Here is a 144179-nt window from a genome sequence, read left to right as displayed (position 1 = left end):
GTTACCTTGCTTCAAACTGAGACATGAAGTATTCTGGTTGGTAAATATTTCATTTAAGAAAGTAAATATTTCCCTAAAAATGTATTTTCACCTATTTCAGAAAAATTTTCTCCTTGGAACAATCATGATTTTGATTTCTAAATATTTCTTCTTCAGACTGTATAAGATTAAATTTCATAAATCATAGATGATTTCTTCAGGATCTAGCTAGCATTGTCTGGCACAGATTCACACTTGAAGCATTCCAAACTTTGTATTTATGTTAACCGATAACTGTGTGACACACAAATGGTACACACTGTGGTCCATGTAGAAAATAACTTGTAAATACATTTCATTCTGCTATTTGAGGACCTTGGGGATTCTGTGGGTAGTTCATGTTCTGACGGAGATGAAGGAATGAGATAGTTATGAAACTCATGATGGAAGCTACTTTTCTCTCTGTGCATAGAGTTCTTTTATGATAGTGGGCTGGGCACAAAAATTAAGGACATTTGGATATTGGTGGGAATTTCATTACTGAATCAACTACCCTTGGGAAACATTTAAGAATCTATGCAAGTCTAAAAAGTTGTATTCTATCTTGTATAAAAGTCACTGTGTCAGTGGAATTTTTTAGTTAAATGATTAGTTCAACTATTGAAGAACCCAAACACTATGTTGTCCTAAAATTCTCTCAGATTTGGATGTATAGGAGACAGTTTTCACATTTTGAGAGTAGTAGCCCCTTTTCAGTGTTTTTGGCTGCTACCTGTAGCCTGTGAATAAATTTTGATATTCTTCACATCCTTGATATATAACCCACTACATGGGTTCTAGGGTAGTTTCAGATTTGTGATTCATGAACCCTATAGTTTTATAAGTAAGGATCTCACATACTTACTATATTCCTGCAAGCTAAAGATGTCCACCGGGAGTTGTAGACACATCATGAAATCTTACTCGGGCTTTCTGCATCACTTCAAATGGGTTAAGAACAGGTTCTAGAGATAACATATAACTGATTCGCGGCACGCAGCTTGCCTTACTCTTGCTATGATGAGCTAATCCACTGGACTAGCACTCATGTGGCTAATCCTGCATGTTTATGCTATATCATAGCATGTCACACCTGTATGGATCTATGGTCTCAGATCAAGGAAACGTGGTCTTACTAGATAAAGGTTTAAGGTAAAGACCCTACTCTGAGCCTATGGTTGTGTGTGTGTGTGTGTGTGTGTGTGTGTGTGTGTGTGTGTGTGCAGTTGCAGGTTGGGGACTGGATTATAGGTCGAACACATGGTGTTTGTATGGTCAAGTCTGTCTTGATGAAAATGTTGGCTGGATTTTGCCAGCAAATGTGGGTTCACTGAAGCCAGATAGGACAAGGAGATTTAAACAAGAGAAATACACTGATTCACCAGCACCATTATGCTTTACCTCTTGGGAAAATCATAATAGATTGACGGCCTAAAGACCAAATATAAGCAATCAAATCCAGTGACCGAATCTGAGGGGTGAGGCACAGCCTAATAGCTGTACCTGACTTTAAAATAAGATCTATTTGTGACCAAGGTCACTGATCTAACGACTAGCTCACGTTTAGGTTTCATTTTTAAATTCAGCCATTTAATACATGTGATGTGTGTGGACTAAACAATTCTGAAGGAGACAAGGTCAAGTAAAGGTATTCGTAAAATTGATGCTAATCTTTGATTCTTGGTAAGTGGTAGTTTTTCCTTACTATGGAAATTTGGAGGGTAACTGATTCAGTAGGTAAATGGGTGAAGGAATTTTGATGAGCAAGGAACTTTCAATGAGAGAAAAGTGAAACTTTCAATTGAGAAAAGTGAAACATGCCATTTCATATGAAAACTGAAGAAAAACTGGGTCACTAGCCACTTTATCAACTTCTGACTTCTGTGAAGTTCCTGGTAATTAGAAACCAATGATTGACATTTCTGCTGCCACACTGCTGATCTCAAATTTATCCTAGCTCAGTGTTTTGTGATACCTCCTGCTGCAATAACTGAATTTCTTAAAGTCTTGACCTGATCTTACATAAAAGATTACTTTGGTTCACATTTTCAAAGTAATTAGAAAAAAGGAGATCCAGTGAATGTTCATCAAAGAGATTGTTGAATTAGGACTAATATATAACTTTGGATAACTGGACCCTATTGAGAACTTGATTATTGCTGATGACTTTCCTTACTGTGACAAGTAATTGCCCCGGAAGTCTTTTCTTTTTTTTTTCCAATCAAAATAAGCATTAAATCCTGAAAATGAGGGCAGATACACTCAGCAACAGTTAATCTGGATCACAAGTTTGAAGCATATTTCAGATTCTGCTAGCTTCCTCCCTGGTGGAAAGTTGACCTGAATAATCTGCAGCAGAGAAGTGAGTTTGAGTACCTACAGACTACCTACTTCAGGGCCAGATCTGTGGACAAAAAATATCCACAACATGCTGGGAGGAAGAGATTCATAATTTAACCTTACATAACAAGAAGAAGAAAAAGAAGAAGAAGGAGAGGAAGAAGAAGAAGAAGGAGCAGGAGGAGGAGGAGGAGGAGAAGGAGAAAGAAGAAGAAAAGAAAAGAAGAAGAAGGAGAAGGAAAGGAAGAAGAAGGGAAAGATTAGAGAGGTGGGATTTGAAAAGACACAAAATAGCAAATATTAACAGTACTGGTTTGATATTTATATCAGAAAGAAAGAAAAAGAAGAAAGAAAGAAGGAAGGAAGGAAGGAAGGAAAGGTAAAATATTTTGATGTTCAGGTGAATTAAGCATCACACTGACTTGAGAAGCCTATTATATATGAAATAAATGGGGACAAAATGACTAAGTGACAAAAGAAAACAAAAGGCTTTCACCCAAGATGAAGTAACAGAAACCAGATTTGCTCTCCTACAGGAAAGGACAAAGCCACTTTGTGGGGGAACTTGATACATGACTTTTTAAAACATTGAACATCAGACAGTGAAGCATAGTGACCCTTGTCAGAAAATCAGGAAATTAGTGAGGTCAACTACTGTTCTGGCAGACTGAAAGAGGTGCAGAGTGGCCCAGAGGTGGGAAGCCAGATGGAGTTTAGCAGACTTCTTGACTTAGGAATATAGGTTTGTAGATCTGCAGAGACAAGGCTGCAACAGGTGATGGAAGCAACGGATAACTGAAGGTGGAGGGGCTGCAGAGGGTCTCTTTGGAGCCTTCTGCATAGTAGTGATTACCCCACATGCATGCAAGGAAACAACCTGGGCCTAGAAATTTTGTAAAGGACTAGAGGAAACAGACTACAATGTTCACAAAGAGTCTGCAGTGTACCAATCAGACTTGGAAATCCCATGATTCACAGGACATCAAGTAGAATGCTCCAAGACATTTTGCATAATACTGGAACAAAATTGTTTGCAGACTAGGACACCTGACTTGTGTCCAGTCATTCCTGATGATACTAACCTTGATCACTTGATATCTTAGTCATTTTCCTTGTCATGGAGACAAAGAACCCTACACGCATAGTTTAAAGAAGAAGTTTATGTTGGCTCACATTTTTATTCCACAGTCCAGCTGGCTCCAGCACAGAGGACATGGTAATAAGATCTGGCAGAAAAAAAGCTCCTCATGTCATGGCAGCCAGGAAGCAGAAAAAAGGGAGGAACAGAAAGCAGGTTACATCCTTTCAGGTTGCTGCATCCAGTGAGGTGCCCAGCCTCTCGCTGCAAGACCGCTCTCCAAGCAGCAAATCAACTCTATTGCCCCCATGATTCGATCACCTTCCCAAAGCATTGCCTTTGAGCAATGAAGCCTCTGTGAGACATTCTCCATCCAAACAATTTTGTGATGGTACTGCCTGCTATATTTCTCCAGGATAAAGTAACTGTTTTTTTTTCACTTTTCATACACTATTTTTTACAAGTGAATTAATACACCCATGAAGGAGAATTGTGCTCCATTTCCTGGAAGTAGGAGTGTCTTAGTTATTTTTCTCTCCTTGCTAAGACAAAATACTCAACATCCAAAGTTAAAAAAGGTTTATTTAGCTCACAGTTTTCTAGAGGTTTCAGTCCATAATGAGTTGACCCCAAGGGACAACAATTCAGGGTGGTGGAAGACAGCAAAAGCAATGAGAGGGGAGGAGGCATCAAGCCTCTTTCCTTCCCTTATATTGTATGCAGATAAGTAGGAAGATCTAGTACTCATACCCTTCATCCCAGCATTGGACCGTGAATCAATCACAAACTCTAGATTCAACCAACTCTGAAAACTCTTCCCCGTGACTGCATGAGGCTTTGGGGGGATATCTAGATGTAAACCATAACAGGGAGTAAAAAAAGACTTTGCAGATATGATAAAACCAATGATATTTGTAAATATTTGGGGGTAGCTATTTAAAGCTATGCATATATCCTGTTTGTCTTTAATGTTTTAAATTTTGTCTTTAAATTTTGCCATCATCAGTGGGTACTTCCTGATGCAATTATTACTGTGGGATTCTAGTACTGACATTGTATTTTCCTCATTTCTTTTACATTTATCAATTAGAATTTGTTGTTAGGGAAACAGATACCTTCTCACTAACTTACTTATTTTCTTGTACCAGTATGGACTAAATGTTCTTTTTGAACAATCCAACATCATTGTTATTTATTTTGTGACTCAAATTCTGTCCACTTTGACTATTGGAGGTTTTATAAGTTAGCATCTGTGTCCTTTTGATATTCTCTGTTTAAAAATATTTTTAAAATATTTCCTTACTTTTTATTACTACGAAACACTCTAAACTCCTCTTTTTCTATTTTTTAAAATTCCAGAATTATCCATTTTTTCCAAGAAGTTCCTATTTCTTTCATTTAAGGGTGGGGAAAGCCACTATCTGAGTGCTAAGTATGCTCAGTATATGTCACAGAATCTTAAATCTGTCCATCTCAGAAGACATAGTTAGAAAATACAACACAACCTAGCTCAAGTACTGTGTGCTCACACACAGAGACATCAAGACACACCCATATAATTTGTATGTACATATAATATACATGAATATAATTTTACATATGTATGTTTCTGTGTACAAACATGAATTCCTATTAATACCCTGATTCAGCCAGTAACAGTTTGTTATTGTATTATCTCCCTTGCTTATTTGTAACTTCTCTGTATGACAGTGACAAAATTGTCTCCCTTTACCTACAATGTATTTACTTGTTTAAAATACTATACCCTGAATAAGTTTTCAGAATTATTAACCTGTACCGACAAGAGAAGCAAACTTACCACCTATAGTAATGTTGCCAATCAGAGAAGGGTTCTTCCACTCCATTCAAAAGGAGATCATGGGTCAAAATAGGACAGCTCTGGTAGTTTTCCTTACATACCAAGATGACATCAAATGATGCTAGATGCAAACAACTGGCACAGCCAGCTGTGGTCATTTCTGCTATCCTTTGACTCAGCTGGGTGACCTTCTTTGGCTACTGGTCTCTGGAGCTCCTCAGTGACAATGATTCCTGGTGTTCATTGCTTTTTTTTTTTTTTTTTTATACCATCCACTCTGCACTATTCATGGTAAGAATCTCAGGTACACTTACCAGGCATTTGGGGTCCATACCATCCAAGAAATCAATCTCAAGCAGGATTAGAGCACCACCAAAATAAGCCTTTTTAAACAGGGCTTATGCTGCGGCACAGCAGAGTCAGAATAATGAAGGGAATCTAAAAGAGAAGTATGTGGAGTGCTGTTTATAAATGCAGGCCTGTGATTGGTCCCAGTGCAGGCTTATGGTGGGTGCAGGGCTCCAAGACAGCCTCAGCTGTCATGATGGAAATTTAGTGAGGGGTAGGGTTGAAATGAAAAAATCTTCTGGAAGGCTAGGTGTAGAGATTAAGGATGGGCCAGCATTCTTTCCTTCCTGATCTTAGCAGTGCCAGGCTACCTTCAAAAAGGCAACTGTAGGGTCTGAAGTTGTGGGAGCAGGAAGTTGTCATCCAGTTTTAGCAGGAATCTTCCCAAGTTGGTTTAGAAAGAATCTCCCATCTGTTACATCTAATCACCCATGGTAACCTGAGCAAGTTCTTCCTCCCGTATTTTCGATGTCTAAGTTCTTGTTGTATCTCTAGCACCAATCATTTTAGGTTGTTTATTAAAAATTCTCATATTCTTGACATCTACACTCAGTAATTTTCTATCCATGGATTGACTGAGTTAGCTTGGTGATTATAAAACTACTTGTATTTAGAGTTGAAACTCATCTCTTTCAATAGAAAGACTTCTCCACCATTTTAGCAAGAGTCCAAATTGTTTTTTCTTTAAGTTTACCCTGGTATCCTGGTTGCTTTTCAAAAACCTGTGAACAATACAGTTCATCCAATATGGTATACTTATTATTAGTTTTGAAAAATGTATGTCTATGTCTACCAAGACAGTAGAGAAGAGCTCTGTCACCCTAAATATCTCTTTTGCAGCCTCTTGATAGTCAAATCCTCTTCCTACCTTTGATTTCTACTAACCAATCATCTGTTTTGCTTTTTCACATTATTTCTTTTTCCATATCATATAAATGGATTTGCATAAAAGTAGCATTTAGGCTCTAGTTTCTCTGACTTCACAGAATGCCCTTAAATTCACTCATGTTGTTATGTTAACAACAATGTTAAAAATTCACAGAATGCCCTTAAATTCACTCATGTTGTTATGTTAACAACAATGTTAAAAATTCATTCATTCTTACTGCTAAGCAGTGTCCCACTATATGCATAAATCACAGTTTGTTCATTTACCTGAGAAAAGGTATGTGTATTGTTTATAGTTTTGTGCAATTATGAATAAAGCTTTTATAACCATTTCCTTGCAGGCTTCCACCTGAATATAAGTTTTCATTTCGCTTTATTAAATGCTTAGAAGGGATTGAAAGGCCATAGAGTAAGTATACCGTGTACAAAAATGCTGAATCATTTTCCAAAGTGGCTGTACCATGTTGCATTTCCTCAAGCAATATATTCTGTTTTCTAATGCTTTACATTCTCTGTAGCACTTAGTAAGATAATTTTTCAATAGCCATTCTGATGCTTGTATCCGCTTGGGGTTTTTTTTTCCAGTAATTTTTTTTACTGTGGTAAATACACATAACATAAAATTTCCCATGTTAACTATCATTAAGTATATAGCTCAGTAGCTATTAAGTACATTCATATTATATACCCATCGCCACTATCACAGATATCTTTATCTAGGAAAACTGATGAACAGTAACTCTGTGTCTATTCATCAGTCACTGGCACCACTATTTTTTTTGTTTTGTTTTCAAAATATCAAAAATTCTAAGTATCTTATATGTCTAATTCTATAACATTTAACTTTTATGACTAGTGTATCTCATTAAGCATAATGTTCTTCATCTCATATCATTTATTAATTTTTAAAAAGCTTAAACATTTAAAGTTTAAATGTAAAGTTAAAGACGTTTTTAAAATTCATTTTAAGAAAGTTTTAAAGTTTATTTTGCCTGGTATTTGTATAGCCACCTCTACTCTCTTCTGGTTAAAATCTGTATAGAATATCTTTTGGCACCCTTTCACATTCAATGTATTTTTTCCTTTGAATTGCAAATGAATCTGTGAGGTAGATAGCACATAGTTGAACCATATTTTTCTACACATTTTGTTAATATCTTTTGATTGCAAAATTTAATTTATTTACATTTAAGGTAATTATTAATATTAAAACATTTGCTTTTGTCCTTTTTAACTTTTCTAAATGCTCTATGATTTTTGTCCCTAATTGTCCTCACATTTTTTTTCTTGAGTACAATTGATTTTTTTTTTTTGTAGTGAAATGTTTAAATTCTTTTCTTTTTTCCTTTGATGTGTGTCCAGTGTGTATTTTCTTTGTGGTTTTTGTAGGAATTACACTTAAGACTCTAAAGTTATAATACGCTAAGTTGAATTTTCATCAACTTTAATAACCTGCAAAATTGCTCTGTCGTAACTGTTGGTGCTCCTTCCACTTGGTGATGTGACATCTTTGTATGTTGTGAGTTTAAAAACATGAATTAATTGTTCCAATTATTGATCTCAAATTATATAAAAACACACAATTATAAACCAAATAAAACCAGCCATAATTGCTTCCAAATAAACAATGTTTTAAATATATGAGACTCTTAAATCATGTAGACACAAAACATACATTTACAGAACAAAATTACAATACTGTTAAATTTTATGCTTCAAAATTGCTTACATTTACATTTACTAAGATCTTCATTTTCTTGTACAGCTTCTATAGTTCTTTTATTTCACCACGCAGAACTCTCTTTTCTATTTCTTGCAAGACTACTGGGGAAAATATTTCTATTTATTTATTTAACTATTAATTTAGTTTTTGCTTCTGTTTCCTGTGGTGTTGGATCCAAAAACATCCTTGCCCATTCCAGGTTCCTAAAGTATTGTTTTCTTCTATTGCATTATGTGAAGGCTTACATTCATTTGTTAAATTTTGACTTGAATTTTGTAACTGGTGAGAGAGAGTGTTCTAATTTCATTCTTTTAAACTGTGGAGATTTTTCCAGCACCATTTATTGAAAAGATTGACTTTCTCCAATGGATGCTAGGTGAGCCGTTTTTCTGGCATGGAAACATCGAGGAGGAGTCAGCGCTCTCCGTGTTTCTGTGAGAGGTCAGCCTGGGAATGTGGTTCCAAGCTTTAACTTCCTGGTTGCTATGAAGGTAGGAGAAATTTTTGCTTTCCTTTTGATAACAACAATAAACATGTATGTAGAGTGTGGACTTTGCTATTTAAGATGTGATTTATTTCTGTATTTCCAGTCTTTTAGCAAATTGCCTAAGATATACCTAACATTCTGGATTAGTAATGAATTAATTTTCTTTTTCATCTATCTTTGTAGAAAGATCTCATGGATTGGCAAGGGATTTATCTTATTGATTTTACCTGGGTTTTTCCAACTATTAACCAAAATCAGATGCCTACGTTTGTACAATCTATTCTTGGCTTTTTATTCTGATGACTGTAGTCTTATATGATGTCTTGAAATTAAATAGCTCAAGCTCTTCGACTAGGTTTTATTCCAGAACTGTTTGGGCTTTACTCATTTCTTTGCATTTGTACATATATTTTAGACTTTTCTGACCAATATCTGTAAAACACAGCCCCACACACCTTTACTCTTAGCTTTCAGGAGATTGAGGAAGGAGGATCGCCAAAAGATGGGGCTGGGGATTTAGCTCAGCAGCATAAGGCAAGCACATAGTGATATTTGAACCCCAGTACCGATTAAAAAAAAAAAACTCAAAAGTTTAAGACTATCCTGGCCTATATAGCCAGATTCTGTCTAAAACAAAACCAAAAAATGAAACAAAACAAAACAACAAACAGAAGGCTTGCTAGAATGTTGATTGCATTAAAATTATAGATCAAATTTGAGACATTTCTTGTAATTCAAGATCACACATTAGCCCTTTATTTATTTTGAACTTTAACATCAGTGTATTGTGGCTTTCGGCACACAAACTTTTGTAATTTTTGTTTTTCCTTTTTATTTTCCTAGGACAAAAAAAAAATGGTAGAACTATTTTCAATTTTGAGGTTACAATTATGCCTTGTCTCCTGATGAGGTATATCAAATCTTTACTGTCCAATACATTTCATATTGCAAATTATTTTGTTTGTTAACTAATCTTTATATTTTCTCTTTTAATAAGTAGAGAAATTCTTTCTAATCTGGACTTCACAACTGTTAATAAAATGTATTTGAGTCAAGTGAATGAATTTTGTTATATTTACGTAATATTTCACAGCAGGTAAAATGTAGGCATCCACATATGTGCATCTAAAAATTATAATTCAAAAATTTTAAATGTGATGATCAATACACAGAAAGTTGCTTTAATATAAGTTGGGAAACCCTAGAGAGGATAATATTCCAGGTTGCAGATATACACATGGATCTAGGGCTCTACACGCAAACCGTGAGAGGGACGGGCCCCAGAAGGACAATGTATGCAGGACTAGGAATCAAGTTTGGTTACTTTGATGATGGCGATATATTTATAATATCCCCCCAAGTAAATAGCGAAGTTCTGCATCAAATACAACAATACACATTTATTAAATATAGAAATTATAGTACAGGTCTGGTTATATACCGAAGTCTTTTTTTTTTTTTAATTTTATTTAAAAGAAAAAAGAGAAAAACACAAAACAAAACAAAGCGGTGTAAGGAAAAAAAAAAAAAGCGGTGTAAGGGTACAAGTAATACAGAACTACAAAAAAAAAAAAAGTAAGAAATCACCAGTTAGTAGATTACATATTATCATCTTAGAAATAGTTGCTCAAATCACAGTATCAAAGAATAAAAAGTGGACATTCAAACAGTGAGACTGCAAACAGTTGTGTTCAATGATCCAACCAAAAACATTAATATGGTCAGCTATTTAACACCCCTAAACACACTTGCTGTTGTATCCTTTAGAGCTCTTTTTTTCCCCTCTCTTTTTTACAACAAAATTTACACATTTTGGATTTTATTACTCCTTAGTTCTTTTTACTTTTTTGGGGGGGAGAGAATAAAGTCAAACATGGCAAAACAAAGCTGTCAGTCAAAACCAAGGATAGACATAGCACATGATGTAAAACAGAGTGCAAGGTTATCAACAATGGTTATCAACGATGTCTCTTGTTTCCTTAAAAAGAATTGTCTATCTCATTAGATATTATAATGTTGAACAAAACAGTAGAGAACAAGACCAATAAAACTTAGGCATTGTAAACATTACAGGACTTCCAAAGGAAACAACAGTCAAACCAGAATGGGCATCTTAGTGAATCTTATTGCCTTCACAGTAGTTGCCTATACCCTCAAACTTGATACTATCATACAGAATGGAACAGAGTCTAATCAGTCAAAACAAGATCGTGGGAGTATTACAGGACTTCAAAACAAGTTAATAGGAAATCAAAAAAAGTTACTATTATATATCCTGCTAATTTTTTAAATTTTTCCCCTTAATTAAAACAAACATAAGAAATAACTAAATAATTTTTTTGAAGAATAAGGGAGAGATTGAGATAAAACAGGACATAACAACATAACAATACAGATCAAAGCATGACTTTCAGCAACCTAGTGCTTCACCACCAAATAACCCGACTTAATAGTAGTTACCATAGTGTCTGTCTTTTTCCTTGAAATATTTGAATAAAACTTCATATACTATAGCTTCAAGTATTTCCATATCAAGAAGCCCAGAATAAAGCCTTTCTAATTAATAAGTGAAAACTTTAAAAGGCTTCAAGGCCACATAATGGGGAATTATGATTACCACATATTTTGATATATTTGAATCATTACTTACATTAGGGAAACTATTCGGTATTCACACATGTGAGATTGATTTATTTCACTTATGAGTATGGTCTCAAGCTGCGCCCATTTATTGATAAATATCTCAATGTGATCCTTCTTTATAGCTGAATAATACTCCATTGTATAGAAATACCACAACTTTTTTATCCATTCCTCCGTTGATGGACACTTGGGTTGTTTCCAAGATCTGGCGATTACAAATTGTGCTGCTATAAACATAGGTGCACATATATCACTGTGGTATGATGCTTTCAATTCTTCTGGGAATATGCCTAGAAGTGGAATAGCTGGAATAAATGGGACTTCCAATCCCAACTTTTTGAGAAATCTCCAGACTGACCTTCACAAAGGCTGTAGCAGGCTACACTCCCACCAACAGTGCAGGAGAGTTCCTTTTTCCCCACAGCCTCTCCAGCATTTGTTGTTGTTGGTTTTCTTGATCCTGGCCATTCTTTCAGGAGTGAGATGGTATCTCAGTGTGGTTTTAATTTGCATTTCTCTAATGACCAATGATGATGAACATTTTTTCATGTATTTATTTTCCATTTGCATTTCTTCATCTGAGAAGTGTGTATTCATCTCAGATGCCCATTTTTGGATTGGATCTTTGAATTTTGGGGGTCTGAGTTTTTTTAATTCTTTGTATGTTTTAGACAAGAGTCCCTTGTCTGAGAGAGAGTTCACTAAAATCTTTTCCCAGTTTGTGGGTTTTCTTTTCAATATGCTGGAGATTTCTTTTGACATGCAGAAACTTTTTAATAAGAAGTGGTCCCAGTTATTGATTCTGAGAAGTATTTCCTGTGCGGTTTGAGTCCTGTTCATGAATTCTCTACGTACTCCTATGTCTTCAAGGTTTCTACCCAATTTGTCTTCCAATAGATTTAGTGTTTCTGTTTTAATATTCAGATCTTTGACCCATTTAGATTTTAATTTAGTACATGGTGATAGACATGGGTCTAGCGTTAGTTTTCGGCAAATGGAGAGCCAGTTTTTCCAGCACCATTTATTAAAGAGACTGTCGTTCTTCCAGTGAACCTGCTTGGCTCCTTTATCGAAGATAAGGTGGTTGAGTGTGTTTGTAGTTGTGGTTGTATCTTCTAATCTATTCCATTGATCTTCGGCTCTGTTTTGATTACAATACCATGTTGATTTTACTACTGTTCCTTTTTAGTATAACTTCAAGTCAGGGATTGTGATGCCTCCTGCTTTGTCTTTGCTGCTTAGAATTGCCTTTGCGATTCTAGGTCTCTTCTGGTTCCAGATGAAATTTAGGAGTGATTTCTCTAGATCTATAAGGTATGTTGACGGTGTTTCTATTGGGATTGCATTGAATCTGTACAACAGTTTTGGGAGAATGGCCATCTTCACAATGTTTCTTCTTCCTATCCATGAGCAAGGGATATCTTTCCATTTTCTGAGATCATCCTCAATTTCCTTTTTCAGTGTATTATAATTTTCACTGTACAAGTCTTTCACTTCTTTTGTAAGAGTAATTCCTAAATATTTCATTTTTTTGCTTGCTAATGTGAAGAGTGCAGTTTCTCTTATTTCCCTCTCTGTGATTTTGTTGTTCATGTATAGGAATGCTATTGATTTCTGAGTATTGATTTTGTATCCAGCCACATTACTGAATTTATTTATTGTATCTAAGAGTCTTTCAATGGAGTATAGGGGGTCTTCTATGTAGAGTATCATGTCATCTGCAAACAATGATAATTTAACTTCTTCTTTTCCTATCTTTACCCCTTTAATTTCTCTCTCTTGCCTAATTGCTCTGGCTAGTACTTCCAGTACTATATTAAATAGGAGTGGTGATAAAGGACATCCTTGTCTTGTGCCTGATTTTAAAGTAAAGGCTTTCAATTTTTGGCCATTTAGTATGATGCTGGCTGTTGGTTTGTCATAAATGGCCTTTATTATATTGAGGTAAAGACCATCTATTCCAATTTTGTAAAGTTCTTATCATGAATAAATTTTGGACCTTATCGAAGGCTTTTTCTGCATCTATAGAAATGATCATGTGATTCTTATTTTTGGCTTTATTGATATGGTGGATTACATTTATTGATTTGCGTATGTTGAACCATCCTTGCATTCCTGGGATGAATCCCACTTGGTCATGGTGTATAATCTTCTTGATGATTTGCTGCATCCTATTTGCCAATATTTTATTGAGGATTTTTGCATCTGTGTTCATTAGGGAGATCGGTCTATAGTTCTCTTTTTTAGTTGGGTCTTTCTCAGATTTTGGTACTAGAGTAATATTTACTTCCAGGAATGACTTAGGAAGGATTGCTTCCCTTTCAATTTCATTGAATAGTTTGAGGAGTGTCAGCATTAGGTCTTCTTTGCATTTCTTGTAGAATTCTGCAATGAATCCATCTAGGCCTGGGCTCTTCTTGGTGTGTAAGGACTTAATTACATTTTCAATTTCATTAACAGAGATTGGGTTATTCAACAGTTTTACATCCTCTTGATCTAGCTTTGGTACTTCATATGTTTCTAAGAATCTGTCTATTTCTTCTGTGTTATCAAACTTTTGAGAGTAGAGGTTTTCTAAATAGGTGCTGATGATCTTCTGTATTTCTATTGGGTCTGTAGTGATTTCACCTTTTTCATTTCTTATTGCATGAATTTGAGCTTTTTCTTCCCTTTTTTAAATAAAGTTGGCTAGGGGCTTATTGATTTTATTTATTCTTTCAAAGAACCAACTCTTTGATTCGTTGATTCTTTGAATTGTTTTCTTAGTCTCTATTGCATTGATTTCTGCTCTGATTTTTATAATTTCCTCTCTTCTTTTGGCTTTGGGCTTGACTTGCTCTTCCTTTTCTAGCTGTTTGAGGTGTAGCATCAAGTTATTTATTTGTATTCGTTCTGTTTTCCTGATGTGGGAACTCAGTGCAATAAATTTTCCTCTCAGGACGGCTTTCATTGCATCCCACAAATTCCGGTAAGTTGTATCTGCATTTTCATTTTCTTTTAGGTATTGTTTAATTTCTTCTTTAATTTCTTCTGTAACCCACTGATTACTCAAGAGTGTGTTATTCAGTTTCCATGTGTTTGCAGGATTTTTGCAGTATCTTTTATCATTAATTTCTAATTTCAGAGCGCTATGATCCGATAACATGCAAGGGATGATTTCAACTCTTTTGCATTTGTTTAAATATGTTCTGTGAGCAAACATATTTTCTATTTTAGAGAATGATCCATGTACTGCTGAGAAGAATGTGTATTCTGATGTTGTTGGGTGGAACATTCTGTATATGTCTATCAAACCCATTTGTTCGCAGGTGTGATTCAGTTCTGTTATTTCTTTGCTCATTATCTGTCTGGTTGATCTGTCCCTTGGTGTCAATGGCGTATTAAGGTCTCCTGTTACTATTGTGTTACTGATAATTTGAGTTTTCATTTCTGTTAATAGTTGTTTTGTATAACTGGGTGCTCTGGAGTTTGGTGCGTATGTATTTAAGACAGTTATCTCTTCCTCTTGGAGTTTTCCCCTTACGAGTATATAGTGACCTTCTTTGTCCTTTATGGTCATTGTTGGTTTAAAGTTCACGTTGTCTGCAAACAGAATGGCTACTCCTGCCTTTTTTTTGGATTCCTGCTGCATGAAGTATTGTTTTCCATTCTTTGACTTTCAGTCTGTGAGTATCCTTCTGGGTTAGATGGGTGTCCTGTAAACAGCATATGGTTGGATTTTGTTTCTTGATCCATTCTGCTAGTCTGTTTCTTTTGATTGGTGCATTGAGACCATTTACATTAATGGTTATTACTGTTAAATGCTGGTTTATTGTAGGAATGTTATCTCTCTGCTGTTTCATCTTTATCTTTCTGTTCTGGTTAATTATTTGCTTTGCTTAGTGGTTTTTTCCTTTGTGTATCTAAACTGTCATTCAATATTTTTTGCGGGGTTGGTTTGGCGTTCATGAAGTTCTTCAGCTGTTCTTTGTCATGGAAGTATCGTATTTCACCATCTATTTTGAATGGTGGTTTTGCAGGATATATCAGTCTAGGTTGGAAATCATTTTGCTTTAGGATCTGGAATACTTCACTCCATGCTCTTCTTGACTTTATTGTTTGTGCTGAGAAGTCTGCTGTGATTCTGATAGGTTTTCCTTTATAAGTGATCTGTCTTTTCTCTCAGACAGCTTTTAATAATCTATTCTTGTGTTGGATTTCTGGGATGGTGATTATTATATGTCTGGGTTTAGTTTTATTTTGGTTATGACTATTTGGAGTTCTGTATGCTTCACTGATCCTGATGTCGGTTTCTGATCTCATGCTTGGGAAATTTTCAGCTATTACTTCTCTAAATATCCTCTTGATATCCTTTATGTTGTCTCCTTCTTTTTCATTAATCCCTATCATTCTTATGTTATTCTTCTTTGCATCGTCTTGCAGTTGTTGAATTGTTGTTTCCTGATTCCTTGTTATTTTCAAAAGATCTTTCCTTTCCTGTTCACTAGCTGCAATCCTGTCTTCAAGGTCTGAAATTCTATCTTCACTTTCATTAAGGCAGTTTTTACAACTTTTAGTGGAGTTTTTTATTTCCTGTATATCTCTGTGCATCTGCATTATGTATTCTCTTTGTTTCTTATATTGCTCGTCTAGGGGTTCTATCTTTTTGTTTAGTTCCTCCATTTTTTTATCTGTGTTTTCTTTAGATATATTCAGAATCTCTTTCACTTCTTTTATCATTTCTTCTTCTATCTGGGAGATTATTTCGAGTTTGAATTTCTTTAAAGCTTCCTGGAGTTGCTTGTTAATTTCAGTAGCTATTGTGTCCGATATTTGAGGTGAATGGCATATATTTTCTTCTATATACATTGCTCCTAGGGTTTCTTGAGATGGGCTGGAGGTTCAAGGTTGTAATTTGGTCTTTGTTTTGTCATTTTCCTATATTTCTGTGTTTCAAGTGTTATTTGAAAGCTTCCTCAGGATCTGTTGGAAATCCCCTTCTATGTTTGCAGCTACTGAGACTCTGGCACCATGCTACCCCAAGGCACCGGGCCTGCAGAACCAATGGCCCTCCTCTGCCTGCTCAGAACTCTGAAATTCCAGACAAGCTGGGCCTCAGGGACACTGTGCGCCCACCTGCCCCTTGGAAGCTCCACAGCTCTCCAATCGCAGCCGGGATGTGGAGGCAGATGTAGACGCCTCAAACCCACCTCTCCACTTCAGTGCACCTGAAAACCTGGAGGGACCCAAACAGTCTGGGCTCTGGATAGAGTGTCCTGAGCACTCACCACAGGCTGCAGGGCCTCCGGAACCCGCGATGCTCCACCGCCCGTGGAGACATCCACAGTCCTCCAGACACACAGGGAGGCCGATGCAGGCCCCCCAGATCCGCCCAACCCCTCCTCTGCACACCAATGGCTAGGTGCAGGAGGCCCAAATAGGCTGGGCTCCGGGGATTGTGTGGGCCCGCCCACCTGTTGGAAGCTCAGCAGTTCTCCAAGTGCAGCCAGGATGGGGAGGCAGATGTAGAGGTCTCAAACCCACATCTCCACTTCACTGCACCTGGAAGCCTGGAGGGTCCAGAACAGTCTGGGATTTGGGCAGAGTGAGCTGAGCACTCACCACAGGCCGCAGTGCCTCAGGAACCTGCGATCCCTCCCTGCTTGCTGAGATATCCACAGTCCTCCAGACACATGGGGAGGCCAATGCAGGTGCCCCAGATCTGCCCAGCCCCTTTTCTGCACACCGATGGCTAGGCACCTATACTGAAGTCTTAATAATTCCTAGTAAAATAACTTAGGACAAGATAAAATAAAAAGCATGAGAAAAAAACTAAAGACATTATCAAAACATAGCAATACAAAAATTGTGGCAATCAAAACTATAAATGTTACTTAGACTTGAACTGAAATACAAATAATGAATCAAAATACTAAAAAAGTAGTTTCTGTTATGAAGACAAATGTGTTTACCCTTACAAATCAATCATATAGAAAATTTCTTAGTATTATCCCCACATTGAAATACACTGGGAAATTTGCTTAGCAATTAGGATGTATACAAATAATATTTTGTCAAGTCCACACCACAGAACTGAATATGTTCTGTGGTGAACAATCAATCAGTTATTTTTAATGATGTCAAGAAATGTTTAAGTAAATACAATTTGTTGTTTATTTCCTGTCCTATTTGCACCAATAGCAGTGACATTTTTGCCGGAATCATGACCTAAGGGAGGTATAATGAAGAGACATTGTAACACACTGGAACATTTTGTTCCAGAAGTAGGGTCTGCTTCCTAAACAGGAAGAGCTGGAGAAAATATTCTGCTTCTTTCATTTTAAGAGAGTTTCTAGTGATTCTGTTCAGTCCCAAGACAGTTCAAGTGCAGAAGGTAAGAAAAGGAAAATACCTGACACCCAAAGTTGGGAAAGGAAAGGTTTATTTCTTATAGTTTTTGGAGGTTTCAGTCCACACTCAGTTGGTTCCGAGGGCAGGGTGGCATGGCAGGGCCACAATTTATGGCAGCTGCAAAACAGCAAGGCAGAAACCAGCAAGAGAGAGCAAGACATGCCTTCTTCCTGCCATTACATTGTGTGCTGGCTCCACCCCTATGTGGGTGTAGCACTGACATCATCAATCCAAGCTCTATATAATAAACCAATCACAAATGCATAATGCAAACACATGAGGCCTGGGGGCCAGCAACATAAACCATGACACTGAGGTTACTCACACAGGGCCTCAGGTAGTGAATTGTGGTTTGTAACTTATGCTCAGGGACTTCACATGTAAATTTGATGGATATATATTCGTATATGACAGCTTTAATGTAAATCCCTAAGATGGATGGGTGACTCCAGTCCCTCTCAAAAAGTGTTGCAGGACTATTACTATATGATCAAAACTCACACTTCATAGATGGTTATTATAAGCATTTCTTTATCAACAGCAGAGATTTTGTTCATTATTAAACTGTACATACAAGTGGGTGCTCATGGATGGAATTATTGGTTTTAAAGATATGTGAATGATCCACAAATATTGCAAAGATTCTCTCAATCTTGCTCAGACGTCTGGATATTTTATGATGGTACTTCAGTTGTGACTGTGAAACAATGGCCTGATTTAATAGATTTTGGTTGTCAAATAGTAACTGTAAAGTTGCCTTACTCATACCCTTGAAGCATTATTGCTTGTGTTTTGATTGCATCATCTGGTGATAGCACCTAAAGGAAGAGATTAAGGACTTCCTAAAGATTATGAGAGAGTCTGTGTATAATCTGAAATTATTCTCACTGAAGTCTGCAGATGAGGTTGCAGTCTTTATGTGCTTCTGCACACTGGAAATTACTTTCATTCTATAGAGTCAAAATATGGTGAGTAGAAAATTTGACTTATGGCAATTAACAAAGAAATATGAAAACAATTTTCTTAGGCCTCTGGACATTCCATGGATGGGCTTTTTCAACAGGCATATGTACAGATGGGGTTTGTCTTGGTTACTTTTCTCTCATGGCTAAGACAAAGCATCCAACACTCAAAATGAAGGAAAGAAAGGTTTATTTAGCTCACTGTTTGTGGAGGTTTCAGTCCATAATCAGCTGGCTCCCAGGCAGGGTGGCATGGCACTGGGGCAACTCTTCAAGGCAGCAGCCAGAGCAAAAGAAAAAAAAAAAACCACCAAACTTCTTCTCCAGGCTTATATTGTACACAAGCCACCACCCCTCCAGGGTAGGCGTAGCACTCACAAAATCTTCTTTCCTTCCTTTGCATAGTAAGAGGATATTTACAAAGTAAGAACCCCAGCTCCCTGATCAGTCTCTCAGTTAAACTTCTAAACTGCTCAAGATGACACAATGCATCAACCATAACAGGGTTGGTGGTCCCTTTCCTGCCAACCACAGTTATGGTTGGCACCTCTGTAACAAGACACACTAATGGGAGAAAAGCATAATAAGTTAATAATGTATATATGTACATGGGAAACTGTTGTGTGCTAACAGATGGGGCTTTTTAGAGGTGGCCAAATCTAGGGTGTGTTATAACTAGATTATTCCCTGATTTGTCTAACATAGTTCTGGGCATGGATGATGGGAAGGCCCATCCTAGGTCTCTAGGTGAGGGTAGGACCAACTAATAGACTTGTAGTCTGAGTAGAATAAAAGGAAAGGAAGGTTCATTGATTGGCTGCTTTCTGCCTGTCCTGTCACAGACTGTTTCCTCTCTGACTTCTGCCGTACTGCCCTACCTTGGAGCCAGCCAACTACAGACTGGCACCTCTACAAAGTGTAACCTAAAATAAACATTTCCTCCTTTAACTTGTGAGTTTCAGGTGTTTTGTCCCAGCAATGAGAAAATATCCAAGACAGCACCATACAGAGTATGAAATTTAAAGAAAGAATCCAGTACTTAAAGCTTAGATACCTTCCCTATTTGCAGTAGAACAAGAGGGGGGAATTTCAGAGGAGTCCTGCATGATTTTCAGGGAAGAAAAGGAACCCAAAGTACAGAAAAAAGACTGTGAGCGTGCGGCATGAGACAAGGATGTAGTTGGGTGTTTGATTTTTCAGTCTCTTCCTTTGTGATATGAGTTTAATTTTCCATGGTTAATGATCTATCTGTAAGAAATTTTGAAAGCAGTTGTTCTTTCTGAATCTGATCTTTAGGTAAATAAGGTAACTTCATGAGAAAGGAGTTTCCTTGTACTTTGGAAAAGAAAGAGAATCAAAGAGGATCGAGATACAGGGTATTGAAGGAAAGTCAGAGACATCAAGATCTGAGAATTGTTCTCCAGTCCAGAACATCAAGGTGTTCCACTTTGGGGTCTCACTTTCTCTACACCAACATATGAAAAAATACTGATGTACATCCTTGGGACAAAAGACACACAGTGCTCACTTGAATAGATCCTGGAGACTCTAGAGTTCCTGACTCAGTAGCTATGTTGCTCCCACAGGCTGACAGTTTGTGTTGCTACTCGGAAGGGGGCTGAATATTCTCTGGATAATGACTTAGTACTCTTATCTTCAGGCCCCTGAGCACCTGACCTCTTCATAATTCCTTTATGGGCCTTTGATTGGAATATTTTAACTATATTTGGTGATGGTAAGTGGAAAGAAACCTTCTTGGCTCCCAGTGCTCTGCTTTGCTTAGAGTACTCTTACAGATTGCCTCTTGGTATTCAGAAACAGTTTTGAAATTTAAAAGGGCTTTTCTTGCCTCTTACCCTGAAATACTGTGCCCACTATTTAGCCTGAATAGTATAGAAGACAAGAATATACCATCCTAAATATTTAGCATAAGGATTACTTTGAGCTAATTATTTTGAGAAACAGCAGACACAGGAGATGTTCTGAAAACAGTTGAAATAAGCCCATCCAAAGGAAAATTACATTTATGTAGGAAAGATTCATGTGTATGTCTCCTTCCCTGTGTCAGGAAGAGGCTGGGTAGATCATTAGAGAGCCACCAGTGGAGAATGTTATGACTTAAATCTGAACAGCAAAGCTTACACTTGCTTACTGTGCTTCCTCGTCACTATCCTGTATGTAGCTTTCCTCACACCCCATTCTCTGTGACCTTTGGCTAAAGATGATATTTAAAACTGAGGTCTAAGTCACTTCTTCAAGAGTGAGGCCATTTACCCTGATATCATCAACCATAAATGTAGGAGATACATATTTTAATAAATGCTTGGGTTTTTTTTTCTTGTTAATCTGGTTTTGATTATAGGGGTGAGAATTTAGAAAGACAGAAGAAATGTTTATCTCTTTTCTAAAAGACATATAAAGATATAATGAGTAAGTGTGCATTTGTGTATTACAAACCCTATCCAAAACTTCTAAAGTCAGATAGGTTTGAAAACGTAGAATTTAGAATTTTTAGAACTGTTTCTTAAGACAATAATATAATAGTGGGTAACACCCTTCACAAGCATTAGGTAATGTTCTCATAATCAAACCATTAATATTTCTGACATGTAACATATAAATATTCACCCTAAGATGGTTAAATAAAGACAACAAATGTTCTCACTTCAGTTCAGATCAGGTTTAGAAAACAAATGAGCTAGGAAATTTATTTAGATTTTCTGATCTTTTGCATATGACACAGAACACAAGGAATTATGATTTTGTATAATCACAACAATGAACATTGAATTCATCATACTGTTTCTTTTTGTCATTTCTTTAGCCATAAAAGAGACTGTTCTCCCATCACACCCAAGAGAGTTGGGAAGTAGTCAAACACAGACTCAACAAAACTATCAGATGGAAGTGACTCCCTTTATTATGCTGGAGGATAGACTATGCATACCAATAAGTCTCCTGTATTTCTTTGTAGCAAGATTGGAACATTCACTGTTATTGTAGAAAAAGAATCACTTCATTCTTCCTTTCTTTGAAACACTAGAAAGACGGAATGCAAATAATTCCTTCTCCAGTGGAAGATTGAAGAATAAGTGAACTAGGTATTTAGTTGTTAATGATTCAAGTTCTAAATTGATAGCTTACTAAACTCTATTAGGTAAAGAGTGGGAGCAGAACCTGGAAAAAGCAAAAGATGGAGACAGTGCAACCCTAGGACTCGAGGGAGTGACAGAATTGGTGGGCTCTGGAGCAGAGGACACCTGCGCAGTCTCCTAGACAAACCCCTAAAGAAACACAAAACTGACTCTGAGAGAGAGCACCATGAAACCAGTGTAGAACTGTGACAGGCAGCGCCTTCCAAAAATGATACTATGTTCCAGCATGTTGAGAAACCAAATGGGAGGAATACTTCCACAACTCCAATAAAGCAGGTAATGGGCATCTCAGGATGAATCGAGTTTTATGCGTAACTGAGAAACATAACTTCTTGAAATCTTTCTTATCTTATTAGATGGAGGAGAAAGGTAAAACTTCAGGAGTGAGTGAGGATTTTCTTACCAAATTGCTCATCATATCAGCATGATAGAAGTTCAGAATCAAAATAAAATAAACTGATAGAAAAATAAGATATGCAAAATCTTTGTACACTTGAGTTTGTAATCAAAAATCAGTAACACTGAAATTTAACTACAATTTTTAGTCTTTCAGCTATATAGTTTGTTTAGCTAGAACAGCAATTAATAACTCTTTAATAAAAAAGCAGGAAGCTGGCTGTGATGGCACATGCCTGTAATCTCAGTTACTCAGAGACTGAAACAGAAAACTGTAAGTTTGAAGTGAGCCTGGGCAACTTAGCAAGACCCAGACTCAAAATATAAATAAATAAGAAAAAAAAAAAAGATTGAAAGTATAGATCAGTATTTCCTGAATTCAATCCCTAACACTACAAAAAATTAGTGTTGTAGTCAGGGACTATGCAGAGAACAATTAGAATCAGGACATGGAGTTTATAATACCGTTTTATGATGGTCACCCAGAGTTAACATAAGAAACTGCAGGAAATCTATCCACAACACCAAAGACATAGAATATTTAGTCAAGAGCCTAAATCCCACAGCAATGTCCCACATGAGTCCAGATGAAAACCCAGAGCTCGTGACAATGCATCCCACGAGTCCAACTGGAGGTCCAGAGACCACAAAAAGGACTCACGCCAGTGTTTTATAGATCCGTGCTGGGAAGGCCCAAAGGTCAGTGGTGGAAGTCAGAAAGTCCATGTCAGCGGGGTGAAGGATCTGTGCTGATGGGATGAGGGTTCTACACTGGAGCTGAGAAGTCACACTCAAAACAAAGACCAGGGCTGTCCTGAAAAGCACCACAGCCATCCTCAGCAGCACGGAGACTCTGAGCTCCTCAAAGGACAAGCACAGCACAGTTGAGTACATGCTGGGAAGCCAGCATGATGAGTTCATCCTGGAGACCAAGCGGCACACGTCTTCCTCTCTGGAGTCAGGAAGCAATGCTCGATGTGAGGACCAGAGCTTCTCCAAGAGAATCTAATGGCTCAAACAGGAACACGTAGGAGCACCCACAATGCCTCAATGCAATAGTTTCTCCTTTTCACATCTCTATTTATGCTGGCAACTTTCCTCAGGTGGGACATCTGCACTCAGCAGCATGCTGATGTAATCCAGCTGGCATTAAGTTGACCACCAGTTGTTAATCCATAACAATTAGAATGTTTTTTTGACTTAATTTTGAGAAACAAATCAAAGATTCATAAATGGTAGTATACTGGCACCCCACATACATGCAAACAACCACACACTAACACATATAAACAGAATAACTCCAGAATTATGTACAAAGGATTGGAAGGCTATTGAAGCACAAGCTTTTTCATTACTTATTATTTCAGATAATGCAGTTATTTTATCACATAGAAGAAGTGGGCGTACAAATGAAAACAAATAAGGAAAAGTAGCCCAAAAACTGTAAGTGCGAGAAGAGCCTGGAAGGTTATATATTTCCATTTTAAAGATGAGAGACTGAGATTTATGTAGTGTAAATTAGCCGTAGTCATTTTAAAACACTGCACCTAATTGTTTATCATTTGTTTCATGGAATAAGTGAAGCATCTTTCCTGTGAATTTGAGTAACTTGAAATCATTTGGTTCCACAGAATAGAAGAGAAGTGATTATTTACATGATTGTGAAGACCACATCTTAAATGTCTGCACAGTTGTTACCAGTTCTCATCTAGAGGAACTGGATGCCATGCAGAATGCTGTTGTTGCAACACTGTCAGAGAAGGCCATGCATGGGAAGTCTAGGTGATAGAACCAGCTGAGCTCCCAGCCCGCTACCAGCAATAATGATCAGAGGGAGGTGACCTGAATGGTCAGCCTAGCTGAGCCACTGGAGACTTCAGTTCCAGCTGACATTTGACTCGTCATACAAGATACCTCACCTATAGTCATAGAAGATACCCAACCTTTCTCAAATTCCTGGTCTATACAATCAGAGTAAACTGGAATAGTTGCTTTGAGTCACTGAGCTTTGTGGAGCTGAGAGACTTAGTAACAGGCCTTGGAATAAACTTACTTTCATTCTCACCCAAAGTATTACTGTGATCCAAAGTAAAAGATGGGACATTAGCACAAAACTGTCTGTGTGTGTGTGTGTGTGTGTGTGTGTGTGTGTGTGTGTATGTATAATATATATATAGTATGTATGATATATATATATATATATAATATATTAAGTTTTTAAAATCTTATTTTAAAGAGAATAAAGCCAAACAAAACGAACCAGAATAAATCCATTCAAAATAAAACAATGAAAATGATACAGATTTCAAAACAAGACGATAGGAAAACATCAATGGCTACCATAATATATTTGCAAAATAGCAGCCCATACCATCAGACATAATATAATCAAACAAAGCAAAATAGAACAAAACCTAACTAAATAAAACAATACAAACTATATAGGACTTCAAAACAAGATAATAGGAAATAACAATGGCTACGCCAATCCTCTTGTTATTTTTTAAATAGCTGTCCAGACCATCAAAAACAGGCATGTAAAATTAACCAAACAATACAAGAACTAAGGTGTTTCTTTCCTTTAGTTGTTATCTTCTCAAAAATTTCAGGTGTGTGAATTCTAATTTCAACTATTTGTCTCCTGAACTTGTGTTGTGTGGGCTGGAGGTCTGAGATTGTATTTTGCTCCTTCACCTTGACATTTTCCTGTGGTCTTCTGAATCAACCCATTGCTGCATCCCAAGTGCTTCCTGCATTGGCTGCCAGTCCCTCAGTGTAGTGAATTGGGAGAGGCACCTGGATTCCTCCGATCCAGGGAACCTGGAGTGGTGGAGAGGCATGGGGCAGTGGTTCACCAATGCTTCTTTGATAGCAGCATGGTCTTGGGTCATGGCTTCTTCCGATTGTCCATTTGTTCACAGGTTTGGTTCAAGTTCTAATATTTCTTTGCTGACTTTTGGTCTACTTGATTTGTCTCTCAGTAATAATGGGGTATTGAGATCTCCCATTACAATTGTGCTATTGCTTTTTTAATTTTCCATGTCTACAAATAACTGTCTTAGACAGTTGGTGCTTCTGTATTAGGTGCATATATATTTATGATTGGTATGGCCTTTGTGCTGTCTCCAGCTTCCTCACTGGCCCTGGTCAAGCTTGGGTAATTCTTCTTTGCTTCATTTTATAGCTGTTGGATTGACTTCTCATGGCCTTGCTATTTTTAAGAAGCTCTTTTTTTATGATCACTAGCTGAAATTCTGTCTTCAAGATCTGAATTCTATATTTTTTTCCAATCTGTGGCATATACTTTTAATGGAAGTTTTAATTTCCTAAATCTCTGTTTGGATCTGTTTCAAGGATTCCATTTCTCTCCTATGTTAGACATCTTTTGTTTTCATCTTTTTCTAAGCATATTTATTATTTTCTCTAATATCTTTGGTTTTAAGCATCATTTATTTTTGTACCTGTGAGATCACTTTCTCTATAGACTATTCCATTTATTTTTTCACTTCTGTTGTTATTTCAGAAAGTTTCAGTGTTTGACTTCCAACTTCATCCATCTCTTTAACTTCTAGGCCCATCCTGGGAAAGCTGGGGGTCTGGAACCACACCTCACCTCTGTGTCTTGCCATTCTACACTTTCTCTTTTTTCTTTTGTCTTTTATGTTGACGTTCACCAACCTCCCGTGATATACAGCTCTTCCATTGGCACTGAGACCTCTCTCAAGGAGGAAAGGAGATGTCTGTTCCTCTGATATAGTTGGTTCTTTACCTATCCTGAGAACCTACCGTCTTCTGGTGTTTACAGTCCTATGATAATGTTCATGTTATACCCCAGAGATGTGCTGGGTATGGAGCTGATCTTTGTATTGGACGTGGGGTCTGGGACTGGCCTTCTGTTTGTGGCGTTCTCCGGAGTCCAACTGCTGTCTCATTGCTGCTGCTTCAGATGCTCCCACATTATTGGCCTTGCTAATTACTTTGCCCTTCCAAAGGTGTGTGTGTATCTGTGCACCAGGCTCTTGTCCTGAGTCTTGGGGTTCCCATCAGTTTCACATTTTTCTGGCCAACCCTACCTGCATGGATAATGGAGGGGTTTAGAGTGTGAACTCACTGTCTTCTAGGTGGCCCCGTCATCAGGAATGAGAGTATAATAACTATACATATACATATATATATATTTGCAGACTGTCACCCAACTAGGAATAGCCAGATCCAAGCTTTTTTCCCATGAGTCTGAACATTTACAGACTGGGAGGAGGGAGAACAAGGCCACACCAATAAACAAGCCCAGTCTGGGAACCAGCGCTATGTGGGCTGCTGCCAGACTGGAAATAGCTAGGTCCAAGCCTCTTCCTGTGAGTCAGCACCATTTATGGAGTGGGGGAGACAGAAGAAAGCCAATCAACAAACGAAAAGTCTGGGAACTAGCACCATGAGTGGGCTATCACTGTATTGGGAACAGCCAGACCCTAGCCCCTTCTGGCTTGTGGACAGGCGAACAGAAAGTACCAACCCTCCCACCCCCACCCTGTAAGTGAGCACCTGATTCAGAGAAACAGGCTGTGATGATAGCTATGGAGGTGAAACGCAATTAGATGCCGGCGGTGCTTTGATGTTTCAGTCTAGCTCTAGGGTCAGTGGTCTGACCATGGATCAGAAGATAGCAGTACACAGTGTGGCATCTATGGATGATCTCCTTCTGAAGGTTGTAGCCATTGTTGATTCCCTGTGGTCTTGTTTTGAGGTCCTATATCATTTCCATTGTTTTGTTGGGTTGGATTTTATTCTCTTTTGTTTTTTTTTTAATGTTAAATTTGACAGCAGGAGCGCTATTTCAAATATAGCAAGATATATTATGGTAACAATTTTGGCTTTACTATTGATTAGTTTTCAAATACTTCATTGTATTCATTGTTTTGCTTTTATTGTTTCTATTCTATTCAGTCCTGTTTGATTTTTTACTATGTCCAAAGGTTATCTGTAGCTATTCTGAAGATACCAAGAGGCATTATGGCAACTACTGTTGATTTCATAATGTTTTGAAGTCCTGTATCTCTTATACTGGTTTGTTTTGATTGGTTTCATTCTGTTTTATCTTCTTAAAAATTAAAAAAAATGATAATAAATATATAATATATATTGTATAATATGTAATATATTAAAATAGAAGTAAATATATTTATTCATATATTAAATATATTATAAATAAATAAAACTATATAAATATATACATATGAATATATGTACATGGCAATGATTTACTACAAACCCTGGTGGTAAATTCCAGGAATGGTGTGCCTTGCTATCTTCTTTGTTTTAGGGCTGTTAAGCACCATGTAGCATCAAAGGAGGATACAATGAGTTAAAAAAGAGTTGCCAGGACTGATTTTTCATATTACTGGAGAAGAAAATTCATTATGACTCAAAAAATAGATATGTATATGAAAAGTATGTGAAGTCAGTGAGATAAACAGTCTTCTTTATATGATGTTTTAATTATTATGTGCTGTGTAAACACATTTTTCATAGAAAATAAAATGAGCTAAACTATAGGAAGCTGTCAGTTATCTCTGAGAAGGTCTGAAATGAGCAATAGACTCACATACTTGAGATGTTTCATCTTAGAAGAATTCATAATAGGACGCTATTGTTTAAATCTAGAATGGTGCCCCCACATCCACCCCTGCCCAATGTCTCATGTGTTTGGTCATTGGGGTCCTCCACTCACTACACTCACTCATGGATCCATCAGTGGACAGGCTTAGTAGCCGAATGCACAGCTAGGAACCAGGTCTGGTTTAAGTGTTCCCAGGAGATGTGATCGGGAAGGGTGTACTCTTGGTTCTGACTCCTCCCTTCTTTTTGTTTCAGTTGTCATCACCGAGCTCTGTCCTTTACTGTGTTCTTTCACCTTGACAAACTTACCTTGCATTCAGTTAACCATGAACCAAACCCTCTGAACGTTATGAACCCAAATAAACCCAGTCTTCTTTAAGTTGCAAGTGTCATGTATTTTGTCCCAGAAATGAGAAAATGACTATGGAAAAGGAAACTGACTAACACCATGATTGTTGGATAATGTTTTCCAAAGAAATAGATTCATGTTATAATCCCCAGGCTCTGTGAATGCGATCTTATTTGGAAAAAAAAAATCTTTATATATGTAATTTAATTAAGAATGTTTGAGATTAGATTATCCTAGATAATTCAAGTACTCCATGAATCAAATCACAAATGTCCTCATAAGAAAGACATAAGAAAATCAATCTGATGTGAAGTTAGAAGCAGAGATTTGAGGATTGTGGCTATTAGCCCAAAATCACTAAAAAAACCCCCGCTTGGAACCAATAGAACTGAGACAAGTTCTGGATTATGTAGTTTAGATTGTACCTTAGCACCGTCAGAGGCAATAAGACCCTCCATACACTTTAATTTCATACTTCTAGCTTCCTAAATTTTAGAGAATTTTTACTGATTGACACATGAATGGTGGCAATGTTACAGTATCTCTATGGCACTAATACAAGTGCTTCGAGAGAGGAGGATTGTAATGAGCTCAGAAGAATAAGACCATCCTCTCAAGGGTAGCAATGATAGTGCATCCAACACTGCTCCATGGATGGGCACCTTGGGGAAGTATTCAGGCTCCCACTAGGAGGAGCTTCTTTGTGACATTCAGTCACAGGTATTTTATTCCAAGAGACAGTGCTCATTAGGACATCCTGATGTCATGCTTTTATCCATTTGTTTTCTCAGCTGAATCATTCATTTCTAAACATCAAGGCCCTTAAATTCTTCTTACGATAAAAAATAAAAGCCTGTTACATGCTTCACTCTTGGTGGACTGGATGCTAGGATAAGAGGAAGAGTAACAAATCTCTTGTTTGTGAGTTGCCAGCAGATATCGAGAGTAGGCTGGTTGGTATAGTGTTTTTTTGTGTTTGATGTAGGGAATAAATATGGAAACAGTGTGGAGGAGTGGACAGCTTTGTTTTTAGAGTGACATGAGTTCACATGGCACAAATTTGAGTAAAATACTTAGTCTCAGTTTCCTTGACTGTAAAACGAAGAAAATAGTACCCATGTTGTAGAGCTGATAATGTGATTGGCATATAAAAATTTCTTGTCTTACAAGGCCCTGTATTTACTTCTGCCACCACTCTGATGACCAGAGTAAATGGGCCCCACATGGATATTTGAACTCTGTTCACAGTTACAGGATACACTGGATTCATCTTCCTCAGGAGTCTATTTCACTCAAAGATTTTGGGAATTATATATCTCTAAAATATGACATCAACACAATTTTCTTTCCTTTAAGAAACACATAATAATAATAATAATAACACTAATAATATAACAACAACTAATGCTTATGTATACCAGTCTCTGTTTTGTTGCTTCTACAACAGTATTTCATTAAATTCGTCAACTTGCTCAAGTGGATCCTACCAATATCACACATTAAGATACCAAAAAATAAAAACAGTTAACAAAGAGACACATAGTTACCCAGTTAGTGGCCAGATGCTTCTCAGGGTTTCCATTTTGATCATTTGCTATGGATTTCGATATTATTACTAATAGTTTAACGACTGTAAAATACCATGGCGGCAATTGTCTTATTCTGTGGTTTTCTGTTGTTTGAATGGGTTGGGGGAACAGATGTTCAGATGAACAGAAATGAGTTTTTAGACTCAACAGTATGCATGTGTGAAGGGAAAAAGAGCACAAGGGAGCAAGACATTTCAGTGTGTTCAACTTTAGCTTAATTAGGATAGGAAGACTATTAACAAGTTATTTTTAAATGCACCAGAGATCAGGAGGCATATTAGAATCAAATTACACTGTGTGAGACTGATTGGCAGGTCATGTAATATGGGCAAGTTCACAATCTTGTCTTTATCAGCATAGTTTGCAAAGTAGGCCTGAAAGACATGGCCCCAAGAACACAGAGTGTGGAGCTATAATTATTCATGTAAAAAAAAGAAACTCATTAGAAATGTGATAAGCAATGATTAGGCAGCCTATTTCAGAAGGAAAATGAACAAAATGAACAGATGCCAATGTGGAGGCTCTAGTGAAAAAGCTTAGACACACTTGTTTAAATGAAAAGTTTCCTGTCTGTCACCTAGGGAAAGGATCTCCCTCAGGACTGGACTATTAACATATTATTTGCATAGAGAGCTTAAAACAAAGCCACTACAAAATAGCAACTCCTGGGCACAGAGATTTCCACTTAAAAAATGCTAACTGGTACAAGGGACTGAGTTTTTGCTGAGGGCACTTGGCAGCTTCTTGACAGCTTGGAATGCTCCTGACCTTGCAGTAGCAAAAACTGAAATAACCACTGCATAACAGAACCTGGAAAGAGTCAGAAGACCTTGGCTCCTGCCTCGGCTAAAGCTCTTGGATTTGAGTCCAGAGTCCTTATGTGTTTGAAAAATGACTTTCTCTCCCTGGACTCTGGATGGCCAACTACTTGAATCTTTTTCCTCAATGTTTTAGACCAGTGTATGTGAGCCTTGATCCCTCCAGTCTCCAAGCTGCTGCCCTCTGTTATGGTTTGTATTTAAATGTCCCTCTAAAGCCTCATGCAGTCACAGGGTCAGGACTTTCAAAGGTGCTGAGTCTAGTATTTGTGATTGAGGGGCAGGTAACTGGTGTGCAATATAAGGGAGGGAAGGAGTGTATGTTTCTCTTTTCTACCTTTTTCTCTCTTGTCACTTGTGGCCGTCATGAACTCTTGCCTCTTAGCCATGTCACCTTGCCTTGGAGCCAGCTGAGTATGGACTAAAACTTCCACAAACTTTAAGCTAAATTAACCTTTCCTTCCTTCATTTTGGGTGTTTTGTACCAGCAACCAGAGAAAAGTATCTAATATACCCTTAAACTGCAATTTGTCTCCAGTTCTGGGTAGGAATTTGAACTAAGGTGCTCAACTGCTCCAGATCCAACTCCAGTTGCTAACTATGAGACCTTTAGCAAGATCTCTCTCTCTCTCTACCAGTTTCTTTATCTAAGATATGGAATACTGCTTCATAGTTTGGTCATACAGATTAAAACAGGTAAGTTAAAGCAGAGAATAATGCATGGCACTTACTGAGTGTTGAAGACATGTTAGCACTTGATATAAATTTACTTCCTTGGTTAGAGTGCCCTAACTTCAGTCTTATTCTTATCATCTTGTAATTGCCATAAATAAATGATGTTACTCACTTAATATATTTTAGAAATCAATTTATTTTTTTACTTGGCCATATTTCAATCAATAATATTTGTGAAACCCCTAGATTAATTCATCAATGTATTTTTTCCTAATACATATTAGAATAAATGCAGATCTGCTAAAATATTTTTAAATGGTTGGCACCTCTCAGATATCACTACCCATTCCACACATTGGGAAACATGGTGTATACACATTCACTCATCTTCTAATTGTTCTCTAAGCAAGCATTTAAATAATACCTATCAGGTGAGTGGACAGTAAACTGAGCAATGGAGATGAAATGGCATCTTCTGACTCTCATGGAGTGAACAGAACCATAGGGGAGAGAGATGAGGAAAATAATTCTATGGTATGAATGGAGCAGTGGGACATTTCCTCAGGGAGTAACCTCTTTGTCCTGTTAGGCAGGCCAGTTTTTCAGGAGACAACATAAAGCCAAAGAAAGAACCAAGAATTTCAGTGGTTCCAAGTTCAGTTCCAGAATAACTTGGCTTCACACCCAGCATCTACCTTGTGCAACTTTGTGGAGGATCACCTGTATGGTCCTCCCTCAAGAGAGAGCATTTGGCCCTACTTCCATGTATTGCTGTGTACACAGCTGGCTAAGATATTTCTTATCCCAACTGGCTTCAAGCAATGGAAGTTGGTCTGGCCAAGGTGGTGAAATGCAGTCTTGAAAGAAATGCAGTCTGTCAGGGGTGCTCCTCCTATAGTTCCCAAGTAGTGTGTGTGAGCTAGGCTGAGTGATGCCACGCCATCCTCTGGGACTGAGCTTCGAGAAAGAAGCTGTGACATCTCAGGGCATGATGCTTACACATCAAAAGTGAATCACTGCCCCAGGATACTAGATACTGCCGCAGTCTCTGATATGCAGATGACTCTTTCTACATCTCTCTGCGTATTGCAGAGGTGATTTCAGGCCTCCTACCAAGCCCAGCTCACAGTGTTCACATACTTCCCGCCATTCTCACAGTCACTCATCCCGGGACCACTCCAATCTTCCCAAATTAATAAAACCTGTTTTGGCACTGGGTTGAGGCCTTTGTTCGGGTTAGCCATCATTCTAGTAGGACTTAGGACCCCTCTTTACTCCTCGTAACTACAGACATGTCTTAGTGTCTTTATTACTGCCACGAGTTGCACTGGAAGTGGTGGACTGCAGTAACCTCTCCCTGGGATTATAAATGTGGACTCCTCCAGTTCATAACAAAGCCCAGGAGGACTTTCAGAAAACCTGAGCTTCTTACTTCAGTTCTCTGAGAATCTATTCACCCATGAAATGAGCATATCTTTCCATGCAGCTAATTGTAGATGAAATTACACAGCAGGTACTTAGAGATTGAACATTCTCAGATTATCTACACCCACACAAGAGATATTCCTGTCTTGCAGGCCTGTAGAATGTCTATTTTCCTCTATGTTATTATTCACTAATCTCTAGGATTTACCTATAAGTCTGCCTCTTTGCAAAAGCAACTCTTTGTATTTATTAAACTGACTTAGTATAGGCCAACATTTTGAAGGCTTTCCAAGTTCAAGATACAAGTCCTTATGTACACTGCTTACCACAAGACTATGTCTTGTATATAATGGACAAATCTGTAAAATCTCCTTTTATCCATGGTAGTGGAGGTACGGGAGGTTAAGCAAACTGACTCAATTACATGGATAGTAAATGGAAAGCAGCACATTACCAGTAAACCTTGTCATTGTAATATTGCTACTAGTTAAAGTAGGAATGTAACTAACACTCCAACACTTGGCCCTACACTTTCAGCATAGAGGGATTTTTCCCTAAGATTATTGGCAATGTGTGGAGTTGCTTGTCACCATGGCGAGTGAGTGTTACTGGCATCTAGTTGACAGGAGCCCAAGGGTGCTGCCAAATACCTGACAATGCACAGCACAATCTCCTTTCCCAACCATGAATTATTCAACACAAAATACCACAAATTCTGAGAGTGAAAACCCTGACTGTTCACTATTTAGATACTTAGCTATAACCTAGTTGGTAACTCGGAAGAAGCCATGAAATCCCTCAGGCAGGCAGTTTCAAGTATAGTCAGAAAATATCATCTATTTTGTCACAAGAAACCCATGAAGCAATGACCTGTGGTCAGCTTCCTAAGTGAATCCATTTTCCATCGAGATAAATAAATTAAAAGCACATGTGGGGTGCAGTACTCAGAAGAATGGAGCAAGGATGCAGTCAAAAACAACCAATGGTCTGCTAGAGTACAGAACAAAAAACAGTATGGAGAAAGAAATTCTTTGAAGCAGTCTTCATTAAGGCGATCTCTGGAAGCAAGAGCTATGTGGGTGAACACAGCTTTTGGGAACAGGAGAGGTCAGACAAGCACACAGAAGCAAGAAGTTGGGGAACAAAACTAAAGAGCAAGTGTGTCTCTGCTGCAATAGCTACTGCTTCATCTCGTATTAGCAAGCTGCTGGAGGCATTCATTGGGAGAAGTCAATAAATAGAACTCTCGAAAGCATTTTTCCACTGATACTCTCTATATAAAGTGCAAAATAAATGAGGCAGATGGGCATAAATTTTAGGAACAGTAGGAGGCAGGAAGCTCACCTGAGGACTTTTGTTTTATTTAATCTAATAAACATGTTCATTATATAAAAGACAGACAATGCATAGAATGAAAATAAGTGCTTGAGATTTTTGATACAAAAGGAGTATTTAGCTTTCACATTCCTATCTTGATACATGAGTCCAGCTGAAGTGTTCCATAAAACAATAAAACTTTTCCTTTGTGCATAGTAGTGAACATAAGTCAGTATTTTTAGGAACTATAGAATCTTATTCCTTGGTCTTTTTCTTTCTTGGATAAGAACAAAACATAAATAAAACAAGCCACAGTATCATCTGACATTACATTCCAGTTTCTGCTGATGATGACCAGGAAGTGAGAACCTTCTTTTGAATCTTGGACTATCCCGTCTAAGGACCAGTATTCTAGCAATTCACCACTAGAGGTCAATGAGCAACAGCTATTAGAATGGCACCAGCAAGTCCTAAGGTGCAAGTGGAAGTTCTGGGTGCTTCCGTGTCTACAGAACTGTCCTTAACTGTCTCACCCACCAAAGGGAGGAGGGGTCCTAGAAATTCCATCTCCAGTTCAGCATATAACCTAAAGCCTCAGTGAGATAAGATCTTCCACATTCCAAACAGACCTGACATGGCTCCTGCCAATTCCTTGCTAATATTCCTATTTGGTGGAAAATAAGTAGTCTCAAAGAAACGTGTGTATGTGTGTGTGTGTGTGTGTGTGTGTGTGTGTGTGTGTGTGTGTGTGTTTAAAGACTGCTGCTTGCAGCATTAACCTTTGTTTGTGTGTGTTAACAAATTTCCTATGGAGTATTAAAGCTCATCCTTTTCTCCACTCCACATGGACTCGGATTTTATAATTACAAACAGGACTCAATTCCTATATTGAAGTCCTCAAGAGTAATTTCGGCAAAGGGTGGGAGAGCTGACATAATACAAAGATCTGTAACCATGAAGAAAGCTTCTTGGAGTTAAGGCTTTTAATCCCTAAGACAGAGGGGAAAATTCTTGGCATATAAACAAGAGATTTGGTTAATACAGAGCAGGTCTCCTTTAATCCAACAAAAGGTGAGCTTCAAATTTTAACACCCGATAAGGCAGTTAAAATCCTAGTATGTAGCCATAGAATGAATGCTTAAATGCACATTCCTGAACCAAGACCTTGGTAAGGGGTTAGGCCAGGCAGTGGAAAGCACAAATGTTTACAGTGCAAAGTGAAACTGCTTTTGAAGTAAGTCTCTGCCTTCATTTTGTAAACACTGTGGCCTGGAGACCTGGAAACCATTTGCTAGCCTTATCTAGGATCCAGATTTTTCTGCAAAATCTCCAAATATTTAGAAAGTGGTTCAACTTTTTTTTAAACACTGTGTTCATCAAGCCAAACATTTGTTCAGAGTGTCTGGAGGATACAGTCTTGATAGTGGTGGAATTGTATCCTTTAAATTCTTCCCACCAGGCCAGAATGTGCTCGAGCATTCGGGAGCCCAGAAAGATGGATCACATTAGTGTTTGCACAGAAACTGCAGACTCAGGCCAAGTGGGACAAACAGTTTAAACACAGTGAGTTCCACCAGTTGGCAAGGTTTTCCATTTTAGGAAAGGATGAAGGCCTGAAGTGGACAATAGTAACAATGGTACAGTGAGAAAATTTAAAAGAACAATCTTATTAGTAGGTGATGTGGCAATTTCATGGATGGAAATGTGTCTTTTTGATTTTTTCCATTGCCTGTGAAAGGAAGAGATGAGATTTAAAATGTTTAAACTATTAAATGGGGTTGAGTTTGTGAAATGGGTGAGGAAGAAGGTTCACAAGTAAGTTGTGGGGCTTAAAGCACAAAATCCAGGAGGATCAAAGGCACACGGGAACCCCAGGATTGCTGGTCCCGAACAGTACGATTATACTCGTGCCATGGCCAGAAAAGAACTATCACGAAGGGAATAACTATTGCAAAAGCGTGTGCAGCATGGCTCTGAGGTGGGGGTCCACTCTCTTAATGCAAAGTTCTCCCCCTAAAATGGCCAGTGACTCCTCGCATGTGTGATTGTCAAGTGCTAATGCTGTAAGGAATTTCTGCCTTCTCTGCCAGGTTCTGGGGTTCGCCAATAAAACCAATTTCTCAGGAATCTTTGATCATTTTCCTTGTCTCTTTTCAGAGTATGGCTATAGATATAGATATAGATATAGACATATAGATATATATATAAAACATAGCTATTCCATATTTATATACAGGCATTAATAAAGTGCAAATGTTATTGGCTATTGTAAAAATCAATCTCATTTCCTGAGGAAGTGCTAACACAGCTTATCCCATGACAATGTCAAAGGCATAGAATGCTTTCTGTCATCTCTCCCTGCTGCGGCTATTTCCGCTCATCATACAGCTTATCAGGAGGGAGTGACCCTTGATTTTCCAGGAAGCATCAGTTCAGGGGCAGCTTCCTGCTGCCTCTGTTCTTTGGTGACAGGGGTGGGCTCTTTGGCTTGGGCCTTGGCTGCCCTGGAAGAGCTATTTGGTAGTGTTCAGCGAGCCATCTTCGGGAATCTTCTCCTCGGAGCAGCTCCTCCTGGAGAGTCTGTCCAGGTGCTCCAGCTCGCTAAAGCGTTCTGCCACGCACTGGGCTGTAAGACGAGCTTCTGGGTCATGGTCCCAGCACTCAGTCAGTGTCTCACACACCATCTGGATGCCCTGCAGTGGAAGAGAAGTCCAAATGAACTGTCATTCATTATCAGTCAAAGTCCATACATTAGATTAGTCCATACATCATCCTTCATGCTGTGTGTGTTATGGGTTTCAGCAAACACGTAATAACCTGTAACTGCCAGTATAGTATCATATAGAAATTTCTCGGCCTTGGTTTTGCCTCTTCCATTGGATCGTGTATATGTGACTATTCCAACCACAGAGATGTACAGACACAGACCCTTGTCCTATTTTATTAAATCTGTGCGAGACACTTAAGAGACCATCCCAGGGATAAAGATCAGGTGAACTCCTGGGTCCTTTAATTTGTTACTCGTTAAAAGTTGGGTTTGTGTTTTCTTTTGATGTTGTCAAGATCTTAGACATCACTTTTGCTGAAAAATCACTTGGTCTAAAGATGCCCAAGTGGTATCTGCATGCGGCATAAAGGTTGACATTCAATTTGTGACTATATCCTTTGTTTCTTTAAAACTTTGAGTCAGATAATTGCTCAGTTTTGCATACAAGCATATTAATCATGTAGGGAGTGTCTGTCAAAAAGCTGGCAATACAGGTTGACTAGCCCCAAATTTACATGTCCTATCTCCTTCACACTCCTTTAAGATTGATTATACACCTTGGGGCTGGGGATTTAGCTCAGTGGCATAAGCGCCTGCCTTGCAAGCAGGCAGTTGTAAATTCGATCCCCAGGACCGATAAAAAGGAAAAAGACAAAAAGAAAAAAAGATTATACACCTGGAAGCCTCCAGTCATTACCCTAAATTTTCAGTCACCTTGTCACCATGGATTGAAGGTCTCAGTCAAACTGAGTACACCTCAAGGAGAAGTAGTCGTCCCATGGAGAACAGCTCATCCCCTTAGGCTACAAGGACTTCTCCACATCCATCTTGCAAAACCAGAATGGAGATAGTGATCAACCAGGCCCCAGATCACTCCAGCTGCTCCATAAAAGCTCCTGCCTTCCTATCTTGACAGGCCAATCTAATCTTCTCCATGAGAAGTAAACTCGCTTCAAGCTTCTAAAGCTCAAATCTCTTCCCCGTTTTCTCTCATTTTCTTTCTCTGTCTAATACATTTCTCTCTGCATCTTACCGACACATCGTGAAATGTGCTTCTGTGACCACTTGTCAACAACCTGTCCTGGCTAAGTTTTAGTCCTCATCCTCTCTTTTGGGGAACTTCCTTGGACCCCGTCTGGTGGTGCATGTTCCATGGAATGATTCAGTAGCAGCTCTGCTCTGAAGAGCTGGAAAGGATGACATCTGTGATGCCTATTCCTTTCCAACAACACTGGTCCTTGTATCACAGCCGTCTTTGTATGTCACATGTGCTTGCCTGTGCATCATTTTATGGGGTTCGCCCTGACTCTCAAAGGCCCCAATCCAGTGAGCCCACCCAGGACACACTGAATAGGAAGGTGGCAAGACTTTTCTCTCACTGGCTTAATTTTTATTTTTATTGCAAATGTATTTTATATTTGTTACCATTTAAAATCCTTTCTGAAAACAAAGCAGGAAGGAGCTAAATATATTCTCTGGTAGGTGAAACTAAAGTGAGCTCCTTCTATGTGGAGCATTAGCATTGCTCATGGTGATCTCAGACAGGTGACAAAGGTGCCACAGGTACATCCTCACACTGCCCTGAAGAACTAGTTCTTGCCTTTCAACACCAACAACCTCAATACACCCAGGAACTGCTCTCTCTTTCTCCCTACCTCAGAGTTCTTGATGTTGAATTAATTGCATAATTCACCTAATTGACGGTATTGATGGATGACCCTGTTAGGAATAGTGTTAGTGCTGGTATACAAGGAACATTTATTTTACTCTGGCACTGTAATTACAGGCAGTAAATTCAATTAAATATTAAGCATTAACTTGAAATCAATAGGGCAACAAATCTCATTAAGAGAAAAAATGTATTATGCAAATTCTTTCCAGAATTTTATCATCATGAATAATGGTTTCATTATAAGAACTGGGCATCAGAAGAAGGAACAAAGTTTGAAAGAAACAAACCAGTTTAGCACCTTCTGATTCCAGAGTTTATGCCAATAGTCTTGGAGTCGCAAGTTGTTTGAAACCCTGGAGAACCTCCTGACCTTCTGCAGCCCGGGTTCCTCTCACCCTGATCTTATTAAGGTCTGTCTGCTCAAGTGGCTTTGGACTCTTGCTCTGACTAGGCTTCCTGTTCCATTTATCTTGCTGTTTGAGCTTGATTTGTTATTTCTGTTTTTTATTTAACTTTGCCTTGCTGTTAGAAAAACCTACAACTCAGTTTTCAGAGATAAGAGAATTCATCCTCTAAAGGCAGTAAAAGTTTTTACTCAGTAGAAAGAGCTGGTTTCTCAGTGGGGCACAGTGTTTTCTTATTCTTCACTGAGGGCCCTTTTCTAGGTGAGTCACACAGATGGCCAATGTGTCTTCACTCAGAAGAGACCGGTTTCTTCTTTTTCTCTGACCACTGCTCTCAACAAGTATCCCCAAAAGCAATGAATCTGAACAGGACTCCATGAGGCCCAGAGCACTGCTCCCATGTCTTGAAAGAGAAAAGATAAGAAGTCACGAGGAAGCTCCCTACAGATAGATTTTCCTTTCCTGCACTGACACTTCGCTTGCAGCCCAGTATGCACAGCCTGGACCCTACCAAGCAGCCTCCAGTCATTTCTCATTTCCGGCTGCCTGACATCCTCGCTTGTATTACAGCTGTCTTGGATTTCTTTCCAAGCTCCAGAGGAAATCAGTTGGAATCCAGAAAAAATTTGATGTGACCTCTTGATGTAAAGACATGGGGAGGAAACAGTAGAGGCTGCAAACATGATATTTTAACCCAGAACCAAAGGCGCTTGGCTGCTATGGCCAATGCCCTTTCAAAGGTTTTCTGTGAGTTACTACACCTCCTAGGGGCAGCTTACAGCAGTGGCGTCCACTTGACTGAAATTTTCTTTATAAACAAACCCTACCTGGGCCATAGAACCGAAAGGAGCCTGGCCTCAGGTTTAAGCCCAGTATATCCAAGAATCCTCTCCTACCTAAAAGGCTGGATTGGGTGAATGTCATTCACCCTTCGACTGTCATTACAGCTTACCTGGTGATTGAGCCAGAAGCTAGGAATTTCTGGTCGTCCTCTGTCTCTTAATACATTGTCCTTCATACTCTCGACACAAGGATGCTCCCGCACCTTGGAACCAAATGGTGGCTCATAATCTTTTACTTCTGTGAAGAGAGCAGGCAAACACAGGCCAATTGAGAATGGTTTGTACAGCACAGGGAAATGTTGAGATGCCTGGCTGGGTCACATGGGGTACTGAGTGTCAAAACACATTGATAATTATTCTAAGAACATTTTAAAATAATAGTGCATTGAAATGAGGAGGAAAGAATAGTTATGGAAGGGTTCTGGGAAGAATTTGACACAGGCCGTGCTATGTGCTAGGTACTCTGCTAATAGCTGCCAATAAAGTAGAGAACAAGACAGCTGAAGTCACGTAGCTTACGTTTTCCGGCAGAAATTTTGATGGGGTGATTTGTTCCAAAAGAATGGAATGAGCTCTTGACAGGTGGGAAAACTGTACACAATACATTGATAAGGGTCCTCCACAGGCCACAGTGAACAAACCTACCGAGATGTGGTGTTATAAGAATAGTCAGCCATGAGAGGGGTGAAATTGTGACACACGCTATTGTGATGCTTGATGTGCAAACACAGAATATGGTAAAATAGCTAAGATGGAGCATAGGATCGTCCAAACTTCAGGACATACAAAGACACCTCAACATTTATACCAGATGTCTCAAGGACTTTGTCCACTGAGGTACAAGACATCCAGAGACCTTTGGCTGTTGATGTTCACTAAGATCTTCTTGTCTAATGTCCTTTGCCTTCTTTTGAGTCCTACAAAAAAAATCTCACTTCTCTCTGCTTCCTACAGATGCCCTTTGCATCCTCTGTCTGCACATACTCAGGCACAGTTCATTTCATGCCATGTTGCCTGTATTCAAGCCTGGTGATTTTGGGTGGTCTCTGTCTCCAACTCTTCCTTAGAGCTAGGTGCATTTTGAAGACTTTGTAAGAAACAGGTCAGACATAAAGGAATAAGTCAGACATAAAAGAACAGATAATATATCCTTCCATTGTTATGAGGTTCTTTAATGCTATAATTTAAATGCTTCCATCAAAACTCATGGTGAAATTTAACCATCGTTGGTTGAGTATTAAAAGAAGAGACCAAATGAGACCTTTAAGAGATGGTGAGGTCAAGCAACCTCCACCCTCAAGAATGGGCCAATTCTTTCATAGATTGGTAGGTTGACAGGTTAATGGCTTATTTCAAGAATGGGTCTGTGAATAAAGAGATAAATCCTATTCAAAAAGGTACTACAAAAAATGCGAGTGAGCAGCCTAATTTAAATAAGCAAACAGGTATATCAACAGAGTATAGTTCAACTAAAAAGTTTGAAAACACTCTATTATTAAACCATGACTAAGCTAAAAAGGACAATCAGCCAAGTTCCACCTTTTCCCCAAAGTAAGTAAGAACTTTGGCTTTTGGCTTCAAAATAATATTATTTAACAAATAAAACTTTCAATAATTAGTCTTTCTAGTCTAAGAACTGAAGAAGCTTTCATGGCAAAAAGGACATTTTGAAAATGGACAGACAGGTTTCGGTTCTTGTTTTGTTTTGTTTTCCTTCTTCCTCTTTTCCAGACTCTTATTTGCATGTTTATCTTCAGAAGAGCTGCTAGGATGTTTCTTTTTCTATAGTTTGAAATGTAGAAAAGTTTGTAGAAAGCCTTTTGCCCCTATCAAATTGAGACAAACACAAACCATCATTTTGTGTCTGTTTCTTTAAGTCACCAAATCATTCTATCCATACTGCTCTTGAGGTGAGATCTTTTGATCTCAGTAGTAGTTATGTCTTCTTTATTTCTTTCATTTGCTATTTTCTGACAGACTGTACATTTATAAGTTTCAAAATACAGGATGAGTTTTATGCTTTAATAGTTTTTTGTTCAATGTCTTCAGCTTTGGAATCAATAAACATGAGGTAAGCTGAATTTAAATAAATACCAGAAAGTGAGATGAATGTATGGTATATATATTCCTACAATCTTGGTACTCGGGGAGGGTGAAGTAGGAAGATTACGAGTTTGATTCCAGCCTGGACAATTTAGCAATCTACTAAGACAATGTCTTGAGAGGAGAGAACAGAGGAAAGCAGAAAAGAGGAGCAGAGAGGAAAGGAGAGAAGGGGAGACGAGAGGAGAGAAGGGGACGGGAAGACAGGAGAGATAAAAGAAAAAACGATGGAGATGTAGCTCTGACTAAGGCCAGAGTTAGACTAGGAAGTGAGATCTGGTTCAGGACAAGGGTTTACTCTGACCTCCTCTTCTATAAAATGCATGAACTGTAGTGAAGAACACTCATGTTCCCATCTGGATTTATTTTGTAATCCCATTTGACAAAAGCATATTCTTATTGCCATGGCTTGACATATGTGTTTTAGGTAGAACAGGCTAGGCTTTGTATATAATGTAAACTGCTTCGTAGACATTGACTCAGTCCATGTGCTTTATATCTCCAACTCTTGGCTGCAGCAGCAGCTGTCTTCCATGCCTGCCTAGATCCCCTTAGCAAGCCTGCAGCATGGCCCCCAGCTGCTGCATGCATTGAGCCACAGGGCTCATGCCCTCACCCTTCTCTGGGGGCTGGCCCTAGGCCGGTAGGAACTGCCTAGCCTGGAGCTTCCTGACCACAACTGCTTTACCCTGGAGGCAGCCTACAGCCAAAGGCAGAAACTGTGGGAGTCCACAGTTCAAGCCTCTTGCCTCTGGCTGAAACTCATGGACACAGAGCAAAGAGATGTGTAGAGCTCTATATAGCCTTGGAAGGTTGTGAGATTCCTTAGGAACCCTGGGGATTCAAGGCTTACTTTCCCTCTTTGACTTGTAAAATATTTCACAGGGAAAGGAGGTCAAAGGGAGACTGGAAAGTACTACCAAAGAGACCATTTGGGCTGCACTGGGAGGATCTGACCCTTTTGCCTCTTTCTAAATTTAACATAGAAAAGTCTGGGGTGATCAACCTCTAACCCAAACCAGCATCTTCTCATCCCTTGATAGTGAAGTAGTCTTTCAGGTTAGGAATGAAGATGGGGATTACAAATGCACCTTTCTTTAGCTCTTGAGGAACATTTACATGATATATACTACTCAAAAGGCTAAGGTACATTTGTTTTCCTTTTTATTATAGGTTATGAAATTCTTTCCTTGCTTTTTTTTCTCTCACTTTGAATATCCTACTCCTAGCACTACTGTTTTTTTTTTCCCCCTCTATTACATATTTACTCAGATGACTTCATGTTTGGCCACGTGCACGCTGCCCTCAGGCATCAGTACTGCTGTCTGGGTGAGGCAGTCAGTTCCTCGCTTCTCCTTCTGTGGCTGTGTAAGGAAGACTACTCGCCTTTCTAAGGGTTTTCATAAGGACTTGAAAATGGCTGCCACAGACATTATGTTGGAGGCCATTCTATCCTGAAGGCCATTTCCTCATGGTTCCTCATTTCTCCTAAACTTCCCCAGAATGTGGCAGATATTTGCTTTAATTCTGCAGGACAGAGCCCGATAGCTGAGTGGAAGCTGAACTCTGTTGGGAGTCAGAGGGCAGGAAGCCCCTGTGACCTAAGGAATTAAACTGATGGTCCTTCCCAAGACACAACTCCACGCACTGGAACACCACACAGACATGGAGAAATGAGAAGTGGGACAGACCACCAAAAAGTCACTGGCCTAGAGTTCTGCAGCTAAACCGTCTCCCTCTGGTTTCAGAGGCCACAAAGCTCCAAACACCTTGGCAACATCACTAGGTCTAAACTCATCATCTGTATATACTATGCATTTTTCATGCTTGTACTTAACATATTTTTATCTTAGAAAATGTATGCGATTAAAACTGTAAAATTACTTAACCAAGGTTTATAGAGAAAAGCAAACCTCTCCCCACTCCTATCTCCTAGTTTCACAAAAGTGGCTTAGGTTCAATTAAAAGTGATTTAAATGTTTGCTTTATTGTTTATAAATGAACACTTTCCATTTGTGTTTTATAAATGATCAAAGGTTTTGCCTTCAATTAATTAGGGAGAGAACTTTGGTAAAACAGTACAAATGAACTTTAAAAACCACTCCGATTTGGGTGTGTTGACACTGTCACCTTGATGTCACGGTTACTCAACGCCTATCCTCAGCTGCTGTCCTTATCATATTGCGAATCTGCAACAAACAGCATCTTTCAGGGATCACACTTGAAGCTGCACTGCTTTAAATGCCTTGCTAGAATATGTGGATAACACTGAGACAGAAGAAAAATAATAATATTATATACTGAACATATTAAGCACCGTGATGTGTGGGTGTAATCCTAGGACATTGCGGGGCTAAGGAAGGACTGCAAATATTGGCCTAATATGGGGAACAAGGCAACTTACTAAGACCTGTCTCAAAATAAAAAAGATTTTAAAAGAGAAAAGGACTGGAGATTTAGCTCATTGAGAAGGTCCTGGGTTCCTTCTCCACTGCCACACACATACACAAAATTGCTAACAATATGTTCCATAAGGAGCTGTATTATTAGGCATTTCTGTCATGGCTTCACTGTGAACTAGATATGAGGATTTGAAAAAGCAAAAAAAAAAAAAAAAAACCTAGTACAGAGGATTAGGAATGTTCTCAACCCAAAGATACGGTAAATGTTTGAGATGACAGATAATCATATTACTTTGATCTGATTACTGCACATTCCAAACATGTATTGAAACATTATACCTACCCTAAAAATACGTGCAATTATTCTGTCTCACTTTAAAAATTTAAATTATATTTTAAAAAGAACTTTGCACCTCACTTTCTGTATCTGCAAAGTGATAACATTCGCACATGCCCTCTGTCACTACTGACAGAATTTTCAGCGTGGAAGGGAACCATCTGATAGGATTTTTGGCGTGGCTAAAACGATAAGAAGTATGAAATAAAAGCGGGCTTTATTTTAAGAATGTGGGGAGAGACTCCATAACCTTTGGGGTCTGGCATTCTCTCCGCCAGACATGTGGTGTGGGGGCATACATGTAGCTTAGGTTTGGGGTGGTGCCTAAGGGGCATTAGTGATGCACAGGGAGCCCATTGGTATTCATTTGGCACCACAGGTAAATTGCCTAGGGGCGGGGAAAGGTGACCTCAAGATAGAGCCCCTTGGTTTCGCCTCCAAGGCTTCACCGGCTACAGTGTCCCATCTGGGGCAAAAACCTTTCAACTACTAAGCAGAATATCAGAGTTCTGCCCTGACCGTGTCCTGCTGTAGCAGCTACAGGTCAGGTAGGCTGGGGGTGCTAGGGAGTCAACACTCCCACCAGGACCCAAAGCAGCCCCAAACCACAGAGCTGCAAGAGGAACTCTGTGTCTGCTGGGGTCGGGCAGTGCATGCTGGGTAGGAGTCCTGCACTGCTGATTGCACACTTATGCTCCGATAGCCTGCAAGGGAAGCTCCTTCCAGACACTTGCTGGTGGCTTCCTTCCCTTTCCTGACTCATTTCCTTTCCCCCTGTCGGCATTTCCTGAGATTTCCTCCCAAATAAACTACTTACACTCAAATTCTTTTTCCAGGGCTTGGGCTCTCAACCCCAGTCAGACTTCTACACAGCAGAATCATTTAGTCAAAACCAAATCCCTGTCGCACCTTGGACTGTTGGACTGCTTCTTCAGGCAGGATCGCTGAGACCAACACCTTGTCATTTCTTGGAGTGCCTCAAGCAATATATTTTCTAAGAAACTTCTTTGTTTCACTACTTGAGAAAGATTTTCTCTTCCTTCCATCTCCCATAGTTCCCTGCTTTTTGCTGCAGGCTCCATAGTGGAAGCCACAGGACCTGGCAGCTGCTTTTCCTTTCTCTAGGGAAATTCCTCAGCTTCTCTCACGAGAGAATCTGAGCTTGACTGGCTCTTCCCAGTTCTGTCTGTTGGAGGAGAGGTCTCTGAAGGACAGTGGTATCTTCTGAGTGTCTTCTCCTCCTCTCCTCCTCCTCTTCCTCCTGCTCCTGCTTCTGCTACTCCTGCTTCTGCTTCTTCTGCCTCTTCTTCCTCTGCCTTCTTTTCCTTCTCCTTCTAATACTTCTACTCAGTGGCCTCAGTGGGCTGGGATCTGGAGGGCAGTTCAGTTTGGTTTGTGGGCACTTTTGCCTGTGGGCCAGGCTTGGTTGGGGATGACGTGAATGTCGTGCCTGCTGCACTCACTGAGGAGGGCCCTGGAGGGCCGCTTCATCTGCCTCCCACACACTGAGTAAACACTTGCAGGGACCTCAAACGAACTGGACAGGAGGCACAGAGATTCTTTGTAAAAGAAAGCCAGTTGCCGGTCTGCAGGTCTGCCCTTGGGGAACAGCAGTCTCAGGCCTTTCTCCTTCATACAAAACAACACACCCATCACCCTCTCTGTCTTCTTCTTCCTTCTTAAGCATCTCCAAAGACTCGTTTTCTGTGTTTGCGTTTCCAATGATCAAAGTGTCTGAAATAACTTCTTCTGTCATTATCTGTCCCCTGAACTTACTTCGTTTTCTTTGGAAACACGCTTATCTCACCCCTAGAAAACTTTACCTGCTTTTCTGGAGTACTGTCTCTTTACTGACTCCCTGTTCCTTGAAGAAGGAGACTGATTTTTAAACTGCTGTATCTTTAGCAACTTTTGTTGTGCTTTCTTTCCTTTCCTTTCCTTTTTCTTTTTTTCTTTTTGACATAGGGCTTTGCTGGCCTCGAACTCACAGGGCAATTGTCCTGCCTCAGGCTTCTGAGTGCTGGAATTACAGAAGTGTACCACCACACTAGGCTCCACAGTGTTTTGAATACTGCCTGAGACACAAATACTCAGTAAGTATTTCTTGAATGAATGAATACATCTTTGGAGAAATAAAGACAAGGAAGTTATCTCAGATTTTAAAACACTGATGCTACCACATATACAGAAATAAAGTTTTGGCATTTTCCCCACAAATTCACCCAGAGGAGACAGGAAGACTGATCAGTGCTGACCATCAGAAGTGAGGCTTTCACTTTTCAGATGTCTGACCTCACCCAGTACTTCCAGAAAGGCTCTGCACCAGTGGCCAGGATTCACAGAGTAGCTCTGAGTACAACAATGTGTAGCTTCTGTTCATCCACCTCCTCTCCCTCAGTCGCATCCGGGGAGTCAAGTCTGTGGGCGGTCGATGGGGATGATGTGAGTGTTGTGTCTGCTTTGATTCTGGCCTTCTCCTTAAGGCTCAATTTTCCCATTTGTAAAAGGAGTTACTGACAAAAAAAAAAAAAACAAACTTCACAGCATCTGGGCAGACCAAATGACCTGACACGTGAAGCCAATGTTTAAGTAATGGTAGCTGTTCCTCCTTTGTAGCTTTCTCCATTGGGCCAAACCTACTTCTACCAGGAAGCCTTTCACTTCTGACTAGGGTCTCTTCAGTTATCACAGCCTGTCTGTCGAGATTTCGGGTGGAATCCAGAAATCCACAGAGCCGCAGCCAGGGTTCAGGAGAGACTGTTGTCATCGCTCACACTGTCTCCCTGATGAGAGGCAGGATTCTCCAGTGCAGTGCTGTATCCTTCTCATGTTCCCCTTGGGCTGCCCTGGTAGACGACAAGTTGGCTGAGAAAGACAGTACTCAAAAGAACACCCCTGGTCTCTGTCTTCCTGTCAGAGGTGACCCTAGCATCACACTCTGATCAGCCGACCTGGGTATTTGGTCCTGTGTTTCCACTGTCTTACCTTTCTGCAGCTTGCAGCTATAGGAAAAGCACCTGGCTGTTGAGAAGCTTCCTTCAGTGTGGCAGTCCCCGGAAATAGCTTGAGCCAAAGCTAATAGTGGTCCTACACATTATTCATGATGAGGAATACAGAATGGAACATCTCCCTAGGTGGAGAGGAGCCTCAGAAGGCAGGAAAGAGCTGGTCCTCAACATCCATGTGACGAGTTGGCCTCAACCATAAGGACAGAAGGGAGTCACTTAAAGGTAGGAGAGGTGGCCTCATACCCTTCTACATCATCATCTGTTCTTTATTGCTTAGTATCCTACTTCATTCAGTTATACAAATGGCAGGTTGGTTGATCTCTGTTGTGAAGTACAATACTGATGTATAATTCATTGTGTGAAGAAAGCATATTCTATGTTTCCTCTCTCTCTTCTTTGAAATAAGACAGATGGTAGAGTATGATGGTGTACACTTGTAATCCCAGCACTCAGAAGGCTAAGGAAGAAGACTGCCATGAGTTAGAGACAGCCTGGACTAAGACAGCTGGCCTAAATGACAAGCAAGATCCTGTCTCAAAAAAACAAAACAAAACAAAACAAAATGAACAACAATAACAAAATGAGAGAGCTAACAGAAAGTAGTAACATATATATATATATATATATATAAATATACATATATATATATAACAAGGTGAAAGAATGAAGTTGAAGCTAAAAAGAACTACTTGTATCTCGCCTTATCTTAGAAATCAAGAGATTTATGTTGTATTTTCTTAGTAAGATGAGAAGCACACAGGCATATGTAAGGTTTTAAAGGGCAAATGGCAAAATCAGTTTCTGTTTCTAGTAGTCACAGGTTTCTTGAGGTCAAAACCTTTGGGATTGTACAGAAGCTTGGGGAAGAACAAGAAAAGATGTCAATCCTTAGAGAAAACACAGCTGTCTCCAGCACTCACAAGTTTTTTAGGGTCCCTGGATGTAAAAGAAAAGTCTCTGAAATTAGGACAAAGTTAAAAATCTGTCTGTAAGATGTGAAGATGTATCAAAAAGAAAGGAAAAAAGAAAAAAAAAAGAATGAAAGGAGAAAGAAAAAGGAAGGGAGAAAGAAAGCAAGCTCTAATGCTTTTAGAAGACTAGGCCAGCATAAGGAAACAGTGGGGCACTGTACGTGAGTTCACACACTTTGTCCAGAGTGGGCTCTGCGTCAGGATGAGAGTGAGGATGCATAACCAGCCTTGGTTTTTGTAGCCCGAACGGAGATGAGAGAAACAGAACTTCGGGCTTCAGATCAAACAAAGTGAGAGCAGGGATGGCCTCTTTCCTGTTCCCCTAAAGGTTATAAAAGTGTTCTCCCCCGCCCCCAGACTAGCAGAACAAACCAGGTTCTGTTCCTTCCTTAGGAAAACTTATTTCTACTGTATCCTCTTTTGAGTACTTGTAAAAGTTGGTGAAGCTGATTCTTCCCTATTGCCCTAGATTCTTCCACACTCAGCAAAAATCAACAGGAAAAAGCTTTAGTCATTGATAACAGTGAATGCAGGGGCCCAGATGCGGCCTTAATGAGCTGCCGGCACTGACAGAGGGTAAGACAGAGACACAATCTCCAGCTCGTGTTTATAGAATAACAGGTTTGAAAGCACAGGAGATACTGAAACCTAGGTAAATTTATTCTGACAGTGACAACAGCATCATCTCTGACACAACTCATATCGGTCTGAAGATTCATTCTGGAACTGTCAAAGCTTTCAAGCAGAAAATTATTCTCAGTGGCTGCAACTTGGCTAAACAAATTTCACTGCACAAGGAAAAATGAAGTTACTTTCGGAAGTGTCTTACCAAAAGACTCTCAGCAAGGAAACCAGAAATAACACTGCTAGCAAGGTAGGTAGTATGATTTCCAAGCTGGTGCCCAGGAAAAGAGCAGGTTGTAGGGACAGAAGAGGTGACACGGATCTACCAGGGAAGGTGACCTGGGCATGTTTAGGGAGAGGTAAAGAATCAAAGCCAGCCATGGTGCCAATCAAGTCTTGGGCAAACTGGAGGGTAGTGTGACCCAGCAGTCAAAGCTGTGACAATTTGAGGAACAAAATAAATAATGGCAATACTGGACACAAACAGAAAATCAAGAAACATCATGATTCCAACCTGATATAGATTCGTCATTCATTGGGAATGCCAAGTAATGATGAAAGAAAAGGCAGCTTTTACTTAGAAAAAATAAAGGAGTAAGGAAAATAGAAAATCCCCACTAGGTAAACATGACACTGATAATTGTTACAGGCAAGAATTACTTGATGGATCTTCAAACTAGTGGGTAAAACTATGAAAAGAAAAACAAGTTGACTTTGCTAAGTATTTAACTATGTCAAAGTATTTTCCTATAAGATGTATATTAACTATAAATTTTTTTAAAAAACCCTATCTTTGCAGGTGGAAAAAGCTGGCTGACACAATTTTAACTGAGTGGTCAGATCTACTGTCTAACACCAGGGGCTTTATATTCCCTGTCCCGCTGATGTAACACACTGTGTGAAGGGAACAGCAACTTCTCTGTGTCCGTGTGACTCCAAATATGTAATCTCAATCAGATCAGGAGAAACACCACAGAAACCCAGAAAGAGACAGTCTATAAAGTGATCGATCTAAACTCTTCACAAGAGTCAAGGTTGTGTAACACTTGGGGAGAGGTAAAGGAAACAACACAGGCATGCTTGTTATCATCAGTGTGTTCCAGAAAAGGCCATTACTGGGAATTTGAAGTGTGAATGAGCTTTATGATTAATTAGGTGCCCTATCCAAGTGTTAATTTCCTATTATCGATGGGAAAATTCCTATCAAAATTTTGATTCCTAACAAAATTCTATTATTGACAATAAATTCCTATTATTGTAGACTATAATTTGAGTTAGATGTTAACACTGGGTTAAGTGTAGATGAGAGTGTGTTACATATGCAACTAATCTGTAAAATTATTTAAAAAATGAAAAGTTAAAGATAGAATTAAGCTTAGCTTGATTTCATTTGGTAGCCAGCCAGGGCCAGGCTGAGATGTTTCCAGGTAAGATCTAAGACCATGACAGAAATTACTGAGAGAAGTCAGGAAAGGATGTAGCAACGTGGGCTGCTACTGTTCTCGCCTCTTGGCTGATCAGGGAACAATGCTGCCTTTAGCAATAGTCTCTCTAACTGTGTACCCTAAAAACGTGGGTCTCATACTCAGTGTTCAATAACTTTAATTCCTCAATAACATCTCTTCTCTAGACTTTTCAAAACAAAACTAATACAACAAGCTATTTTACTCATTTTACTCAACCAAAAAGTCACATCTACAAATACACCTGAATTCTTTTTCCAGAACTCATAACTTGAAAAACTCTTAAAATACAAAAATAACTAAAGCCAGAGGCTTATTTGAATGTTACCAATTGGATAAACAGAAATAATTGTTATAGTGTTAGTTTACTTCTTGCTGGGTATTAAAATATTTGTAGAGAGTTGCATCAAAGCAAAGTAGTTATGTAAAACCTTATGAAAGCAGATACAAAGCTTTACGTTCCAAACATGTTTTTTGGCTTTTAAAACTGTGGCTGTTTAACATAATCCCAAATTGTCCTGCAATGGGTGTGCCGTACAGACATTTGCTGTCACTATAGAGATGCCTGCTTAGTGGTTCATCCCAGAATTATGCTGTAAGCCAATAATACACTGAATCATTGTGCCAGCAGGCCCACCACTGTGTCACGCTTAGGGCCTATACATACCTCCCACCGCGTTACAGCGAGATGTCATTTCCCAGAGCACCAATGCCATGGAGTAGACATCGGTCTGCTTGAAGGACTCAACATTCTCCAAGTTCATCCTGGATTCCAGGACTTCTGGGGCCATGTATCTTGCAGTTCCCACCTAAGGCAAAAATAGACATTGAAGCATATCATTTAATTCCAGGCGGATCTCTGTTTTCACAGTGTAACAGGAGCTCGTCCCTTACAAGAGTAAGCGATCTTTAAAAAGAATGCAATGCTGTCCGAAATAATGAGAACTGCACAGAAAGATACAGCATCTAAGGTGATTGTTAAAAATAGATGTTCTTTCCTTGAAAAGCCTTTGAAGACTATAAACAAAGCATGCTAAAATAAGGAAGTGCCAAAGCCCAGGGTAGTCTTATCAGTCCCGTGGCATCCCATTATTCAATAACATCCTTACCGATAACTCGAGAGACAACATCTGTGATATTTTAGATGTTTATTTTTGCTTCTGCAAATTAAACATTTTTAAATTCTTGAAACTCTAGGCTTACAATGAAAATAATCACCATCAATTTTCATCATGTAAGGATTGTTTCAATCTTTGTTTACCCCATGGCACATTCCAGTGTGTCAAGGATGTAATATAATTTCATAACTCTCTACAAAACTGAAGTCAAGTGAAAGTATTTTCACAGTAAAAGGCCAAAGCCGAACATATAATTTTCACGAGTGTGTCACAGAGTTGTATTTTGACTTTTAAGCTTGTGCTACTCTCTATTATGGATAGTACACAAACAGGGGACCCATGGGGAAAAAGAAGAAATATGTTTAGGGGAAATATTTCAAGTGTAAACGCTTGATATTGCAGCCTGTCCATCCTGATGAAACTGCAGTAACTGTCCTGGCTTTCCAAGGACCTAAAGAAGGTCACGTAACTTGCAATCATTCCCGTGAACATTACTTACTGGCATGTAGCACAAGCAATTTTTCTTTTTTACTGGTCATTGCATGACTCAAAATCCTGACATATTAGTTTGTTTGGTTTCAACATGTTTATCTTAATACTCCTGTGCAGCCATGGGCACAGAGGGCTCACTGAGCCGTAACTGAGTAACCCAGAAGCACATGCTGCCGTTTGGCCATCGTGAACGCCTTAGTACAAAGACATGGGCTCATCATTTAGAAAGGATGCCTTGGTAACTTCTAACATCGTTCCAGTAACACCTTAGCCAAAGAAATTTCCACTTGAACCTGTGAGACTGTTTGAAAAGCAGAACTGATTTCTCAACAAACAGTTATTGTCCACTTTTCAGGCACTGTGTTAGGTGTTTTGAGTGACCACAAATAGGTGGATTTGGACTTCTACCTTCTGGAATCTAGAAACTCATATAACTACCAGTAGTATAGGATGGAAAGGAATATACACCATTATGGGGGGGGGGAGAAAATAATACCAGCACTTGAAGCAAAGAAAAATTATTCAAAAATGGAAATGAGGGTTAAGCATAGGAGGAAAATGTTTGTTCTGAGACAAGAAGGCTTTGAAGACAGGGCTGGAAATGCTGTCCTTTAGCAAAGGTACCAGGCAAGAGAAGGTGATGCTGTCGTGCATTGACTCCTGCTTTTGGCTAGATTCTCTAGCCAAGTATTCAGAGACTAGAACTACTTGAGAGAAGAAGCATGAGTTATGGGTCAAGACACAAGGTGTTGTCAGCCACAAGGAAAGAGGATCTACAACCAGTTCTCACTTACTTGCCCACTGTTAGCCAGGTCGTCTACCGACAGAGTAGGGTCCAGACGCAGGGAGAGGCCGAAGTCACACAGGCAGCAGGTCAGGTCATTCTTCACCAGGATATTGGAGCTCTTGAGATCTCTGTGCACAATGGGCATCTTAGGTCTCCCACATGGTGTGTGGTCACTATGGAGGTGGGCGATGCCCCGGGCAAGGGAGCTACCCAACTTGCGTAGGTCCTCCCAGCTGATGACATGCCGGGTGAGGTACTCCTGCAGGTTGCCCTTGGCATGGAAGGCAGTGATCAGCCAGTACTGTTTGCCCAGCTCTGTCTTCCGCTCCTCAGCTGTGAGGAACTGGAGGATATTCTCATGCTTCAGGTTGATGTCAGAGAAGATGTCTTTCTCTGTTTTCCAAGAGGCGTACTCCTCGTAGGGGAAGATCTTGACTGCCACAGTCTCAAACTGCTCTGAAGTATTCTGCTTCAACTTGGCCTTATAGACCTCAGCAAAGCGGCCTTTGCCCACCAGTGTGTCCAGCTCGATGGGCAGCAGCTCCGTGTTGTGGTTGATGTTGTTGGCACACGTGGAGCTGATGTCAGAGCGGTCATCTTCCAGAATGATGGCGCAGTGCTCGCTGAACTCCATGTGCTTCCGTGGCTTGCTGCTCTCCCAGGATGGACCCAGCTTCTGCTGCCGGTGCACACGGTAGCAGTAGAAGATGATGATGACGGCTATGGTGATGCCTAGAGGTGGCAGCAGACTGATGCCTGTTACTTGGAATATGACTAACCACAGGTCAGTATTGCTGGCAGCATCTTCTGATGTGAAAAAAAAAAAAAAAAAAAAAGGAGAGACAGAGTTGGGTCAGTGGGCACATACTGTCAAGAAGTAAATCCATCCCACGTTAGCATGTTTATACTTTTTGTTGATGTTATAGTATGAATATTCTCCAGTCCAGGCTGCTAAGTATATACTTGTTCATTCTTTCCTATCTCTAGTCATCCAGCATCTCCTATCCTTATTGCAGCTTAAATGTCACTCCCTAAGGGAAATTGAGGAAGTTAGTGAAATATGATTTTTATATTTTTACATATTCTTATAGTGGCACTGATCCTGCAGTGGATTTGTGGGTATCATTCCCTACTCCCCCCAGCCCCAGAGGACATGGTGCCACGAGACACCCTCACTGACGTAAACAGCATTCAGCACACTGCAGAACCTTGATCTTGTTGAGTGACATTTACTGAATGTTACCTAAGGCCAAGGCACTGCAAACAGCATTGGGAATACAGACAGGATGATGCCATTTCTACCATCAAAAACTTAGCATAGGTGGGGGCTTCTAAAAACACAGATACTGTCAGGTTCTGCCAGTTCTGAATCTTTGCTCGTTTCCCAGTTCCTATTTTGTTTTTCTCTGACCAGCATCCAGGCTGCCCTGACTCATCAAATCTGGGCTGTTAGAGGAATTACTGAAAGGATTTATTTGGATGTCTGTTACTTTGTGTCCACCTAATACTCCTCTTTTCACTGTGGTTGCCATTTGTCATTTCACAGAACAGAAACAATTAACAGTAACAATGGAGCTGCTACTATAAATTTACGAAAAGTTAAAGATGGAAATGTAGCCAGTTTTCTGACTTGGAATACTGAAGCAAAGCCTTATGCTTAAGGAAGAAGAAATGTCTTAGCTATCAAACTTTAGTTCATTTGTCAGTCTTGTTGGCTCTGATTTGTTTTTGTCTCAGAAAAAGGAGTATGAACAGAAACAGGCAGTCAGCAGGAGACAATGAAAGGCAGCAATAGTTCAATTAAAGCAAATGATTGGTCTTCCATTGGGCAAAAATGTGGGAATTACATTGCTCTGTGTGTCATTCATCAGCCCTTGAAGTTACTCATTAATGAGCAGGCCTCAGATTCAGATGTCAGATTTATCCATTCAATACATCCACTGCAGAATGTCTACTATGGAATGACACTGCCTTCAAAGAGTATCCAGTAGAGAAATCAAGGGATATATACAAATGCTGACTGACGTACAGCATTCTGAAATCAGAGCTTAATGTGTGGTGCAATCTATGTGTTGGTGGAATATGAAAAAGATTAGAGAAACATGCAAAACACAGTGGCAATAACTGCCTTTGAGCTGGCCTCTGATGGGTGGAAGAGGTCAATGATGGGCAGAAACAGTGTCCTGTCCAAGTGAAAAAATATATTCTTTCTCTGGGGAACTCTCCCAGAATTATTCTGCACATGGAAATAAAAAAGGAAAAAACAGCTTTGTAGGGGTTATGGGAACTACATTTCACATCACAGAAGGGATTTTTAACAATTGACAGTTTTCACCTACGTAGGAATCTGAGGAAAAATGTGAAGAGAACACAGTACAATAGTCCCGGTACAGAGAAGACACCCGTATCTCCCAAAGGGAACTGATCACCTAAATAGTGTTGGTTATTGTCACTTAATGAAATACTGTCAGGAATGAAGCTAATACATGCCACTTTTGAATGTGTAGATAAATACAATACAATATGTGGTATGATTCAGTACCTGTTCTTGAAGTAATTCTAAATGGAAATGACAACTTCATTGACTGTAAATTCTAAGATCTTAAATCTACTTTACACACTAAAACTGGAGAAACAATCCTAAAACCTCAGAATTTCAACAACGAGGAGGGGAAAAAGCATCATTTTAGGAAGAGACATATTCACTTAAAATTTAATTTGGTGGAGTTGAAATTTGAAAACACAAATCTTTATTCCAGGAAGTTCAGACAGAGACAAAGGACAGAAAAAACTAGGGACAGATGTGGTGGTAGGCCAAAGCAACTGTAGAAAGAACCAAATACAAAAGAAAAGAAAACAGTAGGCTGTCCCTGCTGTCCCACAGAATATGAGCCTGGAGGGAAAAATTAAAGAGAGAGATGAGAACAATATTCAACTGCAACAGCAGATTACAATGTTAACTCTGGAAATGAAATGCCACCTCTATTATCTAAAGCATCCGTGGATGGATTTGCTTGAAGCACACACCTACTTCAAATGTCTATGTCTATAACTATATAAAATATTTTATATCATAAATCAGTTTCATTACCTGAATGAGGGTTTGGCCAACTATGGCCCAAGGACCTATGACTGGTGACATAGATCTCTTTTACCTCACTTTGAAATACATACACATACATACTTACATGCACACACAAACACACAGAAGTCCTGTAAGTAAAATCCTACCTGTAAACCCTAGAACATAAGCTATCTTGCCTTTTATAGAAAATGTTTGCTGACTCTTAACTTACAGAATTATAACTGGAAGAATCTAGAGAGACTTCACTTTGGTCCAATGTGAAATTCTTCACAATAAGGAAATGCAACTAGAAAAATGTAAATATTAACTACATCATTACTTAGTTGCGTCACCAATTAATTAAACATACAAGTGAACTCTTAAATAGCAATCAATGATAATTTTATTGTAGTCATTCCTAGTCACACATAAAATGGTCTTTCTTTTAATTTCTATGCTTTTCGGGCTAAGGAAAATAGAAGATCAGAAAGCCCCTGAAGTTCATGTGTGGTACTGACCACAGAAAATTCTAGAAATCCCCAGTTCAATGTTAGAAACCTAAGTTTTACTTTCTTCTTAAATTTCCTGTGATTTCTTTTTGAAAATCTAAATGCAGAAATTTGTAGGAGAGGAATTATTGAACAACATTTATCAATCTTGAAACTTGAAAGAGACGGTAAAATCCCCTAACAATAGCGAACCGTCTGAAAGGAAGTCTTGGGATGTGGCTCTTTCTAAGCAGAAGACACCCACATGCTCTCGCATCTTTAACCCTTGGGCTGCTAGTTAGAGTGTAGGCACAACCTGGCAACTCCTTCACTTAGGGACTAACAGAAGTCCTTCTTTTCAACATCTGACTACAAAGACACTCATAGCCTGAACATTTACTATGTATCTGGCTGTGAACTAAGTGTTTTATATAATATTATATTTAGTTGGCAGAAGTATCATGTGAAGTAGAAGCTACAATTATTATACACCCCATTTTACAGACAGGGAAGCTTTTTGGTCAAATAGTTTGCGTAATTTTCCAAGATCATCAACACAGGTAATAACAAAGCTGGTATCTGCAACAAGATCTGACTGAACAGAGCACTAAACATCATTCCATAATCTATAAACTTCACATTGGTAACAGCCAATTAAATGAGTTTATATAATCTTTCAGTGTGATCAAGCGATTTTCTTTCCAGGAGGTTGAATTAAGTGCTTTCATAGACATCTGCTCAGTGACACTGGCAGTTCTTGGATAGACTTCCTTAGATACACAAACCATTCTCCTTGGTTTTCAACTAGAACCACTGCTAGGAAGCGTTCCTGTAAAGACATGTCTTCTTCCTGCCTGGGAAAGAAAGGTCTTACAAAAGAGAACCTGAAAATCTTTTTGTTCCCTTCAGGGCTCACCCCAGGCCCTAGCACATAGAGGGCTCAAGGCAAAAGTATTGAACTACTGGAAACTTCCATGAATAGTTTCTTGTTATGGAACATCAAGCTACGTACAGGGCTGAATGGATGATCTCTAAAGGTCATCTACACACACACACACACACACACACACACACACACACACACACACATACACACACAGCACACACACACACAAACACAAACGCGCGCACATCACAAATTCTTAACCTGAGCTCCATGAATAGAATTCATTGGTTTTATGAATTTAACTAAGCAAAAATCACACCTGTCATTTTCTTCAATCTTTAATTACACTGTTGAATAATATTTCCTAGGATTAGTTGTACCTATGACTGTCTCCAGTTTTTCCATGTTGTTTGTCATACATGTCTTGGAAAATTGCTTGTACTTGTCACTCAGACATTTCATCTTTTCAGATGTGTTGTAAACCTTCTCAAAGCATCACTATAGCAAAATATTGCTATATCATAGGTTCATTTTTAAATATATCCAATCATAGTACTTCAATATAGTTGTTCATTTTCCCCCAAATATTGAGTGTTATATTTCATTCACTTGAAAACTTCATTGAGAGGTGAGTGCTACAGATTAGATTTCAAGAAATCCATGGTGCTCACATTAAAAAAACCAAAGCTCTCTGGGCAAAGTAAAGGCACTGAAGCTCTGGTTTCTCTGCCAGATTTACCCAGAGCAAAGATCTTGAGATTCATCAGGTTTTCCGAGAAGGCGCCAGCTGGTGCCTGGCTTACCATGGTGTGTGTGCTCCATATGACCAATGATAAATTCGATCTGCCTAGAATTCACTTCACAATAACATAGACAAGTGTGTTATGCATGTGTACCAACTCCCCATGTACTAATAAAAATAAAAGTTAAAATGAAAAAAGATAACTAACACATAATATACTTGACTGGGCCGGCTGATGAGTGGCCATCATCTAGTTTTATTTCCCTAACAACTCTGTGAGTTTCCGTTTTTACCGACCAGGGACTATTATTGCCCCCATTTAGCAGAAAAAGATCTTGAGCTGTGGATGTGTCTACAATGCTCTTGTTCCCTTAGTAAATAAAAATTTTTAATATGTAAAAGCTTCCCCTAATCGATGCTCAATAAATAAACATTTTAACTAAGTGACTTATTTAAAATTATTAGGAAATTGCAACAGTTATGACAAGAAAGCAGTATCAGATTTGGACACAGCAAGGGATTTAAGAGTCTGCAAGCAAGCTCCTTTCACTGTCTCGCACACAGTCATACTCAAGTTAGAAGACAGTTTGTTTACTTCTCAGTCACTCCGTACACCATGGGATTTCCCCTTGAAAGTTTCTGTCAGTGTGTGTATTTTTAACGGCATACTAACATTTATCTTTTGGATACCAAAAACAAAAATAAAAGAAGAGGAATTTAACATTTGTCTTTCAAACAACATTTATTTATAAGACTGACATTTACAAATGGTCCCTTAGTCACAGCTAAATCTGGCCTGTATGGCACATAGTGATGGGAAATTTTCATAGATTAAATGGTCCTGTGGGTTCACTGCTAGAAGACAGTGGTGGTATGGAATAAACAGATTGCACAGTTAATCAGACTTGGAGCAAATGGGGTTCCTGCTGCCCACTAGGTACTGGCCATGAATAAATCGCCCTCTAAATCTTTTCCCTTAACATGAGGTCAATACTTGGAAGTAGGTATGAAATTATATAAATGAAGGCACATGGCAGACACTTAGAACAAACTAACAAACACAAACTGAGTTCTCTTCTCATTTCTGTCAGGGATATCAAAAATAATCCAGGAATAAGACATTGCCTCCATAAATCATCAGACTTGCTTCTGTTTTGTCACCATTTTGTTACTCCAGAGTAAACTACAAGTACAGAAAACCATACAAAAAGGTGGCTTACTGAAGGCTAACACTCTTGTAACCAGTGCTCAGATAAAATGCTTTACTTTGCCAGCACTTCATAAGTCTCCTCTCATCCCCCAGATCAATCCCAGTCCTATCTCTCCTTTCTTTGCTCCAAAAGTAACCTTTGTTCATGACTTTTTAAGAGTTAGAATTTTCTTGGGTTTTTAAAATGGTTTTATCACTTGAGTGAGTATATAGTGTTTGGGATTTTGTTTTTGTATTCTGGGTGGTTATGATGCTGAGGATCAATGGTAGAGACTGAGTTATATCTATAGCCCTTTTTACTTTATTTTGAGGTCATTGTGTGATCAACACTGGCCTTGAATTGATGATTATCCTACCTCCGCTCCCAAGTAGCTGAGATTACAGGTATGCAACACCATATCTGGCCTCTATAGTTTCTTAGTAGTAACACAACTGAATATACATGCAGAATTTGTTTCTTTCACAGAATTACAAGTCTTCTTTCAATAAAACACCACTAAAATGTCTACAAAAATGTTTAATCACAATATAATAAAGTGTAAATCCATAAAGATAAATCATAAAGTGCTGCTATAAAAATAAATGGCCTGGCTTGTTCAGAATCAATGTCACAAAAAAAAAAAAAAAACCTGATGTGGTAACATAATTAAATTTAATGTGTGGCCCTTGATTGAATTCTGAATTTAATTAACAATAGATGCACAGGTTTGGGAAAATGTGAATACAGACTGTAATGTACATTTTTGTATGTATGTATATGCATGTCCACATATCCATGGAAGAACTGAGGCAGAGAGAAAATCCAGTCATAATACTATCTATATGCGATACACTCTGCAACTCTAACATTCACAGATCATGCTACCATCCTCTACATCTTTAATAAACATTTTGTTGGCCTGGTGCAGAGTTTCTGAAACATTAGTATTCAGAGTGTGGTTCCCAGAGCAGCAGCATCAGCACTGCCTGTGACCTTAAGGGATGTGGAGAGCATCTCGGCCTCATCCTAAACTAGCAGAATCACAACTGGCACCGAAAAGTTCCCTAGATGTCTCATTTACACATTAAAGTTTCAAAAGTACTGTTTTAGCAAAAACTAAGTAAGTTCCTTGGCCCCCTGCCATAGAGATGCTTCCCTCTTGCAAAGAAATTGCTTAGTGGAACTTTTTGCAAAGTGCTGGTGCAATTGTATTCAGTAGTAACCAACAAGAAAATAGTCCAGGAGAATTATCTAGTCGGTTAACGGTGGAGAATTAAGAATGTTAAAATACAGTGACCCTATACTTCTCTCCTCTTTTGGGAAATAATCTAAACACTGGGATCAAGAAAAACTATTCTTTACATTGAGTCGAATATGGTCTTTCTGTATTCCTACTTAGCAGTTCTTATGCTTTTCTTTAAAGTAAAAGACAACAAAATTATTCAGTACTCTCATTTCCACTGCCAACGAGTAGAGGTTAAAACAGCTAATGATTTGCTCTTTCTGTTAACCTGAAAGCAGGGATACATTTCTTAAATTAATTTAGTACCTTTTCTAAGGAGGGTTCTATCTCTGCCCTATTAATGTTTCACACTGTCTGCATCTGTCAGGTCACCACACCACACTCACTTTTCTTCTGTCTTTCTCCATAAAGCACAGTTTTCTATAGTTCTTTCCACCTAAGTGTCTTCACTTGTTAGAACCATTTCCACTGCCTTCTCAGTGTCTGCTTTGCCCTTGCCAATTGGTGGCACCACACCTATCCATCCAACCTCTGAAGTTTGAATGTGTTTTCCTTTAATGGACAATTTAATCAGTTTAAAACTGCAAGTGCCCATTGTCAATGAAGCCTTGGCCTTGTTCTGAAGTAACTGCTTATAAAAATTGTTGAAAACAAAGTAATATTTTGTTTTAAAGAATACTGTTACTCCTCAAGAATTACATAGGTGTTGTGTTTTGTTTTCATTTTTCTCCTCCAATCATTGAAAACTGAATTTTGGCTTCTTTCTCTGGTGACTGCCATTCTCCAAGTGTTACCAGTATTTTTCACAGTATACGATAAAAATGCTAGAAAAAAATTGCCCAGAACAAATTATCTTCAGTTCAACAGTTCCCAATGTTGGCTGCCTACTGGAGTATCTTGGGAAATTTAAAAAAAAAAATGTGATACCAGACCCCAGACCAATTAAATCAGAAACTACAGAGTAAGGCCCAGTTAACGAGGGGTTTTAAAACTTCTCAGGTGTTTCACTGTACAGGCCAGGCTGGGAATGACCACGTCACCCTGGCAGGAGACATAAGCGTTTCAAATAGGATGCAGACTGGAAAACGGAAGGAATTTTGATCACTAAATTTCATATCAATTGATCTTGACACTGGGACCAACTAAATTCCCTATTGAGGAACAAAAATCAGGCATGCGTCTGTGTGTCTGTGTGAGTTACATATACATATAGGGACAAAAGACAAGGTAGCATTCGCTTATAATTAAGCACAATTATTGATATTAAAATGGATATTTTACATGATTAGCAGCATGCAGGAGGGAGTTAAGACCAAAAGACAATTTCTAAGCCTAAGTCAACCAGACTTTCAAGTCGTCCTAAGTACAGTCTGTAGACTTTAGTCTGGGAAGAAATGAAAGTTAGTTCACAGTGGGGAGCCTGCACCGTGGGCTTTTTCCCTAGAGGGACGGTGGGATGCTTGTACGGTAGTGGTGGGAGTCTCCACTGATCCACTTGGCCATCATTTCTGACTGTAGAATTTATGGAATATATTAGGCCGTGGTGGGGCTGCTATGAGATTACAGACCAATCACCAGATGCCCCAGAAGGCCAGCCATGGGGGTCTAATTGGTTTATTGACCACTGTAGGTAGCGGATGAATTCAAGACCATCTGTCTGCACTGATTTCACTCCACAGTGACTCATATCAGAATGAAGCTTGTTTACTTTGCTGCTTAGGAAAAAAAAAAAATTCAGCCAGCAACCACATCTGGTCTTAGTACATCTTTGTTTACTTTGCTGCTTAGGGAAAAAAAAAAAAAAAAAAATCTACCAGAGCGAGTTTTTTCACCCTAAGTCAAATACTTTGAAAGCTTTGCCTGACTGATTCAGAATGCTCTCTGGCATGTGCGGTCTTTCTTATTTCTCCAGCCAGACAGGGACTATATTGAGGGGTTCAGATTATACTTTCTAACCAAAGCTTTTCCTCATCCAAAAGTTCCTTCAGTTCTGAGTCATCACCTCAAATAACTGATTTCTTTTCCCAGGAGTAAGACTAGTGACTTTGATCCATAATTTTCTTCCTCTTCTCACAGCTCTCCTCAGCCACGGTTCCACACCTACCTTTTTCTTCTGCATGTTAGACCAGAAAGTAACTCTGATTTGTTTCTCTCGAAACAAAAACGTACAGCTGGGAAGCAGCTATTCTGAGGAGCAAGTGTGTGATTCAAAGGCTGTACATTCAGAATCCCTCAGAGCAGCCGAAGCACCATTTATTTTTCTCAGTCTCGTATGCAAGAATGAAGAGTTTCCCCTCAAGAAACCAGCTTCCTGATGGTGAAGCTAAACAAACACAAACTAAGATTTGGAAGAGATGCAGCATTTTTAAAGTCCTTCCTTATTCAGAGAGCAATGTGAGCCAGTAAAGCGCTCAGTGCATGTGATCCATACCCAAAGTGGGCTTGCTTGATGGCGTGAAGCATCGTCATGAAGGGTGCAATGAGTCCAGAGAGAACCAGCTGGCTGAGATGTTCTGCTAGCAAGTTAAACATAGACAGGAAACCACATGTCTGATACTGTAAAAAAAATCATTTGTCTTCCTGCCAGAGGGAGGCTTGCAAACCAGAGGGGCTACTTACATTTTTAAAAATATCTTCAAGAATGAGGGGGAAAAGAAACTTGGTGGCTATGAGAAGTCCTCTCTCCTCAAAGCATTTCAGGTTAAAGGATTTGAGTTGCTGTGTTAATTGCATAGTCTGCATGTACCTTGTAGGTCAATGAGGCACACCAGTGGCTGACAGTTTACATCTCAGGCTGGCTTCTCTCTTTTCCCCCAGGTTGAACTTAAGTTAAGTAACTCCTAGAGCCCTGATTTGTAAGCTAGCTAGGTATCATTGATGAAATCAGGCATAGTTTTATCCTCACGCAACCGTCAAATAGACACAATAAAAAAAAAAATAAAGTGAAAATAAGAACTGAAATGATGACAAGCGGTATATAATGTGGAAAAATCAGATCAGGCAGTAAAGCAAAGCGGGCGTGGGTAGGCAAAATGCATACACACATGTTTCTGAGAAACAGGACTCAAGCTTGACCTTAATCTTTCAAGAGAGAAATGCGGAAACCATCAAGGGGTTGACTTCAGATTTGATTTATCAAATAAGGCTGCCCATCTGATTGCTTACACTCTGCCTGTGGCTTCTTCGGCAGTATTGTTAGGGAGCTTCTACAGAAAACCAATACTTGTAGAGATGAAAATATTTAACACCTGGGCTTTCATCAGAGCGTTTGCTGATTACTTCTCTACAGGCTTCAACATGTCCTTAAGATGAAAAGCAAATAGGGATTTATGAAGGATCCTCAGGAACAATCTTTCCAAGGCAAAGGGAATTTCTAACCCTAAAGGGAATTTCTCTTGGCTCCCTCAGGAAGACAATACAATGTAGCGAACAGCACCCTCTCCCAGGAACATTTCACTTGGCCTCACAGACTGGTTATGATGGATAGCATCCAAACACAATGCAAGCGGGAAAATTTCTTCTGGTGAAAGTCAAAGATAGAGCACTTGCACCTAGTGGAACAACGGTAACATTTTACAGCCAAAGTGCACTGAATGCTTGCTCTGTGCTGTATTGTTCTAAATCTCTACCAGAATATATCCATTCATGCTTACAATAATAGTATTTAAAACTCTCATCATTTCTACACCCCTCCCCTCATTATTTATAAGAGAAACTGAAAGGACACGACAACTAGTTTATAAATGGATGATATGGGATTTGACCCCACAGAATTTGGCGATGAGGGTCACACTCTTAACTCCTATTATAAGTTGTCTTCCCAAATGATGATGGCCAGCCCACTGGCCATCATTTGCAAATTGCATTCCCCTTAGACACAGGACCAGCGCAGTCCTAAGATTTTACTTGTTCTGTGTGTGTGTTGGGCCTTGCACATGGAAGGCTAGAGCTCTACCACTGAGCCACATCCCCAGCCTATAAGGTTGTTCTTCTCCCAAGGACTTGCTGGGTGGTGACTGTGGGAACAGACCTGTATGTAGCCGCTTAGGTCAGGGGCCTGTTGCAGGACACTGATAAGACAGCACACAGCTGCTATGGAAATGTGGAAAGGTAAGGGCATTCCATAATGAAGAGATAGATTCTCTGGTTCTCCTGGGGCAAAAGTAGGTTAGTAGCTGTGAGATGTAAGGAATCTACGCTACTCCTGTCATTAAAATGAAAAGCTTAGATGAGGTTATTTCATGTCCGCATAAAAACATCAGGCTCCAGCAAACAAGACGGCACACCTGAAAGTAGTACAGTGCACCCTTTCCCAGTGGACTCCAGCCCAGCATGGCCAGCACACGGCTGGGGCTCCATGGATTCACATATCCTTGGCCATGGGCCCAATACCAACTTACCTGCACTTCAGTTAGAAAAGGGTGGGACCCTGGCCCTCTAACCAGTCTGCTGAAACTCTGGAACTGGAGTCCAGTGCAAACTCTCTTTCTTACATGGCTTGTATAAATGGTCATGGAGACAAAAAAGCATTTACTGAATATGGAAAAAAAAAACTCAGCCAGTTGTCAAGTACATACAAATCAAAACCACCGTCAGATGACACTTTACCCTACTTAGAATGACTATTAGTTAAAAAGGAAAAAAAAAAAAAAAAAAAAAACTAACAAAAGCCAGTGAGGATGAAGAAAATGGAATCTCAGATACTGCTCAGGAGAACTTAACTGCCATTATGAAAACCATGGGCTGAGGATGTCCTTCCTCAGTTAGAGTACTTGTCTAGAGTGCAAGAGGCTCTAGTTCCAATCATCAGCCCTTCTAAAAGCAAACAGACAGACAGACAGCAAGAAACAATATACAAATCCTTCAGCAAACTAGAAATAAAATTACCATATCATTCAGCCATCCCACTATGGGATACATAGTCAAAGGAAATAACTTCAGTATGTTCAGAAATCTGCTGTCAATTGTTTATTAGGCACTATTCACAATAGCCAAGATATGGAATCAAGTATGGTATTCACCAATGGACGAACGGATAAATAAATGGAATATTAGTCAACTACATAAAGTAAAATTAAGGGCCAGGGATTTAGCTCAGCGGTATGAGCACCAGCCTGGCAAGCACAAGGTCATGAGTTTGATCCCCAGTACTAAAAAACAAAACAAAACACCACAAAAACTGAAATTAAACAACATAGACAGACCTGGAGTACATCATATTAAATATAATTAATTCAAGCACAGAAAGAAAAATATCACATATCTTTGATTACAGGCAAACTAAAGAGTTGATTTCATAATAGCAGAGAATAGAGTAGTGATTACCAGAGGGTGGGAAACGTTTAGGGGAAGGAAGGGTGGAGAAACGATGAATAACTGGTGTAGGGGTACAGCTAGATAAGAGGAAGAGCTTCTAATGTTCTGTAGCACCACCAGATAACTGCGGTTGAGAGCAATTAGCTGAATGACTCAAAACAAGCAGTGAAGAGGATTTTTAACGTTTCCAACACAAAGATATGATAAATGTCTATGGGGAAAGATATGCCGATTATCCTGACTGATTACACATTGTACATGTTTTGAAATGTCACACTGTACCCTATAAATCTTATTACTGCGTTGATTAAAACTAAAAATATGTATTTAAAAAAAGACAAATGTTTATGAAAGAGTGTTCCATCATTTCTACATCCAGATGCTCATTACAACAATGTTTGTGGATTATACAAAATGATTCACGCATCACTGGAGAATTCTGTTACATGAACAGGCTGAGGAAAGCATATTTAGCTTGTTTCTAAATGACCATATTTAAGAGCAGGCTGACATCTCCTTGCTGCTAAGATCAGCTCAATGAATCTGTAAAGTGAATGCCCCCATTTCCCATTCCATCTAACCTGGGCAAGTCCACACCAGTGCTCCTCACACTTCAGTGTGCAAACAAATCACAGAGGCCCTTATTCCAAAGCAGGTACTGGGGCCACTTGCCCAAAGGGACTCCAATGTCCTCCACTTTTGCAAAGCTCTGCAGCGACTCTGTGTTACAAGGCCACCATTCAGGAGAGGCCTAGGGAGAATGAGTAAGAAGGGTGGCATCTACTTTGTGCGAGCTCAGGTGCTGGACACTTGTAAGTATCATTTCCTAGAATGGGAGAATGAAACATTTGACAATACAGAACCGAGATGACTCTCATCACTAATCTGAATGGTGATTGTGAGTTGTTCCAGTTTTATTTAGCTGCTTCCTGCTGTGATTCTGAGTCAAAACAGGAACAAGTGCCTAATTTGTAAAATTATCCAACAATGTCAGGAATGTAGTTAGCTTTGATTAGAGATCCTAGACTTGGCATGCACCTCTCGCCTCTCTGATGGATTCAGCAGTAAGCAGATAAATTGGATGCGGCAGCAATTAAAGCAAAGCAAGTCCCTCTAACATGCTTAGGGTGCAGCCCCTCAGAGTCTGAAAGCTCTGTTGGCAGGGCACAGCCACAGCTCAGTAGCAGGGCATCAATACTCCTACTTCAGACAAGCACATGTGTGTCACAAACTATTCAAAACCTAGATGAGACCACTTGCTAAAAGTCAGCGATGGTGGCTCGTGACAGGAACTGCTAGAAGAATCTTCTTTTTTTAACAATGCTTAGGCTTGAACCCTGAACCTCAACTGGGCATGAGGTCTATCAGTGAGCTAAGTACCCAGCTAGAAACTTCCCATGTATTAATCTATTCAGTCCCCATATCGCCTCTCTCTTTAAATTTCCATTTTATAGACAAGGAAACTGAGGTCAGATTACTGCCTCAAGGTAGAAGAGCTGAGCAGTAGCAGAATAGGCCCCAAATCCAGAAGATCCACCTCTAGCTTTTATTCTTGAGTATTGCAGTTGACTGTTCCTTTCTTACTTACAACAGCAGAAATCATCTCCTTGTTCAGTGTTGTGAAAGTTAAATGCCCTTCCTGCACTTTGCATTTATAAAATGAATGAAAGGAAGGTTGTGAAATGTACAATGGTGCCTTTGCCAAGTGGCTCTGGTGTGTGAATAAACAGGGCAGCTGTTGGTCAGGACTCTTCCCCTTCCTACACTCTGCATTGGGCTGCAAGCTCTGTCTTGTCTGACTATCACTAGACCTTCAGTAATGACTTGCCCAGGCATGCTCTATTCTAATTTGAATATTCTGTTTTGTTGAGCATAAAGTTAGACTCAAAAGCCTTTTGCAAAGGGACTCATCAGAGATAGTAAGGGAGATATAAGTGTTAGAGGGAATCTGTGGGGAATGGACCCTGGTCTTATTCTAATGACCCTTGTACTCCTCCTTCTTCCTTTGTGGCCCCCATATGGAAGCATGCAACTTCCAGGCAAGGAGAAGTTCAAAGAGAAAACTAGTGAGATCTTTCTGATCTTTTATGCTAGAACAATGGTTTCAAACCCAAGAAAGTGAGCAGGACGTTTCTGTAACCTGCCACTTCCACTGAAGCTGGAATAAAGTTGCTCAATTCTCTTTGTAGGTCATGCTGGGGTATCTAGAGACACAGGAAGACCCCAGTACCTTGTCCTCAGATGTGGGGGCACACCACCAATGCCCATTCTTTGGAGGATTAATGTTATGGCTTTGATTAAGTATTTTAAATGGAAGTCACGAAGTACGGGAAGAAAATAAACTAATGTAAAAAGTGCCATAAATATCCCAAGGATAAATGCAGAGGGCATGTGGGAATTTATTATACTTCACAGAAATGTTCTCTCTCTTGATTTTCTAGAAGTTAAACAGTTACTCACATTTCTCACAGTTCACCAACTGCACTTTCTAAAAGATTGAATTTTACTTTATGTAAATTGTGTATCAATGAATCTGGGTTTTTAAATCATCTCAAAGATATACTTTGCCACATTTAGGATTTATCCATAATTCTATGCAGGAAAATTTCTGTGAAGGAATGGATGATCAGCTATTAACCATGGTCCCAAAGGAGCAGAGTAATTAGGGGATATATGGACAAAATGTACTCTTCACAGCACCTGTCTAATAGTGTTTGAATTTTAAAATTTGCACATTACTATCTGTCTAGAAAGATGCGTAGAGAGAGAAAGAAGGAAATCAACTGAGGTGAAGGAAGGGAGGGAGGGGGGATAGGAGAGGTGGCAAGAGGAAAGGAAACAGAAGAAAGGAAGGAAAGAAGAAAGAAGGAAGGAAGGAAGGAAGGAAGGAAGGAAGGAAGGAAGGAAGGAAGGAAGGGAGGAAGCAAGCAAGCAAGCTCTTGTAAGTTTCAGTGCCACACACAGCTCTTGCTAAATCCTAGTTCTATCACCCATTAGCTGTTCCATCTTGGACAAAACATACACTTTTCTCATCCATAAATGGAGACACCAATAGCTGTTCCCCGAAGGGTCGCCATAGTGACAGGAGCTGCGCTGTGCGAAGGGAGGTTCTTGGCAATCCTGTACTTCCCCTGCTTAGTAGTGTCATTAAGGGTAGCACAGAAAATAAAAGCCTACATTTAAATCAGGACTTGGGACTCAGCTTTTTCGTCTTACATATTTAAGAAAACATAGATAAACATATATATTGTTGTCCCTTGGTATCTGTGACAGATTGGCTTTAGGATCCACCTGTGGATACCAAAGTCCTCCCAGAGTAAGTCTGTTATAGAAAATGATATACTAGAAGGGTGAATAGAAAATAGAATGAATGTTTAAGTTCTTTTAAAAACTGACTTTGCCAAGGAGTCCTAAGCAGGGGGAGATGTACCCTGCCGAACCAGGAACGAACTAGGCTAAGAGAAACAAACTGGAAACGCAATCCCGGTGCTATAACAAGAACAGATAAGGTCTCAATACAGAAGCTGGAGCCCGCGCCTCTGAAAGTCACAATTTGAATTTCCTGCTACCGCTGCTGCATCTAAATCAGCACAGCAGGGAGAGAGATGTTCGAAAACTCTGAGAGTGGGAACCAGCGAACGGAGTTGAGAGCGGGAATGGCAAGGAGCCCTGCATCGACCTGTGGTGAATGAGCGGAACAGGGACCCTTCCGTAGAGTAGGACGCTTCAGCAAAGGACATACTGGGACCAGGCAGATTTGCCGGAACAGGATACTACAGTGACTTTAGTCGCATATCCCCTTCTCAAGTGGGATTGGTGGGGAGTTCCTGGCCTGGGTGACCCCGCTGACTAAGACCCAATAAGCTACCCCAAACCAGGTCCCAGTGCCTGGAGGTGCACCCTAGCAGTGAAGTCTTCGGTAGGTTGACCTGGAGGGGTGGGCCCAGCAGAGGCTGCCCAGTTCTGTGTCTCCCTAGTACACTGCAGTGGGTGGGAATACTTAGCCAGTACAATTCAAACAAACTGTAACAGACAAAGAGAAAAAAAAAAAAAAAAAAAACTGGGCCTCCTATAACCGCTTGTATGGAAGGAACAAAAGGTATGGGAAGAGGAAGCAACAAGAAAGGGTCCTCAGTCCCCAATCCTGAGAACACTGATCCAGGGAAGGTAAATGCAAAGGAGAATGAGGAAAGAAAACATGCAATATCAGACAAGGCACAAATAGACATAAAGTAATATCTCTGGAGCCTCATAGACAAGTTCAAAAGCGAAGGATTTAACGAAATAAAGCAAAATATAAATAGAATACTTAGAGAAATGCTAAGCACTGCCCAAGAAAAAACAGATGGTGGAATGGAAGAACAGAATAAAAGGAGAGAAATGTTTGATGGAGAAAATAGAGAAAACATAGAATACGTGAAGCAGGTTCAAAGAAATTACCAGGAAACTAAAAACTCTATTGAAAACTGGCCTAACAGCTTGAAAGAAACTAAGGATAGATTATCTGAACTGGAGAGCAGATTTGTAATGTGGGAGCATGAAATGAAAAATTTCTTAAAAATAACAAGAAAACCAACAGCAATAATACAAAGGCTAGAAGATGATAAGAGGATCTATAACTTAAGAATTAAGAACATAATAAAAGAAGTAGGGACACAAGCAAATGGTCAACAAAAGCTATTCACAGAAATAATCCAAGAGAATTTCCCTAATTTAGCAAAAGGTAAAGATATTCAGATGTATGAGGCATACAGGACCCCAGCAACCTACGACCCAAACAGAGCTACACCCAGGCATATAATAATCAAAATTCCAGAAATCCAATATAAGAACAGAATATTAAAAGCCATCAGAGACAAGAAACAGATCACTTACAAGGCAACACCCATGAGAATTACAGCGGACTTCTCGGCACAAACCATCAAATCACAAAGAGCATGGGGGGAAATAATTCAAGCTTTGAAAGATAATAACCTCCAGCCAAGATTAATATATCCTACACATCTGCCCCTAGAAATTGATGGAAAAACAAGATGCTTCCAAGATAAAGAGGAACTAGGGGAATTTGCAACCACCAATTCAACTCTACAGAGAATACTATAAGATATTCTAAAAAAGGAAAATACCAAGATTCCAGAAACAGTGGCAGAGAGGCCACAATGAATGGAGTAGAAAGCGAAATGAAGAAGACAAACTGACAACAAATGACAGAAAAAGATTTCAACAGAAATGAGGCAGAGAAGATTGGATGGTAGGAACGGCTATTTTGGAGAAAACAAGACATCATAATAGCTAGTGCTGATTTAATATCATCTTGTTTTGAAGTCCCATCAAGCTTTTATTCTTCTGTCTCCATCGGTCTTAACAGGTTGTATCTTATTGGACTTTATTATTTGTGATAATATAAGCAAAAACTTTTACAGAGAAGGAGATTATACAAAAACCATTGTTTATTTTCTGATAGTTGGTTCTAAATACTCTATAATACTGTCATTCTCTTGAATGGTTTTACATTGTCTTGTTATGTTTGGTGCTACAGTATACGAAGTTACACTCAAAAGATTTCAAGGAAAGAGGCATTATGGTAACTACTTTTATGTCAGGATATCTTGTGGTGAAACACTATTTTGCTTAAATGGTTATGCTTTGACCTGCGCTGTTTTGTTGTTATGCCCTTTTTTATCTCAATCTCCTTTTTTATTTTTATTTTTTTTAATTAAGGGAAAAATATAAAATAGCAGGATACATTATAGTAACCCACTTTGATTTCCTATTAACTTGATTTGAAACCCTGTATTTCTCTCACTATCTTGTTTTGACTGATTTTCCCCTATTCTGCTTTGCTTGATAGTACCAAGTTCGAAAGTACAGGCAACAACTGTGAAGACAGTAAGATTCATTATGACGCCCATTCTGGTTGACTATTATCTTCTTTTAAAGTCCTGTAATGTCTCCAATGTTTTGGTTTTATTCTTTACTGTTTTGTTCATTTTATTATAACTGATGATATAGGCAATTCTTTTTAAGATAGCAAGAGGCAGTATGGTAACCACTGTTGATCACCTGGTATTTTGTTTTTACATTATCTATTATGTCCATCCTTTTGATTGGACTGACTCTGTTCTGTTATGTCACATTTGGTTTTACTCTCTTCAAAAAAAAGTAATAAGAACTGTGGGAGTAATAAAATCCAAAATGTGTAGTTGTCATTATACAAAAGAGAGGAAAAGAAAGTGCTCTAAAGGATATAACTGCATATATATTTAAGTGTATAAGATAGATAACCATATTACTAAGTTTTGTTGGATCACTGAACAAAACTGTTTGCAGTCTCACTGTTTGAAAATCCACTTTATATGCTTTAATTTTGTAACTTGAACAACTATTTCTAAGATAACAACATGTAATCTATTAACTAGTGATTCCCTACTGCTTATTCTTTCTGAAATTCTGTATAACTTGTACCCTTTTTATGGTTTTTTTTTTCTTTTTCTCATTAAATAAAATTTAAAAAAAAAAACATTGACTTTGCACACTGCCATTAATCTCTCTCAAAAGCATCCCTCACTTTGACCACATATGTCTCAACCCCACTGTTTTTGCCACTTTCTGAAGCGTATCTAGAAGCCCTCTTTTGTGAGTGTCTTTACAAAATGTGATTAAAAAACATGGTGCATCTTGCTGCAAAATGCCAGCCAATGGGAAAGCAGACTTGTAGAGACAGTACTGTGTCCTTATCTATTGTACTGATCACATCTGGTGCAATGTGACTTCTGGGTCTCCCTCAAAGTCAACATGAGCATCAGAGGTAAACGTGACTCCATTCAGGACATCAAGATAACCACAACAGCACAACTACGGACGCTCATGAAAGAGGACTTCCAGAACTGCCAAGAAAGTGACAAGAATAAGGAACTTGTGTCCAAAGTGAAGGGAGTGTTGAAGGGACTAAAGGCAATGTGTCTTTTATTGTAATACCAATTTCTTAAAGTTTAAACACACACCACGTTTTTCTATTAGAGCTCTTATTTACATAGAACCAACACACATCCTTCTATATACTTTAACTCATCCCTACATTACTGTAATATCTACAATCAGGCATTATACAGATAATTGTTATATCTATTGTTTAGGGAATAGTGACAAGAAAAAAAGGTAGATGTCAGAAGAGAAGTACATTTGAAATATAGTTTTAATCCATGGTTGTCTGAATCCGTGATGCAGAGGAACCCCCTGGTTCAGAGGCTGATTGTGGTTACTGTATTTTGAGTCGTGGCAAATCAGAAATCTAGCAATAAGCAAGAAGTATGGTACTGTATGACACATGAGAGTGACATATGCTATAGCTTTTATGCTCATTATCTTACTTATCTTGCAATGGAGAAATACAAATCATTTCAAGAGTTTTCATTTCTTAATAAATATAAAGAACAGGTGATTATTATCAGAGGAAAATGGAACCCAAGACACAGCTTCTAATATCTGCTGTTTTTAGTGGAGAAAATACACCAGCACAGAAAGACATTGAAAAAGCAAACATTCCACCCCTGTTCCCTATCCAACCCTGGAGCATTTTAGAAATCACCCATACTGAGCTGCACAGTGAGAAGTGGCTTTTATGCTGATTACTGTACTTCACAAGGAAAGAAAGAACAGTCTGGTAATGAGCGAGAGGGAAAATATGAATGCACACCTATGATTCTCATCTGAGCTGAAATACACTGAGAAGCAAAATCACTGCTATCTGAAAATACACATCCACCTTCTGGCTATTTATTTTGTCCTTTTGAATGAAGTATACTCTTCCACTGTGAACATGCCAATATGTGGAATCAGAGAAAAGCTGTATAAACGACAGGAGTTATTCGAATTTCTTATTGGGCTTAGCTTAGGTCTTCTTTAAAAAGGTAAATCAAATGAGGAAAGTTGACATGTTAAGCCAGAATATCAAGGACTCTCATACTTCAGTTTGCTTTTCATCTATTTATACCTTCAACTCAAATCAAATCACATCAGGAACATCAGAGAGGTAGAGGGTTTATAACATAAGAAAATTGGGAAGAGGAATTTTTGAGCAGAAATGTGTTGACGAGATGTGCATGTACTTTTGTTCAGTGCTGAAATGTCAGAGTAGGTATGGAGCAGGGCAGCAAGAAGGGAGAACACAGTAGGTGAAGGACACACAGAAAGAACAGGTTGCATGAGCAGTGCTGCTGAGTGCCACACAAAACATGGGACCGTGTCATTCTCCAACTAAGTAGTGCACAGACATGGCATTTGTGTTTCAAATGAGTTCTTAACTCAATCAGACTTGTTTCAGTCTAAACAAACTTTTCCCCACTTTGAATCTACCTTACTAAAACCAAGAGAATAACATTATTTGAAAAATCAAAATGTCCACTGTCAGAGAGGGTGTGTACAAACTCATATATGCAAATGGTCTCTTTTGGAATAATAAAAATTTGGCAGTGGTTATCCATATTTAAAACCCAGCAATATATCTTGGAGAAATTTTGGCACAAATACACAAGAGTTCTTTTCCCCTCAAATACAACACAAGGCAGCAAACTGGAGATATTTAAAATATTTGTCAACAGGGAATTGGTTAGATAAGTATAACACATATAGAACTCTAGACAGCATTTAAAAGACACATCAGATATCTTTATGTAATGTGATGTCTAGAAGGAGATGTGGAAGTGATTGATTGAAAATATATAAATTAACATTTATAGTAAGATCAAATATTTGCACTGAAATGAATGAAATGGATAGACAGATAAACTGATGGTAGGATGGAAAGATAGATGAATGGATGGATAAGGGGAGAAAAGGAGAGGAAATAATATCTTTGAATGACAGAGGTGTGTGCATTTACCAAACTTTCAATATCGAGTATTCTGTTGTGTTGGGACTGAGAAGAAAAATATGTTGCACTTTAATTGTTAATTTTCAGAGTGTTGGATTGCCTGAATTTTTGATGAAAGTATCTTCTACATTTGTAGTTAAAAATCATTAAACTGATTTTTTAAAAAAATTGAAGTGTGTGTCCTCTTCTCAAGTTGAATAAGTGCCGGACTTTGAAAATGAAGATTAATATCCAGTCTCCTCTGTTCACTCAGGTAAACTCAGTCTGGGTCATTATTATCACACTGCATTTCAAAGTTCTCAAATGAACCCAGTAACAAGTACTTTCAAATCTCAGGAGTATACATATCAAACCATTTCTATTAATTAAAAAAAAAATTCCCTTCCAGGATCAAACAGTCTCCTTCAAATCCTTACACCAAGGGTCTCAAATTTTCCCTAAAATAGTTTGTTGTGCCCCACTCCCAGGGTATCTGACTCAACAGTCTGGGGTAGGCTTGAAGGACTTCATTTCTCTAGATGCTCCCCATGCTGCTTTTGATTGAGGAACAACACTTGGAGAATCACTGCTCTGGGGAAAAGAAACTCTGCCATGCATAAATAATAATAGGGCCCCTGGTGACGCAGATTTGATAAGGACATGCGCCAGTCCTGCGTCTTCCTGAGCATCTCTTCCTAGCAGGTGAACAGGGTCCGCATTAACACAGTGCAGACTCACTCTGCAGCTTCCGCCACAGGAGGAAGGCCCGCCTCCACGGGGTCACAGACCAGGATCGCAAGGGACTGATGGAGATGGAACTGAATCCAGGTTCTCAAGAGAAGGAAACTCACCTTCGGAGAAGATGATGTTGTCGTTGCACTCATCAGCACTACAGGAGCACATAAAGAAGGTCTCGCCAAGCACTTTTTTTTCCTTCATAATACACTTAGGAGATGCAGCGTCTTCCAGAGCAAATCCATGGTAGGGGAGCTTGGGGTCATGGCAAACCGTCTCTAGTGTTATGTTCTCATCATTCTTCCGCCTGAGGTACAGAGTTCATTGAGGAGAGGAAAGAGAAAAAGAAAATGAGCAAAATACGGTCTCTAGATAGGGAAGGGATCTGGTCAAGAAGCTGATCCTATTCATGGCAGCTCATTTGTGTTCTCCTCTACTAGCAGGATATTCCATAATTTCCAGTACTTTCTATATCCATTTCTGTTTTTCTTTGCTCATTCTGAGAACCCATTGAAGATTATCAATAGGATGGTTTTCTATGGGGGTTGTCCTGAGAGAGAATTTTACATTTTAAGTGTATTTGAATTCTTAAAGAGGAAAAATGGGAAAAGAGGGGATTCCTGTGGACTTGGGATAATTTTTTTTTTAATCGGTACCAGGGATCGAACTCACGACCGCCTGCTTGCAAGGCAGGTGCTTATGCCGCTGAGCTAAATTCCCAGCCCCAACTTGGGCTAATTTTAAACCGCATAACTAGGGTGTACTGCAAGGCTTACATTACATTGTTTGCTTAATTTATATGTTAAGATCCTCTCCAACTAAACTGTTTTCAAAGATGTCTGTGGCAGTGGTACAGCCCTGTTTTTTGTTTGCTGGGCCACATATAAGTGAGGGGGACAGTCCATGTCAGCAGATGGTTTTGCAAGCAAAATGAGAAGGAACACCTCAGATAAAAATGTAATTTATCAAATTACTGGAAGGAACAGGAAAGGAAGAAATAAAACACATGGAAAAGAATTGTAGTGAGATTCATTCATGGATCAGCCATGTATTTGATGCTGTCACAAACTAATTATTTCTACATTTAGTGTCTCTCTGTATCACATATTTAGGGACTAATTCAGATAAAGACACTTTTCTTGAGCCCTAGGAAGTGCGTATTTCACTGTACATGTAGATTACACTTAAAAATGATACGATGAATGCCAATAATTATAACTGCAAAAGCCATGGGAAAAGATGGTATTCCTGAATACTTCTCTCTGCCTCACCTGTGAACATTCCATCTAAAATGATTCAGTCTAGCACCAATGCTGGTCTGACATTCTCCCTCCTATCTCAGCCTCATTCAGATACAAAACGCTCATCACCTTCAATGGCAGTCTGTGTCCCTAGAGTTTGGACCCTTCCAGAAGAAATGTGATGAAGTCAGGATTGGGCTTTTAGGGATGTGATAGTCCAATCACTTTATTTATTAATACAGTAGATCCCTCTTGTTAGGGAGGAGCAACAATCAGAAACTTTACTCTAGGGTGGCTGTCCCAGAACTAAAGGAATATAAGTAAGCATCTCCACAATAACATGATAAATGATGTCTACTTAATTTGTCTAATTTTCTCTTTTATTAGTACATGCTTACAATAAACTGTGACATTCATCACGGGGAATTAGTTCATCTATAGAACACATCTTAGTTCTTTTTACCTTCCCTTCCTTCCCCTCCTTTCACCCTCTGTCTCTTGGTTCCTCCCCTTCATCTCTTGTGTCCTTTCTTTGTTTTCTTTTCTTTCTTTCTTTTTTTTTTTTTTTGAGACAGGGTCTCACTATGTAGCTTAGGCTGGCCTTGAACTCATGGCAATCCTCTTCAGTGGTGGGATTTTACATATGCCTTACCACTCTTGGCTTCTATTTCCTATTATCTGTCTTTTATTTTGCTCTTTAATTTATACTTCAGGTTTCTCATAGGAGAGAAATGTAAGCTTGTGTGTCTAACTTATTTCACTTGGTATTATGCTCTCAAGGGGCATCCATTTTCCTACAAATGACTCAAATTTATCCTTTTTTATAGCAGAGCGGTATTCCATTGTGCCTATTTAAAAACATACCTATCCTAAATCTCAAAGCTGCTTGGCAGTCTCTGCAAAGCCTTTAGACATGGGACAGTTTCAGCGCATGTATCTGTGTGTATATTTTTGCTGGTATAATTTGTTTCCAGAGAAAACCATGGTAATTCCTCTTTGAGAAGTAAAGGCCAACAAACAAATTGTAAGCCATGAAATAAAGCTGTTCTGTAACCAGTGGGAAGCTTTTCCAGAGATGGTTACTTTCTGCCTTTTAGCTGCTTAGAGAAGTAAAATTGCAGAGAGAAAATGATTATAATACTTAAGTCTGTATAACAGCCTTAACTGATTTCTCCACTTACTTCCATAACAGACCTGCTCACCAGGCAGAGCTAAGCTTGCAAAATATCTCTGCACAGTGTTGAGCACAGGAAAAGAAAACACAATGAAATATATACAGACTCCTTTGTTTGTGTAGCAAAGTTTGCACTGAGCTACTAAATGGTTTGCCAATATCTACTACAAGAATTAGCGTAAGGAAATTAAATTTGGCTCCAAAAATATTTCTATCTTGAGAAAAAGCTTAAGCATTGTACATGGGATGGATACACAGCTGACAGTTGAGTAAATGAATGTGAATGAATACAACACTAAAACCAATAAAAGCACTGAAACCCACTTCATAGCAGTTGCTCTGTTTTCCATATTTGGCTATTTTAAAAACAATGCGCTGTGCCATTTGGAATTCTTGGGCACAGACGTTGAGGTACAAGGGTTTCTATGCAGAAGGTCCTTGGAAATATACCCAGAAGGGCCTCCAGAAAACAGTACTGCACAAAGGAACAAGATGAACTGCGAACCAGGCTGCCACAGAGGCCTCAGTTGATCTCTCAGAAGTTCTGAAGCTGGACTAACCCTTTAGAGTTGTCCCACATTGAGGTAAACTGGCCAGCAGTTTGTCCCCTGCTTCAGCCAGCAGAGGGATGCTGGCTGCCATGAGGAGGATGAAACCTGGGTAAATCGGCTGCTGTCTGTAGAGGGTATATCCAGGTATGGTGCTCAGCCGTCACCACATTCAGGAAGTAAGCACCGTTACCCCAAAGAGGGAGCAGGGCCAGGTGCAGCAGGACTCACATTTCCCTTTTTCATTTCAGCACTCACAGAAGTATCTGCCTCAGCTAAGGCAGAATAAAACTGGCATTCATTTAAATTAGAAATTCTGTAGGACCCAGCTAATCCACTGCTAGGTATCTTTTCCAAAGAGCTTAAATCATCATACTACAGAAACATATACTACCACTGTGTATAGCAGCACAATTCATAATAGCTAAATACTGGAAGCAGCCTGTGTACCCATCAGCAGAAGACTGGATATAGACTGAATTATAGTGGAATACTACTTAGCTATAAAGAATTGTCATTTTTGACATTTTTGACATTGTCAAATTGTCAAATTTGACATTGTTGTAGGAAAATAGATGTACCTGAAAGTATGCTGAGTGAAGTAAATTAGACACACAAACTTAAATACCACACAGCATCTCTCTTTTGAGTGATGCAAAGTACAAGGAAAACAGTAAAGGAGAAAGGCAGTAAAGGTAGAAAGGCACAAGCAGATGGGTGGAAAGGAACAAGTGGATGATCTCTTCCAGGATGGATGTGATCTAAGGAAATGAGGGTGAGGGGTGAGGAGGAGGAGAAGCAGAAATGAAAAGAACAAAGAAATGCCTCATAGAACTTAATAACTCCAGTTAATGTAAACACTGCGTGGCATAAGATGAGCTAAGACACGTAATGTCAACAAGTATGGAAAAGGGGATGGGAACTGGACAGGGAGGGAAAAAGAAGGGAAAGGAAATTTAAAAAAAAAAACAAGCTGTAATATGTACATGTAACCACTTTTCAAGAGGACTGTAAAGCCTATGAATTGCAAACACATACTAATAAAAATCTGGAAATTATTTGAAAATAATGTTCATTCTATTTCCCCTTCACAGCTGAACACCGAAGAGAGAGGGATGCTTTCTCCTTCTAACACACTCACCACATTTGAAACAACCAAAGCCTTTATCAGACTGAGCCTACAGTCCCGTTCAATTGTTTGGACTTTATTTGCAGCGGAGAGAAAAAGTAAGCGCTCTCACCACTGCGGGCACCCAAGAAAAGATGGCCAGTGGGGCAGAGGACAGAAGGAAGCCCTGAAGGCACTGCGTCCAGGCCTCACTCTTTCCTCTTCAACTTCCCTGGAATTAATTTGACTTCCAAGGAAGGAAGTCTGGTCTGGTGTTGGGAAAGGATGACTGTGAAACTGTTTAAGCCCATGTTGAGCACAAACTCCCTTCACTCCCACTACCCTTCCGAGCTCAGCAGAATTAGTTTATTACATTTTCCCCCATAGCCTTTCAGTTTCTCTCATCAGAACACACGTCCTTTCTTGCTTGAACTAATCATGTCTGACTGCATCAGCCATTCCTCAGACATCAAGCTTTTAAAATCTCCATTCACATGTGTTCCTCTCCTCAGAATATACTCTCTCAAAAATCCCTATTTCAAAAGCTTTATTCAGAACTGGACATGTATGGACTTAACGGATACACGAACTGTTGCCACAGATCTTCACTGTTAGCATTCCTAACAGTTTTTAAGTTCTTAAGAAACCTGTTCACCCTCTGTGCGTATGGAAATCTACAGGGTTTCCAGACGTATCAACAAGACAAATCTGTGATCTAGAGACAGTCTTAAAGGTTCATTCCCCAAATAGGGGAAGAGGTGTTTGGGTTTGCATTCTTGTTTGTGAGCAGCCAGGAGACACATAAGACACTCTACAAATATATACAGTTGATATATTCAAAATATCTGAATAAATCTGCAAAATCTTAAATCTAATTAGTGACCAAACTGGGACACTTCATGATCAAGGTCGTTTATCTCTTGTTCATGCTGTTGATTTACAATCATGAATTAACAAAATGTTTCCTAAGCTCCCACAGCATATGTATCTAATACTATCTGAGACATTTACGTACGGGAGGGAGGTGAGTCAGAGGGAATGTAAGAAAGTAGAAGGAAGAGTAGGGAATCTGATCCAATGGAAATAAGGAGCTCTGACCCAGAAGAAAGCCCATGTGTAGCCCAGTGATTATGATAGCACAACCAAGGCTTTAAAGTGAGTTCTGAGTGGGTTGTTCTTCTCGCTTCTCTAGTAACTTCTATATTTTGGCAGTTTTTCTTTACCAGTAGTCAATCACTTACCTCCTCCCTTTCTATCATGCAGAACTGAGACTGACGTGCAACAACAAAGCTCCCCGTGTCCAGTGTCGCTATGCAGTACTAGGGAGGTGCTAAATGACTAAGAAGGGGAATCACACCTCTTGATACAAGGAAGGCGTTCCAGATTTGTTGTAAACATTAAGTTGTGTTATAAAAACAGACAAACAAAAAGCACAGAATGGCTCTAGAAACAACATTTAATAATTCAAAGAGGGATTGAAATTTAATAATTTAAACTTAGTTATTTGAAAGAAGGTCTAAGTGAAAAGAAAATGAGATAAGATGCCTACAAGGCAGGTGTGTTGCAGCTGGCTGTTTGTTACTAAATGCTCTAAAAGGTCACTGGCTTAAGGTTTGGAAACACATGAACCAAGCGTATATAACTTATAAATGGAAAAAGAAACAGTCCTTAAAAGGCTCCCTTACCATACGGCCACACAGACTTCATGTGACTTCTCACAGATGGAGGTGATGCTGCAGTTGCTCAGGCAGGATTTCTGGTTGTCACAGGTGGAAGATCGCACGTCACAAAATTTGCACAGTTTTGAAAACTTCATTGCACTGTTGGTTTCGGTGGCCATCATGTCATTATTAACTGCAGGAGAGAAAGGTAGAGTAAATAATTATACAACAGCGAGGCAGCCTGCCACTGAATTCCAAAAGATGTTATGCAATTTCAAATGAACTTGATGTCATGAGAATGCATATGGAGAAAGGTAAAGTAACTCCTTAACCCCTAGGGTGGGGTGACAACCGGTAGTCAACTTGTGACACTCAGCTGAACTGAATCAGCATGGTGATGGGTGTGGATGGCCCGCTTACGATTGTTGCCAGCATAAAAAGAACACTTGGAGAGGAAGAAGAGTTGTTGATTCTGATGCCATTGATTCTCTTGGAGTTTTTCAAGCTTCTTTCCTGATATGAACTTGGCTTCTCCTCAGTGGAGGAGCTCAGGACCTTGCTGTCACTGAGAATGGCTGTGGTTTCACTTTAGGAGAGCTCTGGTCCTTACTTTGAGCATTGTTTCCTGGCTCTGGAAGGGAAGATGGTGTGCTGTTTAATCTCTATGAGAAGCGTATCATGCTGGCTTCCTGATACACACTTGGCTGTTCTCATCATCTGAGTAGCTCAGGAACTGGTTGTTGCTGAGGACAGCAGTGGTACTTTTTAGAGGAGCTCTGGTCCTTATTTTGAGAGTCAATTTCTGGCTCCAGTGCAGATCCCTCAGCCTGCTAGCACAGCTCCTTCATTCTGCTGGCACAGATTTTCTAGCTTCCACCACTGAGTTTTGGGGCTTCCCAGTGCAGATCTGTGCAACAACCTTGGATGACATATAGTTGTGGGCTCTGGGGCTCCCGCTGGCCTTGTGGGGAGCACTGTCCTGGGCACTGGTCTTCAGCTGGCCTCATGCAGGATGTTGCTGTGCGATCCGGGGCCTCAGCTGGATTCTTTGGGTCTTTAGCATGTGGACTGATCTCCTGCACTTTTTTTGTATTTGACTTTTTGGGTGACTATTATAAAAGACTTCTACAAATTATGTGTCCTGTATTAATTGTTTCCTTGCAAACCCTGACTACAACAATTTCAGATTAGAACTCCCTCAAGTAAGCAATTTGCGATGAAAACCACTATACAGAAGTCATGGTGCAGGGGCAACAGCTTCTTTGTGTCCAAGATTCGAAAACATTCTATCTATGAAAGTACCTTATAATTCATTAAAAACCTGACTGACCCATTGCATAGTGCTTGGTACGGGACACACAAAATAAGTACCCTTTAGGAAATTATGGTTTATCTGGGTGAAGAGATACGGAAATCATCCAAGGAAGGGCCACTCGAAATGGAGGGAGGCACAGACAGTAAGAGAACCAAAGAAAAGTCTTTACTCAAATAGGCACAGAGGTTGCAACCAAGCAGAGCTGTGAAAACCAAAGCGACTGCCTCAAAGGAGCAGCTTTTGCTGGAGGCACAAGAGTTTGCCATGATCTTATCACCTATTCCTGGCAGAGATGTGTAAGGCAGCTATTCTCTGACTTCTGACTTGAGACGATTAACAAACCCTGACTGAGAACCTCCTCAACTCAGCCTAAAAGGCAAAGAAGCTGGTTCTGCCACAAAGATCTGTTCAGACGCCTCCTTCTGTGTCTCCATCCATTATCAGTCATCACTCTGATACCCTTCCTCCTTACTTGACACCTTTGAAGGCCTACAGTTTTGAGAGGATGAGTTTGTTCTACTTCCGGTCTTTCAGCCTTCTAGTACCTTTGTCTGGCTGTTTGTCAATTTTCTTGTTTCTGATCAGAAATTACTCTCTGTCCTACAACTACCACCCATAGGACTACCTGTAACTACCTGTAACTACCACCCATAGGACTCCTTTTATCTTCTGCACCAATTATATGGTTCACATATAATTGCCCATAATCTATCCAGCAAAATGCAAGCTCCATGAGACTTGATCCATCTTGTTTACACCCTTTATCTCCAATGCCAAAGTGCACTAGTCCCACAAAAGATATCTAAAATTTTTTACTAAATATGTGAGTAAACAAATGAACACATTTAGGGATGGCTACAAGAAGCTCCTATTTGCTCTGTTATACCAAGTAGGAGAGGACACTGATATGAACAAGGAGTAGGATTATAAACATAATATTCATTCACAGTCATTCAATACAATATTGAAAATAGACTACTTTTACAATAGTAAAAAATAAGAAAGGTATAAAACCTGATTCTCCACCTTTTTCTCAGTGGGACCCATTTTTGTTGGTGATGGTACTAATTAAAGACCTATTTTGGAAAGCTGAGTGAAGTAAGTCAAGGTTATTAGGCATTTGACAACCAAACAAACTAGATTGTATGTAGTACTGGACCAGTCACTGGCCTTTTGCAAGTTGGGAGGTGCTTCTCTAAGGCACCCCCCTGCAAAGGCCTCAGTATTGCCTCCTATGTTCTTCCTGTGTAAAGCATGATCCTGCCTGAACAGAAATGGTTTCATTGCCCTGCCATGGCTGCTGTCTGCCCTGTAACTTTTAGATATCTGTCATCAGTACTTTGCCCTAAAACCTTCACTGTTGTTTAAGCATAGCACCTGTTTCCTGGGTCTCTAAAAATATAAACATACATGTATTTAAGATTTGCTTTCTTGTGGTAACAGTAAATATAGATGAAGAAAAAAATAAACCCATTCATCCCTTTCAGGCCTCAAGTTCATTTCAGGAAGTATATTTTTAGGTAACAAACTATTTTGAAATTCTCAATGCCTCCCAAACCAAGAGCTTGATGGCTAGCTAAAAATACAAGCAGAAATGTTCTCTGAACATTGTGTCAAATTTGGGACTAACACAACAATGAACATATATTTTTTTCTACAACAGCTATATTTGGATTCATTTGTGAAACAACTTATTTAACCTTTTAGGTTTCCCTATAAAACAGAGCCAAAACAAAACAAAATAAGCAAAGAAAAGTAAGACCATGTTTTCTGTACTTGATTTTTTTCTTTAAGAGTTTTTTGTTTTGTTTTGGGTTTTGGTTTTTTGACCTTCTTTTGTACAGATGTTTTTGTTTTTATTTTGTTGTTTGTTTTTGTACTAGCGATTGAGTTCACAACCTAGAGCTTACCAGGCAAGTGCTTGAGCCCCTGAGCTAAATCCCTGGCCCACAGAGTATGTTTTTGAGAAACACATCTACTTGCTGATTGGAAAAGCTTGGTGTTTTCTAAATACATAATAAACCTCTGTGACTTGGAATTTGGCCTTCCAGGTTAGGTTAATGGCTACAAGTCTGAGGACAGGGTAAAATTAATCACTTGGGGAGCTTGACAATGGGTCTCACTTGAGATATTCTGATTTAACTATTCAGGAGTGTGGCTTAAGCCTTAAGAATTTTAGGAGCTTCCCACATGACTGTAAAATGTAACCAAAGTTGAAGATCCTGACCATGGAGAAGTTGGAAAAAATCCAGCACAGCCTCCTTGAACACGTAATTTATAAGATGGTAAGAAAATAGCTTTTTCATAAAGCTGAAAGAAGTTCCTGGTGAATCACAAAACCAAGGAGATACCATGGATTTATTCACACCTTGACAGAAAGGAATCCTTTTCTGGGTTGGCTAGTCCTTTTCTATCAAATGCCTAGACTGCTGAGAGACGTGACAGGAGTGAGAGGTGATAAGATAGAAACAAAACCAGATGAGACCATGACAGAGATGCCTATGGATGTGCTGACAAGTGTAAGTGGTCTAGATCTAATGCGTGAAACACAGAACCAACAGGCATGAGACAAAAAGGACCATCAAAAAAGAAAGGGAAAGGAAAGAAAGGAAGGAAAGGACGTCGATTTTCACAGCTCTGGGAGTCACTTGCATTGCTGTCTGCAATTGGGGCAGTGGAGCTAACCAGGTGTGCAGAGCAGATGCACAATGCAAACATCCTTACAAAGAAGGCTCCGCAAAAGCCTCTTTGTTGAACTTTGGAAAAAAGGCAGAGCCACCTGTACCCTGTCCTTTGAGACATAAGCATATGATGATGTAATGGAAAATCATACCCCCTGAGCACCTAGTGTGTATGAGGAAATTGCCTAAATGACAACAGAGCATCTCTTAAGCATTTAGCCAGTGGCAATTCACTTTTCTCCTTGATACAGTAAAAGCTACCACCACCTGGGTTTGATCAGCATTTATCCTTTTCTTTATGCAGGAAATGATTGCCACAATTTACCAACAGCCAGTGACTCCTATTAGTTCACCCCAGGATGCTCCCCACCTTAACAATTCTGGCCAGTCCTAAAGACATACCAATTTCCAACCCTTGAATGAAGTTAATATTCTCTTTCCTTTTAATAAGAGGCCTTTGGGCCCTTTCTGTGTACGTTTAGTTTGGAGGGCAAAGTTACTCTTCACCTTTGTTGGGTTCACCTAATTTTGATAAAATAAAGTCACTCCAGAGTAGGGAGGAGAAAAATACATACAAACTTTTGTTCATTATTTCAGAGGATTCACAGATTCCTTGAAGGTCAGGAAGCCCCAAATGAAGAATCCCAGCTCTGTCTCGGTGTTCTGAGGAGTCCTTGATGACAGGTTATGCAGTATAGAGTGCTAATCTGGGTGGGTGGAGGACAGGTGAGGTCATGGGGTAAGGTAGGTGGTTATCCACTCTGTGCAGCAGTGCACCTATGTCTTCCAATCCACAGGGAGAGGTTGTACCAGTCATGGCCTTCCGCACCAGAAACCATCTTGTAATATTTAACACGCAACGTTTCAGAAACCAGAAGAATTTAAAGGCTAGGAAATACAGATATGTGAGTGCCTGAGAACAATGATACTATTCTAAACAAGCCAACAAAATTCACCCAATTGACTCTTTAGCAAACTCTAACCCAAACTCAAAATTGCTTCCAATCTAATCATCCAAATACTCTATGTATCTTCTGTTCTATTAAGGTGATGAGTTTAAACTACTATAGATGCTCTGTAAGAAGCTGACTTTTCTTAGGGAATATTCTGCACACGACCGGCCAATTAATTATTCCTAAGGTCTCCAATGAGCCCCCAGTAAGAATATCTCTAGCCTAGAAAGTCATCTGCTGAAGGAAGTGAATCTAGCAGCTTCTCTTGGCACATGACAGTATCACAGGGTCTGTCATATTTCACTTCTCTACAAACAAGCCCATGAATAATACCAAGACCTTCACCTTTGGTCACTCTGCCTTCCGCATTTTATCTCACATTTTCCCCAAACTCACTGCCTAGTGTGAGAAATTCCAGGTCTGGAGAATATGAATTAAGTGCTTGGTTGTGTCTGTTTCTGGAATAGTACCATTCTGTTTGAGGGTCAGACATGAGCAACTTAATAAACCTTAGTCTTAGTCCAGACATACATGAGGAACTCTAAATATGACCTTGAAAAAGTATCTACTATTAACTGAAAAGTTAGATAGAATTTTTAAGATTTCACTAATAGTCCTAAACACTTCACCATAAATATAGTCATTTAACTTCAAATTCATGCTTTCATGTATTACTGTTTTCTGACATGTTTTGGGGGCAACTTATAAACGTACTTATTCCACACACACCTGTGGATGTTTTGCTTAGTGTTACTTATTTCATATCAGAACCACTGAAACTGAAGCAAATAAATGTAGTGTATCAAGGAATAATCCACGGCAACTAGCAAATAGAACTCAGTATGCCTTAGAGCTTTTGTCAAATATTAATGTATACACGCATCCACTGGGAATATTTTTAACCTGCAGGTGTGAGGTAGTATATTGGCTCATACAATTGTAGGAGCTGTCAAGTCTGAATTTATAGGGTAGACTGGAAACTTGGAAATGCAGGCAGGAATTCATGCTGAAGTGCTGGGCCAAATTTTCTAGGAAATCTCAGTCTTTGTTCTTATAGCATACAACTAATTGGATAAAGACCACTCACATCATAGAATGTGACCACCTTTATTTAAAGTTAACTGTGTGTAGCTATTGGTCATCTTTACAAATACCCTCACAGAAGCATCTAGATATTTGCATGTGTGAAGAACTGGGTACTGAGCCTAGCTAAGTACACGGAACACTGCCCGCGCCAGCTAGAAAGTGAGGCCTTGTTTACAGGTGTTGCTGTTGATCACTGCGTGCTGAGCCTGAACACAATGAAGAATGATTTTTGATTGTTTCCCTTCCTACACTGATTTTGGAACTAGAAAAATTAAATACCTATTTCTCACCTTTTTATGAGTACTTCTCATCTTACAGTTATTTCCATCTGCTTTTCTCTTGAGCCTGGCCTCTATAAATGATCAGAGGCCCAGAGGCACTGATCGCCATATGGGCATGCAATTGAACGGCTTGTTTTCTGAAAGAGGGTTGTTAATTGCATTTGGCACTTCAAAGTCAGACACTGAGGAAACCATCTGGTAGACAGCCACTACAGTCTGCACCGCTGGCCTTTGAGACCAGGTGTGAGAAGTCCATTGGTCTGTCACACGTCCTCCCATCTGTAACAAAGAAGCAAGTCCAGCTCTCTGGAGGACTCCCTCATGACTTGTCTTTAAAGAAAGACATACTCACACCAACGAAATAGTTTAGCCAGTTACTACAACCAACCAACAAGAGAAATAGTGCTTTCTTTTTAGTTTGAAAAAATGTGTTTGAAGCCTGATTCTCTGTGTAATTGTAAGTATCTTGACCCAGGATGAGTGTGGCTTTTTTTCCCAATGGCAGTCCCATGCAGTACTAGGGTTTGCATTGAGGAAATATCACTTAGTTGACAGGGAGAGGATGGTGTGGGCAGAACGGAAACAGAGACCAGAGGCCTCAAGGCAGCAATTTCCCTTACACAAATGTTTTTGTAGCAAAAATAATTTGTTAAAATCTGCCCAAAAATGACATAATATTTTAATACCTCTTTTAAATGGTAATACTTTATAATTCCTACTTTGTAAAAAGTACAGAAATACAGTAATAAGTACTCAACAAATTTCAGGAGAGTCAGTGCTCATTGGAAATGAATAGCAAATCCCACAAGTGCTCTAGATTGTTGTGAAAAGGAAGATGTGGTCTTAAATGCTAATTTCTGTCCATGTCACCAGAGAATAAGCATTTTAAAACCAAAACATTCAACCAGACATGGTATTCCATGCCTATTATCCCAGCACTCTTGGAGACAGGACCATGGTAGGTTCCAACCCAACCTGGGGACTTTAGCAACTTAGCAAGACCCTATCTTAAAAGAAAAAATAAAAACAGACTGGAGTTGTAGCAGAGTGACTGAGACCTGGGTTCATTCCCTGGTACCACAAAAAAAGAAAGAAAGAAAGAAAGAAAGAAAGAAAGAAAGAAAGAAAGAAAGAAAGAAAGAAAGAAAGAAAGAGAGAGAGAAGAGAGAGAGAGAGAAGGAAGGAAGGAAGGAAGGAAGGAAGGAAGGAAAAAGAATTCAACTTCACTGTTCATAAGAGAAGTGGAGGTTAAGAATGTATCACACCTGATCCATATTGGAAAAGACCAACAAATTGGGTAACACAATGAATTGGCCAACATGTGAGCTACTCTCATATAGCTGGGGTATAAACTGTTGTAACTTCTTGGATTTATATGTTAATGATATCTGTCAAAATCACACATAGAAACAGCCTTTTACCTGGCACTTTCACTTCTAAGAATGTATGTTATTCATTGATAAATTCATTGCGCTTTTGTTTGTGATGGCAGTTGGCTTGCAAACAATTGAACTGTTTGTTTGTACAGGTCTGATAAATTAGATGCATGTGAACAAAGGAAATGATGCAACGGTAAAAAACCAGGAGACAGCTCCATCTTTGGTTGATGCCAAGGTTATAGCATACAAGAAAATAATAAAAAACATACAGAGCTGATTCCTGGGGCTGGACATCTAGAGATCTGCTCTCTACCCTTTATCATGCACCTCTCTTCACAGAAAGCTAGTTTTCATGGACACTGACCAGCTCGCTTCTTCTCAAGTGTCCAGTAAATTTGGTCAACACAGAGACACAACAGCATACTAGAGAAGCAGATGGAAGTGTGTTTGCAGTGTTTGTGTTCTAGGTAGGATTTTTCTCCAGTTGGCTGAGCTTCTCACCTCAAGGCTTCAACTTCTCTTACAGCAATCATTTCCAAGACACAGTTCTGCCTTTTCATGTTCCTTTCCACAAAATGACAGTCCCACACAGTCTCTGAGGCACCAGAATCAGTCCACAAACATACTTCCTTCATTTACAGATGGAAAGGCTGAGGCACACAGATGCTTGGGATTTGCACACTGTTAATAGCACTGTCTTGGCCAAGTCCTTAGATTTATAAGAGACATGGCAAACCGGGGAAGCAAAGAACACATCACAGAAGGAAGGCAGCTAGCTAAGCATCGAATCCCAGACTGTGTTCACTTAACCTCATGACACAAGTTTCCATGATAAAAATGATTTTTATGTGCTTGCTGTCTTGATGTCTGTAAATATTTTATGTCAAATTAACTGACAAAGGCTGTGAAAGTCAAGGGTGATAATCTTGATACTTGATACTTGAACCTTGATACATTATGGACCATGTTAAGGCTACCCCGGCCTAAATTCGGTATTATGTAGGTAATTATGGGTGAACTGGATAGTTGAGGAGGGTGTGTGTGTGTGTGTGTGTGTGTGAATTCCCATCAGCAGGATTTCTTCAACTGAGGGAATCTGAGTTTCACTAACCTTTAGTCCAAGTTGAACAGTTCACTAGGATTGCTTTTTAAAAGCACATAAACATAAACTTGCATTTACCAAGCAAGTAAATTAAAAGATTAAGAATGATTACCCATGTTTCAAACAAATTAATCTAGTGATTTGCTTAAACTAGAACACTGACCATTCCTTTAAACTATATTTTAAATTATAATTTACAAGGAAGTTTTAAACAAACCATCTAAAGAATAAAACAAGTTGTAGATAAATGGAAAAATACTTGCTTCTTTTAGTGACAAAATAACTGAGCTGGAGTTTCATTATATCCGTCCCCACTTAACACTCCCAACTCAAGTAACTCCAAATAATTTCTAAAAATGCAGTGTATTCTTGCTTATGCTGAATTTCTCAGGTCACTGAGAAATGCAGTGCAGTTTGAGTTCTCCCAACACTTGATGAATTTTCTTTTCCACTTTGTCACTCCCCTTTTTGGGAGGAGTGTATGGCTGCCTGTCCCAGAATCAGGTCATATAACAGGAGACAAAACCTAAACATTCAAAATGACTCTTGCAGATGGAAAGATTTATATCATTGCTAAGGCCGTATTTCAGAATTCTAGCACTTTGCCATATTAAAAAAGCTATTAGTTCTCTTAATCACAATCCTTCACCTTTCATAGGAGTCATGTGGATAAAAAAACACTTCTGAAATCAGAGGCGAGGTGAATAGTTTGCAACAAGCATCATCTTGGCAATTTTAGAGTTTTATTGATAGGGCTGATGTTAACAGAGCAAAGCCTAAATGTTGGAATTCTGAGGTGAGTCCAAATTTAGAATGTAAGGGCTGGGATTGCAGAAAAGAGGAAGCCAGCTGAAAAAATTAACATTAATTCCAGTAGTCTAGGAAGAGAAAAGAGTATATTATGGTATTATTTCAAGAATTTGAAGAATAATAACTTGATATTTTATGTAACCACTGAGAAAAAAAAAACTCTCCCTCACTTAATAAAATTCAGATGATGCATTACAGCAATGGAGTAAACAACCCAGAAATTATTGGAAGCAAGCATGATTAAATAACTCCCTTGGTGCCAGTCCAAACAACATTGGTAATTGGTACCATCATACAGAGGCAAGATAATGGGCACACAATTTATAAAGTTTTATAGCATTCCAATTCAGCTAACACAATTTGTTACTTATTAACAAAGTTAGTCAACATGAACAAATATGCAATTTATCTGCTCTGTGAGGACCTTCATATTTAATGCTAGTGGAAAGGACAGACCAAGACAAGGTCCTTTTCTAAAGATGTTTACATATCTGAACAGAAGAACGTGCACAAAAATGATTTTTGTCACAGGGACTTTGGAAATGGAAAAGGTCTCAAAGAAGATGTTCTTTTAATTAAGCTAGTCACTTGGGATTCAAACAATTCTTCAAAATACTGAGGAAACTTAATGGACAATGCAAAAGCTTAGACAAAGCCTGATAAAAATAGATTAAAAACTAAAATCAGAAAATTAAGCACTTGAGTCAAACCATTTACTTCAGCTCGTATAAATTTGATCTGAATATCAATTTACTGTGAGATGGGGATTTTTCACTAATCAATTTCTCTGCCGAGGTTCCCTTTCTTTTCTAAAATGTCCCATAATGTCCTGGCTCCTGAAGTTTTTCAATTACGGTTTTATGAAATACTTTATGAAGTATTAGTCCAGATGATGCTTATATTTTTCTGCAGTAAAAAACAAAACAAAAACAAAAAAAAAAAAAAACCAGAAATACTACTATATTGGGGGAAAGCACAACTTTTAATGGTGATATAAGAAGATCCCAGACAATTATTTCTAGGAGTCAAGTAGATTGAAAACAGATTTGCAAGAAGCTGAAGCAGAAACTGCCAAACGTGGATGCTTAAATGGCTGCAGCCTATGGCCATGTTCCTGTGGCTTATATCTTCTTTTTAAAATACAAACCAAAATTTAAAGTTAAAATGGCTCTCATGAAAACACAATTTTCTTTCTTTCTTTCTTTTCTTTTTTTTTTTTTTTTTTTTGATACAGAATCTCACTATGTAATTCAGGCTGGTCTTGAGCTCACCTTGTAGCCCAGGCTGCTCTGGACCTCACAATGATTCTCCTGCCTCAGTCTCCCGAGTGCTGGGATTACAGGCGTGTGCCACCATGCCCAGCAAATCACAGATTTTCAAGCCCACTTAAAGTTGAAAGTATTTGGGAAAGGCATGTCTATCTTGCCCTGGGCAACTGCTCCCTGATATAGCATGGGATGGACCCTATGAGATGGTGCCTGTACCAAGTTTGCTTCACCCCTGCCATTCCTTCAGGTCACCGCCCCCACTGCCTATACACTGCTGCTATCTGAAGTTTTATAAGTAGTGATTACTTAATCTGCCTATTTAATACTTCCTTTTAATGTAGAGGTTTAAGTGGCATGTGACACTATGATTTAACTCTAACATAGCTATCTCCAATATACCCTAATGTGTGTGGATAATCAGAATTTAGGTCAAGAAGAGGGGCCAACTGTGTACTAATGTGTACTAATGAGGATAATAATTGTTGCTACCATTTATTGAATACAGACCAAATGTTTAGTCTAGTGCTAAATCTTGTAATGCTTATTTTACTTGTGACAACCACCATGTAACTTTATCATCATGTGATTCATGGGAAAATTAAGGGCCAAAGAGGTGAAATAGTTTATTCAAGGGCAACCAGGAGCAGCTAATGAGAAAAAAAGCCCACAGTGCCAGAAGTTCTCATCCTTCCTAATTCTCAGTCCAGTAAAGGAAACAGTATTGGCTCTTGGCAAGCAAGATCTGGGAAGAGTGTGTAGGGAGTGGGGGGAATGGTTTTTTGGAAAAGAGTTTTGGTCCTTTAGAACTACTTTTGGGAGACACATAAAGGACAGGCAGCCCAGTGGCGTTTCGAGGTCACAGATGTAAGTGTAAATTCAGAATCTGCCATGTATTTGTTGTGGACCAGAGGAAACCCACAGCTTCTTGGAACCTGTGTTTCATGATCTATATGACACGGTTCCTTGTAGGATAAAGAGGAAAAGCAAATACACTGGAAGAACATGTGGAAATCCTCAGAGCAGCATGCAACGCTCTTGCTAGAAAAGCGTTCCATGCAATGTCTCCCCCACCGAAGAAAATTACAGGAAAGGAATGACAAGATAATTAAGAACACAGTAAATCTATTCTTATGCATCGATAGAATATAGCAGCTTGATGACTTCTAAAAAACCTTCAGGAAATTTGAGTAAATAGACAAGTTGAAATATAATAATTTTCTGTTACTGCTGTGCTCTAAAGCTTTCAAAGAGACATAATGGAATCAATCATTAGTACAATGAAGTTCCCAAAATGCTTAGGATCATTAAGCAACTCTTCTAGAATCAAATAAACTGGTTTAAAAATATTGTTCATAACCAGCTTAGGTCGAGCAAATAAATACGCAGTAATTTAAGACTCATATTCAATTTTCAAATCCTTTGCTGATCCTTGCATATTTATCAGGCAAGAGCTGATCTGCTTTGGCTTCCAGACGCTTACTATGTCATTTGGCAACATTTTAATAAAATTATCAAGTTTAACACGCAGAGATGGGAAGGCAAGGAGGCGCCTGACAGTTGTGGAATTCTAAAATACTGAAGTGAAACATGGCTGGCATTCTTTCTTAAGGAAATAAAAACAGTATGCTTCAATTCATAACCTATGTGAGAAATGGAAAAGAATACAGTATAAACAATAATTTTACTGGATATTAAGCATCTAGTTAAGAAGTGTTCTATGCTATTCATCCATATGGAAAAGAACATTCTTGGATCTCTTTTCCTTGGGATCATTTTCTTTTCTAAAACTTAATTCATAATTCTGCTATAGAATTTCTCCTTGAGAATTTACCATGCTAGAACCAGCAGGCTGTGGGAGAGAAGCTCTGGACCAACCACGATCTGGCTTCATGTTCTTGAGCCATTATTCCATCAATCATTCTGTGCGACTATATTTTGACCTTACATACAGGTGGGCTGACCATGATGAAGTTTAAGATCTTTTGTATTTTGAAAAACATTCATGATGCAACTTTAAAAAAGTCAAGAAAGCTGAGTAATTTAAATATATTCAGCTTCGACCTGTTAGCCCTAATTAAACTCAATGAGATGCTATAATTCAACCTATCAGGAAAACATTTTCAAAATCATGTTATTTGTATTTTGTTTTGTTTTCTCTGCTAACTGAGAGACCTCCCCATTGGTGCCTTCCTAGTATTCTGCTTAAGTATTCCAACCATGGCCAGTACTCATAAACAAACTTAAAACTGGTCACTGCAGCTGGATTGCAAGAACTGACCGACAGTGTCATTTGTCTATCACGAGGTCAGAGGAAGGAAAATTATGTCAAGTGACAAAAGACCATTTTCCACACAGACACTGTAGGCATTTCCTCTAATTTTATGGAAGACGTGCAGAAAACTGATTTAGAGCAAAGACATTTACTGTAAGAATTTAAAACAGCAATCTTCAGCATTAAAATTATCTGCTAATGTTTACTTTGAATGTGCTCTTTGCGTTCAGCTTGGAAAACAAATAAGTAAAACTAAAAACAAGCATGATTGCATAAAAATATTGTATTGCTTGATCAATATCCTGACTCCATCTGATGTTTATGAAGCTTACTCTGACTACCATTTCATAGAAGAGAGTGTTCAAATAACTTGCTGAAGTTCACAAACAACGAGCTTTAAGTAAACCACGTGAGATAAGGATTATCGTATGTCTTGTTGCATGGTGGGTACCTTCAGTGCAGAAGCTGGTACACAGTAGTGCTAAGTACTGGTAGAACTAAAAGTCAGAATGTAAAGTGAAGCTTTTTCCATTGTGCCAGCTATTTATGGTTGATTTCCCCCAAATGCAAACAAGGGAAGAGAAATACATTTGTTTTAAAGAACTAAAAGTGGAAATATTCCTAGTATAATTATAGAGTAATATTAAGACAGTGATCTAAAGAAACATGGGGACTCTTACTTCAGAAGTAACAGCCAAACTACATTGACTAACTGAACAAGAGGATGAAAAACACGTGCACATCCACTTTAGCTCCTAAGATAGCAACACACACTTTAAACCTCCCATCATGTTTTTCAAGTAAAGGAAATGAAATAAAAAAGAAACAAGTTTCATTCATTTAGCTTCAAGAAAGGACAACAAAGGGCAGGAAATTTGAAATGAAATGCGAGACTCTGTCTGCCCTTTAAAGTGGGCAATTTTGCTTGTTTTTTGAAACTGTTGTTGGATGAGAAAGTGTGATGTTGATTTTTGCCTTTCTGGGACATTACTCATTGCTGGTCCTGACCTTAATGTTATTTGTAGTAAACTGTAGAAAGGTCTCTAATGAGCTAAGAAGTGAGACTTGTTATGATATTACCCTCTGATGAGTGAAAACTTAACTCCCTCAAGGTGCAAACAGCGCCCTTAAAGTTGGTGTCTAGCCTGTGTGTGCTCTTATAATAAAATGACTGAGTCTCAGTAATGCAAAAGAGCACAACTTTTTTACTAACAATTCTGAAGACAAGAATTTTCAAGATCAAAGTTCTGACAGGTTCAATGTCTGGCAAGAGACTTGTCCTTTGCTTCCAAGATGGCACCTTGTTGCTGTGTCCCTGGAGGAAGCATACACTGTGTTCTCACACGGAGCAAAGGAGTAAGAGCCTAAGCCAGTTAACTTCAACACTGTCTACAAGGGACTTATCTGCTCATGTTTTAATTCCCAAAAGGTCCTACCTCTTTTTCCTTCCACAATGGAGATTTAAGTTTCAATGTGAATTTTGATCAAACCATTATGGCTGCTGAGAAGAAAGAATAGAATCTACAAAAATGATATTGCTTGTAACTAGGCTATGGAAGAATCAAGACATCCCAGCAGCATGCTGAGAACCATGCACAAAGTCTTTGGGGGTGCATTCACCTGGCATAGGGTAGATTAGAATATAGTGTTGACGATTTCCATTTATGCAGGATAGCCACATTTGTATACTGAGATAACATTTTGTACCATGGTTAAGGTCAGAATAACAAAATTCAACATTGGCATGTCTTTGACTGCAATATTTTCTACTTAAGAAGAACTTAAGCTCTAGTATGAACCTAACTTCGGCCCTTTTAATTTATCTCCCACTCAGATGTTCTTATGCATTAAACCTACCTCACACCAGAAAGCCAAAAAGCGTAAGACAATGCCTGGTTAGAGTGTCTGAGAAGGTGTTTTAGAGTTTCTTACTCTAATCTTCTTACCAGCACCAGAGAGACAAGAGATTGATCTCAGCTCTTGAGGAGTTCAATGCAAAAATGTGTACCTATAATTATACCTTACAAAAAGCAGCAGAGATGAGAGTCACGGGTGAGTGGGTGAGAGGCAAGAGACGGCAGGCACACGCTCTTCACAGGGCGCTGCACTTCCTGTTTCGTTCAGCCACAATATTCTCACCCCAGAGATCCGCCTTCTTCCTCCTCTGACTTGACTGTAACCTCTGATCAAGAATAACTTATCAAAGATTCTTTCTTGAAAGCCCTTTCTGCAATTAGAAACACATGCATAGCATCACTCTCTGCTCCCCAGCCTCTATGTATCCTCAGACCTAACAGTTAAATCCTCTGGGTCAATTTCAGTAGACAGAAGTAGCTAGTTCAGTTCTCTGCTGTACTCCTAATTTGAACCCTGGCTGGCATAGTACCTTGCCTGGCAATAAACACATTGATAGCTTTCTATTTCCTTTAATTCCATAACACCAAGTTCCATATCCTGTCCTCAAGTCCAGGAAACAGTTTCTACTCTTCTGACAAATTCTTTTTTATCTACCAAAAAATTAATACGTATTTGCAGTTGCTGGGCAAAGAATAGTGATGTGCTCACAAAGAAAACTGGGTAACAGAGGAAAAATATATTGAACCCAAGTGTGAGGTTGTAAATAGTTTTAAAAAGATTAAAAAAAAAAAACCCTCAAGGGTTAATCAGTCAAAATTAGCAATTCAAAAAAAAAAAGTTTAGAAGTCAAAAAGTTTCTTTCCTCCATTTTCCTCATGAAAATGGTGGGCCACAGAGCCCCCAGAGAAATTGCTCTTCCAAAGCATGCTGTCTTGAAATCAAGGGCACAGTCCAGGGCTCCCTAACAGCCATGAACACACATGGCCTTTTACATTTCAGTTTAAATTGTTAATAAACATTACATATTTTGTTCCAAGTTGCACTAGCCATTCTTGAGTGTTTAACAGTCCCATATGACCAAGAATAGAGAAATATTTTCATCATCATAGAATGTTCTATAAGAATGCTGATAGAGAAATTCACAAGGGCCTTAAATTCTCAGCTTTCAGATAGAGGTGAAAATAAAGACCTCCAGGAACCTGGAAGGCAGAGCTAGGAAAATCATCTTAGCCAACCACAGGCACACACCTATAATGCCAGCACTCGGGGAAGCGGAGGTAAGAGGATCACAAACATGAGACCACCTTGGACAACTCAATGACTTAACAAGATGTTATCTCACAATAAATAAATAAAGCAAAAAGGGCTAGATATGTAGCTCAGTGCAAAGGCTCTGGGTTCAATCATCAGAAAAGAACAAAAAGGATAGAGAGAGACAGAGAGACAGAGATGGGGTTGGGGTGTCCCTATGGAGAACATGGTCAGGATGCCATTTATTTGTAATTAAGTCCAACCCCAAATCCCTAAGCAAAATGTCTTTCATTAAATGGTTGGTTGGCTGCAGCAGCACTGCTGAAAGAGGAACAAAGACAACTAGGGACAAGGACTGGAGTTTCAGAGTAGACCAGTGAGCCCTGAGTGGCAGCAACAGAAGGTCCCAGAAGTGGAAGAAATGAACCAAACCAGGTTTGTAACAAGCTGAAACCTGCAAGGGCTCCAGTCAGCTGGCTCTGCCTCTCAGAATGCAAATCCCTGGGCCTAAGATTAAAGGCTGTTTCAGAAAAAAATAAGGCTAGCCTGGCTCCTGAAGTATCCAGTAATTCGTATTAAGCCCCATTTCAATGACTAACACACAATGCAGAGCTGAAGCACACAGATTAAGTTTCCAGGCAAAGCTGACAGAAGCGTAAAGCAAGGAAATTAATATTTTTGAAAAAACATCAGTGTTTTCCCCCCAAGAGTATTCCAGGGATTCAGTCACAAAATGTCAAATAAGGATAAGTTTCTAGGAGAACATAGCAGAGAGGAGACCAAAGGTGGGGAGAATTTATTCACAGTGGAAAATCTGATGCCCTCAGGGGAAGCCGTTTGGCTGTGCTGTGCTGATGAAAGCCACTCCCCTTGAAACGCATGCATTCCTCCAGAGCCAGGCTGCTCCTTGCAGTTACCTGTCACTCCATCTTCCCTTTCCCTGTTCCCTTGGGGAATTGGAACTGTTTTTAATCCCTACCACTGCATGCATAGAGACCTGAAGCATACTTTCTCCCCACAATACAAGACCATTTTTACTGCCAAACACACAGGAGACAGAGGTTGTACCCTGGTTGTACCCTCTTATAGTTAGTTGAGTATTAGAGTATATTGCTAAAACAGTATTTTTTATAACATTAGACTACCAGGTCTCCAGGAGAAAAATAGTCTATAATTCCAGAGCACAGGCGTGGGGAGATAGAAATAATTTCTCTTTTTCAGTTTGACTAGAAGACCTAAAAAATAACCTTCAAGTGCTTCTTCAGTATGTGAGAAAGATGGAAATTTTAAGGATCCTCAATGACTGTCCTACCAACTTTGACAGCCAGAAGACACAAGTGGCTATTTAAGTTAACTGAAATACCATAGTATGCAAAATTAAGTTCCTTAGTTACACAGGCTATGGAACTATGGTTAACTGAGCACCAAGTTTTGATTGCAGAATGTTTTGGTGTACAGCACTGTACTCTAAGATAGCTACAGCTTTTATCCTAAGATTATCATTGGGGTTATGAAGTAAAGAATTGTTTCTTTATTGGAAAGCTTTTTGGTGAACTCCTTGCTGTGGTTTACATGTTGTCCCATTGACCCCGTGCTCACCTTTCAAGCCCAGCAAAATGGCACTCAGTGTAGTAGTGTATTCATGCAAGACTGTCCAGTGGAAGCCCAAGACTCTTCAGCGTGTCACACAGGATGTCTGTCACCCTAATTTGGTGACAGCTGTGGTACAGACATGCCAAGAAAATGTCCACAAGGAGGTCCAGTGAGATGTTCTCTAGAACTGATGACTTTGTTTCCTTGATTTGTTCTTTTCCTCCCCTTGTTTATAGGCTGTTCGGTATGAGGTAAGTTCTGGACTGAACCTAAGGACACTTTGGCAGATACTAAAAGTTCTGAGGCTTTTTAAGAGGTTGTTCATAGATCTTATCAAATCCAGTGGAAGAAGTATTATTTTATGAATGTCATGAAGCGCTAGCCCTAGTACAGGATCAGAAATAAAGCTCAGAGGTAGATTTGATGGATATGGAAGTTGTGACAAGGTCTCCTGTCTTCTGCTTTACGAAGAGACACAGCGGGCAAAAAAGGGGTTCTCTATCTTCATACTACAAACATCTGGTCTTACAATAATTTTATTACATTATTCTTCCACTTACAATTTCCAGTGGCTCAGGATTAATCTTTACCAGTACGGCCCAGCTCACAAGGCTTTTATAATCCTTATATAGAAGCTTTTGACCTGGTAATTCCTGCCTTGTCACCCTTCACATTCCCACATCTTCACCCCATCTCCCAAGTGAACCAGAAGGCCAAGGAGATCCCCAAGGTGGCCTGGCCCTCCCCAGAAGATGTTTGGTGCTCTTGATACCAGCTGTGAGGTCTATGTGATGGGGAAGACTCTGGGAATGTCCACCGTCCAACAGGGGTGGTCCACAGTAGCCTTCATGCCTAACAGGTCATGGCTGACAGGCTAAAAAACTGCCTCTGTGTGGCTGGGGTCACAGAGCCCTAAGCAGCCACTTCACTGCTTTTCCTTTTCCCTGTGTCTCCTTGAAGCAAAAGAAGAATGACCCTGGGGCTAGCAAGTGACAGTGATGTTGCCTGAGGCACCGTCTTCCAGACCCAGGTCAATCTTTGCTTGGCTTTGTTGCTTCATTGGAAAGTCACCCTTAGTACTCATTTCCAACCCAACCCTCAGTGCTCTGCCTCTTCTTGGTCTTGGTTTTTAACCAAAGTAGCCCTTTGATGTGCTGTACCTATCCCATTCTGCAGGTTAGTTTCAACAAGTAAAAGAATTCTGATTCTCCCATATTTCTACTCTGATATTTTCTCATTTTTGTTACACTCGATTTATCATCAGTAAATGGGAGGTTCTGAATCCAGCAAACGACTTTTCTCTGCTGTGGAATCTGAGGACAGTATCTTGACTTCCAGGTTAAATTTCTGGTTTGTAATCTAGATCAGTGTTTCTCAACCTGGCTTCCACATCAGAGCCATTGCAGGATGTTTTAAGACAGAAATGATGCCGCAGCCTCTCCCAGGGCAGTAAGTCAGAACTTCTAGGGCTTTGGCTTAGGTGCTGGGATTGTTTCAGAACTTCTCAGATGATTTTAATGGGCAGTCAGGAGTGAAATATAAGTAGAGAGCAGGAAAGAACACACTGGAGTGGGAAATTCAGTGTGAAAAAGCACAGTACTTAGGAAAGGAACAGACGGGCTGCCGGCTACAGTGAGGCTTTGCAGCTCTGCTTTGTGCTGGCTTCTAGAACATTGCAAACTACCTTATGTTCCAGCCTGGTTAGAACTGTGTGCAAGCAGAGTCAAGCCCGACCTGAAGAATTCTCTTCAATGACGCAAATGCTCATAACATTTTGGGGATGAAGCAGGAATCATAAGCATGGCTGGCCCTAGGCACTTAGTTGACATTGTATAAATTCTTCCTGGAAGATCATTTTTGGATGAATCCTTAAGTAGGAATATTACAAGTTTCTATTTTTTAAAGGTTGGAAATCTTTTTCCAATCACCTAGAGACAACAGGCTTCAAGGAAATCAGTTTGAAAGATCTGAGCACCAGATACCTTGACAAAGCTGAATTACTGAAGGACTTGAAGCCCACAAAGCAGTGTGAAAAGTGAGTTAAGGCGACCAGTGTGAGAAAGCATATCTCCATTTTGATAACACAGCAAGGAAGTGAAGAAGAGAAATACTTCCTTAGGTCAGCGGTCAGAGTTACAGATAAATTTTCTTTTTGGAATATCACAGCAATAACCAGGGAACACAAACAAGTTAAGTCAATATAGCCCTGAAATTTAATTTCTTTCCGTACTTTGTAGTATTTGAATTCCATGAAATAAATGCATATTGAACACTATCTATATTCCAGATCTGAAATGAGAACCAAAAACATCTTTGAAATATTCAGTTTTAGGATTTCCTTGATACAATGGCATCTGCTTTTTTTGAAGAACTATGTAAAAGGTTTTATTCCAAAAGACTCCCAAATGACATCACTTTAAAGCAAGCTCTACATACAGAAGTTACTCTGAAATCTATTACAATTTGAGAAAAGTTTTACCAATTATGGCATTAATCCAGTCATGACTTAATAAAGCTCATCTTTGCTACAGAATTTCCACTGAGAAGGAATCAAAGTGATTCTCATATGCCCACCAAAGTCCACTAGTAAAATTATCCTGAGGAATAGGGCAGACAAGGAAAGAAACCAGGCTATTCCATGGTGTGGGCGCTAATGATTTAACACAGCCCTTAATCACAACCATTTTATCAAACAACGTGAGGTATGATGGGCTTCTGTTTCAGAAAAAATACAGAAGTACAGAAAAAGTAACATTTATGCAGAATAAATTGTAGGAAGGCAAGAGTTCTTCAGGCAAACCAAAGACAATTTCTACTAATCAAGGTCATTCTTTTTTTATCATGTCCTGTGCAAATGTCAGTCATTAAGTCAGGCTATGCTGTTTCTCAAGGTATATTCTTTTATGTAAAACTCTTTGAACTGAATATTAGATGCCTGTGTTACTTGTGCTACAAAAACAATTCTGTTCTTCTCTGCATCTCTATTCAGAAAGTCTCCAAGTTGTGGGAAAGAAAACCAGGTTAATACATGATCTCTGTACCATAATGATGAAGCAGAGCTCTTACCCACAATCAGGTAAACATTCCTGATTGTGCTGGGCACTTTGAACTTGACAGAATCATGAGATCATAGCAGCCAGCATAGCTTTTAGAACTGGCAACATTTGTCTACTGACAATGGTCATGGGGGCCAACTATGTGGTTTAAAAAAAGGAAAAATACTACCCCCACAGAAAAGAGAAAGATAAAAATAGATCATTACATAATTTGAACTCCAGTGAGACTGGTAGACAAAACCCTCAGAGAAGACTTGAATGAGGAGACTGTCCAGTGTTTCAATTTTCAAGGCATCTGACATCAGCACTTCTAACACCACTTTTTGAAGAACTATGTAAAAGGTTTTATTCCAAAAGACTCCCAAATGACATCCCCAAAATAAGACAAAGCAGTTGGCAACACACATTTTAGTGTTAGATTTAGTTATACATTAAGCAATGAAGTGACGAAAAAAGAATTCAAAATACATTACACAGGTTCAGTGAATGAACGGTCCTATTACAGCTTAGGAATCTGGTTTCATCTTTCTGGGCCTCCACTTCCACATCTGTAAAATGGGATAATTATACCCATCTCAGAAGGCTGTTTCCAATATTAAATATGACATGTAAATGAAACTATTTTACAAAAAAAACACACATTCTATTGATAGAAAAGATTATTATAACCAGACATAAGCAACGTTTTCTTCAAAGTTGTCTGACTACCTTTCTCAATGATAGTAAAACTACTCAGACCACTTCTCTTTTCTGTTTTCCTGGAATTAGTTTGTCTCTATCTGAATGAGTAAGCAAATGACTACTTTCATGATTTTTTCCTTTAACATTCATTTAACAGTTACTTTAACAATGGAAGACATTTTATGCATTTCCAGAATGTATGCAGCAAAGGAGACCTAGAGCATAAAGATTCTCCGAAATGAAAATCTTCTATTGTATCTTGGTCACCTAGATAGATAGAGCAAACACAACATCAGGAGGCAGATTTAAACACCGATTTCAACTAGTGCAATCACTGTGATCCCTGCTTCTCTTGTAACTTCAAGATGCTTCAGTTCAGAAAGTATAAAAAAGCCAACTGAACAAACCTCCATGGTCACACTGGGTAACGTGGGAAAGGACCTGGATCAATGAAAGCTTCCCAAGCTTTTCAGGGCTCTTAAAGATAAAGACTCTCGAAGATAAATTCTACAAAGACCTGATCATAATCAAAACAATGCATTTATCAGAGGTCAAGTATTGTTTTTCATTTCCTTTCCCAGAACTTCTTAAAGAGGAAAGTTAGAAGAAAGATACAGAGAACAAAAAAAAACTGTTTTGACAGGCATGACTGCCTAACACGACTTGTACAGATGACTATCTAGAAAGTAATTTTTATGTAAAGAAACTGCACCTTAGAGGTGGCAAAGCCAAAAAAACTTGCCTCATAAAGATTAATGTTAACTTGGGGAGTTTTCAGGAAATTAACACTGAATTGTAAGAGGCTGGATTCCTCCTCATACCCCCAAGACACTCCAGGCGTTTTATTATAAACCCGTAACAAGCAGCACTCGGTTTGTGGAAATGCTTTGTAAAGTGTGAATAAATGTAAGTAATGATATATAATTGGCACAAACGGCCTCACCAACAACATCATTGAAACCGTGGAAGATAAATGTTTACAGCAATATTTAAAGGTAGACAATACCACACAAAATTACAAGTATTTTGTTCCAACCTTTTCTAAAAAGTGCCACAGACTTAAGGTCTAAGAATATTAAAATTTGTATTTCTTTCCTTCCCCTTTAGAGAGACACCTAGGGCACTATTAGTGCATGCTGAAATAATGTTAGAAGCCATGGCAGCCCTGGCATTCTCCTGGAGGAGGTGCTTCCCAATGACCGCCCAACTGGAAGAGAGGTGAGGACCTGTCTGGAGGCTGAGCTGACACCATCCCAATGCCTCTACCTGGGTAGCTTTGCAGGGAAACCTGTGAAGATTGTGGTGGAAAAGAGACTTTATTAAACACCCACCTAAGCAAGACTCCATATGTGTTCCCTTAGCATGTGTCATTTTAATAGCACTTTCCATAAAGCGCAGCCGTGCCCACCTTGGCAATATGGGACACTTGCACTCCACACCAGCAGGCAGGAGTGTTATCAGGCCACTCCATTGCCTCAGGACAGCTGCAGTCACCCTTCTCCAGCAATTCCAATGACAGCGGAGAACCTAGGGCTCATCAGGAGTGGTACAGCAGCAAGAGTAAATAACTACCGAGCCAGATGGCATCGTTTATTGTATGATATTTTCTGGCCTCTGTTGCTCAGATAAGTTGGACCCTCTGCAAAAGATTCACACATAATAGAAGAAATGAACCAAAGGCAACCTATCATGTGTGGAAAAACAACCACTAACACCCACATAGAGAGGTGCTCTCAAATTCACAGAAACTAAAGAGTGCAGATAGCCAACCTCCACTCTGAAGAGCAATTCACACAAAGTGAAGTCTGCAAGATTTCTCAAAAACCTGTGATTCTGCCACTCCTACCACACATGGCTATAAGCAACAAAGCAACTGACACCCTTGGCAGGTATAAGGTAAGCAATCCACAAACAAAAATAAAAGAGTAACCACAGAAAACTCCATCCCCACTCCTGGTCATAAACCAGAAAGCCGTTTTCCTTGCCTTTAAAAGCAAGAAATTTCAAATAGCAACAAACACAATGCATAAACAAATACATTTACTGAGAATGTGTGCTAAACACTAGGACACAATCAGACAAAAGTTTTACCCTCAAATAGCTATCGCTCTTTTATAAGTGAGGTAAAACATACACATATAACCGCAGGTTGGATGGTGAACAAGGCCACACAGGTTTATGAATAAGCCTGGGAGGGAGGTGATAGGCAGGAGGAAGAAAAGGATCAAAGTGAATGATAAAGATTAATAAATGCAGACCCAGCAGAAGTAATGTTCAGGCCAGGCATTATTTCAAAGAATGGAACTGTTTCAGGTGGCAGGTCAGAATGAGATTTGGGGAATGAAGATTTGGGTCAATGAAGAAAAGTCACAAGCTAGGAAATTCAAAAGAAAATGCGTGTGTGAGAAAGCTTCACATAACTGGAACAAAGCCAGGAAGCCTACAAATAGGGCAGAATGGGAAACAGGAAGAGACTTGGCCTCATCTGTGCAGATAACCAAACTGGTTCCTTCTGTATGCAAGGCATTGTATTGTGTTAGGAGCCTTGGACACTGAGGCTGCCTCTGACCTCAGTGAGGAAGAGGCCATATGACCTGGAGAGGCATGCCAGCCAGGGCCACCTATTCAAAATGATGTCAGTATGGGAAATTTAACTGCTGACAACACATGGCACTGATGAGAGCCATCTATGGTCAGAAACATCTGGAGATCCTTATAGATGGCAGAAATTATGAGTTCAGGTTTACACTGCACTAACATAATTCAAGAGCAAAACTGAAAGCAAATGGTTATGTGTTTCATGTAACTAGGTTTCTGTTGTAAATAAAACCTGATGAAGAGATTCTTAGAATTAAGGCTTAAAAGTTATTCTGGTAAATAAATTGAGATTTTATACAATAGGAAGCAACATATATGAATTGCAATGGAAAATTTTCTGGGGTTTTTTTCCCCTTTTGCTTTTTTTTTTTTTTTTTTCTTTTCAAAGTACATTTCAGATAGCAAAGGTTAAAAAAAATCAGAAAATTAAATTACCCAGAAAAATCAGAAATAAGTTGTTAGAACTGGTTACTGTGGCTACCATGTTAAGGGCACTCGTAACTGACGAGGATCCATATTTCTAGAAGATAAAAGTAATCAAGGCACAAAGCAGGGTGCAGTGGCCTACATCTGTAAGCCAGGAACTGCCACCAGTTTGAGGTCAGTCTGGAATGCATATGGAGACTCTATGTCAAACAAACAAAACAAAACCAAAAAGCAGTTGAGGAACAAAAACTGTCCAGTAAAATAAGAAGCCAATCCATAGAAATGCCTACAGTGGCCCTCTCAGTAATTTTAAATAAATGTTGAGAACCTCAAGAAAAAATTGTGAGTCTTTCCTGAGTTGTAGTCAAAAAAGTTTCTCAATACAAAAGAGAATTTACAAAAATGTAGAAGAATAGAACCACTTCCTGAAAAGCTCGTCACTAATTCCTTTGCTGGACACAGAGTTCATATAAAGCATAATGTTACACATTTTAAGAATGCTGTACCATGATAGCTCCAGGATGAATTAAGGCCTATGTGCGTCAGGCAGTCTGTGATTAAAAAATCTAATGTAAACATGACTAATACTGCAAATTCAGCAGAGAAATAAAGGCTTGGTTCAACTTATCATGTTCAAGGGACAGACAATCAGGAGGTAAAAGAGCCATGAAGGAGAACTTGGAAAGCAGACTGATTTGACACTGACCCAGTTACCTGGCAGGCCCCCAGGGCACTGTCTTCCACTAGCCTTACTGCCATGGGCACAAACAGGTATAAGAGGCCTTGCAATTTACTATAGGAGATGTCAAAAGACTCTCATGAAACTAAATGCTTTTGCCCTTAAATCCTCCTGTTCCTCAGTGACAGTAACAATACCTGATAGATTTCATTAAAAGCATGGCAGATAATTTGCCTCTTCCTTGGAAAGTGTCCGAATGGTGTTAGAGCTGGACTTCTCTGTAACTGATGCAGAATCACCTGGAATTTTGACAAAATGCAGGTTCCAAGACAGCAGATCTGGGAAGGATTCAAGATTGCACTTGTGCAAAATTCTCAGTGATGTCGATGCTACTGAACCTTTAGGAACAACATGCTATTATGACATCTTTATTTGGTACTATCAGGAGCTAACAGAAAAGCACTCCTCCAGGGTCATAATACTTGACATTAAGATCTGGGTCCTCATGCCAGACTGAAACTGCTGAAAGATTAAGTAAAACCAACAGGCACAGCCTGGGGAGAATTTAAGATCATCTTCCCAGTGATTAAGTGCCCACTCAGCCTCCAGCCACACTAGACTAGGTAGGCTCCGCAGGTTTCTCAGGCCTAACTGGACCATCCCCAGCAACCTTTTTTCAATCTGGGGAGCTGAGGCCATGCAAGGTGAGTTTCAGCACACCAGCAGAGAAAAGGGAGGGTTTAAGATCATTGCTCCCAGTGGTTAAGTGCCTGCTCAACTTCCAGCCAAACTAGACTAGGCTCAGGAGGTTTTGGTTGATTAGACTACACATAGCAACCTTCATTCAATCAGGGGACCTGAAGGCATGTGAGGTGACTTCCAGTACATCGGAGCTAGCCCAGGGAGAGCTTTGGACCATCAACCACAGTGGTTAGGAGGCCACTCAACTTCCTGGAACACCGGAGGTGCAATGGGAGGTCCTATGGGCCAGACTGGACCACATTCAGCAACCTCCATTCAGTCCCAGGAGCCGAGGGCATAGGAGGCTATTTCCAACATGCTCAGGGGAAACTTTGGAATATCACTTGAAACATGGAAATATAGAAAAACAACAAGAGGAAAGACCAAAATGCAATCTTAAACCCACAGCCCATCCCAAGAAAGCCTAGAAGCCATGTACGTAGAAGAAAATATATGCCATACACCTGAAATAATAGTAACTGAAATAAAGAAGCAACTCTGGGAAGCTTTCAAGGAATTCAAATTAGAAATAATCTCCCACATAAAAGAAATGATAAAAGTAATGAAAGAAATGCTGAACACATCTAAAGACCACAGTTAAAAAATTAGAGGACCAATGCAAAAAGATAGATTCCCTGGATGAACAATATAAGAAACAAACAAAATACATGAAGCAGATTCAAAGATAAACAGGAAATCAAAAATTCCATTGAAAGTTAACAAAACCACCTCAACGAAAGTGAAGATACAATTTCAGACCTCAAAGACAAGATTGCAGCTAGTAAACAGGAAAGGAAAAATCTTTTAAAAATAGCAAGGAATCAGGAAATAATGGCTCAACAGCTGCAAAATGATGCAAAGAAAAACAACATAAGATTGATAGGGATAAATGAAAAAGAAGGTGACAACACGAATGATATCAAGAGGCTCTTTACAGAACTAATAGCTGAAAATTTCCCAAACATGAGAATGGAAACTGACATACAGATTAGTAAAGCATATAGAACTCCAAATAACCATAAACAAAATAAAACTACACCAAGACATATAATAATCACCATCCCAGAAATCCAACATAAGAATAGAACATTAAAAGCTGTTAGAGAAAAAAGATAGATCACCTATAAAGGAAAACCCATCAGAATCACAGCAGTCTTCTCAACACAGATAATGAAGTCAAGAATATCTTGGAGCACAGTATTTCAGATCCTAAAGGAAAACAACTTCCAACCTAGACTGATGTACCCTGAAAAACTGTCCTACAAAATGGATGGAAAAATAAGATATTTCCATGACAAAGAACAGCTGAAGCACTTCATGATCACCAAACCAACCCTGCAAAGAAAACTGAAAGACATCCTAGATACACATAGGAAAAAAACCACTAAGCAAGGCAGACAATTAAACAGAATGGAAAGGTGAAGATACAATAGCAGAAAGATAACATGTCAACAATAAACCAATATATAACAGTTATAACCATTATTGTAAATGGTCTCAATTCACCAATTAAAAGAAACAGATTGACAGAATGGATCAAGAAACAACATCCAACCCCATGCTGTCTAGAAGAAACCCATCTAACCCAAAAGGAAACTCACAGACTGAAAGTTAAAGGATGGAAAACAATACATCATGCAACAGGAACCCCTAAAAAAGCAAGGGTAGCTATTCTGTTTGCAGATAATGTGAACTTCAAACCAAGAATGATCTGAAGAGATAAAGGTCACTACATAGTAGGTTAAGGGAAAGCTTCAGGAGAAAGAGATAACAATCTTAAATATATATGCACCAAATTCCAGAGCACCCAGCTATACAAAGCAAGTACTAACAGAAATGAAAAATCAAATAAATACAAAGCAAGAATTAACAGAAATGAAAAATCAAATAAGCAGTAACACAATTATAACAGGAGATATTAACACACCATTGACACAAAGGGACAGATCCACCAGACAGAAAATCAGCAAAGAAATAACAGAACTGAATCACACCTGTGAACAAATGGACTTGATAAACGTATGCAGAGTTTTCCATCTAACATCAGAATACACATTCTTCTCAGCGGTACATGGGACATTCTCTAAAACAGACCTATACTAGCTCACAGAACATATTTAAATAAATGCAAAAGAATTGAAATTATCCCACGCATGTTATCAGATCATAGCACCATTAAACTAGAAATTAATGATAAAAGAAACTGCAAAAACCCCACAAACACATGGAAATTGAATAATACACTCTTGAGCAATCAGTGGGTCACACAAGAAATTAAGCAATACCTACAAGCAAACGAAAGTACAAATACAACTTACCGGAATCTGTGGGATGCAATGAAAGTAGTCATTAGAGGAAAATTTATTGCACTAAATTCCCACATCAGGAAAACAGAACAAACAGAAATAAACAACCTGATGCTACACCTCAAACACCTAGAAAAAGAAGAGCAAGTCAAGCCCGTAGCCAAAAGAAGAGAGGAAATTATAAAAATCAGAGCAGAAATTAATGCAATAGAGACTAAGAAACAATCCAAAGAATCAATGAATCAAAGAGTTGGTTCTTTGAAAGAATAAATAAAATTGGTATGTCCCTAGCCAATCTTATTTTAAGAAGGAAAGAAAAAGCTCAAATTCACACAGGAAGGAATGCAAAAGTAAAATCACTACAGATTCTGTGCAAAAATAGAAGATCATTAACACCTATTTCAAAAATCTCTACTCTCATAGGTTCGATAACAGAAGAAATGGACAGATTTCTAGAAATATATGAAGCACCAGAGCTGGGTCAAGAACATGTAAAACAGCTGAATAACCAAATTTCCATTAATGAAATTGAAAATGTAATTAAGTCCTTACATATAAAGAAAAGCCCAGGCCCAGATGGATTAACGGCAGAATTCTACAATAAGTATAAAGAAGACTTAATGCCGACACTCCAAAATCTTCAATGAAATCAAAAGGGAAGCAATTCTTCCTAAGTCACTCCTGGAAGCAAATATTACTCTAGTACCAAAACCTGAGAAAGACCCAACTTTAAAGAGAACTACAGGCCAATCTCCCTAATGAGCACAGATTAAAAAAAAAAAAAAATTCTCAATAAAATATTGGCAAACAGGATGTAGCAAATCATCTAGAAGATTATACACCACGACCAAGTTGGATTCATTCCAGGCATGCAGGGATAATTCAACATATGTAAATCAATAAATGTAATCCACCATATCAATAGAGCTAAAAGTAAGAATCACATGATCACTTCTATTGATGCAGCAAAAGCTTTTGAAAAGGTCCAACACTCATGCATGATAAGAACCTCACAGAAAATTGGAATAGATGGTCTTTACCTCCATATGATAAAGGCCATCTGTAACAAACCTACAGCCAGCAGCATATTTAAATGGCCAAAAACTGAAAGCCTTTACCTTAAAATCAAGCACAAGACAAGGATGTCCCTTATCACCACTCCTATTCAACATAGTACTGGAAATACTAGCCAGAGCAATTAGACAAGAGAGAGAAATAAAAGGAATAAAGACAGGAAAAGAGGAAGTTAAATTATCATTATTTGCAGATGACATGATACTGTACATAGAAGTCCCCCAAAACTCCACTGAAAGACTCCTAGATATAATAAATAAATTCAGCAATGTAGTTCGATACAAAGTCAATACTCAAAAATCAATAGCATTCCTATACACTAACAACAAAATCACTGAGAGAGAAATAGAAGAAAAGCTACATCCTTCCCAGTAGCATCCAAAAAAAGGAAATACTTAGGAATTAATCTCACGAAAGAAGTAAAAGATCTATATAGAGAAAATGATAATACTCTGAAAAAAGAAATCAAAGAGGATCTCAGAAAGTAGATATATATCCCTTGTTCGTGGAAAGAATAAATATTGTGAAAATGGCCATTCTCCCAAAACTGTTATACAGATTCAATGCAATCCCAATGAAAACACCATTAACATATCTCATAGATTTAGAGAGATCACTTCTAAAATTCATCTGGAACCAGAAGAGACCTAGAATAACAAAGGCAATTTTAAGCAGCAAAGGCAAGGCAGAAGGCATCACAGTCCCTGACATGAAGTTATACTACAAAGCAACTGTTGTAAAATCAACATGGCACTGGAATAAAAACAGATCTGAAGATCAATGAAACAGATTAGAAGATACAACCACAACTACCAACACACTCAACCACCTTATCTTTGATATAGGGGCCAAATATGTTCACTGGAAGAACGATAGTCTTTTAATAAATGGTGTTGGAAAAACTGAATCTCCATATGCTGAAAACTAAAACCAGACCCAGGCCTATCACCATGTACTAAACTAAAATCTAAATGGATAAAAGATCTAAATATTAAAACAGAAACACTAAATCTGTTGGAAGACAAAGTAGGTAAAAATCTTGAAGACATAGGGGCAGGTAGAGAATTCATGAACAGGAATCAAACCACGTGGGAAATAACTTCCCAGCATCAATAACTGGGATCAAGTCTTATTAAAGAGTTTCTGCAGGTCAAAAGACTTAGTGAAAAGAAAACACACAAACTGGGAAAAAAAAATCTTAGTGAACTGTCCCTCAGACAAAAGACTTCTGTCTAGAACATAGAAAGAATTTTTAAAAATCAGACCCCCAAAATTCAAAGACTCAACCCAAAGATGAGTATCTGAGATGAATACACAGTTCTCAGATGAAGAAATACAAATGGCAAATAATACATGAAAAAATGTTCATCATCATTAATCATAAAAGAAATGCAAATTAAACCACACTGAGATTCTTCTCATTCCAGAAAGAATGGCCAGGGTAAAGAAAACTACCAACAACAAATGCTGGAGAGGCTGCTGGGAAAAAGGAACTCTTCTGTACTACTGGTGGGAGTGTAGACTGGTGCAACCACTGTGGAGATCAGTCTGGAGATTCCTCAAAAAACTGGGATTGGAAGTCCCTTTCGACCCAGCTATTCGACTTTTAGGTATATTCTTAAAAGAACTGAAAGCATCATACCATAGTGATATATGTGCACCCATGTTTATAGCAGCACAATTTGTAATAGCCAGATCTTGGAAACAACCTAAGTGTCCATCAACTAAGTAATTGATAAAAAAAAGTTGTGGTATTTTTATACAATAGAGTACTATTCTGCTATAAAAAATGATCACATTGAGATATTTATAAATAAATGAATGCAACTTGAGACCATATTCATAAGCAAAATAAATCAAACTCACATGTATAAATACTGTTTAGTTACCCTAGTATAAGAAACAGTAAGAGTACATAAGATTTTATGGTAATCATGATTTCCCATTACATTGCTTTGAAGCCTTATAGTGTTTTCATTCATTAGTTGAAATGATTTTATTCTGTTTTGTTTGATTATACTGTCTGTGATGGTATGAACAGCTATTCTGAAGAAAACAAGACATTATGGCATTGCTTATTTAATATCACCCTGCTTTGAAGTCCTACCATGCTTTCGTTATTCTGTTTCCATTGGTTCTATCATCTTGTGTTTTGTTGGATTTTAATATGTGTGATAGTATAAACAAATTTTTTTATTGAAAATGAGATAATATAGTAGCCATTGTTCATTTTCTCTTATTTGGTTCTGAATGCCCTGTAATAGTTTCATTTTCTTGAATGGTTTTGTACTATTTTGCTATGTTTGATACTATTGTATGTGAAGGTACGCTCAACTGTTTCAAAGAAAGATACATTATGGTAGCTTTTGTTAATATCCGGTTGTCTTGTGGTGAAGTGCTGTGTTGTATATATTATTCTGTTTTGATCTTCTTTGGCTGTCCTCTTTTGTCTGAATCTCTTTAAAATAAAATAAAATAAAATAATTTTTTTTTTTAAAGTAGAAGAACCAAAGTCACAGGTAGAGATGATGGAAAACCAGACTGCAGTGAAGGGAAAATACTTCTTTCCTTATAAAATGCAAGCAACAAGAAAGGCAATCAAATTACAAGAATAGGAACTTATTTTAATAATAAGAATTATAAAAATAAAGATCAGAGTATCTAGGTCAATAACAATGTAGCTGAAGAGATTCCAGAGCCCAGGGTGATGGCACACGCTGTAATCTCAGTACTCGAGAGGCTGAAACAGGAAGATAGCCATGAGTTCAAGGCCAGCCTGGGCTACAAGGTGAGTTCAAGGCCAGCCATGTCTCAAAAACCATGTCTCAAAAAAAAGAAAAAATGGAGACAGAGAGACAGAGACTGAGAGAAAGAGAAAGAGACAGACAGACAGACAGACAGACTAAAACCAAAGAAGAGCAGCCTATAATTCCAGCCCTCTGGAAGGTTGAAGCAGGAGGATTAAGTTAGATCCCAACTTTGGCAAGGTAAGAACTTAGTGAGACCTTGTCCCAAAAGATAAAAGACTGGAATCATAATTCAGTGTAAGGGCTCTGGTCAACCTCTAGCATTATTTTAAAAATAATGGGACCAATATAATGAATGTAAAATATATCACAATCAAGTTATTTTCTCCTTTCACACATTTGAAGGACAATTTAATATATGGTCCTTTTCCCTCCCAATATGAAGGATTTTTTGAGACTAAGACATAAATGTGATACTTGGTAACATGAGAGCCACTCAAAACAACAGTTAGAAATTCTTATTTTGTGCTAACAAGTATTTGCAAACTGTACAGAAATGCAATTATGGGCCTCAGCAGCTCCTCCCACTCCTAAAACAGGGGTCTGAAAATTTCCAAATTCTGTCTTAGCTGAGAATATTTTAAGAAAAGATGGAGATATCTTTGAAAGGCAACAGAATGCTAATTATATCCAGACACATTTCCTTTCTTTTCCCAAAAAACATGCAAGCTCCTTTGGGTTTCACTTCTAGACATGGCAAGGCATGATTTCACAATTTTGTTTCCAAAGAAAAAACTCTGCAGATATTTTTACTGATCCAGAGGAAGAGGAGAATGAAAACACCATAATTAACCAAAGAAAAATGCTATTATCACCTAAACCAAGCAAGCCTCTTCTTTAGCCAGTAGGAAAGAGCTCTGGCTATTTGGTCAGAATGGACACTCAAACACCTGCAGATGGACATTTTTGAAATAAGTGCAGCTCCACTTTCTTTTCTTTCTTGTTTTTTATTTATTTTTTTATTTTTGGAAGCCATCTCCAACAAATTCCAAGTATGTATCTGTAGTATTTGTCAATTTTGAATTTTTGTAGTTTTCTATTCAGATTTGCTAAGAATATGTAAACGTGTTCTAAATTCATTCAAATATGTCCTCTAGTAACATAAAGAATTTAATGTTTAAGGATAGAAAAATACTACCTAGTCAAACCCTTGTCACTATACGTGGGAGGAAGAGGAGGCCTGAGGACCTAGAATTTAACCTGGTCCAGCCCACAGCTTGATTCCTGCCGCAGTATGCTCTTTTTCCACCAGTAACACCTCACCAGAAAACCATCAGCCTTCAAAACTAGAGATCAAAGTGTCAGCGCTGGTGTTCGGATCCTTGCCTTACATACAAGAAAACAGTGATGCCAGGCAGGGCAATGATCAATCGGCTGATTGGGACTGATATTTTTGATCTCTAGATTTCAAGGCTGATTATTTTCCATCTAGGTCTTATTTAGGGGGAAATGGGGTTACTATCTCCTACGCAGAGCCTTTCTGACCTTAAACCTCGGGTCAGACCTGGGTTATCTTACATTTAAAATCAAGGTTTGGTGATAATTACATACCTATGACTCTTTTCTACTTGGCACTGAGCTCTAAATCAGGAAAATGATGAAAGGTTTACCTAATCCAGGGAAAACAAAGTTTTGATTTGGTAACATACCAATGCAAACTTCAGGCTTTTGCCAAAAGGGAGGGAGGAGGCGGCATGTTAAAATTTATTTTCTAGGACAACACAAAAGGCTCACTTTAAACATAGAATTTGGGTCTTGTGTGGAAGCTGAAGGTCATAAATTTTAGGAGTACTCTTAGAGAAAAAAATTAAAAATAAAAGCAGGTATGAAGGTGAATGTGTACAATTAGTATGGAATCTCACAAATTACAAAAGCTACACACACTACAAAAAGTTTAATAGAAAAACCTTTTTATTAATTAGCTACTTGATATGTCTGTGAAATATTTTTCCTACATTTTTATATGCTTGCTTTTGATCAGCTCAATGATTTTGCAACATGATCTACTGAGAAAATAAAAGAGTAATTCAGTTTTTCTCTAGATCAGTATTTGAAATTTATTCTTGAATATTTTGGAATTGTTTTTCTAATTCCTAACTTATTACAGAAAATGTCATGTAGTTTTGGGGATTACTGTACCTTCAAATTTAGGAAACGTCTATCTTTTTTTATAAATATGCACTATACGATTCAGGGTATAGAATAATTTCTTAAACCTTGTTTGACTTTGTGACATTGTGACAATTGTGAATCTTGTGAATCGCAGTGTCAGGGCCTCTTGCTGGGTCAGGAGCCTGGCCTGTACCAGGGAGCAGCCTTGCTGGCTAAGTTCCAGCCACATCCCATGAAGTGCACCTGGGCTCCTATCTTACAAAGCCTTGAACTTCTCTCATCTCTCCAAATAAAGGGTCTATTTAACTTTACACAGGATACTGGGACTCCCTGACATCATAGCTGTTTCATGATTTAGCTAAAATTAAATCATTTGATGTACATTTTTTATTTTTACCTTAAGGTCAAAAGTCAGGGACGTTTCACTACCAAATACACAGACCAAACATTTTATTTCACTAAAAAATCGCATAGGATAATATATAAAAATGGCAAAGTACCAGAAAAAAGTTGAATATTATCATTATTTGTCTTAACCTCAGAGTCTCCCAATATCCTACTATAAAGGACAAGTGGGTTATGTCAACTGAAGCCGCCTAGTTCAGCGTACAGTAACGATTCAGGTTTAGATTCCCAATGAAAACCATCTTGGTTCCAGTGCCAGCAAAATCATTCACCAATTGGATAGCCTGAGGCAAATGCCTTAATCTCTGAAGGATTTACACAGAGCTGTCTAAAATCTACCTTGTAGAGTTTTTTTTTTTTTAAATAAATTAAAGAGTTCAGCATGATCCAGGCAATTGTAAGAGCTCGGTAAGTGACAGCTCTTACCATTATTGGGGTACTTTTCCATGAAGTCTCTTGAATGGAACTGCAAGGGATGTAAGAGCAATTTTATTTCTCTATGTAGACAGAATTTGGAGAATTTGGGAAGAGGCGCAGTCATTAAGGCAGCAGTGGGTTACTTCTCTAAGTTGATAAATACTTTGTAATTTACAGCTTTAATAGATAAAAAGCTGCTGTGGTAAATGCTGAAAATAAGTACAAAACTCACTACTTTCCTTCAAATTAATCTGTTTTATTCTATCAAATCAACCCATGCATAGCTTTAAGCATCCTGTAACTTTTGTAGCTTGAAAAGGGTATTTACATACCTCAACTGTGTGCTAACATTCTTGTTTACTTTAGCAAGAGGTTTGAGAACGCCTTGGATTGCTCAAGTAAAATATTTATGAGAAAAACAAAAACAAAAACAAAAAAACCTTAAAACATTTAGTTAGCTTCACCTTGCTGGAGTGTACAAATACAACAGAAATGAAACTAAGACACTGGGAAGTCTACAATATATATAAATGAAACTTGAAGACAACAAGTGAAATGCATAGTGCTCTAGTTCCCTTCAAGAAAACATAACCTGAGGGGCCGGCCGGGGATTTAGCTCAGCAGCAGCAGCACCTGCCTGGCAAGCCTAAGGTAGTGAGTCTGATCCCTGGTACTGGGAAAAAGCAAAAAAACAAACAACCAACCATAAGCTGTGAAAACTGAACTTTTCAAAAACGCACTGCTGGGCATATGAACAAACTCTTAGCTTTTCCATTAATAAACATGTTCTCTACTCCAGGGAAAACACATCGCAATGAACAAAAACTAATTTTACCCCATATTTCTGCGAAGGTAAGCTAGCTATTGAAGGTAAACCCACCCCTCACAGTGTAGGCCACGTAGCACATGTCAAAATATTTTAAATTACCAATAAGTTAACAAACACAACCACTCACTAAGATGGTTTGCTCTTTTACCCTAACTGAAAAATGTGTCTTTCCAACATTTTGTAAGATCTGGTTGAAATCCAAACTCCTCCTATATGACACACAGCATTCCTTCCTTGGAAGTCGAAAGGGGACATGGACTCCACACATTGTTTACCTCTTCGAATCAAGAGGAGCACTGTGAGATGCACATGTATGGGCAACCAAGAGAATATATCCCTCCCTCCCTCCCTCTCTTTCATTTTCTCTATCTCGAAGACACACACTGAGCTGGCCCTTCGCCAACCCCCAAGAGGAAGGTCCTCAACTAGTGGCCACTGAGGAGATCCGGAAAACAAACTCAAAGGTCCTTGAAGCCTGAAAAAGGAGGCTTCAGGAGGGAGTCCAGGGTGACCAAGACAGGATCTATAAAAAGGGAAAGACAGTAACCAGCGGCTCTGAATTGTCCCCCCCTCCTCACAGAGATGGACTCCAGCACAGAAAACTAAGAGCAGAGTAGCCAGTAAAGAACAGGATAGAGGCTCCTTTTACCCAAGCACTCGGCCTATATTCAACTGTGGGCCGAAAATATTTGGAGGAAAATATGTCATCAGAAAACAGGAAGAAAAAGAAAAAAAAAGAAAGAGCTGCATGTCTTGTGCTTTCCCAGATAGAATCTTACCAGTCACAGACACTTGCTGTGCAGACAAATAGCTTCTGCTGATTTACAGCTCTGACCCTAGAAACACAGCACAAATGCTAGAGGACCTTTAAGAGCCTAAGCAGGAGGTCACAAGCTGACTATACCCAAAGAGAAAGTTTCCCCATATTGTGTGCCAAAATGAAAAAGCTGATGGTGACCAGTAAAAGGCAGAAGAAATCCCAGGTGAGTAGAAAAATCTTGCAATTCCCAAGTCTTCAAAATTTGTAGACTCTCAAAAGTCAAATTATCCCTTTCACTCTACTGGATAAAATTTCCCATTCCTGCCCGCTCAGTTGTTTGAGCACTGTGCACAACTGATGGTCCACATGCTTGAGGTCTACAGCACGTATCTTTGAAAAGGATGCCTGTCCAGCTGCTATAAACTGTCAAAGCTGAGGTCACGCACAGTGGCTCCTACCACCCAGATGCCTTCAGCAGACTACAAACTTCTTGGCTCAGCAAGTCGAGGTTTGCTGTGGTATAAGGACAGTAAGGAAGAGACAGATCACGCAAACAGAGCACAGCCATTAGTGGAGTGTGCTGAACTGATGGTATTAGATGGTATTTCTTTACCCCTCCCTAGTTTTGCCCCCAGCACACATAAGTGTGCACAAACACACACACACACAGGCACACAGGGAATGAAAAAGATCAAGCAGACTTCAGGTAGGACAAGCTTAGAAAACATACACACAGCTCCAGGGGTTCTTAAATGGACTCTGCCTCGCCATTTATGAAATAAAGACAATAAAACTTATCTTTTAGGTTTTGTCATAAGATTACATTAAATAAGTGATATAAAATGGCTGGCTCAAGCTAAGTTCTCAAATGTTAGTTCTGCATTCCTCCAACTTCTCCTTAAGATGAGCCCTCTCGCCTGAGCAGCACTCCCAACCCTTCTGACGCACCAAAGAAGCATAATCATCATTATCTTCTGGCTTCAGTCAGAGGCAACAAGTACCTGGTGAGCAAAATATTACAAGGAAAGAGAGAGTGTAAAGTAAGAGGTAAGCGATTTTGCTGCTAACACATGCCTGCTAAGGCATTTCTGCTGAAAATCATTATTTAAATCTGCTGAAACTGTACACAAGGACCTGCAGGGCAGAAGCTAACAAGATGGTAGAGCCGTGCTTTTCAACTTGACTAAGTATCGCTGGGTTGTACCCAGGAAGTATGTTTTCTTGCACTTTATTTTAAAATGTTTTGGTGGTTTGCATCAGACCTAAATAATAGACAAGCCGCTCTACAGCAGATAGAGGCTGCTACTAGACCACACTTCCTTTAGACCAACTCTGCTTCAGTGCATATAAACCAAAATGCAAAACCTGCTTTAAAAACAAAAAAACATGATTTAGGTTCAGAATCTAATTTTTTAATGACAGTCTCCTTTTGACAATCCTCTAGAAAACAAGAAAAGTTAGTATTTCCTGAATTTTGTTGATGAAAGTATTGTAAAAGTTTTATAATGGCTTTGACCAGCTTAAAATTCAGAGTTAAAGGAATTAGATATAAACTCCTAGCAAGTTTTCACTGTGTCAGAAGTTCAAATACCTTTTTCTGTTGTTTTATCTGAACACTAGGAGTATACAGTATAAAATTATATTAGTATAAAAACAGCTTAATTGTGCAAATTGATCAGAGCTAAAACTAACCTAACTAAAAACAAAGATTTTGCCACTTATGCCAACCGCCCAATAAACAATGACTGCCTGGCTGTTAAAAGTTCCAACTACACTGCACTATATCTAGCAACAGAGGCTCAGCTGCATGTTTCCTAGCGGCCACACCAGGCCCCAGCATGGGAAGATGCTGGAGACAGGAGTACTGAGTCAGACCCTTCTTGGCCTTGCAGAGGCTGCAGAGTCTAAGGGGAAAGGGAGTCTAGTAAACATATAATTTCATCTTGCTATTGTCCTAAGCTAATGGAGAGGACTGTACACGGGAGGGAACACTTAGCTCAACTTTGGGCATTCAAAGCAGTTTTCTTTAAAGGAAAACATAAGTGAAATCTTAAAAGATGGCAGAGAATGAGTCCAGTAACAGTAGTTCAAGGCAGAAGTGCACACCTTGAACAAAGACACAGCTGTCTCAACTGCTCAGTGGGCTTACACATGGTCCTGTGAGTGGACTGAGGAGGAGTAGGCCTCGGGGTTTAGAGATGAGGATGAGGTGAGAACCAGGTCCTTGCAGCCCTTGTGAAGCCTGAATAAGAAGTTCTTAATAATGGAAGCTGATAATTATTAAGAACTTACTAGAATGCACACACTCTGATAAACATCTGAGAGCGTGTTTAACCTTCGTCATGACCCCATAATCCCTCCTTTATAGATGTGAGCAGTGAGGAACAGAAAGTAGAGTCCTGGCCACAAGCTGCATAGCCAGCAATGGCAGGCGGGTCTGGAACCCATGATGGCCTCATTTCAGAGCGTGTCCCCTACACTACTTTCAACTAATCCCCAAAGAAAAGACTAGCTGGGTCATGATGACTCAGAATAAAGGTGACCCAATTGTTGGTCTACAACTAGGCAGAGACAGGAAAGTAAATCAAAGCAGCACAAAAATTACATCCTAAGGTCTCCAAACAAAATGACAGTATTCAAGAATTTCTCCAAGTACACAGATAAAATATGTATCTTTTCCCCTTCCTTATAATGCACTTCCATGTGGCAACTCAATGGGGCAAGACCAGGTCTGTCTCATTCGCTGAGGACCGTTATCTCCAGGTTTAGGAATCCTGCCTGTAGAAGAAGGTACTCAAATACCGTTGAGAAAGAGTACGAAATGGCCACTTTTTTACAAAGACATCAACAGGTGCCATTACTGATTAGAAAAGTAGAGTTAAAAACTAAATGGAGTTAAAAAATGGAGATACACATATCTATATATTTATATAGATATATATATATCTCATGTTGGTAAATGGTAAACTGAAATGGCACACATGCAGCAACTTTGTTGACTATATCAATAAATAATGTTAATGTATTCAACAAATACATAACAATGAGTCATCACCATCAGGTTAAGTCAAAAGAGAAGGTAATGAATTCAAACTGTGGTTAGTATTTTGTATAAACCATAACTTGTCAAAAATAAGATATTAAAGGAAGTGGCCTAGCGGTGAAAATGTGCTTTAGGGGATGGGGAGGGAGAAAACAGATCGTGTCTAATGATTTCTAGTACTTGACTCTGACGAAGTAAGCATGCTATTAAAGTGACTTTAGGAAAGGTTTAATCCTTCAGATACTATTATCAACAAGAATCTCTTCTTAAGTAACTAAAGAGTAAAAGTCATATTTTTCACATCTGAAATATTCAGACAAAGCTTTTCACAGAGCCATTTCTTGTCTTTGAGAATTTAGAAAAAATGACTATACCAAATAAAAAACAAAAAAAAGTTTAAAATATATTTCTTATTGAAAACCATTCTTAAATTGAAATATTTCTTGTAAAACTACCAACCTGAAGGTTCTTTTTAATAACCAAATAAGAAGCTGTAAACAATCTCATTTCCTCATATATTATCTCACATTGAGGTATTCTGAAAAAATATTTTCACAGCTTACTAATTATGCTAGGAAAAGCTTAAACTACACAGAAAATTAAAATATAGTGGAATTGGGATTTCCAACTTCATTGGTTATTTTACCTTTAACATCTTTGAAAACTTAATTTCAACCAAGTAAATATGAATTCAAACTAATCCTCGGTTTGATCATTTTAAAACTTCAATTCCCTATAAAAATATGAAACCTATTAGTTTTCTAAAGCCCAAATAAAAACCACTAGGCTTTTCATCTAATTGTTTAAAAGTGTATATATAGGTGAAATGAAACTGGCTCTTTGAACTATTGAGTCTGGAGTTTACAAATCACAAATTTTATCCTTGTAAACAAAACTTAGCCAAATCAAGGCCTGCTAATTTCTTTAATGATCTGAAGCCAAAGTTAAGAAAATTAAGGGTGTCACGTTAACATTTATTAACAAAATTCAAATCAGTTTTTAAGAGTCTGGAGTAAAACTAGAGACAGTTGAGCATTCTAGTACCGTAATGTAAGAAAACAGGAAGAAAACAGATTTTTATTAGCCTGGAGAACTCAAGTTTGCGTGAGGATTTTTTGCTTGCAATAGTGCTTCTCTCTCATTCCATTCAAAATCCCATCCCCACCCCACTTTCAATGTAATGCAGGGTTTTAAAAAGTTTTCATTCTCCTTCCAATAATCTGAAATTTACCACTTAGCCCCCATAAATCTACACGGGGCACAGCCAAATCCCCCACCACCCAACAAGTGGGTCTGGGGGGAGGTGCGATGGTTTTGGAGATGTCACACTGTCCAGTTCGGACACCTATTTCACAGATGAGGAAACTTAGGCCCAGAAAAGCTTCAGGACTTTCTCAAATACTCAGTCCCACATCATAGCTGCAGTTATTCAGTTATGTGGCTCACAGCTGCAAAATTTCTAACTTGTGAAGTCTCAAGGGTGCCGTACTTCCCGAAAGTTGTTAAGAATCCAGTTCCTACTTCTTCCATCATTAAAATCTGAGACAGGGATCGGGAGCAGATGATGTATACGGCTAATCATTCGGTTCTCATCAGAGGGTAGTTGGTGGCAGGCATCAGCTCCATGCAGGCAGGACTGTGTTGCAGCTGGCAGCATCTCCAGGGCCTAGTACCTACCTGACGCTGGATAAACAAGCCTTGGTCTCCAACCTGACCAATGACTTCTCGGCTCCCTTCCCATCCCATAGGCCAACTCAGACAACTTTCCTTCTGTAATCGAGTCTTGAAAGTTGTGTGCAGTAACTCTGGGCTAAGAAGCCGGCCCAGGGAAGGCGAGGCCATTTCCAGGAGCTAAGGACTGGGCTGCTGGCCACTGGAAGGGGCGCCTGGGCAGGAGCCCGCTGGGCACGCACCGTCGCCGCGGGCCGCAGTGGCCCAGGTGAAGGGCTCTTGGGCTGCCCGGGTGGCTGCCGCCCGGGGCTGCTGCTCCCCGGCCTGCTTCGGATAGCCAGCTTCTCAAACTTCCCTTTCCGGGGGTGAGGGCTCGCCCCGATCTCGGCCACCACACCGCCTTTCCTGCTCGCACAAAGGGAGCCCCGCGCCCCTCTGCAGCTGAACTTTCCTTCTGTTTTTCAGGAAAAACGCACACAGCCCCGCGGCCCCGGGAGTCGGCTGCGGGGTGCCCGAGGGGAACTTTCCCGCTTCCGCCCGAGCGCCGGTCCCGGGGGCCGACTGTCAAGCGCGGCGAAGGGCTGGGGAGCCCGGGACACCCCGGCGCCTGCCGGCGCGGGCTGGGGCCACTCACCCGACTTCTGAACTTGCGGTGGGATCGTGCTGGCGATGCGCGTCCACAGGACGATGTGCAGCGGCCACAGGCCCCTGAGCAGCCGCCGACCCATGGCAGATCCCGGGGCTCCTCATAGACCAGCCGAGCGCCGCGGCGCCTCCCGGAGCCTGGCTGCGCCTCCGCGCCGCGCCGCGCCCGCCCGCTCGGGACCCCGCGCCGGGAGGGCGGGCAGATGTGCGGCCAGATGTGACGCGCGCCGGCGCGGGCCGGTCTGGAGGGGACCGCGAGGCCGGCGGAGGCCCCCAGCGGCCGAGCGGAGCTGCGCAGGACGCCGCTCCTGCCCCCGGCGTGTGCGCGCGGGAGTGTCGTCCGCCGGCCGGGGCGCGCGAGTGACTCACTCGACTTTACCCGGGTGCTGGGGGGGGGGGGCAGGAAACTCCTCGCCAACAGCTGGGCAGGACCTCCAGCCGCCCCGAGCCTTCGCCCTCCTTCGGCTTCCAGTCCTCCCCCTCTCGAGCTGCCAATCACGTCCCCTAGACCAACCCTTCGGAGAGTTTTGGGCAGCTTTCAGCTGCCCCTCACCGCCCTCCTACACCACTCCCGAGCTCCGAGCTCCAAGTATTTAGTCAGGAGTGACTAAGTGCACGCATTTCACAAAGTAACTGAGCCTAGAAACTTTCTACACTTTCCATATCACCCCAGGGCCAATCTGCTCCACTCCCCCCAGCCTTCTTTGGGCTGTTCTCAAATGCTTTTAGGATAGCGTTTTCAAACTATAAACTGAGATCCAGGAGTAGACCCTGAAATCTAGTTAGTAAGTCGTAAGCACATTTTCTTTTTTTAATGCCGTGAAGGTATGTATTGCTTCACTGAACTTTAGTTTCCGTTACCTGCATATGCATACACGGGAACATTGCAAAATGTTTTTCTTAGTATGTAGGTCAAAGCCCAGAGGTTTTCCTGCAACTTTCCTGTACATTTGATCAGGTGGGATTCTTGCTAAAATGCAGATTCCAGTTCGGCAGGAATGGCAGGCCTCCAGAATTTTGACTTGCCTTTTACTGGTTCTGTGGATAAGTGCAAATAATCAGCCCTCACGGAGTGATCTTCATGGAGATTGCTGTGTTCAGTGCATCCAGTGTAGCTGGAGTTAGCTAACCGCCTGCATTTGCAGTTCAAGAATGTAAGAGAAGATAAAGAACACTCCGCCTTTAAAATAAAAGAGGTAACAGTGGAAAGAGTAAAAATTAGTTGCGGCGAACCTTTTAGAACTTTGAAAGTGATACAAACAGCCTGGTACAATCATTCAAATTTCCTTTCCTGCTGGGACAGCTAGGTTTGCTTAAGGCAATCCGCTTTATAACATTTTATAGTTTAAATATTAATGGAACTTCTTTTTTCTTTTAGATGGGTCCTGATTGGATAATGAATCCCATAACCAACCTACTTCCAGGTCCAGCTCCTATAGTTTCTAGATAGCCTTTGGGCAGATCTTGCAGTTGTTCTGCAGTGAACTTCTTTACTTGAGGGAAAGATCATTTCAGGAGCAGGTGCCATTTCACTGGGAATGCAGGCGGACTGGCCTCCCTCAAAGCCAGTTCCCAAAAGCTTCCCAGTCAATCTAAGAGTTTGTTTGATCCTGAAACTTTAAACTCTTGATCCAACAAATACCAAAATCTGTCCATGATGTATCATGCAGAAAAATGCCACCTCTTGCCATCACTCTTGGGAGGCAGCAAGTGTCCAAGAATCAGGACAGGATGTGTCCCTGACCACCAACAATCTAGCCAAAACTGGAGCCACTTCAGTGAGGAAGAAAGGTTACCCACCTATGCTACAACCATATATCTCTTCTTTTTCTTTTCTTTCTTTCTTCCTTTTAAAATTTATTTATTTATTTATTTTCTTTAAGATGAGGTCTAGCTATGTAATTCAGGCTGGCCTTGAACTCACTATGTAGCCATGTAACCCAAATTGGCCTCAAACTGCCAGCAGTCCTCCTGCCTCAGTCTCCTGAATGTTGAGATTACATAGGTGAAGGCTCCCAACCAATCACCCTCAGGGCCTTCCTGAATCCTTTCATCCAGCTTCTCAAACAAGAATTGAACTAAGTTAGAATGCAGATCTGTCCATTCCAAGTCTCTGATTAAAATTATTTGAAGGCATCCCACTGCTTATGTGATGAAGAAGAGATAGCAATCAAATTGTTGCTCTGGACCTAGTGGACACATCTGTAATCCCAGCACTAAAGGAGAGAAAGGCAAAATTATTTTAAATTAACTCCCATATTGGGCACCTTAGTGAGGCCCAGTCAAGAAAAAATACAAAAAGGGTTAGTTCCATGTGTAGGACTTCAGTTAGATCCCCAGTGCTGTGAAAAAAAGAAGGAAGGAAGGAAAGGAAGAAAGAAAGAAAGAAAGAAAGAAAGAAAGAAAGAAAGAAAGAAAGAAAGAAAGAAAGAAAGAAAGAAAGAAAGAAAGAAAAAAGAGAGAAAGAAAGAGGAAGAAGTCCTTTACTCTGCCTTCAAGTCCCACCATTCCTGTAAACTCTCATGTGGCTCCACCTCCTTCCTGGAGCATATCTCTGCCCCTCCTGCGCCCTGCCTTCCCTTTCTCTGTCTTTTCCTTCCTCTTCACTCAACCAGCTCCAGGGCTTCCTTGATTGTGTCATATCCTCCGGATGGGCAAGCCTTCCCTGACCTCGCTGACGAGATCCATCTTTCATTATGATTCCCATGGCCCCGTAGATGATTTTTCAGCACTTAATGCAAGCACAATTTTATAATTATTTGGATCACTCTTTAATTTCTCTTCGTATCCCCCATCCAACTCCAAATTTCTTTGCAGCAGACACTATATCATTCCCTCCACTCTGTGCTTAATAAATATTTGTTGACTAAGTGAACAGGTAAGAAAATAAATATTCAGACAAAAATATATTCATCTGTCATTGTTACTTCAAACTCTTCAGAAAGCATTCTGGTACTTAAGAATTCAAGATATAAACATGTTAGATTTGAGCAGAGGGTGATGTCACCCTGACTTCCCTTTCCTGAGAATGGAGAAGTATGTGGTTTCTTCTTTTTCCCTCTAAGTTTGTTCAGGTTCCTCTGGACAGTGTTAATGTACTTTCTTACTCCCCAAAAAACACTGAGGTAAGTTCCCAGTCAATTCGAAAGACTACAGCTATTGAAAAGACATGCTTAATGTGTTAGAAGCTGATTTGAGTGCTTGATTCCATGGGAAATATGTTTATTTGGTGGATTTAACATTGCATACCACTAATAGGATTTTAATTTTGTTTACCTTTAACATTTTTTATTTTATCCTCGATTGTCTGTGAAGTTGAGGAGAGTTTGAATTCAGAGTTATCAAGTACAGACTCATCTTTTAGTAAGCATCGTAATGAGCTTGGCATAGTGGGACACATCCTGTAATTTCAGCACTCTGGGAAGCTGAGGCAGAGGATGGCAGGTTTAAGACCAACCGAGGCAACTGACTGAATGCCTTAGGAACACTCTCGCTCAAAAAATTAGCAAATATTTTAAAAGTATTTTAATAGGCTGAGAATATAGCTCAGTGAAAAGACCCTGTGTTTAATACCCAGTTGGAAAACAAAACTTAATCAGAGTTGTGAGTTCATTTACTGTATTTTACAACTTGCCACCCTGAGCATTTTGTTGATATGGACTCCCTTTTGGTATTTTTGTCAAAGCAAAGTCTGATAATCGTAATGAAGGGATTGTCTCTATACATCATTGTATAGTTGGTATCATTTTCTGTGTATTTATATGGGCAGTTAGGAAATTCAGGCTATTGGGATTGGGTATATAGCTCAGTGGTATAAGTACCTGCCTGATAAGCATAAGGTTGTGAGTTTGATTCCTGGTAAATTAAAAAAAAAAAAAAAGTAACTGCAGTAGAAATCAATATGGAGATTCCTCAAGAAACTAGGATATAAAGTTCCATTTAATACAGCTAGTTCCCTTTGGGTATTTTCCAAGAAAAATTGAAAGCATACCACAGTGATATATGTGTACCCATGTTTATAGCAGCACATTAGCTATAATCTTGGAGACAACCAAAATGCACATCAACCACAGAATGGGTGAAAAAGATGTGGCATTTTTATACAATGGAATATTACTTGGCAAAAAGGATGATCTTGAGGTGTTTATAGGTAAATGGAGGCAACTTGAGACTATCTTAAATGAAATGTCAGTCTCACATTTGTAAATATCATATTGTATCTCTAGCATAAAAAATAATAGTAATAAACTGAAAAAGTAATAAGATCCAAAATGTATAATAGATATTATAATAATGAAAGGGAAAGAAAGTGCTCCAAAGGAAAGAACAGCTTGTTGGTGTACACATGTAACTGTATGTATGTTCAAGTGTGCAAGACAGATAATCACACTTCTAAATTTTTGTCAGTTCATCAAACAGAATGGTTTGTATTGTCATTGTTTGATTGCCCATATTTTATGCTTAGATTATGTAACATGAACAACCATTTCTAAGATAATAATATGTAATTTATCAACTAGTGATTTCTTACTGTTATTTTTTTGAAATTCTGTATTATTTCTATCCTTTTTTCTGTTTTACATTTTTCCCTAAATAAAAAAAAAAAAAAAAAAAAAAAAAAAAAAAAAAAGATATTTAGGCTATTTGTAAAGGAAACCAAACTAAAAGCCTGACTCTGAGTTTTAAGCTGAGAAAGGCAATTTTTAAGTCATTCCCAAGTTGAAAAACAATAAAAATCAACTTGAACTAAAGTTAAACAACTAGACAACTTGCTTTTTCTGCTTTTACAAACTCTACCCACACACACACAAAGCTGAACTGAGTCAAGTGTGGTTGATTTAAGCCTCCATTTCTCAGTTGTGATGAGGGGTGGAAATCGTCCTCCCCTGCCTATTTGACACACAGGCTTTGAGGTTACCGGCAGCTAAAGCAGCTGTTAGGGAAAGTCCATCCCTCCTGCGTCAATCATCCTGCCTTCTCTGTTCTTATCTCTGGACTCATTTTCCTTCTATTGTGAAGCAAACTAGTAAACATTAAGAGAAGGCTTAGTTGGAGGGGGTCGCCCACCTTTATGGGTGACCATGATGCTAGCTTCCCCTAGAAACATTCTGTGATTTCTCCAGCTGCATGAGATCACTGCTCCTCCAGGGAGGACCCACTGAGAGCATTTAACCAGTTTTTAAATATTTGTCCCATTCTAACATGCATTGTGTTTTAGTGATTTATTTAATTTCTAAATTTTATGTTACAAATTATAAAGTCTTAGAAATCACAGAATGTCCTTTGTTCACCTTAGGTTACCACTCTGTGCCTTACGGATAATACATACTCAACCAGTGCTTATCTCTAATGGTGGCAAGAGTGATAACATCTGTCTTCTTCTATTCTCTTGTTTTTGGTTCTTCATGGATATTAATAATCTGCCATTGTGCCGTTTTCAGAAAATATTGATATTCTTTTTGAGAAAAAACATAATTTTTTAAAAATTACAAAATTAATTCTTGATCCATTACCCAAAGATAATTTCTGTTAGCATTTTGGAGCATGTATTTACATGGCATATTCTAATCATCCCTTACACAACAAGAATTTGAGGATTAGAGAGATTAAGTATTTGGCAAAAGTCACACAGTAAGACAGAACCCAGGACTGAGTTTAGCCTATCTGATTTCAGAATATGCTTTTTGTTAAAGCCGATCAATGATTGTTCCTGACTAGGAAAGGCGTTCTCAAGAAATGCCACCTGAATTATATATCATTTGTTATTCCGATTAGTGTGAGTTGAACAGCAAATGGAAGGAGGGGCTTCTTCTGAACTGCTCTCATCTCCCTAAACACTCAACTGTCACCAGGGGCCTCCTTCAGAGTCTCAACATTAGCTCTTATCACAGGAGAACACACTAGAAGTCAAAACCACACCCAGACACACATTGTCCACAAGCTATTACTTATTATTCTGAGCAGTCACTCATCTTTCCCCAAATCATTTGCTCTCCCTTGGATGGCATCCTTCCTCCTCCTCCTGCTCCCACGAAAGGGGCATGAAACTCCTGACCTCTGAGTTTTTGAGGTCCACTTCTCTGACTTTACAAACTCCCCCTCTGCCAAGTATATAATAAACGTGTGTACATTTTCTCATTAATCTACCTGTTGTCAGTTCATTTTGTAGACTTGGTTATTAAATTCTCAGAGGATGGAGGGAATGTCTTCCCCTCCCTAAACTGTCCTTGTAATTATCATGTTTTGGGGTGATTCTGGAGTGATCAAGTTGCCCTTCACTGTTGTACTCCTCATTGTTATGCATAAATCAGCCAGCTGCAGTCACTTTCCCAGGGGGAAATTTCTTGGCCTTGGTTCATATCTATCTTCACGTGGCCCAATCTGTGGGCTCTTTCCAGTCCATAGTGAACCTCACTTCTCTGTTGCTTCAAATACTAGTTTGCTCATGTCTCTCCGTCATTCTCTCCTCTTTAATTTCACGTTCATACTGTACTTGCATGTTAGGATTGTATTGTGCTTCCCCAAAATTCCTACGCTAAAACCCTAGTACCCAGGTGACTGTATTTGGTGATTGGGTCTTACAGATGCAATGAAGGTTAAATAAGGCTGTAAATGTAAGCCCTTAATCCACAGGACTTGTGGACTTACAAGGTGAAGGCAGGGCAACAGGGATGCATACACAGAGAAACGGGCTACACAAAGACACACGCACAAGGCACCGACTAGGAATCTGGCTAGCACATGAACAGACCCAATTTCTGCCTGCTTGTGCAATTGCTCCTTCACTGTCCCAACGCTCTTTTCCTCCACTTATTAATCAAATGCTGACATATACTGAATTTCTTTTCTGCCTCTTCTCTGACTCCTCCTGGGGAAAATATTCATTTGTGGTTTTAGTTACACTATATGATAATTTCCAAACCTAAATATCAATTTTTGATTTATCATCAATGTTACAATTAATACAGTGGCCCACTTTACTGTTTTCACAGGTGTTATTCTGGCATTACATGTTCATTTTTCTAAAATATCCCAAACTGTACCTTTCTCCATGTCAAGAATTTATATCTAGCTGTGGTAGTATATGACTGCAGTTCAGCATTCTGGAAGATTGAAACAGGAGGATCACAAGTCTTAATCCATCTTGGACAACTCAGAGTCTTTCTCAAAATTAAAAATTTTAAAAGGGCAAGGGATGTAGCTTAGTGTGTGGGTTCAATTCCCAGATCCTCAATAACACAAAAGTGAGAATCAGAGAGAGGAGAGAAAGAGAGAGAGAGAGAGAGAGAGAGAGAGAGAGAGAGAGAGACAGAGAGAGACAGAGACAGAGAGAGACAGAGAGAGAGAGGAAGAAGAAGAAGAAGAAGAAGAAGAAGAAGAAGAAGAGGAGGAGGAAGAGGAGAAGTGGAGGAGGAAAAGAAAGAAGGAGGACAAGAAGGGGAAAAAGAAGGGGTAGGAGGAGAAGGAAATGAAGGAGAGAAGGTAGGAGGAAGGAAGGAAGGAAGGAAGGAAGGATTTCTATCACCAGCTCATAACTCAAGCCAGACATATAAATGTCAGCTAAGAGCGAGTACCTGCTCTCAAGACCCTACCACACATTGGCTTCTTTTTCCTAAGTATCTCTTGCATCTATTCTGGTCTCATTCCCATTACTGATATCATGTTAGTTCCATCTTTCATTATTTCATGTTGACTTCAACCTACTCCTCTTCCTGACTCTAGTTTCTCCCTTTCTCCTGCATCCTTCATTGTTATCTCAATGTTTCCCATGAAAATACAAACATTACAGTCATGTTTAAAATTCTTTACTGGTTTCCTGTTTCATTCAGTATAGAATTTCAATCTGTTCTTCATCCATTTATTCATTCATGCAATATTTGATTCTTTGCTATGCCTGAAAGAATGTGTTAAATGCTAAAGAAGTGAATAATCAAAAGATGTAACCCTAACTGTACTCCAAGGGAATCAGGCTGCCGTATAATACGACATGAGACACAGATAAGTAAGCAAGCATTATTAACACACATGATGTCACCAATGTCATCATACGCTGTGATATGCTCAGCATACCACAGTGCAGACATGCAGCCACAAATGAAACTTGAGAGCAGAAGTCTTAAAGAACAAAAACTCTTTGGAGCTGGGGAATCTTGACATACAAGTATGATCTAGGGTCCTGCCTTCCATACCTGAATGAAGACAAGGTACTGGAGGAGTTTGGGACAGGAGAGAGAGATGACTAGACATAATCAGGTAAGAATTTCAATCGGCAATTAATTGTCTGGAAGAAGCCCTGGAAGAGCATAAAATTTGTTAGAAAAACAAATGTTCAACGAAAGAAGTCTGAACTAAGTTCATATTTTGGGAATAGAGGGAAGTTGATAGATTGCAACGATAATGAATTCAACTTAGCAGGAATTGATGTAAGAGAATTTGCTGTGGGATAGCAGAGAGGGTGCTTTTGCAGAAGCAAAGCTATAAGCAAACTACACGTAAATATAACAATGATAACCAGCATGAATCGTCTGGCACATTTACTCCCAAGTGATGCGCATTGTTCTTAGTATTTATATCATTAGTTGGGACCACCATCTTCTGACTTAGATCACACTGCCACAGACCTTTTATAGCTGGGGAAACTGGACCATGGTTAATTAATGGCAGAACCAGAATTTTGGTTCAGCAACACTGGTGCACAGGCTCCCAGGCACTTTGTTATGTCACAGCCACAACTCAGTGTTCTCTGCTGTCACATTTTATTTACTTATTATCGTTATTATTTGGTACTAGGGATTGAACTTAAGGGCCTTCAGAATGAAGGCTATGCATTTCCCCACTTTTAATGTTGGAGCAGGATCTCACTATATTGCCAAGTTTCTGTCTCAAACTTAGCAAACCTCTTGCCTCAGGTTCCCAGAACACTGGAGTTATAGGCACGCTCCACCACAACCAACTCAAATTTTCTCTTAAAATACTGAAAAAAATGCTTCCTAAAAGTGAAAACGTTATAAACAGGTGACATAGATTTTACTTCCAGAGAGAGCAAACTTATATCCTTAGTAGTTATATATTAGTCAACTTCATCTTGTGAAAATGTATGGTTAATTCTTGACTCTTTTTAAAAAGAAAATTACAACCAGTTTTATTTTTTTAAAAAATCTAACAATACTCACTTAAGCTGTTTGATGAGTCTTGCATGCTTGTCTCTCTGAGGATAACAACATGCAATATAATAACCATTGTTAAATGTTCTGTCATCTTCTTTGAAATCCTGTATTGCCATTATTTTATTTTTGTGGGTGTTATCATTTTGCTTTTTAATTGTTTGCTTCTTGATTTTTTTCCTCTTTAAAGTTAAAAATAAATAAATAAAATAGACACAGTCTGGGCAAAATGAAAAAACATACTTTCTTGGAAATGCTGGATTTCTTTATCCTTTGAACATTGCTTTCCAAGTGTTATAATCATTGAGTTCAATAGAAGTTATTAGTCAAACTATAACATAAACCTTGAAACCTAGATGTTTAATCAAAACTGTTATTGCTTTAATTACAACACAGTGTTTTAATTATTTATTTTATAACTGTACAAATCCAGTTAGTGATATGTATTAAAGTAGACTTATTTATTTGAAGCAACGTAAATTATTCTAGTAACCATTTTGATTTATTGGTTTATCTGTATTTTAATGTAATGTATAACTTCATTAAGAGCCTTAGTTAATTAATTATTTAATTTTTGAGACAGAGTCTCGTTATGTAGCTGGCCTCAAATTCTTAGCAATCCTCCTGCCTCAGCCTCTCTAGTTCTGGGATTACAGACATGTAGCACCACATCCATCTAGAGCCATATTTAATATATAATTCTAATCCACAATATTGCACATTTTAGAACATATAAATTGTAGATGTACTATTTCTATTCATGCTTGAGATTTTTTAGTAAACATTGTGTGCCCTAGGCAAAGGTAATACTTAAAGAATGAGAGCCTTGGAAAGCTCTTATCTAAAGACTATCTCCTTAGGCAGCTTCTGCCATGCTTCTGTCATTTTTATCCTCAATCAGTGCCAAAGAGTTTGTTCATCACCATAATGGAGATCAGAAATGAATTTGCATTGTGAAATGATTGGTGCTCAAGATATGTAAGATGGTTTAAAGGATCATGCAAGCCATGGCACGAATGGGGCCTGAGAGCCCATATTCTTTGGAGTGTAGCCCTACACGTAAGAACCTGCTTTATGTCCAGCCATTTTTGGAAATATTCTGACACTGATCTCCGACTGAATTCTGTTGCTAGAAGGTTTTTATATTTTCTTAGAGTGATCATTTCCCATAAAATATACTAAGAGTATGTGAAATGACCAAAAGCAAAGTCTTTATACAGAAGCAATGTTGGTTTGCTAATAAACATCATGGAAAAAGTCATTTTGTGACTTTCACTTTTCCCTTACTTGGTGGCAAGGATTTGGTATGACTTTGAATTCTCATCCACTTTTAAGTCTCTCATCTACCAAACTTACCCAAATATTTATCAATGACAAATTAACTTCGGTCACTTTGCAGCGTCTCTCTAAACGCAGAAACTTCAGATTAACTGCTAAGAACGATTGTGAAAATACTTGGTAACTAAATACTTCTGCTGTAGTTCATCTGGGGTGAACAATGCACAGTGTGATCTGTGCTGTTGCATAATTATTTGTGCAAGACTCAGGAGGATATTAATTATTAACCTGCTGAATCACTGAAAAAGCATGTGCCAGTTGGGCCCTGAAGTGTTTATAAGAGGTGCCTCCTCTTAAAGCTGACAATAAACTTACTGATTGTTGTTTAGAATTGCTGCAGTAAATACTTATCTCCAAGTCATAGTAAAATTAAACCATCTGTGCCACACTTAGTCATTCCCTACCTAAAACTCTAACAAGGCTATCAGTTCTCTAGGATTCTAGAAGAAGTGATTCAGAAAAGCTGCCTCTGAATTTGGCCTTATATTTTGGCTCCACACATAAAACAATACCCTGAAAGATAATTAAAGTATTAGGGTATTTTTGTTCAATATTTAATATTTATTTGACTGATTTTATAGCTACCTTTTATAATGCTCTCCCTTTTTTCATCTCAGCCATCTGCTCCAGTGAAATTTATTTATTTCTTTTATGGGCAGCACAAAAGAGAAAGGAAAACTAGGTTGTGGTTTTGTCATATTTTCCTATTGGACCCTTTACATAAATATCATAAAATATTACAAACAAAAATAATTCTGTATATAAATTCTACTTTTGGATGAAATGTACAATCTCTAGTTAGATTTCAAAAATAATATTGATGTAATACTGCATATAGTCTTCACATACGTGACTTATTTATTCTTTTTGAAAACTCCATGATATAAAATATTATTAGTATATAAATATCATTACTGAGATAGAGATCATTACCTTATAGGTGAAATAGATATTTCAGAACATTAGTGGCTTTCTCAGTGCTTCACAGATAGTAAAAGCCAAAACACAATTCAGTTATCTAACTTGTCTTTCCTCCCTTCTTTATGGCCTTCTATATCTCTCTTTCTGCTGGCTTACATGGCTCCAACTCTAAAGAAGCTTTCACCTCCACTGCCCCCTCAGGGTACAAAGCATGCTGGAGTTCATGCACAAAAACCAAACTCGATCTCTATCATTCACCAGTGGCCCAGAAATGTTCTCTGGACAGAGTATCACCAAGGGCATTTCTATAGCACATCCAATGTGGTGATTATTAATTAGCAAATGGTGGCTTCACAAAAAGAGTTTAATGGACCTGAATATCAGGGAGAGCCATCCTTGAATAGAATGGAGGTCACTAGGCAAGTACAGTGGAATTAAGGGGTAATAGTATTCTAGCTACTGTTGAGCACTTTCAAGATTCTCTTATGATTGTCACATCCTATTGCATTGTCTCACAGTTCCTTGACGCTGAAATTCTGTCTTCAACCAGCAAAGGGCTTTTCTGAATGTGATTTTCTGTTATATGTCTCTAAATGTGGCTTCTCTCTTCCTTAAACACAAGTCTATAACATGTGTTTTTTTCTAAAATAAGAAATACTTAGAACAACAAAAACAATTCTTGGTAACAAAGGCAAGGCAGAGGACATCAAAAGTGAATCCCTAATTTGAAATTGTATTACAGAGCTACTGTAATAAAAACAGCATGGTACTGGCAGAAAAAAATTCCCTGAGGATCAGTGGAACAAATTAGAAGATGCAGAAACAAATCAAAACACACTCAGCCACATATTTTCAACAAAGGGGTCAGATGTTTTCACTGGAAGAAAAGTAACCTCTTTGATAAATGGTGGTAGGAAAATTGGGTTTTCCATATGCCAAAGACTAAAGCTAGACCAATGTCTATCAACATGAACTAAACTAAAATCTAAATGGATCAAAAGACCTAAATATTAAAACTAATTCTGTTGGAAGATAAAATAGATAGAATACCTGAAGACATAGAAATAGGCAGACTTTATGAACAGACCTGAATTGCATGGGAAATCCTACAAAGAAGCATCAACTGGGATCTCATCTTATTAAAAAGATTTTGCACAGCAAAATAAATTGCCAACAGAGTGAAAAGACAACCCACAAATTGGGAAAAATGTTTAGCCAGTTGTTCCTCAGACAAAGGACTAATATTTAGAATATATAAAGAGTTGAAAAAAAAAATCAGATTTCCCAGATCTAAAGATCCAATCCAAAAATGGGCATCTAGACTGAATACACACTTCTCAGATGAAGAAATAGAAACAGCAAATAAATATATGAAAAAATGTTTAACATCACTGTCCTTTGAGAGATACAAATTAAAACAGTGTTGAGATTCCATTTCATTCACTACAGAAAAAAATGACAAAAAATCAAGCAATAATAAATGCTGATGGTGCTGTAGGGAAAAAGGAACACTTATCCACCATTGGTGGGAATGTAGACTGGTGCAACCACTGTGAAAATCTGTGTGAAAATTCCTCAAAAAGTCTGGACTAGAGATCATTTTGACCAAGCTACTTCCCTTCTTGGTGTCTTTCCAGAAGAGTTAAAAGCATCATGCCATAATGATATATGCTCATCCATGCTTACAGCAGTACAGTTCATAATAGCTAAATCTTAAAAACAACCCAAATGCCCATTATCTGAAGAATGAATAAAAAAGTTTTTTTAATATGATGTAGTACTACTCAGCCATAAACAAGATGAATTTAAGACATTTATAACTAAATGGATGAACCTTGAGACCATACTCTCATGTGAAATAAATCAGACAAATGTACAAATATCACATTGTCTCTCTGATATGAGAAAAGGAAAATGGAAATAAGAACCAAAATATACAATTGATATTGTGAAATAGGAAGAAACTGTTCAAGTGGACAGGAAAGTTAGGGAGAGGGGAAAGGGAAAAGATGAAAGTAAAAAGAAAAACATGAGAAAAGAAGGATAAAATGAAAGCAAAGCTTTGTAAGTAAGAGGGGAACAGTGGTTGAAGCCAAGTAAAGGGAATGGAAAAAAAAAAAAAAAAACAGGAATCAAGATGTATTGGGGAGGCTGAGGATTTAGCTCAGAGGCATAAGTTCCTGCCTTGCAAGTGTGCGGCCATGAGTTCAATCCCTGATACCAATAAAAAAAAAAAAGATATATTATGTATGGATACAAATTCCCTGTAATCCATGTGGTCATTTTGTATATTTAAATGGTACCAATAAACTTAATAAAACAAAAGGAGATTCTAACTTATAATTCATGTAATTTATTCAATGTGCAATTAAGTTTTTTGAAAGAAAAAAGGCCTCTAGACTTAGGGAGATTACTGATGGTGAGGTCTTTACTTTCTTTTTCACTTCATATATTCCAGACCTGAAACTGAAGAAGCTAGCAACTTGTGAATACCAACAGATCCGACAAATAAAGTAAAATAAATATAATAGTAATAAAAAGTATAATGAGTAGACTCAACATTAGAGAGAACAGAGGAAAGAATTGGTGAAATCAAAGAGCAGCAGAAATTACCCAACATGAATGACAGAGAAAAAATACAAAAAAAAAAAAAAAAAAAAGCCAGCTTTAGAGATCTGTGAGATTAACAGCTTGGTTATCACAATCCTGGAAGAACAGAAAGGCATGAGAAATTGTTTGAGAAAACAATGGGGTTTTGCAAAAGAGAAGACCAAGAGATTGTGGGGTTGGGGTTGGTGTGAAGTGGGAGAGGAAAGGCAGAAAAAGATTATTAAATTGTGTTACATACATGTGGACAAGTACCAGTTCCCTGCTGTAAATATCATTATGCACGACAAACGTGTATTACTAAAGAAAGAAAAGCTAAACTCAGCCCCCACATTTGAAAAAAGACATAAATTTATACATTCAAAAAACTAAAAAACACCTCAAGAGGATAAAACTAAAATGTCAAGACACATCACAATTAAAATTCTGACAGTGAAAAACAAAGAAAAATGGAAACATCTTAGTTATAGAAGGAAAAAGTTAGAAAGGCAGCAGATTTTCCTCTGAAACAATGGAGCTCAGAAGGAAGTGGCACAACAGTTTGAAGTACTGAAAGAAAAAACTATACCACCACAATATTAAATTCAATAAAAACATCCTTTGGGAAAGGACGAAATGAAAATATTCTCAGATCAACAAAAATAAGAGGATATAGTGTCTGCTGACCCAAATTAATACATTTTTAACTAAAAAGATATACTTTAAAGAGAAAAGGAAAAATATAAGAAGGAATTGTAGACTTCAAGAAGGAAAAAAACACAAAGGAAAAGATAAAGTTGTAAGTAAATAATACATTTCCTTTGTTTGAGCTTTCCAAATAATCTTTATTTTGTAACACTGAAGTGACTTCAAACATAAAAAGAGGAAATACTCTTTCTCTTTCTTTTTTGGCACCAGCAATCGAACTCAGAACCTTGTGCTTACTAGGCATGCACTTATGCTGTGGAGCTAAATCCCCAGGCCAAAAAGAGGAAATATTGAAGAAAATAATACATGAAAGAGGGCAAAAGATAAAAGGAGAGGTGAAGTTTTTGTAGGTTAATCAAACTAATAAAATGACAGCATCAGTAGACTCTAGTGACTGATGTGTATGTTGTGTGAAGCCACTAATAAAACTAAATGGACATGATAAGTAAACAGAGCCCCAAGGACCCGTGAGACTCTAACTATGTATCTAACGTCAAGTCATCAGAGTTCTGGAAAGCAGTTTGGTGGTTTCTTACCAGCTGAGTATAAAAATAGTATACAGCTCAATAATGTTATTTCTGGGCATGTATCCAGAGAAAATGAAAATATGTATTCATGAAAAAAGACAAATTTCATAGTAAATTTATCTTTAATAGCTCCAAACTGGAAATAACATATATGTCCTTCAAGATCGTGAAAAAGTAAGCAATCTGTGAACATCTATGTGTATGCCATTTGGATAATATTTAGCAATGAAAAGGAATTAATTAGTGATGCATGCAACAACCTAAATATCTAGAGAATAAAATGTAGATAAATCTCTAGAGAAGTATACCAAGCCAAAAAAAAAAAAAAAAGCCAACTGTTGAAAGTTATCTGCTTCTTGCTTCTATTTATAGAAAATGACAAAAGTATAAAAATTAAAAGCATACTAGTGGTTGCCGAATCTTAAGGAGGAGCTAAGGCAGTGAGGATGGGGATGATATAAAGAGGCAACATGAGAGAACATGGTAAAGAAAAGTCTATACCAGGACTGTGTCAGGCTCAGTATCTTGGTGGTAATATGGTCCTATAGTTTTGTAGGAACCATTGAGAGAGAACTGGGTTTGGTGTACATGGAATCTTTCTGCCTTGTTTGTTATAACTATATGTGAATTTGAAATATCTCAAAGTAAAAGTTTAATTAGAGCAGTCATATCTATCATCCTCTGAAAAAGCATTCTAGCTAGTAACTGTCTGCATATATAAATATGTGTGTATGTGCATATATTTCATTACATGTATTTGAAACTTGTATTTCATCAATCTATTGCACTCAAAGCATTTCAAAAATTTGATTACCAGGTTCAGAGTGTACAGGGAAAGAGAAATGGTTGATGAGGGTGCAGCGCTGATCCTAATTATAACGAAAGACAAATACAAACACTTCTGAGTTAACGCACACACAAAGTGGCTTTTGTGTTTGAGAATGTTGCTGCTGGTGATGTAATTAAGCACCAGCGATTCACCAGTGAGTAGATTACAAAATAAGTGTAAAAAGCTATAGATGGAAGTAACAGGATTATGATACAAAAGCAGAGTTGGGAAGATTTATGAGAATGCTAATAAGGAACTAAATTTAGTCCCACGCATACAGTAGGTGTGTAAGTCTTGGTTGACTGAATGAATAGTGTAATGCTACACACTTAGAAGTAGTTTGTACCACTACTATCTTCACAAAGATCTTCTGCAGACACCTCAGAGTCATTCTGCCCACTTCATATTACCTCTGCCTTCAATATGTAAAGAGGCTCATTTTGTGGGATGCTTTACTGATTACACCAGCTATTTCAAAGATAGTATTAATAACAATTTATTGAACTCTTTCATTTACTGTTTACTATGCTAAGCCCCTTTTACAGCATTGGGATGGATTAGAAAGCCTTTTGGTGGCCTCTGTCTGAGCCATGCTTGCCTCTACCTATAGGCTCACATAACTTTTTCTTTTTCCATCTTCTTCTAGATTTCATTTAGTGCCTTTTCCCTGTTATATACCACATGTTCTGGCAGTGTAGGGCAGCTTCCTGCAGGAGGATAAATGTTTATTAGTGGTACAATCATGCCATTTCATGAGCTTTACCATCTAAGGGTTAACACATCTTATGATTTAAGTCTGGCCCAGTATGAAGTCAGTTGGTGATAACAGCAATGGAGACGTCAGTGGATATCACATCGGACAGAATCTTGTTACTCTGAGTAAGAGATGTGTTTTCTTTTGGGTTAATGGAGATGGCCATGGGAAGAGATTTCTGGGGACCCGAAGGCTTTCTAGCAGACATGGAGGTGACACTGGAAGCAAAAATCAGCAAGTGATAATAGGATAAAAGTTGATACAATTAATGTGGAACTTTGGATTTTTAATTGATACTTTGGGTAAAAGTCTTCTCCATCTAGAAGTGAGGAAAGTATAGGAACCCTAGAAATTCTGGGTAGCATCTTCCTACTTTCCCGAATACAGGGAAGCCCACCAATGGTGAAGAAAAGCATGAAAAATAAACAGAAAAAAAATTTATAGAAGAATGATACCTAATGATATTGTGGAACTCTGGATCTAACTGAAGGCTACTGCTTCTGAGCTTTCCAATGGTATGAACTACTGCGTTCTTTTACTATGTTAACCAATTTGGAATTTCTGCCATCTGCAGAGAGAGTCCCTAGTGCTATTTTAAACAAAAGCCTATTCCAAATGAAAGATCACAGTATAAATACGATAAATGTAGACTACAGAGCGAATTTAAAAGATATAGGCATTTTGTCTATGTACAATAATTTCTCCTTTTGGCACCACTGAAATCATGACTGAGTATAAATATAAATTCTTCACATTAGAGAGCAATGATACCCACAGTTCTTTGCAGCTAAGACTGGGACTCTGAAATCGTGATCCTTTCACCCATTGTGGAAACCTTTAACCACCTGAGCTCACATTTTTTTAACACAGAATTAAAATATTTTGTGAAGTGATTTATTTATAGACGTATGTGTGTAATATTATGAAATTTTTGTTTTCCTTATAAAGGTGGAAGTTTAAATTTTCATGGACCTGGTATTATATTTGTTGGAGAAGTAGATAAATAAACCTCTGAGAAAGACTTTTTCTTAAAGTTTTAAAAAGTTTTAGAAGCTTTAAATTCAGTCTGGGAAAATTTAGGTTTTTTACTGGAGATACAGAAGAAGAAATGCTGGGCCAGCATTGTTAGCTCAGTGGCATAAGTGGCTGCCTGATAAGTGCAAGGTCATGATTTTGATCCCTGGTTAAAAAAGACAAAACAAAACCAAAGAACAGCGGAAATGCAACTGAAATATTTTGGTTGAACAGCTGAAATTCATGTGCCATATGTAAAACTCTAGGAGAACTAGTGCTTATGAAATTGAAAACAAGTCATTCTTTGACTTTTCTATCAAAAGTAAGCTCACTATAGGATTACTAGTGTGACAGAAATGACTCTTTATTTGTCCTTCTAAAATCTTGGTTCTGCTCTTCAGAGTTTTATAAGCTTTCGTAATCAAGTTGTAACCATCAAGCAAAGATATAGCTACATGGCTCTTTTCACAGCTTGTAGCTCAATGTCTTGATAGCTGCCTATCTGCTATTATCTCTCTGGTTCTTCCACTTGGCTTTGATCTTTGATAAAGAATTAATGTTTAAAACAAAGGGATGGTCCTCTAGATGGTACTGCTGGGAGACTGTAGAGGTAAGGCCAATGGGGTGGGGGGCTTAGGTCACTGGCAGTGTATTCTAGGGGTGTGTTGAACTTAAAAAGGCTTCTTTTTCACTCTTTTGCTTCCTGGTGTTGAGGGAAGGTATGTTGCTGTGCTATGTGCTGGAGTCAATGGTTACCAAATCTCCCTAATATAAGAAACTGTATAATTATATACAGTTTCCCAGTCATCCTCCAATAGGAAGCAGACTGCATCATTAATTAGAAACCCTAAGTTTTTATCCCAGTTGCATCATCACTGTGATCTTGGGAAATAGATTTAACCTCCCTGAATGTCACTTTCTTTATTTCCAAAGTAAGGAAAAAGATTTCTTCTGTTTAAAGGAGGCTATTGTGACCTTGTGTGCCAAAGACAGATGAGAAGGATATGTTCGAATATTTTTAAAATTAATTTATTGCAGTGTTCTACACCAGGGACCTGATTTGGGGCATTTTGACCTGTACTATTTCTGAAGTCCAGTAGTATTCCAGGAGTTGAGTGTGTTGGAGCATTCAGCGACCCACTGTGAAATGCTCTGTGAAAATGACACCATGTGATTTCTAAGGCTGGGTTAGAGAAGGTCATTCAACTCCCACATTATTTGCTACAGCATTCACCATTGGAATTGTGAGTTGCTGCAGCTAACAGCGAAAAGTCTGACCCCCTTAACGCCGTGATGACGGAGTCACTTGAAAATAATATGAAAAGAACAGTTCACTAAATTTGGAGAAATGCCAGTAAATTGCCAGCCAGCTGAATCCTCCTGGCCCAGGTTCCAGCCATGAAAGTGAAGAGGACTCCAGATAATTCCAGCCTGTGGACATTCAAATCACAACACCAATCATTTGAGTCTTCCTAGTTAGGTACAGTTGAGGCATATTAACTGTGTTGTCCGAATTCCTGGTATAGAAAATCCATGATATTAATAACATAGATATGGTTACATCAATTCTGGAATGGTTTGCTATGCAATAATAAATACATGGACTAGTTTCTCAGTCCATTTTCACAAAAATCTTACAAAATCTCAATTTTTATGGATAACAGCAGAGCTAGTAAACATACGTAATGTTTAGTCCTATACAGACAGTGATTCATCCACTATTGAACTCAAGTCTGTCTAAATGCAGAACACATCTTCTCCCAAGCATGGTGGGACTGACTCTGTGGAGCATGCATAGTTAATCTGCTGAGTCCATAGGATGACGAGGAGGAAGGAGAAACATATTCTTACTGTTGTACAAGTTTGTGTCAAGGATGTGTTCAGGTGAGCATCTGAAGAGTGAGCATATTTGCTGTTATTCTGCCTTAGACATCTTTATTATAAATGCTTAGGAGGCTTCTACCATAGAATAAAAACTCTGTGTACTTTTCTTTCTGGAAAAAAATGTAAAGTAAAATTCACGTCGACTGCTCACATTCAAGGTATTGATTTCTGTTGTTTTTCTTTTAAAACTGTTTTCTCTCTGAAAGTGTAACTCCTCCAAAAGAAACATAAATAAATGCACTTCAGACCTGCCTGAGTGAAAGAAGGCAGGGAGATTAGCACATCCTCATAAGGGCTGGGGTAATGGTTCAGTAGAAAGGTTAAAAGACCTCAAGCTAAAATCTGTTTAAATTTGAGAAACCTTTCCTGAAATCCACTTAGAAAGATCTTTTCACTTTTCCTGTGAACTTTCCTATATGTATACACTTATAAAAAGAATAAGGAAAAAGAGAGAGAGAAAACACCAAAGCAAAGGGATAGTGTATTTCAAGTGGAAAAATGGAAAAACTTAGCACCTCAGTTTTAATTCCAAAGCCCAGAGAGCTCCTGTGCTGCTTCCTGCTGGCAGACACCTGAGAAGCACACTGCATGGAGGGGTTTCCTTTGGTCTCCTGCACCTGCACTCATATGTGCCACTACTTGCTACCACCAATGTTTCTTTTTCATAAAATGGGGCCATGCCATTTTTGTGAGCGACCAACAGATTGTTAGAATGAGAAGTGGAGACAGGAACTGATTGATGAAACTTCAATGTCATTTTTTAATTTATTGAGCACCCAAATAATGTAGGTAGTTGTATGTGTTTTCCATTTAATGTTCAAAAAATTCCCTTAGGTCGGTTTTCTTAGCTGCATATTTGTATGATACATTGCCTTTTTAATCCAGTACAGAGCCTTTGCACTGCACTACAATCCAGTCCTGTTTACTTTCACTTTGAGACAGCTTCTTATTAAGTGCCAAGTGGGACTGACAATTGTGATCCTCCTGACTCAGCCTCCCGAGTACGCAGGATGCTGCTATGCACCAGCTGAAACTCTGATGTAGCAAATCACCAACCTTAACACCATTCTGTCTTACTTCAAA

The 144179-nt window shown here is 38.9% G+C and overlaps 1 protein-coding gene across 3 annotated transcripts; it reads right to left on the bottom strand.

Moving 5' to 3' along the window:
* Nucleotides 1–34059: 34059 nt before the first annotated feature.
* On the bottom strand, nt 34060–123709 carry Tgfbr2 (transforming growth factor beta receptor 2). 3 transcript variants are annotated; one of them, XM_013143989.3, is made up of 8 exons: nt 123361–123709; nt 102651–102725; nt 81298–81466; nt 75658–75848; nt 53034–53830; nt 51297–51438; nt 39832–39959; nt 34060–36729 (listed from the first exon to the last, which is right to left on the bottom strand). In XM_013143989.3, the coding sequence occupies exons 1-8, from the start codon at nt 123452–123454 to the stop codon at nt 36550–36552; spliced, it is 1776 nt and encodes a 591-aa protein (XP_012999443.1). In that variant the 5' UTR covers nt 123455–123709; the 3' UTR covers nt 34060–36549. The 3 variants fall into 3 exon arrangements, with proteins under 3 accessions (XP_012999443.1, XP_003480202.1, XP_003480201.1); XM_003480154.5 differs by having other exon boundaries at nt 53034–53833; nt 123361–123706; XM_003480153.5 differs by lacking the exon at nt 102651–102725 and having other exon boundaries at nt 53034–53833; nt 123361–123703.
* Nucleotides 123710–144179: the final 20470 nt, after the last annotated feature.

The sequence above is a fragment of the Cavia porcellus genome, unplaced genomic scaffold, assembly GCF_034190915.1.
Source record: "Cavia porcellus strain 051 isolate PalLab524CR breed Dunkin Hartley unplaced genomic scaffold, mCavPor4.1 scaffold_10, whole genome shotgun sequence".
Taxonomy (NCBI): Eukaryota; Metazoa; Chordata; class Mammalia; order Rodentia; family Caviidae; genus Cavia; species Cavia porcellus.
The sequence above is the reverse complement of the archived record's forward strand: the minus strand, read 5'-3'. Positions and strand labels throughout refer to the sequence as shown.

What these genes read in the sequence shown, in the direction of transcription:
- Tgfbr2 (XM_003480154.5), bottom strand. Translation starts at nt 123,454, where the DNA reads ATGGGTCGGCGGCTGCTCAGGGGCCTGTGGCCGCTGCACATCGTCCTG. An exon ending in GAAGTCTGTGTGGCCGTATG is followed by an intron (nt 75,849 to 81,297) that starts GTAAGGGAGCCT and finishes TCTGTACCTCAG; the next exon opens with GCGGAAGAATGATGAGAACA. An exon ending in GCTTCTGGCTCAATCACCAG is followed by an intron (nt 36,730 to 39,831) that starts GTAAGCTGTAAT and finishes CTTCCACTGCAG; the next exon opens with GGCATCCAGATGGTGTGTGA.